This window comes from Mytilus californianus, unplaced genomic scaffold, assembly GCF_021869535.1.
Source record: "Mytilus californianus isolate M0D057914Y unplaced genomic scaffold, xbMytCali1.0.p SCAF_7, whole genome shotgun sequence".
Lineage (NCBI taxonomy): Eukaryota > Metazoa > Mollusca > Bivalvia > Mytilida > Mytilidae > Mytilus > Mytilus californianus.
This window is the reverse complement of record NW_026262723.1, coordinates 99340523-99484701: the sequence shown is the minus strand read 5'-3', so window position 1 is coordinate 99484701 and position 144179 is coordinate 99340523. Positions and strand designations below refer to the sequence as shown.

General features: G+C 32.5%; 4 protein-coding genes across 9 annotated transcripts; all 4 read right to left on the bottom strand.

Moving 5' to 3' along the window:
- Window positions 1–996: 996 nt before the first annotated feature.
- Window positions 997–15387, bottom strand: LOC127707413 (ATP-sensitive inward rectifier potassium channel 12-like). Of its 2 annotated transcripts, XM_052211905.1 has the most exons (3): window positions 15295–15384; window positions 14734–14850; window positions 997–2306 (listed from the first exon to the last, which is right to left on the bottom strand). In XM_052211905.1, the coding sequence occupies exon 3, from the start codon at window positions 2266–2268 to the stop codon at window positions 1078–1080; it is 1191 nt and encodes a 396-aa protein (XP_052067865.1). In that variant the 5' UTR covers window positions 2269–2306; window positions 14734–14850; window positions 15295–15384; the 3' UTR covers window positions 997–1077. The 2 variants fall into 2 exon arrangements, with proteins under 2 accessions (XP_052067865.1, XP_052067864.1); XM_052211904.1 differs by lacking the exon at window positions 14734–14850 and having other exon boundaries at window positions 15295–15387.
- Window positions 15388–22712: 7325 nt separating this feature from the next.
- Window positions 22713–25371, bottom strand: LOC127707415 (ATP-sensitive inward rectifier potassium channel 1-like). The gene has a single exon (XM_052211907.1). The coding sequence runs from the start codon at window positions 25338–25340 to the stop codon at window positions 24315–24317; it is 1026 nt and encodes a 341-aa protein (XP_052067867.1). The 5' UTR covers window positions 25341–25371; the 3' UTR covers window positions 22713–24314.
- Window positions 25372–31369: 5998 nt separating this feature from the next.
- LOC127707412 (G protein-activated inward rectifier potassium channel 3-like) lies at window positions 31370–32788 on the bottom strand. The gene has a single exon (XM_052211903.1). The coding sequence runs from the start codon at window positions 32780–32782 to the stop codon at window positions 31418–31420; it is 1365 nt and encodes a 454-aa protein (XP_052067863.1). The 5' UTR covers window positions 32783–32788; the 3' UTR covers window positions 31370–31417.
- A 15176-nt stretch (window positions 32789–47964) lies between these two features.
- Window positions 47965–126207, bottom strand: LOC127707408 (G protein-activated inward rectifier potassium channel 3-like). 5 transcript variants are annotated; one of them, XR_007984850.1, is made up of 6 exons: window positions 126124–126207; window positions 115332–115422; window positions 93279–93379; window positions 53979–55527; window positions 50922–53241; window positions 47965–50891 (listed from the first exon to the last, which is right to left on the bottom strand). XR_007984850.1 is itself a non-coding variant. In XM_052211897.1 (6 exons), exon 5 carries the CDS (start codon window positions 55375–55377, stop codon window positions 53995–53997), a length of 1383 nt encoding a protein of 460 aa, XP_052067857.1. In that variant the 5' UTR covers window positions 55378–55527; window positions 81245–81388; window positions 93279–93379; window positions 115332–115422; window positions 126124–126207; the 3' UTR covers window positions 47965–53241; window positions 53979–53994. The 5 variants fall into 5 exon arrangements, 4 of the variants coding, with proteins under 4 accessions (XP_052067857.1, XP_052067854.1, XP_052067855.1 ...); XM_052211897.1 differs by adding an exon at window positions 81245–81388 and having other exon boundaries at window positions 47965–53241; XM_052211894.1 differs by having other exon boundaries at window positions 47965–53241.
- Window positions 126208–144179: the final 17972 nt, after the last annotated feature.

The following is a 144179-nucleotide window of genomic DNA, read 5'->3' as shown; positions in this document are numbered from 1 at the left end:
AAGTTGTTTGCATTTACAATTTAGTAAATCATGGAAATAAATGTTGTTGAAACAAGCAGAGGAAATAAAAAATGCAAAATGTGGCTAACGTCACCTGGCGATTTACGTTTTGTGAACACTATCATCAAATTACAAACAACAACATACATTAAATTATGAAGTATCGATGAATCTGCAATCTAATATAGACATGTTAAAGAGAAGGAACAGTCCTATCACAATTTTATGGACAGTACTGTACAGGGAGTATATCAAGAGACCATTTCGTACATTCACTTGGACAAAAATTTAAAATTAAACATTTGAGTTTAGAATTATATATTTATGGACATGACATCTTGTATGTTGTGCTGTCTTGATACTATTAAAATTTATTATTCTGCTATGAATGAATTTGTGTCGCAAAAAAACAGGCATTGACAATTTAATTTATCACTGAATGGATAAAAAATCTGGGGCTAAAATGGGCTATACTTTGGCGCTAGATTGTTTTCGCTAAAATATATCCTCCGCCGTCCCGAATATCCATGAAATAATCATAGTAGCCATTGGGCGTTAAGCAAACAACAATCAATCAATCCATGGAGTCTTTGTGACTTGCCGAATGCCTTTAAAACAACTTTATCGAAACAATTTTTCATTACCGTAAATTTCTTTTTGAATTCGTTTTGTTTCATGAACGTTACTCGGCCATACGAAACACAGGTACAAACCACACTCTAACTATAAAGAGCCAGTTACAGGAAAACACTCTTCCCTGGGAATGAACAAGATTAAAAAGAAACTGTCAATTGACTTATATAAGATATTGACAAACAAAGAACCCAATAAAACCTGTTAGAACTTAATTTTTTATGTAATGAAAAAACAAGAAATACCTTTTCTCAACTTTATTTTCATATATGTATGTTATGCATATAAAAATTCAAAAACGTAATAAATTCATGTCAAGGAGAGAAAGATATGCCTAAAACGAATATAAAACATAAGACTGAATGAAAGAATGAAAAATGTATTTACATTTATAAATATCGAAGTGTAAAGATTATGTCAGTTTGTAAGTTTATCTACTGAAACTTATTGTGGTAGAGCAGAAAACTGATCAGTTTCATTGAAGCCTGAAATGGGGGCGTCTAAATATTTATCAGCAACACTGTTTTGTCGACTAAATAGAGGGCTAGATTTTGGTTGTTTCATATTTTCTCGTATATAATCTGGCAAGTTCAAACTATTCCTCGACATTGCAAGTTTGAGCTCTTTTGCATTGCATGTTGGGGTAGGCACTGGGAAAACTTTATTAAAATTTCCAATGTCTACATAAAATCTGTCGATTTCGTTGTCAATTTTATGTTCCATAGCCTGAAATTTGTACCCCCATTTTATATCCCATGGTAAAAAGGATACATCTGTTTCAAAAGGTCTCCCAACAGTTGCTACTTCACCAAAAAATACAATAATAAGTTCAAAATTTTCTTGTTGTAAGTCTTCTTTAGAAAGATTCCAAAATGGCGATTTTTCATCTATGATGTGAACAATTTGCTGGGGCCACGCTAAGTATAAACCATTACAACCTCCTTCCACATTAAAATTCACAATTTCTTGTTTGATAGGAATATTTTTTCCTTCTTCTGATACTATTTTACGAAACAAATATCCTTTAACATTGACATTAATTGCATGAATTTTTCTAGTATCTGCTACTCTAAACACTAATTTTAATTGTGCACCATCAGCTAAAATGCATGCATTACTACTGAAAATAATTGTGTTATTATCTTTCCTTCCTCGCCTTACTTTGGCAACTACCAGTCCCGCCAATGCAGCTTGTAGCGCTGCCCCAAGAATAGATTGCAGAAGAACACATGTATAGGCCATCAAACATTCCTCTGTAACATAATAAAACCCATATCCAATAGTACTTTGTGTTTCTATTGAAAATAAATATGCTGATAAAAATGAACGTAAATTCTTAATGCAGGGTTTGTGAAGATCACTGTTGTCGTCTTCGTAATCTCCATTGAAAAATCCTATTATCCAATAAAAAATGGCAAATATCAACCATGTGACTACAAATCCGCCAACGAATATTAGTATGTTCCAACGCCATCTTATATCTACCATTGTGGTGAAAAAGTCAAACATATATTGTTTTCGCCAACCTCGAATGCCTTTAGCGGAAATATGTGTGCGGGAATTTTTGTCCACAAGTCTTTCTGACGGCTTCCTTTGTAATTTCCCTCTATCTCGTAGATGCATTCTGCTCATCATCTTTAGGTGTAATACCTATTTCCAGTGCAAGGTATAAACTGAAACAAAAATCCAAATCAGATTTATTGACACTGCTTTTATATTTTTTTTCTTTGTAGATGATTTTTGTCAGGGATTTTTGTTATCAGTTATTAATTATTTATCATTTGAAATGAAAATGAATAAAGGAGCAACCCGAAACGACAAAAAATAACCAAACTTGTAATCTGGAGGACTATTTACAATTTTCAGCAGGAATCTTCCCAAGCTCTAATTTGCTAATTTGCTTTTCTTATATATTAAACGGTGCATGTTCATTCTTAGATTTTACATCTATAAAGCAAATGAATCATTAATTGTTATACTTTGATTTACACTTCACTCAAATAATTGAGCTGTGTCGGATAGAAATCGACCTTATGCAAATGAATATCAATACGTTTGTTAACCTTTTTCGGGTTGAACAATCTCTATGCAAATTCTGTAACTGCTTGAAAATTGAGTTGATTTTAGAAACCTACAAAACAGACCTAATTCATCTTTTATTTCGTATTTGAATGTTTCAAAATCAATCAAAGTTTTATACATGTACTTGTATACGTGCTATTGCAAAAGGTCGATTTCTATCCGACGCAGCTCATATATATAAGTAATTCTTTTTTTCAAGTCTTTATCTTTCCCAAAAAAAATGTAACAGTTATTTGATAAGAACTTGGTATAACTCCAATTTTCTAGGATTTTTTTTTTTTTTTTTTGCCAATACAATGTTCTTTTGAAGTTTTACATTCAATTTAAGATTCATCTATTTCAAAACCCTTTAAAAGTCTATAATTTGTTTTGATGTGAAGATACTCCTGCGTCTGGGTTTAAGCGAAGACACAATACGTGTAGAATATAGTGATACTTTGTGGAAGCTTTGAATTAGAGAAATGCTCGTTTTGTCATTTTTGTTATTGAACAGCTGGATATGTGAGTGGTATTGAATAACCATTAAATGATAAGTATGACAACACATTCAAGATATAGCACGAATTCCAAAGAAGGTTTTACGATTTTTTTTTCTTTTTTGATATGACTCAGATCCTGGTTTATTGGTTGGTTCGAATGTGTGACCGACAGTGAGCTATAACAAATAGTACATGAACAGAAAAAAATTGAAACTAATAACATTATTATATGGTGAACTGTACTGGTCGGCTATTTTCTCCGGTTACTTTTTGTGATCTATATTTATTAAAAAAAACTATTTTCATAATTCAAATTCATATTTTAGGTAAATATAAATTTTATCCATATCAAAAGCAGTCTCAGAAGTAATAAGATATATTCAGTGTAATATATAATACCAATATCAACACACACGATACGTATTTCAGAAATTAATTAGCCTGAAACTTAAATGTTTAGCTATATCCTTCCCAAAGAGGTATGGGGTGCTTCGTGGTATGACAAATTAATGACAGCCTTTGTTTTTGTGTTTATTTTGTGATTTATAGAGAAAACGATAGTTTTAGGGGTTCTTTCGGGTGTATTTTTTATTTTTTTTATTATTTCTATTTTTGGATAATTTTATTTGAGTTTGAGTGTTTGAGTTTTATTTGTAATATGAAGCAAAATGCGATCAGGGAAAAGACTCCGACATGAAATATTTAAACTAAAAAAGTATTCATTAGACGAAGGAGGCCGTTATATTCGGATCTCCTTGAAAAGAGACACACGATATCGTTACTTTTACTCTCTCAAATGAACAAAATTACTTCTGTTAGGTACAAGAAAATTGATACTCTCAACATCATCATCACATAAAGTACACTGTGAGAGAACGTTTCGAGGATTACATGTATATAATACCTGAGTGTTGGTTTGTTTGGTAGTACTGTTTTTCAAAGTCAAGACTTTTTAGACCAATATGCTTTCTAAATTGTATAATGTGATAGTTTAACAAAGTATGGTTAACTCTAATAATTAAAAATCGGCCAGCATTGAGTAAAACGCACTAGGGAATATACTATACTTTTCGTATATTAGACGTAATGACTGTAATATGATGTTAACACCATATACATCGTACATACGAAATAATGTGAATAAAACTAATCGTGTTATATAGATTAAAGCTTAGGAAACGCGCAATAATAAATGTATCAATTTTGACTATCAGCGCTTATCCAACAATATGTGATCATATATATAACATATTCATTGACCTGGTCTCGAATACTTATACTGTCAAACCATCCGTATCTTATTTCTTCTCCCCTCCCTGACGCGTTCCCAGTTTTATAAGAGTAATAATGCGAAGCAAAAATGTAGAATGGTTTGAAAGTTGTGCTGGTATCATATTAAACGAGATTGTTTATTTATAATAGTTACACTTGCAAACATTCTAAAGATTAGCTACATGTCTTATTCAGTGGTCAGATTTTGTCGAAATGTCATAAAAACTACCTTTATATTTATATTTATTTGATAAACTGTTCAAGGCATTGCACGGCACACTATATATCACCGCGTTGCTTCACCTCTTATTAAAATTTCCATGAACTTCACATGAACCAAACTCGGCTTATTATGGTACGCTAAAATATTTTTTTTAGAAAATAAATGGGCATTTCACATTCCAAGCATGTTAATTTGTAACAACCGGATGATGCAGACTGACCTTTAACTGTACAATAACAAATTACATGTACTCATATATAAAGACAATATAATATATACATGCATAGAGGCTAAGTGAGTAATACATGCACCTTTAGGCTTCTAGTTTGTATATTTCAAAGGTTTAAAACCTGTAAATTACGTGGACAATTTAAAAAAAAAACGGTTTAATTTAACTCTTATTTTACTATACTTTTTGGATTTCCTAGAATACAATATTTTACGGATAACGCATATTTGATTATGAATTTATTATATTTAATGAAAAGAATATTACCGTTCTTTTCAAATTTCTCACATTTGAAAGATTTAAAACAAATGTTCCCGCTAAAATTTTGCTTTTTTTTGTGAGAAGGAGACTTTCTTTTAACTGCCCTTGAAATAAAAAAGTGTTGTCATGTTGATCTTGCCTAATGCCTTGAAGCTGACAAAACAATTACTAGTACGCGGACAAAACAACTACAGAAACGGCAAACATATCGTACATGATGCAATGTTGAAGCACATAGCGTTAACATGTAGTTACACTATTGTTTCAGAAAAAAGGGCGAAGGTTTGGTACCATTAAAACGTTTAAACCCGCTACATTTGTTTGCACCTGTCCTAAGTTAGGAATCTGATGTTCAGTAGTTGTCGTTTGTTGATGTGGTTCATGAGTGTTTCTCGTTTCTCGTTTTTTATATAGATTATACCGTTGGTTTTCCCGTTTGAATGGTTTTACACTAGTAATTTTTGGGGCCCTTTATAGCTTACTGTTCGGTGTGAGCCAAGGCTCCGTGTTGAAGACCGTACTTTGACCTATAATGGTTTACTTTTATAAATTTTGACTTGGATGGAGAGTTGTCTCATTGGCACTCATACCACATCTTCTTATATCTATATATGTGTAGTAACTACTTTTCACGAATGTGACCTACCGAATAAGACTATTTACCGGATTTGTAATAACATAAGCAACACGACGGATGCCACATGTGGAGCAGGATCTGCTTACCCTTCCGGAGCACCTGAGATCACCCCCAGTTTTTGGTGGGGTTCGTGTTGCTTAGTCTTTAGTTTTCTATGTTGTGTCATCTGTACTATTATTTGTCTGTTTGTCTTTTTATTTTTGGCCATGGCGTTGTCAGTTTGTTTTCGATCTGTGGGTTTGACTGTCCCTCCGGTATCTTTCGTCCCTTTTCTACATTAAAATCGTTAATTCTTCCAAGGTTAATAATAAAAAAAATATATAAACAACATAGAACACGTTTTAAATTGTTCGAAAATTGTGTCATCCCATAGCCTTTTACACCTTACTATACGGTATTTGTTTTACTCATTGTAAAAGGCCGTACGATGACTTGTAATTGTTGACATATTTGTCATTTGGTCTTTAATAGATAGCTGTCTCATTGGCAATCATACCACATCTTATTTTATATAGCATACAGGTTTAAGAAGGACACAATCAAACGTGTAACTCCAGTCAAGTCAACGTGGACCAACCTAAGATCAATCATTACAAGTGTGTCGTCAGGGAGAACTAAGAACAAATCAGACACTTCTAACAGCATTCGCCATTTTCTGTCAAGTAAAACTGTACTTACCATGTGCTTGAACACATGCCTAGAATATTATCTATAAATAATTCCACAATTGCAAATATTCAGATTGTACAGTATATTATGTCAATTAAAAAAAATCGATCTAAGATCTCATCTTATAGTCGTAAGAGAACTTAAACTTGATTGAAACTTATCTGGTGGTAATTTCGCTTTAAGTGGAGAGATCAAACACCTTAATAAAATATTTTCTTTCTCATTGATGATTTTCCAGTGTCCTTTTAAGCTTAATTTTCTGGATGATTAAAAATCTGATCAAAATCAATAATCTCTCTGGTACGAATTAATTTTTGATTTTTGATATTCTTTGAAACATGGTCTCCGTCAAGAATTGCAACCTTTGGGGCTCTTCGTGGCTCTGTGAGTGTTTAACATCTTATTCAGATAAATTTGTCCCTCACTTAAATCAATTGTATCACAGGAATACCTATAAATGGCATGTTTTCCATGACGATGGAAATAAGCTAGTTCTATTTCTAGGGTAATAAATTATACAAGCTATATAGGAAGTAACTTGATAAACAATGCTGTTCAGTAGTTCATATATATATATATATATATATATAATTATCCTAAAAGTAAAACGCAATTATATTTGAACGACGATTATTCGTGTGTTTGTCTTGGTAAAGGTTCGTGACGGCAAATGAGAATTTGAAAGGAAATTTAGTTGAATGGGCGCCTTGAATTTACGTGCATTTGGGGATATTTTTTTTACGATTACGCGCAATATTTTATAACATTCGCGCGCATTCATTTTACAGTTAATACCGGTATACAGGTAAAGATAAAGATAATTCATAATAAATATGTCGAAAGGTTTTCATTTTGAATATAATTATAATTTTGAATTATATATTTTTCAAATTGAATTTAAAAAAAAAATATATACACGAGGTGATAGGTGATAATGAAAAATCCCGTAAACCTTTTAAAGACATACACATAACTTAAGGATGAAGTTAGGTGAAATAAAAAAAATCTAGAATTTAAAATTGATACTATAAGTCAGAAGAGCATTAGTTAAAGAACAAAATAAGCTAAAATATTGAGAGATTATGGAACTCCTTTTCAGTGAGACATTTTAATTTTTTAAAATGGCGGGAAAAGGCTGACTCCGACTTTTCCTTATAGTTAGCATTATCATTATTTGGGTCTCAAATCGTAAGAAAAAAAATCTAGAATCTGCTTAAATTTTGGTAATGACCCTTTTATGAGCTATTGAAGTCTTCTATGAAAAGAAAACTGGGTGATATTGGGATAAATATTTTACTCTGCTTCATAGGAAAAAACCCAAGGAGTCCGAACTTCTGACAAAAATCCCCAAACATGACCTGATTACCTTCTTAACTGGGAATATTGAAGATTGAATAGTATTCTGTTTCCTAAATAAAACTGAATAGTTAATAGAACGCACAAACGCGGTATTTCGATTGTCAGTAACAAATCGGGGGCAACAATTTCTAATAGAGTGCGATGGATCAAAACTTATCAACATTCAACAGCCATGCCAAATGAGTTTGATTCTCGAAAAGTATAGAGTCAAGTTATCCGTCTGGCAGTAGAGAGAAAAGCGTCGGCCGACATTACGGCTTACCTATGAAACTAGTCCGTTGTAAATTGCTTAATATAGAAGAAACGCTATTTGAGAAAGACATGAAGAGCTTGACAATGGCCATATGTCGCGAAAGGCGTAAGGAGTACCCAACTCAAAAACAAGAGATGACATTGAGTATATAAACAAACTTGTCGAATTTTTTGAAACAGAAAAAAATCTACCGATAAGTTTATTTTCGGATTCTTTTGTTGAAAAAAGTTGAACATTTCTAATAATTATCCCTTTTAACTGTTGAATTCGTAACCGTTCAAGTTGTCTCCAAAACAATCGTACTGCATGTGAGGATTGCTATATATGTAAACAGTCTTTCTTTTGGTATTTTCATTACTTAACATTTTGACTGTTTAGGCAAGGTTTTTCCCCACATAGTTATGAAAGCAAAGGTTCAACAATTTTCTTGTAATAGCAAAAAACCGTCAATCACGTGATGGTACCCTACATTTCTAATTTTATGAATTTGAAATTGAATAGAACTAAGTTTTGTAATTTCCAAAGGCAGAGTTGACTTCGTAGTGATTATCAAACATGCCACTTTTCCTTATTTTAATTTTGAATGGTTTTGGCTATTCTTTTTAAATGTTTTTGGAAGTTTACACCCCTTAAACTGGATGTTAGCCCTTTTCAGGCTAACTACAACAGAAAGCATAGCAAACCTGCATAATTAATATGCCAGTCCCCTTTATTATCTCAGATCAAAAATTAAACATTATTCAAACATACTATAACAGAACTAATATGTCGTGATCAATTATCTCTATATATAACTGGTCCCTGATGGAATTAGGGGTTCAATATTCCATAATATATCATTATTAAGCATATGAATAATTTTTCTACATAACTCATGGTAAAGTTGAAAAACGTTTTCACAAGCATTCGACCTGAGATGAAAAAATAAACTTGGTAATAACTAGTCTTCAGAGACTGAATGTCAAGCAAGTATTTTCTGTATATTAGTCGCGTTTACACTTAGTTAACATTAAGTTATAAATTTGCAGATATTTGTTGGAATTACCATGACAAGATAAGATATGTCTTCATTTATTGGATGTTGATACAGTAGTAAGAGAAAAAAAGAAAAAGACGTTAGTTGTTGAAATCTTTGATGTCGCTCTACAATAAAGATTTATTCTGAATTCGATTTACATAATGTTTTGTACCTGCGTGAATCAAACTGTTCTAACATCCATCTAATAATTTAAACATTGCATTATTTTTTCTGTAAGACATTCTTAGTTATCTCATCTATTAAATGTAATTTTTTGTTATAAATTAGCCGTTAGTTTTCTCAATTGAACTGTTTCACATTTTCATGTCGGGGCCTTTTATAGCTGACTATACGGTATGGGTTTTCTCATTGTTGAAGGCCGTACAGTGGCCTGTAGCTGCTTACTATTATTTCATTTTAACTCTGGTGGATAGTTGTCTCATGGGCAACCATACCCAGCTCCTCATTTTTATACTGAATGGGGTTTATTGCTAGTAAAGAGAAGAATAGATAATAATGGCTTAAATATTAAAGAATACACAAATGAAAACGCCACCCATAAAGTACTAGTATGTTTCTGGGAAAGCACACATGACATAACAATTTCTTTTCTTTCTTGTGTAAATGCTAATGTTTAAAACCAAGATTAATTCGTTGTAATAAAATGTTCACCTCTCTATTTTATTTATTTATTCATTAATTCATTCATTTTATTCATACTACTTACGATTTTATATTGAAAAAAAGTTTTTAGTTGACGATCATCTCTAGCTTTGCACTTTTCTATAGAATTTTGTAAAATTTTCATACACACTGTAATATTTAAAATCATTTTGAAGATAACTGGTTGATCGAACCACAGTATGATGTACATTTCCAGTGCACTCGATACATACTTCAAGGAACTCTACCAGACCAAAACAGATAGATAATATAGATCTGTTGTATCCAAAACGAAACAATATATTACAATTCATCATTTGTCTGATAAATCCTACATTATTCTAGCTGTGGAAATTCATGAGAAATCCACATTTACAAGCTTGTTGAATCTGCTACATTCTTAATTTAAATGATTATTTTTATTCCTGATGTAAAATCAATCTTACAAATTATTATTAATTTCATAAAATCAAACTATACGCTAAAAAAAAAATAAAGAGAAAAAATTACCTCTCTGAAAGCCATGTGATATATCCATATAGTAAATATAACCAGCCGTCTGATAGTAATTAGTTATTACATGTACCTGTATCAGGTAAATGACGTTATTGATTATCATCTATGTTTCATTATAATGTCATGTAATAAGTACAATAATAATCCTATAGACTTTAATGATAGTACTTTTCTATAATATTGATAATCAAGTCGATATGATTACACACAAAGCTAAGGAAAATAACAAACTGCTGTTAACCATTGTTTTAAACACGAGTTCATTTATTTTCAACAATGAATAGGATTATTCCATGAATTTATCAATTAATGATTGAAATGTTAATACATACATCGGTTAGTAGAATACACATATAAGTTTACGACAATAATCCTAGAAAAAATATTCTGAAATGTTACTAAATGAATTCGTTCACAATAGGTGAACATTTGTATAGAAAGCACATAATATCGGCCAAAAAATGTTCTTAGATTTGTCTTAAAGTCATCAAATCTCCAATTTCAAATCCATAGATTTTTCTTGATATCTGACACTGTTCAAACTAGAAATAACGTTGCAACCTTTTAGTCATGACGTCAATCACGTGCACCCCATGTTCTTTTGGAGCGAAAAAATGAACCTCATATTAGAATGTTAATTTTTCTTGTCCTGAATATGCTAAATATTTGCACCTGGACGTTACACAAACAACAACAAATCAGCCCTGAGTGACAGTACTGTAACAATGCCCAAATGAAAAAAAAAAAAACATTTTTACTTAAATAAAGTTGCACAAAGTTTATTCAAAGTTATTGACTCATCTAAAAGAAATTCCCTCCTGCTTTTTATTCATCAACATTCCATTACACGCTGCGTAAACGTACACAATGTAAGCAAGAACACATGAGACGACAATGAAGGATGACAATGCATGGACGTCGTGGAAAATCGATTTACGGCAGTAATATAATCGAGTCCCGTTTTGAATTTCAGCTGTGATAAAATGTTTGTCGTCACAGTTCGAAAACATCTTTTTCAAAGACTAAATTATTGACAAAATTACAGTAAATAAGTTAACATTTTCGTTCTATAAAGTTATAATATCCAGTTTACACAGTAAGTAAGATTTTCTATGTTTATGCAATATACCTCTTACATTCAAGAAATATACAGTAAAAATCTTTTTCCAATAGATTGGAAAACTCTCAAGTGCATTGATATCGTCAATTGTCACAGGTGCAATAAATAATTAAAATGCGTGAATATGGAAGTACCATGGGAGTTAATAAAAATTCTCAGACTAAATATAAAAATAAGAAGATGTGGTATGATTGCCAATGAGACAACTCTCGACAAGAGACCAAATGACACAGAAATTAACAACTATAGGTCACCGTACGGCCTTCAACAATGAGAAAAAAGACTATTTTAAATTTTATATCACTAATGCCAGATAGATACAAGATGTGTATGTTGTGTAATTCTTTCGTGAAATAAACGTATATTTTACTGAAGTAACACGACCGTGTCACATTGAAGCAAGATGTGCTAACCCCTTCTGCAACAACAGATATCACCCCTTGTTGTAGGTGGGGTGCGTGTTGCTCAGTCCTTAGTTTTTTTATGTAGTGTTTTGTAGTACTATTGTATACTGCTGTTTGAATTTTTCTCGTTTTTTGCCATGATTTTGTCAGACTATTCTTGACTTATGAGTTTTGATTCTTCGTTTGGTACTTTTCGCCTCTTTTTGCAATTGGATGATCTGCAATATAAAGATGTATACCGCTTCCCTATTATTTAGAGCAACCAGGTAATTAAATACGAAGACTAGCAGATCACCATTCATCAAAATGTAAGAGCTAGCAGATCACCATTCATCAAAATGTAAGAGCTAGCAGATCATCATCGGTCTAAATGATAGTTATCCCATCGGTCTAAATGATAGTTATCCAAACGGTATAAATGATAGTTATCCCATCGGTCTAAATGAAAGTTATCCCATCGGTCTACATGATAGTTATCCCATCGGTCTACATGATAGTTATCCCATCGGTCTAAATGATAGTCATCCCATCGGTCTAAATGATAGTTATCCCATCGGTCTAAATGATAGTTATCCCGTCGGTCTAAATGATAGTTATCCCATCGGTCTAAATGATAGTTATCCCATCGGTCTAAATGATAGTATCATGGAACAGACAGCTTATCCCATCCGGTCTAAATGATAGTTATCCCATCGGTCTAAATCATAGTATCATGGAACAGACAGCTTATCCCATCGGTCTAAATGATAGTATCATGGAACAGACAGCTTATCCCATCGGTCTAAATGATAGTATCATGGAACAGACAGCTTATCCCATCGGTCTAAATGATAGTATCATGGAACAGACAGCTTATCCCATCGGTCTAAATGATAGTATCATGGAACAGACAGCTTATCCCATCGGTCTAAATGATAGTATCATGGAACAGACAGCTTATCCCATCGGTCTAAATGATAGTATCATGGAACAGGGGACCATATCTTAACACTTTCTCTTTTTATATCATGAGTATTGTTAGTAAAAAACAACGTTACCATAGGTGTCAAGACAAACGTATCAACCGTAATAAAAGAATTGAACACCAAAACTTATTTTACACGTGATGATCTTTACATTATATCTAAGAACAAGAACAATGGTAGACATCAACTGTAAAATATCAAACTGGGTGTAGTACCTATTTGTAAATTACAAAATAATTTTCAGAGTGTTAGACAATATTTTATCCACGTTATGAGTGTACGTGTATCATTATAGCCTTTTGTTACCGCAGGTTGTACCCTAGTATTGACAATGAGGATCATAAAACGCATTTCTTAAGATAACACTATAACAGAGGTAATGATTTTATTAACTTATATAGTATATATGATGAATAACAAATACCGTTCAAAAATGTATATATATATACCTCTCTATTTTGATAACATATAGCCAAGTATTATTTCGTATGCGTATAAAAAACCAAGAAGAAATTAAATTTATCATTTTATATATATACGTCGATGACAACAGACGCCAGTGTAGAAAAATAATCCCTTTTCAAAATAAGACTATAAAACATCGTAGTTTAAATATGACATCTAAAGCCATGTTATTACAGGGGACCTAAAAATAGTCCAAGACCGAGCGGTTATAAAATTTCAGAAAAAAAGGAAAACAAATATTGCCGTCCATCGAAAATAAATAGGAAAGAGTGTCGACAGTTTTTTAAAGGTTCTCTTTTGTCCTATTGTTAAAATTGGTGTAAACGGGTGAAATCAAATTAAGGTAAAGGTTACCAATTTAACACTCTAATTAAATCTTTAAATATTGTTTTTATTGGTATAAATATTGATTTCTTAATCAGTTAATTGAAACCAAACTAATATTATTGTTATATACATATACATATGCACATTCACGATTCTACATTCTGTCGATACCTGTATTTTGGCATTTCACAAGATCATGTATTTCTCTGACTGTAAATGACGTCTTTACGCTAAATCCATTGGATGTTGGATGTGTATACTGATTTGATTTTTTTTTATTAGTTGTTATTGGCTTTGAACTAGCTGTCAGTAACTGCGAGTACTCTCAGATCTGCACTTAGTGTCCTTTTTTGTTGTAGGGATGTATAAATACCCTGCCACGTCCGATCTGTGTTTTTGTTACTTGTTTTTCTGCTTTGTATCGATCAGATGAGTTAAGCCCTTTTCATTTGGTTTTTATAGTTTGTTCATATGTTGTACTGTTACACCACTGTCCCAGATTAGGAGAGGGTTGGGAGCCCGCTAACATATTTAACCCCGCCACATTCTGTATGTGCCTGCCCAAGTCAGGAGCCTGTAATTCAGTGGTTGTCGTTTGTTGCTATATATCATATTTGTATTTCGTTCATTGCTTTTTACATAAATCAGGCCGTAAGTTTTCTCGTTTGAATTGTTTTACATTTGTCATTTCGGGGCCTTTTATAGCTGACTATGCGATATGGGTTTTGCTCATTGTTGAAGGCCGTACGGTGACTTATAGTTGTTAACTTCTGTCATTTGGTCTCTGGTGTAGAGTTGTCTCATTGGCAATTATACCACATCTTATTGTTATATGAATATAGTGGTTATTTGCATATCACATTTCGAAAATAATTTATTTTAGAAATTATTATTAGTGTTGAAAATACTCCCATTTCTAGAATCATAAATAAACTTAAAATATTTGGAAAGCAAAGTGTTTTGTGTTTGTATCAACCGGCAAAGCAGCCTTGATGTGGTGGTGCATTGTATGGCATACCTGTTTGGAAATCATACCACATCTCTTTATTTTGTACAAACTTATACTTCTGAGGAACCCATGCATTTTCTCTTAGCTTCTGTGTAGAAGATCACAAACTTACGTTCCTTTTTTTTTATTCCATTATGGTTCATATATACCTGTCTTATTGTGTTCTGATATCATCCTCTGTATTCCAATTTGCTTATTTCCCCTTTATCGTAAAGTTTTCTTAGTGTTATTTTGTCAAAAACTATTTATCTTCTTTTTTACCGTGCCTAATAACAAAACAACAAAGCCAATATTTTCACTTGGACGGTTACCTAAATATGATCGCTTATTTTAATACCAATGGTCCATATCAATATATGCTAATGTAAATTATATTATACTAAATATTGACAATGGCTGTGTTTATCAAATAATTTATAACTTAAAACTTGCTGGAACTCCCTCAATATTACAAACAAAGATGTTCTTAGATTTTAGATGTGTTTTGTTAGTGTGCTTCCAAAATGTATTGAGATTTGTTTCGAGGATAAGCGAGGAAGGATGTCCCTGCGTAATGAAGGTTGAAACAATGATGATGTTTGAGAATAGTGTAAACTTCATGAAACAGAACCGTTTACAGTCAATACTTTCGAGAAATTATGTTTCAAGTGACTTTATATTGTGTTATTTGAGTAAAAATATAAAATACACATTAAAAATCATTTCCTTACCTGCAATCACAGATATTTCAGTGTCAACAACGAGTTTAAATCAGCTTGAATGGGGACATGTGACGGCTATAAACTTTTGTACTATTTAAATATCTCCACAGATGTAAATAGTGTATTAAATTTCATTTTGTACGCCAATACTTTATAATACCACATATTTGTTCTATTCTTTCCGCTACTCGTTTTCAGTTGTAAAGAAACAAATATCAAAAATAACATATACAGGTACCTTGTTCTTTTGTCAAGTTCAGCAACGACTTATTGACCTCGTTAGCTTTTTATGTCGAAAGGTTCTTAGCACGGTGACCAGACTCAATATTTAAAAAAATTAATCGTCAAACATACTATATAGCTATATTATATATCGTTGGATTCATCAAAATAAGTACTTTCGAAATATCAATGTCGTCAAAAAGATATGTGGTAACAGTTTTGGATAAAATAAGGTCAAAGATCAAATACTGTGTTCATTTTTTCTTCTTCTTTATTTTCAAAATGTAAAGATATATGTAGAAGTTTATGTTAAGTTTCAGATACAGACATCTTTTTATATCAAATACCAATGAATTATCTCGAAAGCGTAAAAAAAAACCTTTCAAAACCTCGATTTTTATGAAAATTGACGTTTTTCACACACTTGTTCTACTATCCAACTGGCAAGATCAATACATAGTCCGTTACACTTACAGTAGTTATCTTGCTTGGTGAGTTTCAGCCTTTGCAATAAATTATAAATATTGTTTTTACTTGAAGATTACTTACTACCCTGAACGCGTATTTGACAAAAGCTCATGCATGTAATTCATAAAACCCAAACCACTAAATAGCTCGCAAACAATTACAATAAAGCCAATACCATTGAAGAGGTCCAAACAACAGAATTGAGCAAGGAGTTTGTTCTGTTTCATCTGTCGTGGAATATGATTGGGAATTTCTGCATAATTTGACCCCTGACAAGTGCACAGCTCCGTACATGTAAGGTTGAGTTGTGAACAAACACAATCATGACCTTTTACATGGAGATTTCCCCTTACATGAATAAAGGCAACAGTAGTATACCGCTGTTCAATGTTCATAAATCGACTAAGCGAAAACAAATCCGGGTCTCAAACCAAAACCGAGGGAAACATGAACACACAAGATCCTGAAAGAATTTGTTGACATATGCCTTTCAAAATACATGGGGTGCAATGTATTGTTATTCTCTCGCCATCCATACTCTAAAGGTGATGGAATAGGGGGTTTAGCAATGTGTGATGCGGTCCATATTTTAGTTTGAAAAAGCACATAAAACATGTTGTTTCAGTGCCGCATCACGGGGAGGCAACCTGACTAGACTTACATCTTTACTGGTGGTAAGCTTGACGCGCATTTTATTCATATCATGGTGTTTAGTTTAAACATATTTTATTTGCAAAATTAGCAAAAGGGATTGGACACAAGTTATACCAACATTAGTGACGTCCTCTCCCTATTTAAATATAAACACAAAGTACATTAGATAATGACGAAAAACATAGTAGGAATGCATGTATAAATACAAACTGCAAACAAAAACAAAAAAACAAAAAACAAAAAAATACAAAAAATACAATGTAATATGGAATATAATATATAAAACTGGACTGGAGTGAAGAGTTGGAAAGTTGGAATTCGGAATGTTAATTGATTGTTTTAAATCTTTGTGTTATTCTGATATATGCTTGTACAGACTCAAAAATTTCTTTGTTTTGCTGAAAAGAAAGGTCACCGTCACCAGCCAATAGAAGATCAATGGATATAGCATACCTTTCTAATTTTGAAAACAATATTCCTCTTGCTTCGTTGTAAAAAGGGCACTCAAAAAATAGTGAATACTATCCTCAACAGGGTGGCCACAGCTGCATGCGGGACTGGGTTTAATATTAACACGATGTAAATCTGAATTTAAAGAACTGCACATATTTCTCAAACGTGTATGAATGATATTAAGATTTCTATCACCACAACTGAAATAGGTAGGTGGCTGTATCAATTTAGACTTCATCTTTCGTTTAAACATATTTATATTTTTGGACGTACGTATGTCGGGGTTTAGGCTATTCCATTCAATAGTAGTAGATGGAAAAAAGGATTTTCTGGTTATATCTAGTCTAAAACTTGGTACTACATAATTATTACTGTTTCGCAAATCGTAATTAGATATTTGACCAACAAGTGGGGGCATTAAATCGCAGAGATAATCAGGGGCAGTCCCATTATGGTGAAATAATTTATTTTTTCTGATCATAAAGCTTTGCAACTAACTTTTTTACACATACAAAGGCTTAAGGCCACCAAAATTTGGAGGAAAAAAAACAACCAAAGAAATTAAGGAGAGCCTGTTTGTTTTGTTTATCAGACAGGAATTTCTTCCCGTTAAGAATACTTCTGCCTTTTATAACCTATCTTTGTGCGGCGTTCCCGTTCAGCAGACTTCAAAGAGTTTTTTGTGTCGTAGCGGTCAAAAACGTCTGCAGCTGTGAGCTGCGACAGAGTAAAGCATTGTTCAAATAGTCCGCTGCAAGGTCACATAATGTTTTATTTATTTTAGCATCAATACATTGAACCAAAGGAAGGTATAAAAAGTGCAGAAGAGACTTTAGATTCGAATTGCTTCACCAAATCAGACTTGGAGATTTCCTCAAGGTGCCGTCATCGTAACTAGAATGGAACCGACAGGTCGAGACAGCACATATTCTATTGTAACATCATATATGCAGTTTGCCAAAATCAATGCACGTCTGAATACAAGTTCTGGATTTATGTAACTAAGATTATTTCCCCCGATTTATATTTAAGGTTTGTTTTTGAGGTCATATTTTCAAACGTTTTTAATTTTAACTTTGATATTGGACTATAAACCCCTTGGTAGACCTTAATAAAGATCACTAGTTATTAAATGTTTAGAAATGTTCACGTTTTCCTCGACTGTATGCATTCCAGATGAGATATTGATAAGACATGGAGGATGGCATTCGACACCAAAGGGATCAGTCATGATTTGATCCAGATGGTTTACAATGACAATACAATGTTCTTCGTCTCTTGTCATTGCTGTTGGTCTTGTTTCCTCGTGTGAATTTGCATTATTTGCAGCAATACCAGCCATAAATCAACTAAAGGATGTTAAGAAATGTCTTTTTAGTGTCAATCTAACTAGTGCAGACTTTTGATTTGTTATACCTAAAATGTCACCTGATCCCTTTGAATCTTTTATAGTGGTCTTTTCTGTTGCCATGTCGGTCCATATACCGTTAAAATGTCCCGGAGTCTGTTTAGAAGCAAAGTCGCCAACAATTCAAGCCAGAATTTTCTCTGGAAGTTGAAGCATATCGAGTTTGTACACTGGCATCCACCTAGAGTAATTGGTACGGTTGATGACAAAAAAAATAGGTAACATTTGAGATGACGATCTCAAAGGAAGTGACCAATTACCTTCTCGTTCTGCTCTTACATTTGACAGCAAAATTTCTACAGCTTCAGGAAACATATCTCAGTATTTGAATGTAGGTTATGCAGCACATCCACCTTGCTTATATGTATCTATAAGAGGATGTATATGAACTTCAAATAACTCCGTCAGATTAGGCGTTAGGCCTTGTATCTGGCTTGAATTGTTGGCAATACCACTGTGAAACTCCAACAAAGCATTCCAAGTCGAAATTATGTTTCTGAGATAAATGAATTTAATATTGTTGTTTAATTAAGGTATAAAATATTATATTAATGTCAATTTTTCTACTTTTAACATAAAAAACAATTATGAAATTGAATCGAAACGTACTCTTATTAAATGCAAAATATTTCGTAGTGTTGAACTTTTATAAAAACTCTCCAAAAACGAATAAATTGGTCAAACTTTATTTGAAATCGTTAAAATAAAGTGGAACAGCAGTGTAAATAATCATAACAGAAAGCATATCACGAATGTTCTTTTACAATGCAAACCTAAAAACTTGTTAATGTCAATTATTCTTTAAAATAACGGCTCACGTACTTTAAAGCCCATTTTACAAAAATTGCACCATACGATTTTTTGACGACAAGTCAAAATGTAAAGTTTAGACTTTTAACTACCAATGTTGAGATTTATAGCCATATAGTCAGAATGACAATTAAACACTGTAAATATGCGACTTTTCCTCACTCGGTCACCGAACTAGCAAACATATTAAGAGTATATTCACATAAAAGTTAAAAGATACTGTTTGAAATTTTCGTATATGTATACAATGATCTACAATAATAATTTGTATCGACATGAGCATGAAAGTATTAGTTTATATATCAATATAATACATCCATGATATGAGTGACTTGCCTGATTCTTCAAATACTCAACTTATTTAGATATCATTTCACTAAAAACATTTCCACATCTCGGCAGGGACGTTAAATCCGATACCCCCTGTAGCACTAGGGAGAGGGAGGTGCGCTTAACTTAATTTACCAGCATCTCAAGATGGAAGACGCTGAAACTGATGAATGGAGTTTTTGATTCAACTAATTTATGCTCCCATCCGAGAGAAAAGTATTATAAAAGTTGTGTACATCAATAGGCTTATTCCCTACAATAAAAAAAAATATGCCAGAAAAATTGGAAAGATGCGCGTAACTGAAATTTTGCGGTAATGGTAGTTGTTTTTGTAGGAATTGTAGGGATGTTCATTACTGTGTTAAAATACGCATAAATTCATCAAGTACAAAATGTTTCAAGAAACTTATTTAGGACAATATATGAAATGGTATTAGATTCTGAAATCTCTATTGACTTAGAGAAGGGCGCGTTACCACTGAAAAACACGTGAAAAGTGGGTGGGTAAATTTAATGTTATGTCTTAAAATAACATTTGAATAAGCCACATATGGACTATTATAAACAATTGTTGCACAGTTTCTTTAAAGTGCAGTGAATTGGAAATTTTCGAAAACACATACACAAGACGTTATTTTATGGTCGTTAAATGTTTCGTTCCTCAGATATAATATTTTGTTTCATCAATATAAAACAGTGCATTCCATCAAATAAAATATCCTTATTAAATATAAAAATAAGAGAAGATATTGTCAAAATTCCTGTAATTTAGGGCCTGTTTGGTTATATATGCAAAAATTTGCTCCTGCTGTTTCAAGTTGTTTCAAGTGAGATGACGATACATTTCTAAAAGAACCAACGGAAATCTATGTACCAACATTACTATCATGTGTGCCAATCAGCACTTACTAAAATGATATTAGTAAAGGGTTTCATATTGACCACGAATTAATACCAAATATAAAATATCTAGCCATGTGATTCAATGAAGAAATGGACAGCAGGCAATGCGTGTTGGTAATTGATTTTGGTGTATACAAAATGCGCATTCGTATACAACATATCTAATGAAATATGACAAGTGTACTTCAGATTGGATCGAAGTGGATGAAACACAGGCACTTGTCTCTGAAAAAAAATCCCATATACCTTAATATAACACGTGTTATACAAATGTATATAGGCAATTGTTTTTTTTTCAGAGATAATTGCATGTAGGATGAAAGGGTGAAATCGGGCTGATTGATGCTACGAGTTCGAAACCTTTCGGCTCATTTCATTCTGAAGTTTGCATTGGTTTTTTGGTTTTGGTAATGAGTAAACTTTTTTAAAGACCAGGTACGTATGACTTTATACAAATAATTCCATACAAGTTCGACTTAAAAGGAGGCAAAAATAATAACAAACTGTAATGTATTTGTTCTGGACAGAACTAGAAGACACTTTCTTTATGTGCTTATCACCGATAGTATCCAGAGATAAACAAATAAGTGCCTGTTTCTCCGACTAAAGGGTACGAATCTCTCCCAATAGTTGTCCGTTTGGCGGGATGTATAAATACGCAGCCACATCAGATCGGAATAGAGATGCCTCGTGTAGAGAAGTACTTCTACCGTTGAATGACTACCGTCATTTGGTTGATTTTTCTGTCACTTTTAGGTGACAAGTATCATGCTCTTTGGAAAAAAAAGCATGTATCATATACTTTCCATGTAATTGCTAGATATATTAATATAAAATAAGGAGATGTGGTATGTTTGCTAATGAGACAACTATCCAAAAGAGACCAATGTGATGTAGATGTAAGCAACTACAGGTCACCGTACGGCCTTCAACAATGAACAAACCACATACCGCATAGCAAGCTATAACAGACCACGACATGACAAAATGTAAAACAATTCGAAAGACAAAACCAACAGTCTGTTTTATGTACAAAACAACAAACGAAAAACAAATAAGATATACAGCAACAAACGACAACCACTGAATTGCATGCTCCTAACTTGATACGGGGGTGTAACAGCACACAATAAGAACCAACTATAAACTATATCAATGATCATTCTTAATATGGCTGTATCACGAGGATCATATACCAATACTAGATCATAGATGAATTATATCGCAAGAATCTATACGAAGAATTGTCGTTTCACATCAAACTTATTATTGTTAATCCAATCACAGGAATTTATTGCCACACAAGCTGCATCATATGTCAAAAAAGATATATGTGTTATTTCAAAAGAAGCTACAGTTGCACAACAGCAATATGCAGAAGACCTGGATATCTATTCGTACCGTTGCTTTGGTTGTTTTTCACACATGAAGCTTTTGTTTCTACTTTTTCAAACCCTACCGTAATAGTTTAGGATCACTTTATTTCATATTTTATGAAATATGTTGATGTCATTTTGGACTATGAATCAAACTTGATATCTTCATTATTTTTTCATACGCAACATGCACTCCAATAAACATTATCTTTGAGTGAACTCAGGTACTCCGAATAGTATAATAATTCCAGCTCCATTAGTGGAATATATAAGGTTCCTCATGACAAGAAAACTGAAATTCGACCTCAGTCGTATTCGATAGTACTAATGGAAAAAGGAGGAAATGACAACGACAAATAGAACCTGTCCATGCATGGTCATCTGTAAATAAAGGCAATAGTAGTATACCGCTGTTCAATAGTCATAAATCGATACACAGATGTTCAGTAACGTTTAACCAAGTCATGACGGCGATCTGAAAACTTTGGAAAAGATGAGTGAACTTTAGTTGGTTACAACTTTGGAATATCGTATTAACTGAAAGATATATGCCTCATAGGCAGGTGCAGCTGGAATGTTGCTTAAATAAAAATGCTGAGATTAAAGTCCTCTCTTTTGTCGTTTTAATTCAAATATCTCAACAGACCTTCGCTTGTGCCATGCACGCGGTATGTAGTAAGCGTACTTGTATTTTGATTCAAATTTTGTTTTGTTGTGATAATGTGGTCCTTGTATGTGTATTGTTTTACATGAATTCAGACGTACATATCTATTACAAGGGCATTTTACTATACACATTAACATCAAATTAAATATTTTATTGGAAAAAGCACATTTTATATATATGACAATGCGTGATCAAAGTGTACAACATATAAAAACGATGACAAATAATATAAGTAAAACATCATACACAACAAGTTAAAATTGATGATATGCTATAACCACAAGTACATTTTATTACTTCCATTTCCTATGTATATATGTCTCTGGGTAGACCAACTGACATTATGTGTTATTATGAACTTCAAAAGCTTGACTCAAATAATTACATATCTGTCTGGCATTAACAAATTTTCCAGATTAAATAAATATATTACTGATTTGATATCATCATACTTAACTTCTCTCGAAGGTTTTTATATAGGGGACAATATATAAGGAAGCGCACTTCATCTTCCACTTTGCCTCTGCAAAATATGCTTCAGAATCTTTCAGTTGCTAACGTCTTTGGTTTACTGTACATCCCTGTTTCAATAGCATATGAATGTGCACTAATTCTAATTTTTGTCAGACCTGACCTCTCATTTTTTGTATATTAAGGCTCAGGTAAGTTTTTTTTTAAGTTAAACGAGGTGCAAATTTTAGTATAAAATCTGAGTTTACCTGTGTTATTAGATTTAATATTTAATATTTAATATTGTGAATCCTCAAACACAGTATATGATACTTGAAGTGCATCCAAATTAAGTAACTTTTTAAAATATAAAGATACCAGCCAGCAAGAGCTTTTCTGTAAATACAAATTTTTGTCTTCTTTTAATGTTTAGTATATAAATATTGGTGTTCTCTTCTCGGTACATGCGTTCAACAAGTGTCGATTCCTAAGACAGTATTTAAAAGGCCACTTCAAATTGATTCCTAGTTCTTCTGATTCTCTCGCTCCAATATTTGTACATAAAAGTTTAAAAACAGGCATCCAATTTAGAGTCACGGGCCTTAAGTAAGGATATTAAATTTAAGAATAAAACAATTTTCTAAAGCACGTGAAATATAACTAATACGAAACTCGATTCTCCCTTCTAAACTGGAGAAAGGATCATCCTGCTTTGATTTTCTTCTTGCTTCTAAAGCTATAGTACAAATAAAATTTCATTTTCGAAAATGTACGTAAATTGTATATGACTAACTTTGGTTACTTTATTGTGGTGATACATTAAAGAGAAACTTGAATCTGCCATCATTTATGATTTATATTTGTTGACAATATGATGGACATGCATAGACCAAGCAAGTAATTGTGACATCACACCAAACATTAACTTTATCATGTCATAGTAATGAAGGATGATCATAATTGTTTTCACTTGAATTCAATACACTTGTCATAGAAAGTAATAACAATATACAAGCTAATGTAGATCACTGCATACACATTACGTTTAAGTTAATAAAAAGTAGTTTAACATGTCTAAATGGTATTCTGCTGCGGGCGAAGTGTCGTTTACTTACATAACTGGTAGTAAAAGAATATGTGCAGATATTTCACGCAAATACATGGGAAATCACATGTTATCTTGATTTATTTCTTTCTTCAATGGATGATGTCATTAAGTAGATATGCACTCAGTTAATTGTAATATTCATCCATTTTCTGAGTCATTTAATATAAAAAATCAATTTTGTCAATACATTGATTCCTTTGAAGATACGGATGTAACAGATATTCTTTTCCTCAATTGTGGGGTTACCACTGGAGAAACTGTGTTAATTTCAAAGTAGCTGCATTGATATTTCCCATCTTCTGTTATCTGTGGGCATATATTTTGGAACTTATAACCATAATGAATCTCTTCGGGGATATATGATGTTCTTGTCTGAACAACCCGACTTGTACTCTCAATTACACCGTCCAGACTTACAACAATTTCAGAATATCCCCCTAACCTTCGCAATGTCATCGGTGGCCACAATGGGCTATCTTTGTTTATTGTATGATAGATGACAGCAGGCCATAACAGTGTCAAAGTATCACTTCCTCCTTCTGAAACAAAATCAATGAATGTTTGTTCAAGATGGTGTTTATTGTTGATTACAGAACGCTTTATCAGTATTCCCTTGGCTTTTACACCGACGAGCTTTGATTTTCTAAAGTCTGCGACTCTGACCATAAGACGCCATTGTCCATCAACGACAGCCAAACAAGCTTTTTGGCTAAATACAACAGAGTCTCCTCGCCTCTTTGAGCGGATTAACTTTGAAAAGACAATCGCTGCAGTGAGACATTGCACTCCTATGCCAAGAATGAATTGAATAAATACTACCAATACAGCATGGGGACAGTCTGTGGTCACATGTCTAAAACCATATCCAATTGTATGCTGTGTTTCAACTGAAAATAATAGTGCAGTAGTAAAATCATAAACATTTTCCACACAGACTTCTGCATCTTCATTTTCTAAGTCACCATGACTACGAGCAAATGCGAGATAAATTACGGCAAAAGTGATCCATGTCAATAAAAATCCACTAACAAATAATAATATTGACCATCGCCATTTAGCGTCCACGAGAGTAGTAAATGTATCTCTCAAGTAATGTTTTAATATTGTTTTCCTCGGAGTTTCTAGTTTCACCCTATAACTTCCCTGTTTGCTAACAATTCTATTGTGACTATTAGAAAATATAATGTTTTCGTCCTTTTTTGACATTTTAACATCCAGCTTTGCTTAAGACATTCATGTTTATTCCTATCTAAGCAACACCAAGTATCCCGTATGCGTGTCAGACATATATAGAAAATGAATAATCACCTGTACAGTGACATTAAAGGGATCATAAATTACATGTAAAAGATGACAAATTGTCATTGTTTGTACACAAGTAATTTCATAATACACCAGAACGTTATTTACATGTTTTTAAAAGTAAAAATGAACTTTAAAACAAGAAAGCGAAATAACGACAGCTATGATAATGGCACGTGTAAAAGGTCACTTGCGCAAACATTTTACATATAAGACCAGAAGATCTTTAAATTTCTTTTTAATTTTATTATGGAAAATTGTGCATCGGTTTGTGGTTTTCTGTTTTAAGTTAAAATATTCCATTAGCGATATATTTTTTTCAGATTTCTAAAGTTTATTAAGCATTGTCGGCGGTATTTATAACTAATCATAAATTTATGCATACGGTATGAAATATTGTCTTTATTGTAATACATATGCAATTTTGCAATTTTTTTTTTATCTCACTATTTGATATATATTTGCAAGTTATAAAATTTGCACACGCGTTAATTGGTTGTTGTTTACTTTACGTCCTGTGGCAAGTATTTCATGCATATTATGGACGATAACAAAAATACAAGAATTATGCCTCCCAGGCGGGAAACGGGGACTTGTTACTATATCCCGAGGTCTAGTTGGTTAAAATGAATTTTATTTTACTTTGAGATATTAGTCAAGGTTGTCAACTGTGAGCCCATCACTTCAACTCGTTGTTGTGTGATCCGAAGAGACGAATGAAGATCACATGAAATTAATTTCTTGGTAATTGTTGCTTTTCTTTTTAGTTTTAGTACTTCACTTCAACTCGTTGTCCGACTTTGTGCAATAACAAATTTGTAGATAATTATCAGTGAAACATGTCACAAATAGCCACAGAGATATTTAACGAATGTTTCCCGATCTTTTAACGATTTTGAGTATAACCTGATTTGACTGGTCGTTCAGTTTGACCACTTCAGGTTATACGCACCCTACTGGAGCACACGATATCAATCTTTAGAGTTCATTGTGCATGCATATCTGTTTTGTTTGTTCATTCATATATCTTCTCAATTTTATTTTTTTTGTCCCCCATTTAGCAAACTTTTTACAATAGAAAAGGAACTAAAACCCTCCAGTTTCTGTTGTTGAGATGATTTTGTTCCCCAAATATATATCGCTTGATTTTATTGAATGTTTTAATCTCGAAATATTGATGTTATTGTCAAGTCAAATGTGTATGCCCTTTGAGGCCCTTAATTGGAAAAAAAATTTCTTCTTTTTCTAAACATCCTGCTAGAGGGAAAAGATATAATAAAAAAAATAACACTTTCCCGTCCTTATTTGCGTCCTGGATTCCAAAGAACTAGAAGTTGAATGATTGGAAGTTGGTGTGGCCAAAAATATAACATAGTTTTATGGGTACAAATGTATCATATTCTTCAAAAAGCTGTACACCAAAAACAAACTATTGACAGAAAGGCTGATAACATAAACGTTTCTAGAACTGTTTAAGCCATCACATATATGTATAGTCTTTCACTTGATATAACATAAGGGGATATGGTTTGATTGCCAATGGGACAACTTTTCTATCTGACAGAGTCAAAATGAAGCGGCATTAAACAACTATAGGTCCGCACCATACGGCCTTCAACAATGAGAAAACCCCATACCATATACATTTACTAGCAGTCAGCTATAAAAGGCCCCGATATGACAAATGTAAAACAATTTAAATGAGGAAAAAAACCAACGGCCTGATTTACGACAAAAAAATAAAGACAAAAAAACATGACAAACAACAGCTAACGATAACCACTGAATTACAGGCTGCTGACCTAGGACAGGCACATTCAGGATGTGGCGGGGTTAAACATGTTTGCAAGAGCTCAATCCTCCCCTAACCTGGGACACTGTAATCAGTTGGGAATGGCTTGACCATGTATTACCTGGATATCCATAGAACTGTCATTCATGGTGATTCAATGATAAATATATATTTGTTACTTTGCATCAGTAGTAAGGACGTCATTGTATATAAATGACGTATGACATATTTTTATGTTACTTCATTGTATACGAATGACGCATCACGTATTTTATTGTTATGTAATTGTATGCTACTGATGCAGGATAGACATGGCTATTTGGTGATATAAATTAGAAGGTATTATAAGAACGAATATTGCGAATCTGTAATTTATTTCATACTTTAAATATCTTCGTTACTTTGCTTCAGTAGAATGTTCAAAGTGTATATCACTGTTTATACATGACGCAACAGCGTATTATTTAGTTATGTCTATTTCTACTACAGAAACAAGGAAAACCTTATTAACTGTTGAGGGGGGGGGGGGGGTATGACCTTTATCGGGACTCCGGGATCGGGTGTTTTTAACTCGGGATTTCGGGATTGATCCTTTCGGGATCCGGGAATTCTTTTTTTCGAATTTCGGGATGTCGGGATTTAAAATGTTTAAATTCGGGACCTTGAGATTACATGTTTTTTAGCCCGGGATTTCGGGATCAGGACCCCTCCTACCCCCCCCCCCCCCCCCCCCCCCCCCCCCCCTACTGTTGGACCATTACGAACGGTTTGAGGTAATTTTCAAAGCATATCGTCAGAATGAACAATATTCTGTAACTTATTCTAAAATCTTATTCAAAAAAATGTTTATGCTCAGTATTTTTTGTTTTATTTTTAGGACAAGGTTCACACGCCTCAGAAATCAGAAAAAAATATCATTTTTTTGCCATATAAAACGTCCAAAAACTATAATGGTTTCGCCCTCCTCTAACCTCAAATCCTGTATCCGCCCCTGAATAGCACTATTCATAATCAAATATAGCAACATGTAAACCATATATATGACGAAGTGATGTTTATATTGACAAAAAACGGTAACGATGGTTCATTTGATCTTATTTATGTGATTACTCACTACGGGAAAGCACCCACATAAAAGGTTTTCCAAGTGTATTACCCATAGGTTAAGATATACAAAAACACAAATGCAGTTTAGTTGAATATATTTTTAATTCAAAGTTAACCCACGAATGTTACTATGTATTTATGAGAGGAAAAATAGAAAGCAAATCCCGCTAACATCAGCAGAATAGGCAAACCCATCTAAGGTCAATCCGTCTAAGTCAAATTTGCCTGAGGGAGCTGCAACCTTAGTTTTTATACCAATTACAATGCACACCGTTTTGTAAGCTGAAAATTTACAGACATAATAAATTATTTAAAACATGGCTATTGAACTGGGCGGGTGCACGTTGGTGTAAACTTCATAATTTACTGGATATTGTCTACGTTCGTCATTTATAATAGGAAATCAGTGCATCATTTATCCATCTATAGAGATAGACGGAATAACTGTATACCTCCTTAATTTTTTATTAGAATGGAGTTAGACTAAACGATAAGAACAGTATAAAGAAAACCTATTCCTAGCATATCGATTCTATTCTTATGGGTTTTGTAAATATTAAAAATTGCACTAATGCATTAATTTATTTAAAATATATTCTGATAATACCCGTATATCTTTGGATTGATCAGAATATTGATTAAATATTGCCGCACGACGTAACGAAATCGACAGTTATTGAGCTAAGGGTGTACACCTCTGAGGAGCCAAAAATTTCTAGAATTAAACTTTTTTTCTTCACCCGATTTTTGGGTTTATATGACTTTAAAAAAATAATTGGCGAAGAAAAAATCATATGGTGGTGCACTTCTTTTTTTTCTACGGCCCTTTAAAAGTACCCAATTTTGATGATTTTCACATTTTTCATCAATTTTTACCTGTTTTTGGGCTATTATCGTGAAAAAAATCACAGTTCCACAATTAAATTTTTTTTCATACTTTCAATAAAGATGAAGTGGGCCAATCTGAATAAATTTAAATTAAAAAAAACTATAGGTAGGTGTTAATATAAGAAAGTTTTATCATATTTTGGTGCTTTTTTGTGTCAAATTTACCATGATGTCAATTTTGTAAATTTGTGATTTTTCTCTGTTTTAAGAACAAAGTGCATATTTTTTCAACTTCTTTGTTATAAATGATTGAAAAAATTTATATCTAAGAAATTTGAAAACAAAACAGGGATATGGAATGTACATGTTTCTGGTAAAATCAATTTTTATATCCCTCATCCATTTTCTCAAAATTTTGGCTAAAAAGACTGACTTGATTGGTAATAAAATTTGAAAAATTGATTACTCAAAAACTACTTATTGTAAATACACAATTCTTTCACAGAGTTAAGTTTGATTATAACATTTTTCAAATTCATTGATATTTTCCACTTGTATCCCATATTTTGGAAATAATTCCAGAACGAGATTTCAACGAGACTGAAACGTTTAATCAACCCATATCTTTCATTTGACAATCAAATACCAGACGAAACAACGGACATCAATACAATTACCAAACATGTGTTACTTTTGTAGTTGATATAAACTGGCACATAAATAAATATAATTTCATAATAACAGCTACGCCACTGAGAAGTGATTAAATATATATGAGCTTTAGGGTTTTTGCATTCTTGCATTTCTCTTTTAAAGATTATATTGAATGACCAGTTTATTTTGTCTTTTTTAAACTTTTGTAAACGATTATAGAAATTAACTTTTGAGAACGCAATGATAATAGAATGTAAAAGCTGAAAAAGGATGGTTTCGCCCTTGCTTCGATCATGTGACCAGCGCAGCCAAATAATGTGCTGTTTTGAATTGTAATATTATAATGATCATCTGTTGTATGTATGTGGTAATACGAAAGGTGTAGCAAAATATTGAAACTGGAATGAACTTTCTTTCTTTTATGGTGTTGTGAACTCCAGACTTAATTTAATGACCCATTGGCGGATTCAGGCGGGGGCGTGAGCCCCCCTAAAATTTGCAAAGCATGGGTTTTCCTCGGCTTAATAAAGAATATTTCGATAATTTTACCCTCAAGAAAAAATTTTGCCGAGCGGAGCGAGGCAAAAAATTTAAGTTTGCGCCCCCCCCCCCCCCCCCCCCCCCCCCTGCTAGTTACATTAATGTGTGGACTCAAGTTTTCTAACCAAAACCACCAACAAAATGAGTTTCCAATAACGGCAAATAAACTGTGATGTTTGAAGTTTGGTATTATGCGAGATTATATATTTCAACCAAATAAAATATTCAGGTATGTATGACTTTAGACGGTCTGGATGGGCGTTCTTCATTTCTGTATTCTTGAATTTTTGGGGCATTTTTTTTTCTTTGAAAATAATGCTTATTCTGCAAAATGCTCATGAAAATTATTTTACTATTAAATTTATCTGCAATTATATGATTTCTTTATTCTGTAAATCGCTCGTTTTTGTAATCACTATTGTATTGCCTATTCCCCCCCCCCCCCCCACAATTATTCTTTATATTTCTGCACTCCATTATTCTCTATCTTTATTTGTTGCTATTTTTTCCCTATTTATTATTTTTTTTGCCATTATTCTCTACTATGTAAACCACATCTCATTATAGTTGTACAATGGGCAGAATATATTTAGTTTTCCACCAAATTTCCCTAATATGTTAAAAGGAGAGTGCTATGAAGTATTGGCTTACTTTTAAGGTAAATCATGTACAAATGTGATTAAGATGAACTGCTGACATTGGAATAATTTCACTTAAGATGATGAATAGTTTAAGGTGACCCAAATAAGTAATATTTAATTCATAAATAATATCAACCTACAGGGTATATAGATGTATATAAATAAATAACTTTCTTGATGTATAGTCACCTTCTTCTCTATATTTCACTTGGATTTGTTCTTCCTCTGACAATAAATGAACAGGGAAAAGCAAAATGGTCTGTTTAAAACACATTGCAACAACTGTAATTATAAAGTAAGATTTTAATCTTGTTATAAAGATCATTTGAGGGCAAGATGCTTACTTCTTTTTTTAACAAAATTAAAACTACTGATTTATTACTTTTTTTATTTGAAAACGTCACAAGAAATATGTATAGTCAAATATATTTTGCATCAAATACTGAAAAATCACTACAACATGAAGATACATCAGTATCTATACCTTCACTAAACCCAGACTCGGTCCTTCCATAATCGGAACATTTCGAAGACTGACTTTTATTTATTCTTCTTAGTTTATGATATGGCTCATAGCTAATTTCTTCCACAATTTCTTCTGTTTCATGAAAAAGTTTCAAAGTAAATTCACAAACTCCCGATGAATTTATATTTGCAATCATTGGCTTAAATTTATGCTGCCATTGAAATTCGCTTGGTATATAAGAGGTCCTTGTCTGAACGGTCATTCCAGTTGATTCTATTATACCATCCATTAAAATAATGAGTTCAAGGTCAGAATTTCTCAAATCGTCTTCATCCATATTGTATAATGGACTATGTGGTTGTAGGCGGTGTGTAAGCACTACTGGCCACTGTAGCTGTATCCTACTGTACTTTTTGTCCAGTTTAAACTCCATATCATGTCGGAAGTGTGATATAAAATCGCCATCCGTCGTCAGAGTACTCACTACACAAACAGCACGGGTGCTTGTTTCAATCATATTAGACTTTTGAAGGTCGGCTATTCGAATAGACAGGTATTTTCCATCGTGTTCCTGAGAAATACAAATATATTTACTAAATAAAATAGTATTTCCTCGTTTTGATGGTTTCTGAATTTTTGCGATTACTAATCCTGTTAAAAGTGCCTGTAATAATGCACCCCATATTGACTGTAGCATAATAAAAAATATAGTCCCCGGACAATCATCAGTTACATACCTTGAACCGTATCCAATCGTGGTTTGGGTTTCCATAGAAAACAATAAGATAGCGAAAAAGTCTTGGGCATTAGCAATACAGTTTTTATGACCAGCAACTAAGTCTTCTCTAAAATCACCATGAGCTGATGATATCCCGTAAAATATTCCAGCATAAGCAATCCAAGAAATAATAACACTCATACCAAAAACAGGAAGAACAAGTCTCCATTTAGTTTCAATCAGAGTTGTGAAAAAATCCGTGAAGATGGATGTTTGTTTTCCATTGATAGTCCTTGACACTATGTTACAACTGCCACTACGTTCTACAAGTCTAGGTGTACTTTTGGTGTAAGATTTGGTGGATTTGTCAAATTTCACCTTTCCTTTCTTATAAATTTTCTGCTGAATGCTCTTTTTTGAAACTCTACTAACAGTCGAAATTTTCTTCTCACGTTTAGTAGGAAGAACCTGCTGACTGCGATCCCCATTTTCCATTTGTTGTTGATTTTCGTCAGAATTTTCACTAACTACAGTCATAATTTCAAATTTTCTCGGTGTTTTTCTTCCATCTAATGTGCGACAAGGAATAGACGTGCGCATCACAACTGTTATAATACACGCACTTTGACTTGTTGTAATGTCATTTATGTTTATGATTAATTACAATCCATGTATGTACTTGTATTCAATTTACCTAGGACAGATAAACATGTTAAACGGTCATTATTGGTTTTATCAAAATGTGTTACAATTTTACGTTTTGTTGTATTTTCTTATGAGTACTTTCAATCACAAAAAGAATCGAAAGATTGAAAATGCATTATGACCTATATAATAAAAACATTTTGGTAAAAATTTTGAGTGGACTCCTTTTCTTATTTTGTTCATCATTATAATCATCATTATCATCATCATTATTATCATCATTATAATCATCATTATCATCATCATTATTTAATTATCATTATGATGATGATCATAATCGTTGTTATTGTTATTCAGATTCGGAGATACTCAAGTAATATAGGTGGAACTCATTAAAGCAACAGTGACATATATATATATATATATATATATATATATACATGTCTAAATTGAAAACAACGTTCAAAATATATATATATATATAGATATATTTTAAATATTTCAAATTACATGTACATGTTTGTATCATGCACTAACTTGTCCTTGGATACAAGTCATATGCACAGAATTTTAAATAACGTTTGTATCTTGATTGATCAACAATATAATAACTCAACGCTGTTAACAAATTCCAGAAATAACTATTAACTATTAACATTTTATCTTTAGTTTTATTCGTGATATTTTGTTGATTCGCTGTTGTATGTCTTTTTGTCTTTTTTTTTGGCCATGGTTGTCTATCTTTTTGACATCTTGAATTTATATAGTCCTTGTGGTATTTTTTCTTTTAGTATTTATCTACATATCTGTAAAAAAAATAATCAAATTTCAAAAGTCTAATGACAATTGTATGTATTATGTTGGTGGTCTGTGATTTATTCCTAAAACTTCTTGATAACAACAATGGCACTGTATTCTGAGTTAATTGACAAAACGTTTATTAGATTGCTGTAAAATACTGAAATTTATCTATGGACAGTTTTACCAGAAATTCCAATGCAGCATCGTCTATCGCTTTCATGATGACTAATTTTGATTGATTATAGAAGAAATTAGAATCTGAGTAACAGTTAAAACAAATATATAATTGTTGAGTTTGAAAATGTTTTCATTGCCTCGCTGGATGTGTATCTATCATTTCATTATTGTTGTAAATATGTATCATTGATAAACAATCAAAACGAAAGGGGTGACATTGGATCATCCTGTTTAACTCTGTCACCACCATGCAGCTCCTAATCTGAGTACGCAAAAATTTAATGCACAGCTTTGATAATTTATAATTTTGATATTTTTCAACTTACGTCACACTTTCGTACTTATATGAATGACATTAAATAGATTAGAGAACGCACATCTTGATAGAAATGCGTTACAATTCTTTATGCAACAATGATTGCTTAATTAATCGAGATCCAAACTGGATATCAATAAACTTTTTTGGGGGTCTCGGTCCGTTCATGGAATTATTATATTGACAAGGTCCTTTTATCCAGTCTCTTTGCTAAAACATGAAAGTATCATATTGATACTTTCTAATAATGTCATAGTTAAAAAAGATAAAATACCTTTAAGAGTACGTTAGCTAAAATCAGGGATTCTTAGAATAGGATATGTACGATATACAATTCCTTGCTAAAATAATGAAACGTGTATTCTTTGGGAAAGATCTCTTTAAAAAAGATTGCAAATAAATATTATTAAATTTTCATTCATTTTAACATTTTATATTTACTATTACATATCACAAAAGGATCAGACACAAGTTATTACAACTTAGATAGTCGGACCTCTCCTAAGTATAATAAGTTATAATATATGAATATAAAGACATGCAATAACAACATTAAACAATAATTAATTTGTACAAGTACGCAATTTTCCAAATAAAGAACAGTCTTACGTCACAATACTTATTCACCGACATACTAAACTATATGAATCCATAAGGAAGAACTGACTGAAAAGTATATTGTAAGCTTAAATTAAACCTTAATAATGTCATATATCAACGATATAAATATATAAATTAGAATAAACTTGATAAATGAACACAATTGTTTAGCCTAACTTTGATAGATGAACACAATATTATGACACATCTATAAACTTGCAGAAAAACCACCTTATTAATTACTGCTTGATATATCAACACCACGGCATGCTTTTAGTTTTATTGGTCAACAGCATAGCAAACTAAATAGTATTATTTTAAAAAATCAGGGTCCGCTAAAAGCACAGTATGCTGGAATAAACTCAACCAACACCATAGCAAAAATTCAGTTTAATTGACCAACACATCTTTTTAAGCGAGCGAGATAGACTAACGGCATAATGAACTAGACTAATCAATAACCACAAACAGAACACTTTACTGGTAAAGACATCTTGTACCATATTATCCATTCCAGTAAGTGTTCTACACCCGTTTTGACTTATGCACTAACAACCATTACGTTACTCGTTATGAAATACTATGCCAAAGCTTAGTGGTATTTGGAGTGTGAAAAAAATATTTTGGAGTCTTGGATTAGCTTCTTTATAGTTCAGTATATCTCAATTGTTATGATTTCTCTACCCTTAATACTACACTATCACACAATCTTAGTAAACAGAAGTTTTCCTATATAATAAAATAAACAAGAGTAACAAAGGCTAGAGATTCCTGACTTAGGACAGGCGCAAAAAGGCGGCGGGGTTTAACATGTTTTGTGAGTCTTCAACCCTCCCCCTATATCTCTAGCCAATGTGGAATAAACAAACACACAACAATACTCACAGTAAAACTCTGTTTAAAAGAAGTCTGAGTCCGATGTTAAAATAGTAGACAGACGAAACTAAGCAATATGACAATGATCAATATAAATTAACAAAGTACTACTAACAGTTACTGACATGCCAGTCCCAGACGTCAGTTAACCCATGGAAGTATTATATTTTACTTTCATGGTTAAACTGATCGAAAGATTATGTCGTCAACATATGAAAATCAACCACAATCCATACTGTTCCCAGGTTTAGTATCATGCCATCATAAATTATACGAGAACATAACCCGTATCATGCCAACAGCTGGTTTTAGAAAAAATGTGTTTATTACCGATACAAAGACCCTATATATGAGTGAATAAATATTAATTTTAAAAAATGCCATCTTTAATGACTTGACAACATTATCGTAACTATATCACTTGTGAATAAGTCTGTTTAAAGGTTTTGTTAGATATGAGTGACGACATTTTTGTGTTTTGTATAGAATATTACCATAAAAAATGGGATGTAAAATACCTGAACGTAAAAGATGTCTGCATGTTGATTTATATTTTCGAATGATGGCGATAAAATTTAGTTAAACGTTTGATTATTGACAAATTTGTGATACCGAAAACCCTGGTGTAATCATTTTTCAGTAATACAGGGGTCTCTTTCTTTAAAATCAAATACGTTGTTACGAGCGAATCGAACAAGTTGAGATATATCAAGTAAACACCATACGATGGTGCTAAGGGAACGTCACCATCTTAAATCAGATACTAGTAAGTATTAACTACATACTCGTGCCTAATATAAACAACGCAAATATAATCTTAGTTTGCCGACAGCCCGTCATGCTCGATGGACGCCAGATTGTATTATAAATATTCACAAATATTATTATTATCATTATTACAAAGCATATATAATTCAACATCATACAATTCCTATGTATATATTATCCTAAATACACCAAAAACAACTTTGACTAAATGCACCCCTTCATAGACGGTCAGGGCCGGCCAGGAACAACTAGAGATAAAAAACGATATAATCTATCAAAAAGCTCTAAAAACCTGTGTCAGTGGATGCCAAGTTCGCAATCCCGTCTCCAGGGTCAGGTGCTCTGACCTACACCTTAAACATGTGTGTATTGGCAAATCAAAATGCAATCATAAAAAAATATCAACGTATATACATCAAAAATGTAAGTTGAGTGTTCACTCGTTGCACGACAGCTAGACAGTGACCCTATGCTTTATTACCAGAAAGTACACCCATTGGTCACTATAAGTGACCCTATTATATATTCATACGACCCGTACCCGTCAATACAATATTTTCCCGCTATATTTAAACGAAACGCGGGAAAATACAAGTATTTAAAACTACATACTCATGCCTAATATAAACAACACAAACATAATCTTAGATGCCGACAGCCCGTCATGCTCGATAGAAAACACAAAGAACGGGGGATCAGGAAAAAGGAAACGTTACAGTTTAAGTGTTTGTGACACTTTTAGCCTCTTTTCAATGGAGTTCACAATATAACTATCTTTACTTTTCTCTGTTTTCCACCTCCCGTGTCTTTTTAAACATCTACTATCGTTAGCAATATGATTTGCGGCTGCGGTTGCCCCACCAGAACGAAGTGAATGTAAACCTAAATTTAAATTCCCAGAGACTAGTTTAAGTCTAGAAATAATGTTCTCTCTAGCTGACGTGTAACTAAGCTTTTTATTTTTGTAAATTAATTTACAAGTATTCCCTGCTCTAAAAACAGGCCTGAACAAAAACATTTCTGACCCTTCAACAAAACCTGCTAACCGAACATATTTCAAATACATATTAAAGGGACAAGCAACTGAAAAACCTTTGGAAATCAACACCTCATTTCCTTGCCTATGCTGGTCAGTCTTGCTTTTGTTAAGGTATAAAACTAGAAAATCATCTTTAACTTTCACATCGTTAAAATGTAAAGAGCTTAATTCATCATATCTAAGAAACCCTGCGAAACCTAATAAAGTCATAGTCAAGTCCCTTACAATCAACAAGTCTTCTGAATCTGAATATTTTTCACAAAGTTGTATCAACATATCAGTAGTAACCGGTTCTTTTTTAGTAACAGTTTTGTAAGCAGTACGTTTTGCAGCTTCCTGTATGGATGAAACAAATGAGTTTTCTGTAGAATCGGCTAAACCATTTATATCGTGTGCCCATTTAATACCGTACTTAGCATTGTCTATTGGGTTTAAAGATGATCCTTGATCAAGCAAATGAGTAAAATAAAGTGCAATATGAATAGGTTGGGCAGGCAATGCAGCAAAACCGAGCTTAGTTATATACTGTTCCCAACGCCTAAATGCGTAAAAATACGATTTTGTAGTATTGTCACTTCTGCTTCATAGCAGTAACTTGCACATCTTAGGATAAAGCTGATATAAATGACTGTCTGTTGTAACTCCACTCTCCAAAACGGCTGCCTCTACGTGCTCATTAATCTTTAAACCTATTCTTATCACTTTGTCGATTCTGACTTGCGTCTCTTGTCATCTTGGACATTCTCTTCTTCAGTGAACCGTCTTATTGCAGTTAAAGCATTTCCCTGGTCTGTCGATGTGGGTTGTTCTTGTGGGAATAGTGTACGGAGCTGGTGATCTAGGAGCAGGTTTCCTTTTTGCCTTTTCTTTCTTGATTTTCGCTTCCGCTCTAGTTTGGGCTTTGTACATTCTTTTTTCGTCCACTGAATTTTCAGCTAACGGATTAGCGGTATATTCTGCTACAACTCTCCAACCTGCTTCTGAGGAATCCGCTAGTTTTATTAATTTCTGTCTGTCTCTAATTAAACCCATACCTTCTGTAATCTTGTCCTTGGCCTACTCGATATTATCCTTTGTGAGATTTTCCTGATTCAGCTCACTGTTCGCTTCCTGTAACTTCACCAAAACTTTACTGTTATGCTTGTGTTGCTCCTCGTTCCCCCTTTTTTTTGAACTTATAGTTATCGGACAATGTCTCGTCTAGTTTTGTCATTTGGGACTCCGCTAACGCCTTCTGAGTAGATTGAAAATTCTTGTTGAAACACTCCAGGCAGTTATCTAAAAGGGTGGTCATGCTATTCAACAATGTTGTCTGTGAGTTCTGAAATGCAGCTTGAACTTCATTTTGTATTTCGGATCGGATTTCGTCGTCCATCTTAAGTTGAATGTTCACTCGTTGCACGACAGCAAGAAAGTGACCCTATGCTTTATTACCAGAAAGTACACCCATTGGTCACTATAAGTGACCCTATTATATATTCATACGACCCGTACCCGTCAATACAATATTTTCCCGCTATACTTAAACGAAACGCGGGAAAATACAATTAACAATAGGAAATGAAAAATCATCTCTTTTATCGTAAATTTTTGTATTAAGCTTCCGGTTTGAGATATAGATATCAAGATCCAGGAAACGGCAGTGTTCATTGTTAGTTTTAGCTTTATTTAATTAGGCTCAACAAGATAAATCTCTTTAGTATACATACTGTTTAGCTTTATTTAAAGTAAGTTCAACAAGATAAATATCTTTAGTATACATACTGAAGTCGTCATTATTGAGAGCCAAAATATCATCAGAATATCTAAAAGTGTTATTAAATTTATGTATCAGATGTTGTTTCGATGGGTCTTTGTTGATTTTATACATAAATTGTGATTCGAAACAATACTGTTTACAGAAACAGGTCTTCAATACTGAGTGGTGCACAGTTAGTCCGCATTGGAATTCCGATAACTTGGCAATATACGGAATCTACATAGCGAACAAATGTTATCTAGTAAAATTGCAAGTGCAGTTATCATATCAAAGCAGGTCCAATTGACATAGTTCTTTTGGTTGCCTTTACTTAAAATGACCGAAGAGAGTTTGAACATATATATTCACATTCTGACTTTTTAAATGTGCATCTAGTTAGGTATGTGATTTTTTTTCTTAACGAGATTATGAGGCAAAGTGGTATATAAGGTAGAAAAATCAAAACTGTGAACAGCTTCGAAAACAACCAATATGAGCATGCAATTTATCAAGTACTTCCAACGAATTTTTGACACCCAAAAAGTAATTAATTTCACTATTTTCGTAGACCTTATTTGAAATTTTATTAAGAGATTTTGTTTTTGTACCAAGTGTACTAGTAAATAGAAATGACATTTAAGTAGTGGAACAATGGTTTGAAGACGTTATAAATCTATATAGATAATCAGTTGATATGTTTGTGAATTTGTGATTTCCATTTGCAGTACCTCTATATAACATTTGCGTCAAACAATAATGATATTATCGGCAGCCTTATCAGCCGGGACAAAAACAAATTCTCTGCAGACTTCTTTAAGTTTATGTTTGATACGAGAAATAGGGTCAGTATGGTTGTTGTTAGGAGTGAAATGTTCTTTAAAATGTTTGATACGAATATCATCTATTTTCATTACTGAATTGAAAAAAGAATCAAAAGATTTTTTGTCAACCTTTTTTCGTTTTATCAATTTTATACAGCAAGTATGGAGTAATGCATTATTATTCCTTTACGATTATGAATCAAAATTTATGGAAAAAGCTTCATTATTTTAAAGATCCAATAAAACACCACTAATAGATATTTTTAACAATACAAGCAGATATTTATATAAAAAATCCAGATTTTTCTAAATACATTTGTACATGTATCTTATCATGTTAAAGTTTTTGGTTCAAATAATCTACCATTAAGTTGTTGTTAGATCAACTTCAAACTTAGTAAATATGTTCATTATGATGTGGACTTTTTACATCGGATGTGACCTTGAGAGGTCGTACCGGTGTTATGTTGCCGCAGAAATTTCTCTTGCGCTTTTAACTGATAACCGAACGTATTTCGTATAAATACGCGGATATTATCGAGAGCAAAATAACATTCCTTATCGCTTGTTATAAATTCATTTCTTCAATGAATACTCATGAAAGAGCATAAATAAATAATATGAAAATGTTTTGTCGTGAGAAATATATATATATATATATATATAAGTAAAAAAATCATTAATATCTATGCACACGTACCGAAAAATTGTGTTTGCGGATGAATATCTCTTATCCCTTGTTCTATATTCATTTCATCAATAAATATTCATTAGCGGGAGAATTATGAATGCCTACTAAAATCAAACCTATTAGAAAAAACCGAATTATTACAGAAGAGTGTCCACCATGCACTTGCACTGCACTATCATTAGAATAGTAGAATAGAATGATGGTATAAATGGATGAAAATTTGCCGGTAGAGTTATTAAGATGATCTGCAATATATATAACTGTTATACAAATATTAATATCATATATTACAACATACCAGATTATACTGATAACAAATGATTGTCCCATGATTATATCACTACAATATAATAATTATTACGGTGAGGTTGAATTCCCTGTCATTTATTCATCATTCACACAGGAACTTGTCTCAGAAAACAAATGTATCTACGTACCTTAACCTAACTTTCAGGTATAGAGATATGATTTTTTTCTGAGACAAGTGCCTGTGGCTATCCACCAGAACTTGCGGTCAGTACTTCAGTACTTTGATTATATTATATGCCATATTACAAGTTTTCTTACGATATCATGGTTCACTGTCTGACCATGTAATTATGATAGAAGGAAATCAGTACTTTTTCGTGTGGAAGTTTTCGGTTAAGGTATTTTGCCACTAAGTTGTAGTCACATCGACTTGAAACTTAGTACACATGTTCAGAATGATTGATTGGTGTTTAACACCACTTTCAACACTATTGGCTATTTCTTGGCGGTCAGTTTTTATTGGTAGAGGAAGCCGGAATACCCGGAGAAAGCTATACCGACCTTCGGCAGGAAAACTGACAATTCTATTAAATTAAGATTTGAGTCAATCGCACCTGCTTCAATGTATATAATGTGCGAATCCTGAAATACCATTTTTACTGTATCCGTGATGAATTTCTAATGTAGAATGATAAATAAACAGACGACAAATTCATGATTTTTGAATAAAATAAGAAACAATATATAATGTGTACTGTTTTTATAAATTCATGATATAGGTATGAGATGCCGACGGGTTTTCATCGCACCTACAGCCATCCAGGTGTAAAATTGATACACAAATAGATAAATATTAAGAATAGTTCACGAACAGAGTGTGCAAGAGATTTAAAAGTAGCAGTTAAGTTTCATTTGCAGAAAAATGTTCCTTTTAATATAATCATTAATGTTGTATAACTTAAAACAGGTTTTGTTATTCAGCTTGTTTATATTGAATCAAATTCCACTATGCTGTTTTCGTTATGCGATTCAAGTTTACTGTCGAATAATGATACTAGACTCTCATTTTCACTGTAGGGGCGATTCATTTCTATTGTACATTTTCACAGAAGGAAATTAATTAATTTTCATCATATAAAGTCTTAATTCAGCCGACTCTCTAACAAAATTTATGAAGTCAGAAGGATTGATTATATATGCATACGTAGTAAGTGAAAGTCTGAGGTAATATATCAGTAAATTCCGTAAAAATGGCATTTATTGCTAATATAGTCGATTCTAATTTGTCCAGATCCAGATCTATATGTAGGATAAAATTTATCCTTTTCCTATGACACGCCATCATTGAATACATATAACTTGGACAATTAAGCCAATCCACGTCACCGAAAAAGCAAATTTTGCGGTTTCGGTCAAAATCTACATACCATACTAATAAAACGTCATTAGAGCTATTTTCCTAATGCTTGTAGTTTAAAGGTGTGGTTGGCTTGCTTTCTTTGTTTGTATAAATGTTTGCTTTAGCATTGTAATTAAGATTGAGCAAACATTTATACAAAAAAAAGCAAGCAAGCCAACCAAACCTTTAAACTACAAGCACTAGGAGAATAGCTCTAATGGATGCATCTTAGATAACAAAGAGCAGTCACAAAACGACCTTCATTTCACGATTGAGTGAGTAGTAACGTTTTCATCTCGCACAAACAATTGTCTTACATTTGACGATTGGATGACTGGATAATTGATATTTATCATGCCATTGTGTATACATCTTATACAGTAAAGAAAATTCGCCATAAAAATACGTTATTTTTATGGATGTTCTGCTCCAGTAAATTTTCGGACTCATGACACACACTTGGTTATCCCCGTGTATATTCAAGTAAGCATCTACGACTAGCTTGCATTTCAAATTGTAAATATCATCAATATTAAAGTCATTTAAAGACTATTTTCAATTGTTGCATATCGAATTATCTTATAAAACAACAATAAAAATTCATCGCACCTCCAAAAATTCCACATCAGAAATGATTGCACTTACAGTGATAATGCATCGCATTTATAGTTAAAATGAATCGCATTCAGTAAACAATATTATGGATTCATCTGCTTTAATTACACTTTTTTGGACTTTAATCCTGTTATTATACATTAAAAAGTTATATTCTAATGAAATTGTGTTAAAACATACATTTAAATCAATTATTTTGTATTTATCAAAAAGTAAACAAACGCAGTTCTCCCCACCAGCCAGTAGTTGGACTATTTCGACCACTCGGCCACTGATGTGAACTATTTAAATTATATTCCAAATTTAGGGTTTTTACCTCAATTTCACGGTTCACTTAACACAGAAATATAGTGCAAGCTGAGCATTGTGACAATAATATACATTGTGTATATATATGCATTTTTAGAACAGACTGCACAGTAGTGGCTGCTGTAGAATCATTAAGGATTATAAGAACGGACTGCACTGTAGTGGCTGCTGTAGAATCATTAAGGATTATAAGAACGGACTGCACTGTAGTGGATGCTGTAGAATCCTTAAAGATTAAAAGTACAGACTGCACTGTAGTGACTGCTGTAGAATCATCAAGGATTATAAGAACAGACTGCACTGTAGTGGCTGCTGTAGAATTAAGGATTATAAGAACGGACTGCACTGTAGTGACTGCTGTAGAATCATTAAGGATTATAAGAACGGAGTGCACTGTAGTGACTGCTGTGGAATCGTCAAGGATTATAAGAACGGACTGCACTGTAGTGGATGCTGTAGATACTTTAACGATTATAAGAACAGACTGCACAGTAGTGGCTGCTGTAGAATCATTCAGGATTATAAGAACGGAGTGCACTGTAGTGACTGCTGTAGAATCATTAAGGATTATAAGAACGGAGTGCACAGTAGTGGCTGCTGTAGAATCATTAAGGATTATAATAACGGACTGCACTGTAGTGACTGCTGAAGAAACATTAAGGATTATAAGAACGGAGTGCACTGTAGTGGCTGCTGTAGAATCATTAAGGATTATAAGAACGGAGTGCACTGTAGTGACTGCTGTAGAACTTAGTCATCAAGGATTATAAGAACGGAGTGCACTGTAGTGGCTGCTGTAGAATCATTAAGGATTATAAGAACGGACTGCACTGTAGTGGCTGCTGTAGAATCATTAAGGATTATAAGAACGGAGTGCACTGTAGTGGCTGCTGTATAATCATTAAGGATTATTAGAACGGACTGCACTGTAGTGGCCGCTGTAGAATCATTAAGGATTATAAGAACGGACTGCACTGTAGTGGCCGCTGTAGAATCATTAAGGATTATAAGAACGGGCTACACTGTAGTGGCCGCTGTAGAATCATTAAGGATTATAAGAACGGAGTGCACAGTAGTGGCTGCTGTAGAATCATTAAGGATTATAAGATCAGACTGCACTGTACTGGCTGCTGTAGAATCATTAAGGATTATAAGAACGGAGTGCACTGTAGTGGCTGCTGTAGAATCATTAAGGATTATAAGAACGGACTGCACTGTAGTGACTGCTGTAGAATCATTAAGGATTATAAGAACGGAGTGCACTGTAGTGGCTGCTGTAGAATCATTAAGGATTATTAGAACGGACTGCACTGTAGTGGCCGCTGTAGAATCATTAAGGATTATAAGAACGGACTGCACTGTAGTGGCCGCTGTAGAATCATTAAGGATTATAAGAACGGACTACACTGTAGTGGCCGCTGTAGAATCATTAAGGATTATAAGAACGGAGTGCACTGTAGTGGCCGCTGTAGAATCATTAAGGATTATAAGAACGGACTGCACAGTAGTGGCTGCTGTAGAATCATTAAGGATTATAAGATCAGACTGCACTGTACTGGCTGCTGTAGAATCATTAAGGATTATAAGAACGGAGTGCACTGTAGTGGCTGCTGTAGAATCATTAAGGATTATAAGAACGGACTGCACTGTAGTGACTGCTGTAGAATCATTAAGGATTATAAGAACGGAGTGCACTGTAGTGGCTGCTGTAGAATCATTAAGGATTATTAGAACGGACTGCACTGTAGTGGCCGCTGTAGAATCATTAAGGATTATAAGAACGGACTGCACTGTAGTGGCCGCTGTAGAATCATTAAGGATTATAAGAACGGACTACACTGTAGTGGCCGCTGTAGAATCATTAAGGATTATAAGAACGGAGTGCACTGTAGTGGCCGCTGTAGAATCATTAAGGATTATAAGAACGGACTGCACTGTAGTGGCTGCTGTAGAATCATTAAGGATTTTAAGAACAGACTGCACTGTAGTGGCTGCTGTAGAATCATTAAGGATTTTAAGAACAGACTGAACAGTAGTGGCTGCTGTAGAATCATTAAGGATTATAAGAACGGACTGCACTGTAGTGACTGCTGTAGAATCATCAAGGATTATAAGAACGGAGTGCACTGTAGTGACTGCTGTGGAATCGTCAAGGATTATAAGAACGGACTGCACTGTAGTGGATGCTGTAGATACTTTAACGATTATAAGAACAGACTGCACAGTAGTGGCTGCTGTAGAATCATTCAGGATTATAAGAACGGAGTGCACTGTAGTGACTGCTGTAGAATCATTAAGGATTATAAGAACGGAGTGCACAGTAGTGGCTGCTGTAGAATCATTAAGGATTATAATAACGGACTGCACTGTAGTGACTGCTGTAGAAACATTAAGGATTATAAGAACGGAGTGCACTGTAGTGGCTGCTGTAGAATCATTAAGGATTATAAGATCAGACTGCACTGTAGTGGCTGCTGTATAATCATTAAGGATTATAAGAACGGAGTGCACTGTAGTGACTGCTGTAGAACTTAGTCATCAAGGATTATAAGAACGGACTGCACTGTAGTGGCTGCTGTAGAATCATTAAGGATTATAAGAACGGAGTGCACAGTAGTGGCTGCTGTAGAATCATTTAGGATTATAAGAACGGACTGCACTGTAGTGGCTGCTGTAGAATCATTAAGGATTATAAGAACGGAGTGCACTGTAGTGGCTGCTGTATAATCATTAAGGATTATTAGAACGGACTGCACTGTAGTGGCCGCTGTAGAATCATTAAGGATTATAAGAACGGACTGCACTGTAGTGGCCGCTGTAGAATCATTAAGGATTATAAGAACGGGCTACACTGTAGTGGCCGCTGTAGAATCATTAAGGATTATAAGAACGGAGTGCACTGTAGTGGCCGCTGTAGAATCATTAAGGATTATAAGAACGGACTGCACTGTAGTGGCTGCTGTAGAATCATTAAGGATTATAAGAACGGAGTGCACTGTAGTGGCTGCTGTAGAATCATTAAGGATTATAAGAACGGACTGCACTGTAGTGGCCGCTGTAGAATCATTAAGGATTATAAGAACGGACTGCACTGTAGTGGCCGCTGTAGAATCATTAAGGATTATAGTGTAAGAACGGACTACACTGTAGTGGCCGCTGTAGAATCATTAAGGATTATAAGAACGGACTACACTGTAGTGGCTGCTGTAGAATCATTAAGGATTATAAGAATGGACTGCACTGTAGTGGCTGCTGTAGAACCATTTAGGATGATAAGAACAGACTGCACTGTATTGGCTGCTGTAGAATCATTCACAACCCGTCCCCAAAAAAATTTGAAAAACAGAACTATAGGCTATTTCTTTATCGATCACCTAGATCAATGTTCATTTTGAACAATTGCCACACTCCAACCCTAAAGATCAGAATTAAATTTACGAACTTTAAATCTAGACACGCTAAGGATCATTCATTTCAAGTTTGATTAAAAATTCGTAAAATAGTCTAGTAGTTAAGATCTTTCATAAAAGAAGGCAGACAATGAGTAAAAGGGTAATGCCATAAATAAACAGTCAACTGACAGTTTCAGTTGTATTGACCTTGCCTTTATGCTCGTTTTTACATTGTTTATTTTCTGTCTATAAGTTTTCAAGAAAATAGGCAAAAACTCCAAAATAGGTCATAAATCATTTAAGGGCAATTACTCTTATTTAAAGTCATTCATGGTTTCAGTCATATTGGTATCAGTTTTGTAGATCTTGTATTACTGATAATTTATAGTTTCTGTCCGTCTATTATTGTTTTCAAGATGATAGGCAAAAAGGCTAACACTGGTAAAAAATCTTCATCTAAGGACAATATCTGCTGTAAGGACTCGTAAGTCGAAAAACAAGCTGACAATGCCTTGGCAAAATACGAAAAACGACAAAAAGTCAAACAATAGTCTACATAACAGAACACAATGAAACACAAACCCCACCAAAAACCAGGTTTGAACTCAGGTGCTTAAAGGGTAAGCAGATCATTTTCGTCGTCATCTGTGAAACAAATATTCCATAAATGGTCAACCAACCTGTGGTGGCGTTCGTAAAATTTATGAAGGGATGACTTCAAACTTCACCATTTGGAGCTCTTGGTTTAATAGCTTCCTCGTAAGCAGCAATCCCCTATCAAGGAAATCATCATAAGAAATATAAGCCGTCTGGAATCCGTATCAACTGGGAGATATATACTCCATACGCAGGCGCTACTGTAATGTTTCTACATAGAAATGGGGAAGCTTAAATCATCTTTTTTCAAAAAATTTGGTTCGCAGTCGACCCTCATTGGAAATTTCTAGATGTAAGTCAAGATATCAGTCAGGCTAAACTTTATTACTAAACATTTTGAAGTTCTTGTATTGCTATTTATTGCTGTATACCATTTACTGTCCATATATAATAGCTTTGAAAAAAAAATCTACATTAAAGGGCAATTACTCTTACAAGGGGGCAATTGATGGTTGCAGTCATCTTGGCATTTTCATAAATAGATGATTGATGATAAGTTTGGTTCCAAAGTATGATAGAGAATAACTTTGGTTCCAATTAGCAGTGTTGTTTCAAAGCAGATTTATTTTATGTAAATGGGCAGCAGAAACCAAGTGCTGGCAAACCCTCATACTGGCCCTTTGGGCTAAAAGGGAGTGTACGCCCATAGATCTGTCTTTATGAAATATGTATGGCCAATAAATAAAAAGTTTCTTTTGGTAAAAAATGATTTTATTTACTCAAAATAATATATAATATTAATGAAACTTAACACACAAATATGCATGATAGTGAAAAGATGCAAAAATTAAATATGTAAATGGTAAAAATAGTAAACAGTATAAAATGTTCATAACTGTAGCAACATCATGTAGCACCATTCCCAAATCATCACAAAATGTAACATTCATTCAGAAAAAAGAAAATGGTGTCATGAATAACACAATATAATGTATTAATTATGAAAGTTATGGACTGCCTACTGAATCATTTAAGGTTTTGTTCAATTTCTGTCTTCTCAAATTATATATATTATACTATCTAATTAAGTGCTTGTAGCTGAAGACACCATTAGGTCAATGAAGATTCAGCTTCACTATCTATCCTACCCAACACTATTTAATGGAGAGCAAGCAAAATTTAAATATGTGCAATTTAAAATTTCAAAGGTTCAAATATCAGCTTTTTTCCTAGTTTCTGAAATGGAAACCTACAATTTCTTCCCCAAAAAATTTAATTCAACAACGGCTCCTCAATTCCATCAACTATTTTGCATAGCAAAAAATGTTGACACAAAAATGCCACTAGTTCCCAAACAATATTTAACTACTAAGTGGTCACATTTGTTTAAAATAAAAATCAATTCTTAATTTCTTTAGGAATTGAAATGCTGTTTCCAATTAAAACTACTATTTTTAATGAAAGACACAATTCAGCATCTCAATTAATATCCATATTTAATATCCTAACAAGTATTAGTAAATAAATGTAATGACAATGAGGTAAACATGAATTTATTCAATAGGATTCGATCAGCCAAACAACATTCAAAGTGAAATCAAATATATCGGTTATTTCTATCATATAATGAGAGCCATTTCAACCTCTCCTCTTTTAAAACAGTTTTAACTCCTCGTTCTCCCCCACAAAAACGGTTGCTAAAATCTATGGGAAAAGGCTTAAAAAGGGTTTCTCCAGTCAAGTCAAATCATAAAATTCAAATCGCATCCGTAAAGGTAAAAATATTTTAAAGAAAATTAATTGTGTTCAGACATTTTTTTAACATTTAACCCATTTTTTTTTAATAATTAAACTATGATTTATCTCATGACCACAAAACTCCCATGCAAATATTGCATACAAATTGCAAATAAGTTATAAGTATCAAAACAATATATAAATGAGTTACTAAATTTAATTTTTCTCCAGCTTTACAAAAATGCAACAAATGATTTACTTGTAAATCAGTAGCCAAAGAACATCTATCAGTATTTTTATTAAATTTCAGGATAAACCCCCTTAATAGTTAGAAAAATTTCACAGAACTTGTATTCAATTTAATGCAAGACAGGTAATAGAAAAGGCTATATAAAAAAACGTTTATGTTATAAACGTTTTTTTTCTAAAGAATATAAAAATAGACGAACTATCTCTCACCATGATGTTGATTAACTTCCAATGGTAGATATATAACAACATGCTACGGTCTCAGGTACTTTTTTATGTAACAGAATTCACTTGAACATTGAAAGCATGAGGTTGTCAGAACATGACCAGAGATCTCAGTCGTCCACTGCTGAGACCTATGAAACCCTCACACCTTTAGATTACCAATACATCAATTTCTAGTATGTTTTCATCAAAGGATAGGAAAAGAGAACCCAGAATTTTATAGCATCATAACATAAAACATATGATACCACAGACCAAAACAATGTGTTTTTTTAAATATTATTTGGTCAAAGTGCAAAAATTTGAGGTCAGTTGTACTAAAATCAGGAAACTTGAAAATGGTGTACATTCTCAAGTCTTACTAGAGACAACAAATCCTAACCTTACTTGTGTGAGATTTCTAGTCTTACAATCTCTCTAAAATCTTTTTACCTTCTATAACTAAAATCTTCGTATCTTCTATAACTAAAACATATCACATTTCATTCTGAGATTCAATGACAGACATTGAGATTCATAACTTTTTATACAAGTATCAAACTCAGTAAAAATATGTACAAATTTCACATATTTATTTAAAATTCAGCCATAAATCAAAAAGCAAATTATACAACAATTTCAACCTTTGACACATGTAAAGGCAATGAATAAAGAAAAGGCAATTGATGACTTAGAAGATTATAGTGACCTCTTGCCTCAGTCTTTTACTAAATTAAATCATACACTTATATAGCACAAATCGATACTTTGTGTGTTGACAATTCTCTGAAATAAAACTCAAAATATTTATTTATTAGTAATATGATGTTTGTACAAGTAATGATTTATTCTATGACTTTGCTGATTATTTAAAAAAATTTCTATGAGGCTTTTGAGTAGATGAGCCGGCCAAAGACCACAATTATTGATCCCACTTTTCGTTGTCCACGAATATAGTTCCTTTTAATTAGAGAGTATTTTTTCTTAATTTTTTTTCTTTCCCTTCCTCACTCATTTCTTAGATTTTTTTGGATGGAAATGAAAGAAGAGAGGTGAAATAAACTTTTGGATGTTGTATTTTAACTGATTTTGATATGGAAAGAGTGATTAGGCCAGGTGCAAAAAGGTGATATTTACAGTTTTCGGAACATCTCTTGACTTGTCCATAGGGGTATGGATGTGTATTGGCTAAATTTGTAAGATGCTGGGGAGCGATATTTCTGAATGTTTGATATATGTTTGGACTAGTACTGTACTTTACACACACAAAATATTTGACAAAAAGAATCGGTGCATTTTTTTTAATGAAACAAAACGTTATAAAGAACTAATAGAGAATTTAATTGTGGTCTGTGGCCAGCCAAAGAATTAGCTAAATAGTATATTTTACCACATACCAAGCAGTGGTTAAGGGGAAATAACTCTATGATTTTTTAAATGAGCTAGTTTTACTAAACAGATGCTGTCCAACTAAAAATGTTATTTACTTTTAATAAACAACAATTAATGCATAAACCTTTTATTAAACCACAGTTAATGCATAACCCTTTTAATAAACCACAGTTAATGCATAACCCTTTTATTAAACCACAGTTAATGCATTACCCTTTTACTTTTAATAAACCACAGTTAATGCATCACCCTTTTAATACATGTTTATGTTTTTACACTAGCATTTAAATTGTCAGACATGTGCCAAATAACAGCACATTCCATAAATTTCTAAATTTCTTTACTACATCAAATTTACTAATAAATTAACAAAGTATTCAAATTTATAGGATTTTCAAATGAAAAGTTTTTCCAAATTGTTATACATACATATCAAAAAAGTAACTGCAAAAGACAATTGATATTCGTGCTCTATTTTTAGACATTTATGACAGATAAAATAAAATGCATGATACTCAACACATTTAGTATCGTTGAGTAAGTATACTAAGCCTGCCCTTATTATCATGAAGTAATTCTTTACTATTAAATCCTTCTTGAGCAAGACCACTGATTTGAAGATTTATAATTTCTTTGTAACTCAATCCTTGTCCAAAGTTTACTCCTCCTCATCTAGGGATGATATTTCCTCTGCTGGAGAGGGATAACAGCAAGAGGGGTAACAAATGTAATGCATTACAATGAAAAGCATGAAAAATTACACATGAGCTATAGCTAAAAATTCCTTTCCACAAAGAAATGAATAACAAACAAATATAATTGTTTACAAACATGTCAACAAGGCTGTATCTTATTCTAACATGGCATACCATTTATATCAAATCTGACACATTCATTTCAAACCTTCATAACATAAAAAATATTTGAAGTTTTTTTATTTTAAGAATGGTGTAAAAAAAACTCTGGTATTTTATACATGTATATAAAAGAGAATAATTCTTCAATCTTTCCTTCTGACTCCAAACATCTCATGGTCTTATAAACATTTTTTATGTCCAATTTAAAATAATACAATGTGTATTTATTTTAAATAAATTGTAATTATATAAACCAACAAATTTTTTGTTTGTATTCAAAGTCACATTGTTATAAAAAATGTTAATTATCATACTTTTATTATTTATCTTGCAGGAATTACAGTGTTGATCATTACATTACTTATTTTTATTGAAAATTAAAAAAAAAAGTTTTAATATTTACAGCAGGACAGAACATTAAAATGAAATCATATCACAGCAATGCAATGTACAATCTATAAATATGTCATATAACAATGCACAATGTATAAATATGCCATATTACAATGTACAATGTATAACTATATCATATTACAATGTACAATGTACAAATATGTCATATTACAATGTACAATGTATAACTATTTCAACATATAGTAGGCTAATCAAATAACCAAATTAAATTTCATGTCATTAAAATAAAAGTGCAGTTTTTGGATCATTTAATAAATTAAAACAAATATTGTATTTTCAGAACATGTTTGTGTCACTCAAAATATTTATCTACAATTTGGCTAAATACCATTATTTTCAAAATCTATTGAATATAGATTGGTTATTTACCCCTATCCCAAAACAAAGGGCTTTTTTTTACATTTACTAAAAGGTTTAAGATTTGCCCTTTTTTGACAAATAAAATCAAATATAAGCTTTGTTGATATGATCTCTTTTAACTTTTAGAATTTCATTATTTTCATTGATTTTCTCTTTAGCCGTATTAACTGAAGAAAGAGGCAAAGTAATAGATATCAACCCCATCAGCTTAATAGTTAACTTTATTAATTGTTATAATACTGTGTATGGAACAAATATATAAAGTATACAGAAGCTTTGGATGATCTGCAACAGACAAATATAGGTGATGAACAGTGTGTGCCTGAGATTGTGTAGTCTTCATTATACTGAGGTAGAACAGACCATCAGTAAATTTATTTATTATAATATCAGTAATTCTTGTAGCCTTGTAAAATATTACTCTTTATTAGGGAAAAAAAGGGACTAAAGTAATCTTTGTATGATCAGTAGTTTGAACTAATTTGCCTATTGTATTTTATGAATCCATAATACTATAATGATATTTTATCATATTTTTCAAAATTAAAAAAAAAATGGCCTGTATATAGCCAACAAATTAATTGAGACAGTATAGGTTCAGCATATGTACTGAAATATTAATACTGACGAAAAAGAAATGACGACAAAAGTCTTCCATCAAAATTTGTACAATAATTTACACAGTTAAAAAAAATCATTTTAGTAATATAGTACAAATAACATTTAAAAAGGTTTTGTTCTGGAAAATCACAAACAACTGACAACTGTTTAAAAATATTCTGCAACCCTGGAATGATGTTCTGTTTTGGATGTCTGAAAAGATAATAGGAATAAAAATTGGATTATCTCCCTTTTGTCAGAAAATATTTGAAAGTATACATCACAAAACTAACTAACTAAGAATGCTGCAAAAAGAACAGTAGTTTAACAGTCAATAATATCATAACAAGATTGTTACAAGATAAATGATTAATTGAAAATCATGTTAGATACAAATTTCATGTTATTTTGAATTTTCAAGCATCCTCTGTGAGCAAGTGAGTAGCAAACATTTGCATTTCTTTATAAATATAAATAAAAAGATGTGGTATGAGTGCCAATGAGACAACTCTCCATGAGCATGATTATTTACTAAAAAAAGTATGAACTCACTTTCAGGTTTGCAAAGAAAACAATTTAATCAAGTAGACTTTCCTCTTGTTAATGGATTATTCTCTCGGATTATCCAACTGAGATATAATATTATGCTTATGAAAATAGATGATGATGTTGGATCCAGTGACAAATTTTATGTAAATCTTGTAAATTTTAATGCGATATGAATATGAACGCTGCTTTGTACTAGACCAACACCCTGAGCTCCATTTTTAATGTGCTAGTTCACAATGTAACAGACTGCAGGAAGATATGAGAAAATGTAATCTTTTTTGCCACTTTGGAAAATTTTTCCAGTAGAACAATTTCTGAATGGTTATAGGTGCAATAAGTTGCCCTGGTATTTGTTGACTAACTAATCAGACCATTCGACTTTAATACTTAGTCTAACTTACCTAATGTATAATGGTTTCATAATAATGTTTCTGATTCATTGGTTTGTCTACTTTGAACAGAACTTTCTTGTGAAATCAAATCATCTTCATCATAATCAAAGTCAGTTTGTGCATAACCATGTCTTTTTATCACATAGGGACTTGGAAACTTATCATGTTTTGTCGATCCCACAGAGGTCACCTCCTCATCATCATCTATGGCCAGATTTTGATGCCCTCTATCACTCATTTCTGATAATTCCTTTGCACTATACTGTGGAGTTTCCATTGGCAAGGTATTGTGAAATCTTGAAAAGTCTATTTGATATTGACCATTCTCTTTTTGAAAGGTTACCAATCTTTCGAATCTATGTCCCCATAAAATTTCTCCAGGGAGATAAGAACTCCTTGCTTGTGTTGTCATTCCAGTGGATTCCACAATACCCTCGAGTATTACAATAAGCTCAAACTGTTCTCTATGTAAATCCTCTGGAGCCATCTCCCAAAAAGGACTTTCTTCATTGATTTTATGGACCAGAATAACAGGCCATACTAGAAAAAGTCTGTCCCGTCCCTGATCAAATCCTAAATCAACATCAAACTGGTAGAGAGGTAAAACTTCACCTTCTTTAGTTATTTTTCTTTTTATCACAACTGCCCTGACATGAGCTTCAACTAAATGAGATTTTCTCATATCGCCAACACGTATCAACAAACAAAGATCTCCATCTTGTTTGCATATACAAGCATTTTTGCTAAACATTAATGTTTCAGCACGTTTTTTAGGCCGTGAAAGTTTAGCGAAAACAATTCCCGTCATCATTGCCTGACAAATAACACCGAAACATGATTGAATCATCATGACTGTAATGGCTTCTGGACATTCTTCTGTTGTGTGACGAGCACCATATCCAATGGTATGTTGTGTTTCTATAGAAAACAGTAATGCAGACGTAAATGAATACATTTCCTTCACACAAGGTTTCCAGTTTTTATTGCTACTGTTTTCTAAATCCCCATGTGAAAAGCTTATAAGCCACCATATCACTGCAAACATTAACCAACTAAGTATGAAAGCTAATGCAAACAACAGCAAGTTATATCTCCACTTAATGTCAACTAATGTTGTGAAAATATCAGCTAAATATCTTCGTCTACGTTTTCTTATATTTGTTTGTGTAATATTCACTTCACCATTTTTGTAAACAAGTCTTCGACGCATTCGTTTAGAATAATGACGATCTGCCCGTCTATGAATCACTGGGCCTGTTTTATGTGGCAAGCTCTGAGCCATAAACTCTGTAAATGATTCCTGAGAGCCTATTTTTGTCTCCATATTTTCATTTTCCATCATATCTGCATCATCTGAAGTAGATGGTAGCCGCCCATTGGGTGGCCCCTCTGCAAAAGGAGTATCCATGATCACTGTTTCAATCAACTTAAGAATGCTGGCCAAAGCCTTAGCTATGCCAAAATCTTCTTTTCTTGTAATTTGATCCACTTTGATAGGTATCCACACACTTCGGTTGTGGAATGGGATTACAGCAGGGTGGGAGAAGGAACATATAAACTGAAAAAAAGAAAAAAGTTAATTGAAATGTGACATTCATTTAAATTCACTTAGGTAATATCATGCAAAATTATTGATTTTGAATATACAAATATAAATTGCTGTATGAAAACAACATCATAAAAATTCTTTTAACTAATTTACATATTATTATACAATCTTATGACAATGACACTCACATTAACTTATGGAAAATTTCCAAAGTATATCACTTAAATTCTCTGCACGACAAACGTTCTTTTCCTGATTATTGATAGCATGAAGATCCTTAACTATTTTAAAAACCCAAGCTGATTGTATAATATTTGTTTTGTAATCATTTCGCAATAGCCTGTAGGTGTTTGAAAACAGCATCTCGTACATCATAGTAGCAATTTAATGGATACAACAGTTATGTGGATAAACTAAAATACAGTTTAAGGCTTCATATTAATTGGAATGAAATACTTCATTTGAATATAACAACTTTATAAGTAACCAGCCTCGGGATACATATCTAACTGGGACTTAATTGGATTTACTTAACCAGTGTCAGTGCAATTATTCCAATATTGATGAACTATTGGGACACTGAGAATCAGACTAACACAATTATAAAAACATGATCTGACACACTAAAATATCATGTCTACCACATGCAAAATTTAAACTGTTTAAAAAGTCAATCAAAATGTTAAACTGGGGTCGAGGTTTAATGAAATAAAAGAAGAATGTGAATGAGGACAAGAATGCCCCCAACTCAAGCTTTGCAATTTTTTAAGTTAAAAAAAAGGGGCATAACTCTAGAACCGTAAATGATTCACTACCAAACATCGAACTCTGTCTGCCTGTTGAGGTTCTTAGCATTGTGAATGAGGTTCATAAAATTTGGATGAGTAAAACTTAAGTAAGAGCAGAAACGAGAATGGGACGGACGGAAAGACGGAAGGATGGACAGATGGATGGCCCGAGAACACAGTTATTTCATAGTGCATTTCTTTTAGACAATAAATGAAAATTAAAAAAATCCCACCTGCGCTTTCTCAATAATATTTTAACAGTGTGGTGTACTACTTTTGGGACAAATTATATCAAAATTATAAAAAACTTCATCAGCTCTAACTCAAAATATGGACAATTTTATGTTAAGGGGGTCTGGAATTCTTTTGACAGCTTCCGAAATACTAATTTTTAACCTTTGTTAGCTGGACCAAATCACTACTTTACTTTAAAATTCATGACCCAAATTTTTACAGTGTAATTTCATCCCCCTACTTGCTATTTGAGGCATAAAACATGAAGAAATAAATTTGGAAAGGGTATAAAAAAAATTGCAAGTAACATACTGTCCACACTAGGGACTATATTCGTGGACAACGAAAATCAAAGGATGATAACTGTGTTCCCGGACCGGATGAACGGAAGGACAAATGGTCAAGGGTAACACTTAATGCCCCCATCACCTACGGCGAGGGCATAAAAGTCAGAAAAGTCAATCAATGTGTTAAACTAGGGTCAAGGTATAATGAAATATTTCAGAAGCAGGTGTACTTCTGTTAATGAATTCATATACAAATTTTGTGGGCCTTTCAAGTATAATTTCTGTGGTACAAAAAAACTCTTCATAACAAATACAAATCCCAAATATTGTTCATGATTGAGAATCAGACTTTTGTCTATATTATGCTGTTGAGAGATATATCACTGAAAAAGTCCTTATTACTTATAGTTCAATTCAAGCCTAAAAGCATCTCTCATATGAAATGTATATCAAGATGGACGTGCATCCCTATCCAAGATAAAGTCCCTTGACCATTGACATAATATCATTCATCTATGAATTCTACCCACAATTCCTTAGATCTGTTAATCACTGCAGAACTTAACCAGAATGAATTACCTCAACATTTGTAGGCCAAAGGAACTTTTAATTTTGGTTTCAGATTTAGACTTCATAGCTATAAAGTTTCTTGCTATTTAATTTTAAATGACAATTTTATGCCAATGAATAATAATTTAGTCCTTGTTGTATAATGGTAAAACATTCTGCAATACAAATTAAAGCTTTTTGCAAAGATTTTTAAATACTGGTACTTTAAAAATTGAGCACACAGTTTCTCCAAATGACTAAGAATGAATGTGAATTTAAATTTCAATATCTGTATCTAGATCAGAAGACATGACAGTTTTCTGTTAATCTGAAGTATACCTTTGGCAATATGACATTAATATTCTATTGTTTCAAATGGATTCTGGTTAACCAAAGAAATATTACATTTCCATAGGTTCAAGATAGCACTTCTTTTGGAAGTCCATTAATGAGGGGGGTCAATGCCTTCTGAGTTTATCAAACATGTTTTTTTTTTATATATATATATTTTATATCAATATGGCTATTTAACAGTTAATGTTAATAACAACATTTATAGTCACGAAAGCCTATAAAGAACATAAACTGAATGTTCCTGACAGATTCATTGACTTTATGAAGATTAATAAAATTAGGGAAAAAATTTTACACAGGGAGATTTTTTACATAAAAATTGAGGAAAATATGACATAGAGATTAACAATTAAACTATTCCATTATTTCTGGTAGAGTAATGGTAAGCATAAAATCAGATGTATTTATGCATAGAATAACAGCCTCTTTTACTGTTAAGGTTATTTGATAGAGATTATAGTAAGATTCCCTCTTTTTTTCCATTCTTTTCTTGGGGGTTTCTAATTTCAAAACAATTACAATTATTCAGCTAAAAAGTCATTATCATTTTTGAAGAAAAAACCAATCCCATGACAATGAGAGGATGAGCAAGGTTAAACATGGTGGTCGATAATGATAACATGAAAAACAGACACTATTTAACTCTGATAACAAATATCATCATGTTTTGAAACACATAGTTTTTTTACTCTGATAATGTTTAAATCACATTTTAATTACTACCATAGTTTTTTTTACTCTGATAATGTTTAAATCACATTTTAATTGCTATCTATATCCCCAGTGATCTCTGGAAGTTTTTAACAAATGGTGGTAATATTTGAATTTCTTATATCAAAAGCATATTTCTAAATCCCCTGAAATACATATAATTCATCTAGTACCAACCCTACAGAATGGCAAAAAACTACCTGAGGTCCTCTTACTTTCTTAGCTCCTAATAACAAAGTTGGGTGGAATATTTTCAGTCTACTTGAGGTGAGTCATTACCCTTATGAAGCAGATAATTAGTATACTAAGAGTAATTGCCCTTATGAAACAAGTCATTCGTTAACCAACAGTTAATATGCCTTTATGAAGCAAGTTATTCCTATACCAACGGTTATTGCACTTATGAAGCAAGTAAATAGTATTAGTATACTAATGGTTATTGCCCTTTTGGAGCATACGATTAGAAACCATGATCTATTGTCCTCACAAACCAAACAATGTGTTTACCAATGTATTATAGACAATTATATTGTGAACCAGGTATTAGGATACCAGGTCACCAGAATATAAAGGTCTCTATCATCCTTATAAACCAGGTTAATTATTGGTATACCAGGTAACCAGTATACTAAGGTCTCTATCATCCTTATACACCAGGTTAATTATTGGTATACCAGGTAACCAGTATACTAAGGTCTCTTTCATCCTTATACACCAGGTTAATTATTGGTATACCAGGTAACCAGTATACTAAGGTCTCTATCATCCTTATAAACCAGGTTAATTATTGGTATACCAGGTAACCAGTATACTAAGGTCTCTATCATCCTTATAAACCAGGTTAATTATTGGTATACCAGGTAACCAGTATACTAAGGTCTCTATCATCCTTATAAACCAGGTTAATTATTGGTATACCAGGTAACCAGTATACTAAGGTCTCTTTCAACCTTATAAACCAGGTTAATTATTGGTATACCAGGTAACCAGTATACTAAGGTCTCTTTCAACCTTATACACCAGGTTAATTATTGGTATACCAGGTAACCAGTATACTAAGGTCTCTTTCATCCTTATAAACCAAGTTAATTATTGGTATACCAGGTAACCAGTATACTAAGGTCTCTTTCATCCTTATACACCAGGTTAATTATTGGTATACCAGGTAACCAGTATACTAAGGTCTCTTTCATCCTTATAAACCATGTTAATTATTGGTATACCAGGTAACCAGTATACTCAGGTCTCTTTCATCCTTATAAACCAAGTTAATTATTGGTATACCAGGTAACCAGTATACTAAGGTCTCTATCATCCTTATACACCAGGTTAATTATTGGTATACCAGGTAACCAGTATACTAAGGTCTCTTTCATCCTTATAAACCAGGTTAATTATTGGTACACCAGGTAACCAGTATACTAAGGTCTCTTTCATCCTTATAAACCAAGTTAATTATTGGTACACCAGGTAACCAGTATACTAAGGTCTCTTTCATCCTTATACACCAGGTTAATTATTGGTATACCAGGTAACCAGTATACTAAGGTCTCTTTCACCCTTATAAACCAAGTTAATTATTGGTATACCAGGTAACCAGTATACTAAGGTCTCTTTCATCCTTATAAACCAAGTTAATTATTGGTATACCAGGTAACCAGTATACTAAGGTCTCTATCATCCTTATAAACCAGGTTAATTATTGGTATACCAGGTAACCAGTATACTAAGGTCTCTACCATCCTTATAAACCAGGTTAATTATTGGTATACCAGGTAACCAGTATACTAAGGTCTCTTTCATCCTTATAAACCAGGTTAATTATATTGTTATACCAGGTAACCAGTATACTAAGGTCTCTATCATCCTTATAAACCAAGTTAATTATTGGTATACCAGGTAACCAGTATACTAAGGTCTCTTTCACCCTTATAAACCAGGTTAATTATTGGTATACCAGGTAATCAGTATACTAAGGTCTCTATCATCCTTATAAACCAAGTTAATTATTGGTATACCAGGTAACCAGTATACTAAGGTCTCTATCATCCTTATAAACCAGGTTAATTATAATGGTATACCAGGTAACTAGTATACTAAGGTCTCGATCATCCTTATAAACCAGGTTAATTATAATGGTATACCAGGTAACTAGTATACTAAGGTCTCTATCATCCTTATAAACCAGGTTAATTATTGGTATTCCAGGTAACCAGTATACTAAGGTCTCTTTCATCCTTATAAACCAGGTTAATTATAATGGTATACCAGGTAACCAGTATACTAAGGTCTCTATCATCCTTATAAACCAGGTTAATTATTGGTATACCAGGTAACCAGTATACTAAGGTCTCTTTCATCCTTATACACCAGGTTAATTATTGGTATACCAGGTAACCAGTATACCAAGGTCTCTCCATTCTTATAAACCAGGTTAATTATTGGTATACCAGGTAACCAGTATACTAAGGTCTCTATCATCCTTATAAACCAGGTTAATTATTGGTATACCAGGTAACCAGTATACTAAGGTCTCTTTCATCCTTATAAACCAGGTTAATTATTGGTATACCAGGTAACCAGTATACTAAGGTCTCTATCATCCTTATAAACCAGGTTAATTATTGGTATACCAGGTAACCAGTATACTAAGGTCTCTTTCATCCTTATACACCAGGTTAATTATTGGTATACCAGGTAACCAGTATACTAAGGTCTCTTTCATCCTTATAAACCATGTTAATTATTGGTATACCAGGTAACCAGTATACCAAGGTCTCTCCATTCTTATAAACCAGGTTAATTATTGGTATACCAGGTAACCAGTATACTAAGGTCTCTATCATCCTTATAAACCAGGTTAATTATTGGTATACCAGGTAACCAGTATACTAAGGTCTCTATCATCCTTATAAACCAGGTTAATTATTGGTATACCAGGTAACCAGTATACCAAGGTCTCTCCATCCTTATAAACCAAGTTAATTATTGGTATACCAGGTAACCAGTATACCAAGGTCTCTCCATCCTTATAAACCAAGTTAATTATTGGTATACCAGGTAACCAGTATACCAAGGTCTCTTTCATCTTTATGAACCAGGCTAATGGTATAACTGTTGTTTGCTTATTGTCCATTGGCAGATATTCCATGCTAAGCCGCCTCCGGGTATAGGATTTTCTCGCTGTATTGAAGACTCATTGGTGGCCTTCAGCTGTTTTCTGCTCTTTGGTCGGGTATGATGTCTTTTTGACACATTCCCCATTTCCATTCTCAATTTTATATTTAGGAAAAAGACAAATTAATCAATAAAGCAATAAGTATAACAAGAATAGTGTACCATATTATATTAGGTATGGTAAGAATTATAAACCAGGTAAATATCAATTTTTCTAATCAACAAACATCAAACATCTTTCAATGTCATCAACATTAAATGAGTTTCCATAGAATATTAATTTGATATGACGTTCATTGACCTTTCTGTAACATTAGAATTATAAATAATAATAATCTTTAGTGTGGAAAGCATAAAGAAAGTACATATTGTGATAAACAAAATACAACATGGTATGTAGTACATGTAATGAAGGTCTTTACCCTACGTGAGGAAAGACCTTATTGTTTTTCTAACTGTTTACTCTTTTTTTTCTCTTGTTTAGTTATATATGTTTTTGAGTTAATCATATTTGACCCATCAATGGCAGATTTCATAGGATGCAACTGAAACATGTACACAAAAACTGTAATTGATCGGACAGTTCAGATTTTACACTATGCCCTCAATAATCACAATTTCTTCAGTACAAATCAACAATTAACAATAATTAAGATATAATCAGCCCTGTGATGAATGGAATTACACTGGCTAAATCTTTATTTACCACATTGGCACAAAAAATATCATTTGATTAAAAGCATAACTTCCTTGGTTTTATGAAAAAAGGTCAAGGGTATGAGTCAAATAGTAATAGAAAATTTCACTTTTTACTCAAGAGATTAGCACTGAATGACATGTAAATATGCATTTTAACCCTTAGAACAAGTTGGTTGCAACTAAAAATAGCGATTTTCAATCAAATTTCATAATCTGTTACTCCTACATCAAAGATAAAATATTTTTAAAACAAATAGTAATTCTGAAGTCATGAGAAGCTTGAAAAGGTCTCTGTTAATTAATGCATTCAAATTTTGTGTTCAAATTGTTCATCATCTTGTCAATATGATACTTAAAAGTACTTGTATTTTTATTTACTTGTGAACATCAGTCAACCAATATATAGACAAGGATTGTGGACTGATGACTATATTGTATGTTGATGACATCAATATAAATAGAGATTATTTTGAAAAAGAATTCAAAATATTTTTTTCAATATAAAATGGCTACGCAATCATAATAAAAATTATACTAGTAGATTTAAAATAATATCTGACCTGCAGTGTCATAATTTGTTTGTAAATCATTTTTCTCAGACAGAAATACAATATAAAATCATGCAGATATGGCATAACTGTCAATGCAGACAACTGAAGGATTTACAGAAGATGTGGCATGATTGCCATGGAGACAACTGTCTGATTTACACTAGACCTAGCATGATTGCCATGGAGACAACTGTAGGATTTTCAGAAGAAGTGGCATGATTGCCATGGAGACAACTGTAGGATTTAAACTAGACATGGCAATCATCCCAGGTCTAGTGTAGGATTTACACTAGACCTGGGATGATTGCCATGGAGACAACTGTAGGATATACATAATATGTGGCATGATTGCCATGGAGACAACTGAAGGATTTACAGAAGATGTGGCATGATTGCCATGGAGACAACTGTCCGATTTACACTAGACCTGGCATGATTGCCATGGAGACAACTGTAGTCTATTCAGAAGACGTGGCATGATTGCCATGGAGACAACTGTAGTCTATTCAGAAAATATGGCATGATTGCCATGGAGACAACTGTAGGATTTAGACTAGACCTGGGATGATTGCCATGGAAACAACTGTAGGATATACAGAATATGTGGTATGATTGCCATGGAGACAACTGTAGGATATACAGAATATGTGGCATGATCGCCATGGAGACAACTGTAGGATATACAGAAGATGTGGCATGATAACCATGGAGACAACTGTAGAATATACAGAAGATGTGGCATTATTGCCATGGAGACAACTGTAGGCTATACAGAAGATGTAGCATGAGTGCCATGGAGACAATTGTAAGATATACAGAATATGTGGTATGATTGCCATGGAGACAACTGTAGGCTATACAAAAGATGTGGCATGAATGCCATGGAGACAAATGTAGGATATACAGAAGATGTGGTATGATTGCCATGGAGACAACTGTAGGCTATACAGAAGATGTGGCATGATTACCATGGCGACAAATGTAGGATATAAAGAAGATGTGGCATGATTGCCATGGAAACAATTGTAGGATATAAAGAAGATGTGGTATAATTGTCATGGAGACAACTGTAGGATAAACAGAAGATGTGGTATGATTGCCATGGAGACAACTGTAGGCTATACAGAAGATGTGGCATGATTACCATGGCGACAAATGTAGGATATACAGAAGATGTGGCATGATTGCCATGGAAACAATTGTAGGATATAAAGAAGATGTGGTATAATTGTCATGGAGACAACTGTAGGATAAACAGAAGATGTGGTACGATTGCCATGGAGACAACTGTAGGCTATAAAGATGTGGCATGATTACCATGGGGACAACTGTAGGATATACAGATGTGGCATGATTGCCATGGAGACAACTGTAGGATATACAGAAGATGTGGCATGATTGCCATGGTGACAACTGTAGGATATACAGATGTGGCATGATTGCCATGGAGACAACTGAAAAATCCACTGGTTACCATAATGAACAAAGACCCATACCAGTATGAAGATATAAAAGGGCACCAGAAAATTAAAATCCTAGAACTGAAAGTGAACTGGCAAAACAATATCCCCTGAGTTGCTGTTACAAGTGACTATCCCACATTGCAATATTATCTCTCCTTTAGCATGTAGGACCGGTATTATATTCCATAATGCACATTTAAAAAAGTGTTCTACAAAGGTGTAAAGTTTCATCAATATTAGTTCAATTGTTTAGGATTGTTAGGATGAGGCACAGGGACAAACAGACGGACGTTTGGACAGGGTGATTCCAAAATTATTCCCCAAAAAAACTTAGTTTGCAGGGGTTTTAAAAACTGTTCATGAAATTCACCTGAATGGGTTTTTTTTTTGTAATGATACTATGCAATTAACATTAGAACCAATAAAATGGATTTTTATTTACAAAAATTGCCCACGCATCAGGTGTAGCGACACCTCAGTTGCTAATTGTCAACAACACACGATTATGTTTTGTACAGACAGACAAAGATATTTCTTTTAGTGATTTCTTCTGCAAACATATGTATTTAAACCTAATGAAATGTCAACCTTATATTATCCATGAGTAGGTGTTCCACACAAAGAAAAAAATCTATAGTCTAACAGTAAGGCGTACAACTCGTGACAGATGGTGTATGGTAAATAAGTCAGCAGATGTAATACCGAGAAGAACAAAAATATTCATAAAATTCTCATTAAGTTTTGGAAATCATTAAAAATCTCATTTGTACCATAATAAGTTAACACATTTTCTTACAAAAAAGTTAAATTTTAAAGTCACACTTAAGTGAACTTTTTTATTTTCCTATTCAGATGACTTCAATTCAAAGGGTACATGTATTATAAACTTTAAAATCAACTAACCCACTAATATCTTAAACTGTAATATAACATTTAATATTTGTAAAAAAAATAATTATGTATTACATTCAAATTCATAAATACTAAGACAACTAATAAATAGGTGGTGTGATTCCCAGTCAGGTCAAATCAAAGACTTCAAAATCACAGTCAGCAGGTTGGACAAGAACAAAGCAGAGCATATTCATTTTTCCAGTATATGCATTGAAAAAGGATATCCTTCACGGAGAATGATGCTGAAAATTTACTAAGTATAGGAATCTGGAAAATTTCCAAATGTTTCACAAAATGAGTTGCACATACATACTTTTAGAAAGTTTGAAAACTCTTGGTTGAAAATCTAAGGAGTTGATTACCCAAACAGGTACCCTTTTTTAGGAATGGTGCTGTAAGAAGGAATTGATTACCAAAACAGGTACCCTCCAGACAAAATGATGTCGATACTTGATAAAGTTTAACCATACTTTTAAATTCAAAGTATTTTATTGTTTAAACATCAAATGTAAATGTAAACAGAGGGATTCAACAAATTAGACACAGCATGTACAGATCCATTCTGATACCAGATTGCATAAAAATAGTTGGGTTGGAATGTTTCTTAAAACAATGGGGATTCTCTACACTGAACATTTAAATATTTGGAAACTTTGTTCAACGGCCAAAAATGTTTCCATTACCTCAAATGCACTTGACTTGTGTTCTGCATGTATACATTTTTATTGACATATTTAATAAGATTAAGTATGAATATCCTTATTTAGTTGTATAGTGTTATTTTTCTAAGCTCTAATTGTGCAGTTTAACTCTAAGCAAATTTTTGCATATGAAAACTTAAACTTCCTGTATCAACACATATTATATATTTACAGGTTAACTTCAAAAGACAACTTAAAATATACTTACAACCCATTATCGCAGATTTTCATCTTTTTGAAAATAAAATTAAACAGACAAACATTATGAAAGTCTCAATAACAACTTGCAATTTGATAAATCCTGTCCTTCACATTTATTTAACCCACATAAAAGGAGTTTTATTACCTTCCACAATGAATTATAAAATCATTTAAATATAAACATGAACTGGTTTAATACACATAAAAAAAACAGGAACTGAATAAAATCGTAGTGAATTGATATTGATCTGAGTAAACATGTCTTACCATGTGTTTACCAAACTATCCCCTTCCTGATCCTAATCCCTTTTCATATATGTAATTAACAGAAAGTAACAGTAGGTGTAATTAGTCCATTACTAAATAGTTTATTTAACCTGAGACTACTATAGAAGTTTCAGAGTTAACTAAGGATTAAAATGATAGTTATTAAAGTGTATTCAATCAGTTTTAACACGCTTTCAAATCTATACAAAATTTAAATACTTATACATCTTCTTTATTCATATTAACAAATACTGTACTTCCTATCAATAACAACAACAACAATACATAAGAGGGTTACACAGTTAGTTATACAGCTTATTTTCCTGATGACCTCGAATATGAAATTTAAAAAAAAAGGGGTATACATGCTCATGGCATACATTTGTGAAGTAGAAAAAGTATAATGTTTATATAATTTATGTACAGCTGTATAAAATATTACAAAAAATAAAAGTATTAGAAATTGTTGTTAACTGATTGATCATAGGCAGATCCAGGGGAGGGACCTAGGGGACCTAGGCCCCCTTTTGTGGGAAAAATTTGGTTGATTATATAGGGAATCACTGAAGCCCACCCCCTTATTAAAAGTTCTGGATCCGCCACTGTTGATTTTAATAAGTGATCAATCACTTTGTATTTGAAAGTATGAACATTTGTCATGATTCTAAATGATGTAGACAATATGTTCTATAAGGATGGTCCAGAATACAGAAAAGATTTTTTGTTTATCAAAAGCAAGTATTAGATTTCCTTGAACAACATTTTTCTTTGTGTTTGAAACCAAATGAAATTTGTAAGTAAGATATAATTGAGATACATATACATGTATGTCAACAAAAACTTGATATTTTATTTCTGCATGGTCAACTGTCATCCAGTTATATTGCTTGAATGATGTGGATTCTTATATTTTTGTGGATTGAGGAAACTTTGTATTTTTGAGGATACTTGATTTGGTGGTTTTGCCAAAGTTTCCATTCAAGTCTATTCTATACTTTGTTGAACATTTTAATTCATGGCTTGTCTCTTTAAATGAATAAACAAAAATTGGTACCTAACAAATGATAATGAATCCTCAGTAAGGACTGATATTATAATAGCAGTTCTCTTTTGTAATTATAAGATGCTGTTTAAACCCTTTAACTTTTACAGCTACTCCATACTATACAACTATAATTAATTAGGGGTACTTATATAACCATTATAGAATAATTTTCTACAGTCTAGATTTACAAATTTCTTAATTTTCAATAGTTGACGAAACCCAGATAAAATTAGGAGCAGAATCAATTTGGTTTGTCAAGGTGAGGGAATGAAAAAATTTAATTGCTAAGAGATTCATCTGATTACTTGTTAAAGAGTCTAACAATTTTTATTACAAATAAACAGCAAATATAGCATAATTTTTTCTTAAAATTTTCACAAAACATTAGTAAAGCAGTACACAATCTATTGCAACTGAAAAAAATAGGCTCAATTTGCATACTTAATTAGCTAAAAGCAGAAAAAAACATTTTTTTAAATGCTGGAGATCCCATTTGATTTTTTTATGCTCAATAATGTAATAGATATATTTTAAGCAGTATTGTTGTGCAGGCATTGTGGCTATACGTCACATTATATATAAGAATAACTCATTTATGGAAATTTATTGAAAACAGAAATAGACTTTTTAAAGAGCCTGTGTTGCTCACATAAATTACGGTGGCCATCAAGTCTTTGCACTTACTCCTGAATACTGCATGCTTACTAAAGAAGCAGCAAATACCAATTCTCAAATCAGTCACCAAGTTGACCAGGCTGGCGATGGAACCAAGGACCTCACACACTGGAGGCAAGCATGCTTCCACAAAACCGCTGAGGCAGTTGAATGCAGTTGACACCTGGACAAGATGCCCTTAGGATATGTAATTATCTACATTTTTTATTTTAAAAAAAATCTTTTTTTTTCTTTGAAGGCTAGTATGAATGATAACAAAAACCACTAATGTTACAATAGTTTTTTTATCTTCATATTTTTAGCACTTTGTATTGGATAATATGATCTAATATTGGACAACTACAATCAGATTACTATGTATAAACATGATAAAAGTTGTGAAAATGTTAATGGATCAATAAAATCACAATGATCCAACATATTTGTCTTATCTGTAATTAAACAGAACTGTCTGGTCACTTTGATATAATGTCATCGATTTCTACACCAATCACTGTTCTATTGTACCAATACCAATTATAGGCTTTTGCTGAGCTAACAATACTGTTTTACAAAACAGGAAATAAAGTTGATGATTTGTTAATCAAAGAAAGAAACCAAGGACCTCCATAGAATGTAATTTCATATATTAGAGTTTATCTCTTTCCTTCAAATACCAATTATAAGATTTTTTTTATAAGTGCAGATCAGAAGAATCCAAAATGTCTATACTTATGGTCATTAGTGATTCCATCCCACCTTACATTGTCAACGTATATTTGTCACACCTAACAGAAGATTCCCTGGGAACTTTGTTATAAACGTAGTTATATATATATATTGTCTTTTTTCATTAACAAAGTGTTCATAATGTTTATTATGTTCCCTTCTGTTTTATATAACTATATATTATTATATTATTATAAATTTCATGTTGCTTACACATGATAATGTTGTAATTTAAATGTGCTATAGCATAATTGTGCTTATTGCAATAAACATCTTTATCTTTATCTTTATAAACAATGCCATAACAAATAAACCCTTCATTCTGTAAGGAACAAATATCGTGGACACAAATTATAGATTGAAGATCCAATGACAAAACTCACAGTCATGACAACTAATAACACGGATCAGTGAACCATCAAATAAAGTCATGGTCAGATAAACCATGTCAGAAACACATTTTCACCTTTAAATGATTCTATGTCAGAAATAAATAAATACTTTTACTACTGTACACCAAATATAGTTGACATTGAGAAAACTGGCCATATCACCTAAACTGAACCATAATCAAAGTACTGAAGTACTGAACATCGGATGACCGCAAGTTCTTGTGGATGGTCACAAGCACTTGTCTCAGAAAAAAAAATCACATCTCTATACCTGAAAGTGAGGTTAATGTACCAAGATATATTTTTTCTGAGACAAATTCGTGCATGGATGCTGAATAAATGACAGGGAATTCAACCTCACCGTAATAACTATTATATTGTAGTGATACAAATCAGTATACTCTGGTTTGTTGTTATATACTATATCAATATTTGTATATAACAGTTACATGTATATAATATAACTTTCATCCATTTGTATATCATTCTATTCTACTATTCTAATAATAGTGCAGTGCAAGTTCATGGTGGACACTCTTCTGTAATAATTAAATTTTTCTAATAGATTGGACTTGAGTAGGCATTCATATTTTTCCCGCAAAACGTTCTTGAGATATTCTTCCGCATGCGTTAACACAATTTTTTTGTACGTGTGCATAGATATTGATGATTTTTTACTTATATATTTATTTCTAACGACAAAACATTTTCATATTATTAATTTAAGTTCTAAAAAAAATATTTTTATGAGTAGTCATTGAAGAAATGAATTTATAACAAGCGATAAGGAATGTTATTTTGCACTCGTTTATGTCCGCATAATTATACAATCGGTTACCAGTCATAAACGAAAGTCAAATCTCTGTGGCAACAATACATCAGAATGCCCTCACGTTCACTGCGATGTAAAATTCAGGGTAACCCTCTCAGAGAACCACCTTACAATAATACATTGTACTGAATATAGGTCACCTATCAGCTATATTGAATGAGAAAGTGGCCTAATCATTAGAACTTAAAATTTGTCATTAACCTTAATAAATTGCTTCGCCGAGCACAGCTGGATACGACCGCAGAGGTCCAACCCTGAACAGGTCTGAATTTGGATTGTAATTAAATATTTGACACATAATAGGTTTCTGACACAGAATTACTGTAGTCAAAGAACTTAGAATTGGTTATATGATTGAATTTATATTCAATTTTTTGCTTTTGTGCAAAACACTATGCTATTGCAAATTGACATTGACCCCCCCCCCCCCCCCCTTTAAAAAAAAAAAAAAAAAAAATTGAAGGATTTTCTATAATCTTGAGGAGAATAAATTGTCTCCCCCACCCCCCTTTTCCCAAAAAAAAAAAATCTTTCCCTCAGTCATGGTCATAATTTCAATTCAAATTTCCAATGGAGTTTGCAACCATAATAACCCATTTAAATACATCATAAAAGTCTTAAAATAGAAAATGACATACATAATCATAGCTAAAATTAATTTACCTTAATCAGCATTTTTAAAATCATTAAAATAGTAACTTCTATAAATGAATTGACAGCTAATCACCTCAAGACAATACAAAAATTCTTTATACATAATTTAAAAGCAGTGTAAGGGAGGTAATTCAAAGTTGTGTTTGAATTACCTCCCTTACACTGTAATTTGTACTTAATTGTCCATTAACCAGGACACCCTTGTTTTTTCTCACTTTTTTGCCCCTAATTCCTACACGGTTTGAGCCATAACCCCCAAAGCCAATCCTAGCCATCCCTTTGTGGTATGGAAACTTGTGGTATAATTTCAGAGAGATCCATGAACTGTTCCACAAGTTATTGTCATGAAACTAGAAAAATGCTTATTTGAGCCCCTTTTTGGCCCCTAATTCCTAAACTGTTAGGACCATAACCCCCAAAATCAATCCCAACCTTCCTTTTGTGGTTATAAACCTTATGTTTAAATTTCATAGATTTCTATTTAATTATACTAAAGTTATTGTCCGGAAACCAACTGTCTTCAGATGACGACGACGACAACGTGATACCAATATACGAAAAACTATGGAGTTATTAAATGAATTCAAAGTATTAAATTTTCAAAGAACTTATTGTGTGAAAAAAGGGATTTTTTACTACATGGAGCCGCATCACGAAAGGATTTTTGGGGTATGCTAATTTACGGAAAAATGAATCACATTTCATACCCCGAAAATTTAACCACATATGTGAAAATGTCTCAGCTTCGAAACGAGCCATCATACATATCCAAGTTTACGATATGGACTGAGCTACAGAAGAAAACGTTACCATTACCACCTATAAAAAATCAATTGTGCATATCGCCCCAAATGATGCCCCCTCACTGATGTAAAGTGTTATTTTAAAATACACAAAGTTGAGCATGGGAGCACATAGGTCTATGGTTCACTGTAGGAGGAGTTATCCGGAAATGCTATGCACCTCTTATGCAAGTATATACTCCAAAAATGACAAAGTTCAACTATCTCCCAAAAGAGCAAATATTAATAATAAACTGTTAACACAGAGATATGTCTCGCCTATTTGTTATTTTGATAATGCAAATGTTGAAATTAAAATAGCAATACTTTAACATGTAAGTTATGCAAATATTCAAAGTCAATAAACCATGACTGAAGGTGCAGGGCTAAACAATCTCCATGGAAATGAGATGTGCCAATGCTAATACAACTGCAAACCAAATACCATTGACTTCATAAAACATTCCCTTTAAACAAACCTAAACACAAACATTAACTTGTAAACTATGTAAAAGTTTCAAAGTCAATGAACCATAATTAGGGGGTGGGGTTATATAATCTCCATGGAAATGAAACTTGCAAATGCCAATACATTTGTATACATTGGCATACTGAATATCATTGACTTAACATTAGTGGTTCATCTTAAACTGAACTAATCACAAACTAATACATGTAAACTAAGCAAAAGTTTCAAAGTCAATAGACCATGACTAAGGGTTAGGGACCAAATATTCTCCATGGAAACGAGATGTGCTAATGCTTATACAACTGCATACCAATTATCATTGACCTACCACTAAAGGTTCCCCTTAAACTGACCTAATCACAAACTAATACATGAAAACTAAGCAAAAGTTTCAAAGTCAATAGACCATAAATGAGGGGGCGGGGCCAAATAATCTCCATGGAAATGAGATATGCCAATGCTTATACAACTGCATACCAAATATCATTAACCTACCACTAGTGGTTCCCCATAAACTGACCTAATCACAAACTAATACATGTAAACTAAGCAAAGTTTCAAAGTCAATAGACCTGGACTGAAGGGGCGGGGCCTAATAATCTCCATGGTAATGAGATGTGCTAATGCTAATACAACTGCATACCAAATATCTTTGACCTACCACTAGTGATTCACCATGAACTAGACCTAATCACAAACTAATACATTGTTGACGCCGCTGCCGTCTCCAACGCAAGAAACAGCATACCTATGTCTCGCTTTTTGACTCTGTCAAGCCGAGACAAAAATCAAAACCCTGACCACATGCACACCTTCAATATATGTACAAACAGCCAGCAAGGTGAAAACTTCCTAACATTCAAACTGTAGGAAGAGTTATCCGGAAACGCTATGCACCTCCTATGCAAGTAAATACTCCAAAAAATGACAAAGTTCAACCATTTCTAAAAAGAGCAAATATTAATAAAAATCAAAACCCTGACCACATGCACACCTTCAATATATGTACAAACAGCCAGCAAAGTGAAAACTTACTAGCATTCAAACTGTAGGAGGAGTTATCTGGAATAACTATGTACCCAAAATGGTATGGACAGACATACAGGGGTAATACAATATGCCCCCCAACTTTTAGTTGCAGGGGCATAAAAATTCTTAAGGGTTTCCACGAAACCCTGCGTCTTGCCCACGACTGTTACTGTAAGTGTAAAAGTGTAATGTTGACTTAACATTAAATCAATTTATCATTAAAATACAGAATTTTAATAAAATGCTTCGACAAGCGCAGCATGATACGACCGCAGAGGTCGAACACTGAAAAGTTGGGGCAAGTTTGGACACAATATTCAAGCTTGATACTGTCTGAATTCGAATTGTGATTAAATTTTTGACATAATACAGGTTTCTGACACAAAATAAATGTGGTCAAAGATCTTAAAAATTTGAAATGGGACATTTAATTTACTTAGTATGGTCTGATATCCAAAATCTGACAACATGGTTAGATTCAGCATATAAAAAACACCAAAAATTTAATTTTAGTTGAATTCAAACAATTTTGGACCCTTTAAACCTTAATATGGACTTATTTGAAAACAGGGCTCAAAATAAAAAATCTAAATGCACAATAAGATTCAGCATATCATAGAGCCGCAATAATTCAGTTTTTGATGAAATCAAACAAAGTTTAATTTTGGACCCTTTTGACCTCAATGTAGACCAATTTAAAAATGGGGCCCAATATCCAAAATAGTAATACACGGTTAGAACCCCCAAAAATTAAAGACTTAATTTAATCCCATTGAAATTGTTTAAAAAATTTGTATTTACTTTCAATTGAAGATTTCTTGCTATTGTACAGTACTGTGCTGTTGCACAATACTTAGTAATCTGTTATATATAATAATTTACACACCCTGTTTGGTGTGTATATCCTGCCATATCAGCATTTGTTGCTTTAATATATAAATCAGAAATAATCAATTTAAAAATGTAAAAAAAAATTATGACCCCCCCCCAAAAAAAAAATAATTTGAAAAAAATCCCCCCCCCCCCCCCACAATTTTTTTGAAATTTTGAAGATTATTTTCTTTTCAGGAAAACTGTACACTTTCAGAGAGTTCCATAAACTTTAACACAAGTTATTGTCTGGAAACTAGAAAAATGCTTGTTTTTGGCCCCTTTTTTGCCCCTAATTTCTATACGTCTGGGGCAATTACCCCCAAACTCAATCCCAGTCTTCCCTTTGTGGTATGGAACCTTGTAGTACAAGTATTGAACCTTCTGGTAAAATTTCATAGAGGTCCATTCACTTAAACTAAAGTTATTGTCCGGAAACCAATTGTGCATTCGTACGACGACATGATAGCATTGTACGAACGCAAATTTACGGTCGTATAAAAAAATTCAAACCTTTTATCTTTAGATGCTATTTCATGGTCTAGAAGATTAGCTTCTGTCCGTTTCATAACAATCCTTGAAGGTTTACAAATGTATCATGTCAAAAAAGTTTAATCCCAGACTGTCTGTAATTGTTAACTGTAAAAAAACTAAATCAATCTATCAGAAAAATACTAAAAATGAAAAAAATATATTTTCAAAGGTTTGCTTCAGACATTATCTCTTAATCATTAAAAAGCTTCTACCAAAGTTTCAAAAAACTCTATGAAGGTTTGATAAAGTAATTGGTGTGTAACAAACTTTAACTGCAGACTGTATCTACTTGTTAACTAAAAACAAGAGTACACATGCTGAAATGTCTTGCCTACTATACTGACTATTGATTTTATGTTGATAGTCCTACATATAAAGTTTTAATACAAGCATAACATTAACATTTATGATCCAAAAAAATGAGGTCAAGGTCAGATAAACCAAGCCCAAAATACATGTACACCTTTCATACAATCATGCCGTACACAGAATATAGATGACCTATTGCTTTTAGTATAAAAGAAACAGACCAAACCATGGAAATTCTATATTGACCAATGAACCATGAAACTGAAGTCAAGGTCAGATGAACCCTGCCAGACAGACATGTACACCTTTAAATCATTCCATGCATCAAATATAGTTCACCTATTGCTTATAGTATCTAAGAAACAAATTATTGTTGACCTATTGCTTAAAGTTTAAGAAAAACAGACCAAAACACAAAAACTTAACATAAGCAATGAACCATGACAAGAGGCTCTCAAGAGCCTGAATCGCTCACCTGTATTTCAGAGGAGAAGATTTTTAAATGTTAGCAAACTTGATGAACAAATTGTGTAAAATTGTCTTTAAAGGGCAATAACTCCTTAAGGGGTCAATTGACAATTTTTGTCATACTAACTTTTTTGTAGATCTTACTTTGCTGAACATTATTGCTGCTTACAGTTTATATATATCTATAATAATATTCAAAATAATAACAAATAAAATGCTTCGCTGGGCGCAGCTTGATACGACCGCAGAGGTCGAACCCTGAACAGTTGGGGCAAGTATGGACACAACATTCAAGCTTGATACAGCTCTGAATTTGGATTGTGATTAAATATTTGACACAGCATAGGTTTCTGACACAGAAAGAATGTGGTCTTAGAACTTCAATTTTTTTAATTTACCTATTATGGTCCAATGTCCAAAATCAAAATACATGGTTAGATTCAGCATATCAAAGAACCCCATATATTCAATTTTTGTTGAAATCAAACAAAGTTTAATTTTGGACCCCAACTTGGACAAACTTGAAAACTGGTCCCATAATCAAAAATCTAAACATGTGTTAGATTCAGCATATCAAAGTACCCGAAGAATTCAATTTTTGTTAAAATCAAACTAAGTTTAATTTTGGACCCTTTGGACCTTAATGTAGACAAATTTAAAAAACGGGACCCTAAATTAAAAATCTAAAAACACAGTTAGATTTGGCATATCAAAGAACCCCAATAATTCAATTTTTGATGAAATCAAACAAAGTTTAATTTTGGACCCTTTTGACCTCAATATGAACCAATCTGATAGCGGGCCCACAAATAAAAAATCTAAATACATGGTAAGATTCAGCATATCAAAGAACCCCATATATTCAATTTTTGTTGAAATCAAACAAAGTTTAATTTTGGACCCCAATTTGGACCATCTTGAAAACTGGGCCAAAAATCTAAAATCTAAATACATGTTTAGATTCAGCATATCAAAGAACCCCATATATTCAATTTTTGTTGAAATCAAACAAAGTTTAATTTTGGACCCCAACTTGGACCAACTTGAAAACTGGTCCCATAATCAAAAATCTAAACACATGTTTAGATTCAGCATATCAAAGAACCCCAAAAATTCAATTTTTGTTAAAATCAAACTAAGTTTAATTTTGGACCCTTTGGACCTTAATGTAGAGCAATTTAAAAAACAGGACCCAAAATTAAAAATCTAAATACACGGTTAGATTTGGCATATCAAAGAACCCAATAATTCAATTTTTGATGAAATCAAACAAAGTTTAATTTTGGACCCTTTTGACCTCAATATGAACCAATTTGATAGCGGGCCCACAAATAAAAAATCTAAATACATGGTAAGATTCAGCATATCAAAGAACCCCATATATTCAATTTTTGTTGAAATCAAACAAAGTTTAATTTTGGACCCCAATTTGGACCAACTTGAAAACTGGGCCAAAAATCTAAAATCTAAATACATGTTTAGATTCAGCATATCAAAGAACCCCATATATTCAATTTTTGTTGAAATCAAACAAAGTTTAATTTTGGACCCCAACTTGGACCAACTTGAAAACTGGTCCCATAATCAAAAATCTAAACACATGTTTAGATTCAGCATATCAAAGAACCCCAAAAATTCAATTTTTGTTAAAATCAAACTAAGTTTAATTTTGGACCCTTTGGACCTTAATGTAGAGCAATTTAAAAAACAGGACCCAAAATTAAAAATCTAAATACACGGTTAGATTTGGCATATCAAAGAACCCCAATAATTCAATTTTTGATGAAATCAAACAAAGTTTAATTTTGGACCCTTTTGACCTCAATATGAACCAATTTGATAGCGGGCCCACAAATAAAAAATCTAAATACATGGTAAGATTCAGCATATCAAAGAACCCCATATATTCAATTTTTGTTGAAATCAAACAAAGTTTAATTTTGGACCCCAATTTGGACCAACTTGAAAACTGGGCCAAAAATCTAAAATCTAAATACATGTTTAGATTCAGCATATCAAAGAACCCCATATATTCAATTTTTGTTGAAATCAAACAAAGTTTAATTTTGGACCCCAACTTGGACCAACTTGAAAACTGGGCCCATAATCAAAAATCTAAACACATGTTTAGATTCAGCATATCAAAGAACCCTAAGAATTCAATTTTTGTTAAAATCAAACTAAGTTTAATTTTGGACCCTTTAGACCTTAATGTAGACAAATTTAAAAAACGGGACCCAAAATTAAAAATCTAAATACACGGTTAGATTCGGCATATCAAAGAACCCCAATAATTCAATTTTTGATGAAATCAAACAAAGTTTAATTTTGGACCCTTTGGACCTCAATGTGGACCAATTTAAAAACGGGGCCCAAAATCCAAAAACTTAATACACGGTTAGATTCAGCATATTAAAGAACCCCAAGAATTCAAGAATAAAACCCCATTGAAATTGATCAAGAAATAAGCAATTTATACGAAGTATCTTCTTTTGCACAATACTGTGCAATTGAATATTTCTTGCTATTGCGCAATACTGTACAATTGACAATTTCTTGCTATTGCGCAATATTGTGCTATTGGATATTTCTTGCTATTGCGCAATACTGTTAAATTGAAGATTTCTTGCTATTGCGCAATACTGTGCAATTGAAGATTTCTTGCTATTGTGCAATACTGTGCAATTGAAAATTTCTTGCTATTTCACAATACTTATTATATAATAATTTACACATCCTGTTTGGTGTGTATCTCCTACCATATCATTATTATTTGCTTTTAAATATAAATCAGAAATAACCAACTTAAAATGGAAAATTTTAAAAGAAAAAAAAAAAGGAAAAAAAGAAAAAAAAAAAAAAAAAAATCCCCCCCCCCAAATTTTTTGAACCCCCTTATGATTCATCACCCCCAAACTCAATCCCAGCCTTCCCTTTGTGGTATGGTACCTTGCAGTACAATTTCAGAGAGATCCATACACTTGAACACAAGTTATTGTCTGTAAACTAGAAAAATGCTTATTTTTGGCCCCTTTTTGGCCCCCAATTCCTAAACGTTTCGGGCAATTACCCCCAAACTCAATTCCAGCTTTCCCTTTGTGATATGGAACCTTGTAGTACAATTTCAGAAATATCCAAACACTTACACACAAGTTATTGTCATGAAACTAGAAAAATGCTTGTTTTTTGCCCCTTTTTTGGCCCCTAATTCCTAAAATTTTGAGGCAATTACCCCCAAAATCAATTACAGCCTTCTCTTTGTGATATGGAACCTTGTGGTACAATGTCAGAGAGATCCATACACTTACACACAAGTTATTGTCTGAAAGTTACAAAAATGCTTATTTTTGGCCCCTTTTTGGCCCCTAATTCCTTAACCTTTGGTACCATAACCCCCAAAATCAATCCCAACCTTCCTTTTGTGGTATTGAACCTTATGGTGAAATTTCATGGAGATCCATTCACTTAAACTAAAGTTAGAGTGCGAAAACCAATGTGTCTTCGGACGACGCCGGACGACGACAACGACGACGACGACGACGACGACGCCAACGTCATACCAATATACGACCAAAAAATTTTTAATTTTTGCGGTCGTATAAAAACTGCAAAATTTTGTTAAAACTACCAATTCGGTGGCAGCAACCCAACAATGGGTTGTTCGATTCGTCTGAAAATTTCATAGCTGATAGATCTTGACCAATTGAACAATTTTACCCCATGTCAGATTTGCTCTAAAAGATTAAGTTTTTGAGATATAAGCCAAAAACTGCATTTGACCCTTATGTTCTATTTGTAGCCATGGCGGCCATGTTTGTCGATGGATACAAACTTTGGATACATTTATAAACAAGATACCCTAAGGAACATTTAGTTAAAGTTTGAAGGTAATTGGCCCAGTAGTTTCAGAGGAGAAGATTTTTAAATGTTAGCAAACTTGATGAACAAATTGTGTAAAATTGTCTTTAAAGGGCAATAACTCCTTAAGGGGTCAATTAACAATTATGGTCATATTAACTTTTTTGTAGATCTTACTTTGCTGAACAGTATTGCTGCTTACAGTTTATATATATCTATAATAATATTCAAAATAATAACAAAAAACTGCAAAATTTTGTTAAAACTACCAATTCGGTGGCAGCAACCCAACAATGGGTTGTTCGATTCGTCTGAAAATTTCATAGCTGATAGATCTTGACCAATTGAACAATTTTATCCCATGTCAGATTTGCTCTAAAAGCTTTAGTTTTTTGAGATATAAGCCAAAAACTGCATTTGACCCCTATGTTCTATTTTTAGCCATGGCGGCCATGTTTGTCGATGGATCAAAACTTTGGATACAATTTATAAACTAGATACCCTAAGGAGCATTTAGTTAAAGTTTGAAGGTATTTGGCCCAGTAGTTTCAGAGGAGAAGATTTTTGAAATAGTTTACCACAACAGACGACGACGACGGACGCCAAGTGATGGCATAAGCTCACATGGGGCCAGGGCCCCGGTGAGCTAAAAATGAGGTCAAGGTCTCATAAAACCTGCCAGACTGACATGTACATCGTAAAATATTTCCATATACCAAATATAGTTGATCTGTTGCATACAGTATTAGAAAAACAGACCAAATCACAAAACCTTAACATTGAGCAATGAACTGTGAAAAAGGTCAAGGTCAAATAAAACCTGCCAGACTGACATGTACATTGTAAAATATTTCCATACACCAAATATAGTTAACCTATTGCATACAGTAATAGAAAAACAGACCAAAACACAAAAACTAAACTATAACCACTGAACCACGAAAATGAGGTCAAGGTCAGATGACACCTACCAGTTGGACATGTACACCTTACAATCATTACATACACCAAATATAGTAGACCTGACCATGAAAACTTAACCATGTTCACTGATCCATGAAATGAGGTCGAGGTCAAGTGAAAACTGTCTGACAGGCATGAGGACCTTGCAAGGTAGGCACATAACAAATATAGTTATCCTATTACTCATAATAAGAGAGAAATTAACATTACAAAAAAATGTTAACTTTTTTTTTCAAGTAGCCACTGAACCATGAAAATGAGGTCAAGGACAATGGACATATGACAGATGGAAACTTCATATCATAAGGCATCTATATACAAAGTATGAAGCATTCATATCTTCTACCTTCTGAAATATTAAGCTTTCTGCAACAAAAACAAAGTCCATTTATCAGTAAAATACGGGATAATGAAAATAAATAGTTTTAAAATTTTACTCGGGATACTGTATTTTATTCATAAACAAGCTTCTGTCCAAATTTATTAAAACTCCATGTAGGTTTGACAAAGTTATTGATGTCCAAAAAAACTTTAACCACAGACTGAACCTAAATGTTGATGATGCCAAAGACGGAGTCTGGCTTTCACGAAATATATTTCGCTGGCTTGACAAAAATCATAAGTGCAAAGTGGCATAACTCTGGGTTTGTCAACAGACCAGGAAATCCTAGATATATGATCATTTTCATTTTAAGATCTTACAATGAACAAAGTTTCATGAATATCTGATGAAGCATGTAGAAGAAGTTGCATCCACTAAGTGCATGCTGAATAGTATAAAAAATTTCTAAGTGCAAAGGGCCATAACTCTGGGATTTGTCAACTTACCAGGTACCCTACTGTTTTGCATATTTTCATATAAGGATCTTACAAAGTACTTAATTCATGAACATCTAACAAAAAATTTAAGAATTGTGTTCACATGTATATTGAAAAGGATCAAATTTTCTCTTATTTCAAGGGGCATAATTGGAGAAATACTCAAAGATGAAAAAACCTATGTGCTGCAAAATTGACTAGTATATCATAATGGGTAATTATTCAAATTATGGTTTAAATTGGACAGAGGACTTAAAAGTTAGTTCAGAGAGACAGACAGCAGAGGGACAGAGGGACTGACTTTGTTTGCAGGTGTTTAAATATTGCAAATCAATTTCAGAATGATGATGTCAATTTTAAATTTCAGATTTATTTTTTTTGTTTCCCTTGACATAGGAATGCTTTTACCTGGGGCAGTTTCCCTTTGACAGATGAATGCTTACCTGGGGCAGCAGTGGAATCTATTTGTGTATTTTCTTGGACATCCGGGTCAAATGAACAGAGACCAAGACCTCCACCAAAATCTCTTTTGGTCAGTCCGTGTGTTTGTATTGCCTAATTTTGGTTAAGGTTAGCTTATCAAGTAGCTGCAATATCAACATGAAACTTCATCAATGAATACATCAACATGTCCTTTCTACTATTACTCATCAAATCTATTTTATGAATTTTATGTTTTTGCAATACATAATGCATATGGGAAATTGTTCCAAAAATATGAGATACAAACATTAAATAACCATTGGGGAAGTGCTTAAAACTGCTTCAAGTAATTAGAAAATAACAAAATTAGCAACAAGGATACCTGTTCTCTATAAGCTGTTAATTGGATAATACACTAACAACTTTTAATCAATAACGAACTGAACTCTCTCATAATTAAATGTCCCCTGCAAAGATATTAAATAACTTAATTACTCCTTAGATGTTCACAACAAAAAGGTGTGCCATTCTCATGAATTTGTATACAAAAATAGGGACAAACAAACGATTTCAGAGAATTGATGTGTGATTTTATTAAAGATTAAAAGGCAGTGGAATGTATTTAGAAAAGATCTAAAAGGCAACAACAGTCAATGTGCAACCAATCGAAATTATTTTGAAATACTTAGCTTTCTCCAGACATATTAAGATCAATGTGCAACCAACCGAAATTATTTTGAAATACTTAGCTTTCTCCAGACATATTAAGATGACTTGCAATAAAAATGAGGTCCACAGAGATTGTTGTCTTCACTTAAAAAAAAAACTAACCCAAGAGAATTCCATAAAAAAATGATCAGGATTTTGAGAATACAAATATTGAATGTTAGATATACTTAAAACCAATAAAATGATTTTCAGTAAAATGTATACTGAATTTGCACTTTACAATTTTTTTTTCTATGTATTGACAATGACATGTAAATAAAGCTATTCAAGAAAGACCAGACTAAATAGACTCTGAACAATGCCAAGATAAGTTAGCTTAATTAAAGATCTGTCTAAAATACAATAGTAAAATTCAGAAAGAATTGATAAACATAAGATGCTAACAGAATTTCAAAAAATAAATGGGGAATGTGTCCATGGGACACAGATGATGCCCTCGCTTGCATATAACGTTATAAAGAGCCATAACTCAAGAACTGTAAAAGTGACACTACCCAAATTTGAACTTGATCTGAGTTTTGTGGTAATAAGTTTCATAACATTTAGTTGACATAAACTAAATTTAGAGAACAGAAACGAAAAATTCAGCAATTTTTCCATTTTTAAAGGGCATAACTCTAGAACAGTATAAGTGACGCCACCAAAATTCAATCTTTATCTGTGTTTTGTGGTAATTAACATTGTGCATAAGTTTCATAACATTTGGTTGAGGCAAACTAAAGTTAGAGAACAGAAACAAATATTTCAGCAATTTTGAGATTTGAAAAGGGGCATAACTCTAGAACGGTAAAAGTGACGCCACCAAAATTCAAACTTGATCTGTGTTTTGTGGTAATAAGCATTGTGGATAAGTTTCATAACATTTGGTTGAGGCAAACTAAAGTTAGAGAATGGAAACCAATTTTGGGACGTACGTACGGACGGACGGATGGACGTTACGATGTATGGACGTAGACGAACAAGGGTAAAACTTAATGACCCCTCCGCTACGGCGGGGGCATAAAAATATTCCTTAAAAATTTTGATTTATTCCTAGATTAGTGATTGTCTTTAATCATTTGGATAATTTGGTGTTAAAAGCAGATCTTTGATAGTCTCCCTTTAATCTTTTTACAACCTTTTATGGCAAAAATCTTTGATAGTTTCCCTTTAATCTTTTTACAACCTTTCATGGCAGAGATCTTTGATAGTCTCCCTTTAATCTTTTTACAACCTTTTATGGCAGAGATTTTTGATAGTCTTCCTTTAATCTTTTTACAACCTTTTATGGCAGAGATCTTTGATAGTCTCCCTTTAATCTTTTTACAACCTTTTATGGCAGAGATCTTTGATTTGATTTGATTTTTGATTTTTGGTGTTTTAACGCCATTTTTAAGCACCGCTTTTGGGCTATTTCGTGGCAGCCAGTTTTTATTGGTGGAGGAAGCAGGAGTGCCCGGGGAAAACCACCAACCTTCGATAGGAAAACTGACAATCCTAGTCAATTAAGATTGGAGTCGAGTGCACCCGCACGAGCGGGGTTCAAACTCACAACCTCAGTGTTGACTGGCTAGTGATTACAGTAGTAACTACTTAGACCACTCGGCCACCGAGGCCCCTAGAGATCTTTGATGGTCTCCCTTTAATCTATTCACAACCTTTTATAGCAGAGATCTTTGATAGTCTCCCTTAAATCTATTCACAACTTTTTTAGGCTCTGAGTGATTTTGAGTTCAACATATTGTGTAGACACATTTTGCTATGTTAAGTTGTTGGGTTACTGTCTCACTCACATATACCCAACAAACTCTTTTTTCATATTAACATTTATATGAAAATCCATAAAAAAAACTTCTTGTATGTTTTATGGATTTTTAATGTTATATTTATAATAACTTATATAAAATCAATTTCTTTTACATAAGACCTCATCAAATGATTCTAATGGATTTTCTTTCCAACTGGCATAGTGTTTTAGAGGAGTGGACTTTTGAAAATTGAGAAAAATAGATTGGAATGAACCTTTGGGTCAGGAGAACTGACAATAAATAACATATAATAACTGATGACATTGGCTTAAACTGGCCTATGGGTCACTTGAGCTATAAACTGTTCAATAATTGGTTTATCAAAAAGAGGCATATTTATTCAAAGCGAAGATATCAGATCATCATTAATTCCCTTAAGAAATTCAGAACATTTAACTTTACTGGCATCAGTAATGTTAAAGTCAGATATCTAATACATTTATCTACAAACATGTAATCAGTAATCCATTTTGGTTGGCAACACATAAATATTCTAAGAATGAGAAGATTCAACTGTCACTTTTTCTCAAATTGAAATGACTTATTTCTAGAGTGTCAACATGTACAGTGAGGTTATTCTGCAAGTCAGATATGCAGAGACTGATAGATTGTTTTAGCTTAATATCCGGCTTCAAATATTTCAGTCAAATTCAGGACCAAAACAAATCAAAGGATTAAACATGTTAGGTAAGTATGCAAAGTGGGTCAACTGAGATGGGGGAAAAGTTGCACTGCTACTGGAAAAAAAGTGTGTTGGGTAAGCCAAGGGCAGAAATTTAGCCTAGAAAAAGGTCACCTATAGACACGTCAGAATTATACAAAGTCCTTTTTTTCTTCCCAACAGTGTGCATCAGATCTAATGTGCCTTTTTGGACTGGAAAAGACTTGGTATTTATACAATACAGACATTACTTCAACGTAAGTCTTACTGTTGGACAGAATAGGTCCAGGTGACCGGTCCAGGTGACCCTATTTCTATATCACATGCAGCTCTTGGAGTGAAATAGGTGAACATGTGAAGAAGTATATTAGAAAAAATAAATAACTGACAGTCCATGAAATTTCAAAAAGTACCAACATGTGTTCTTTTCTAAGCTTTATAACAAATTCTTGCAACAATGAGGAGACATATGTCTCTAATTCTGTCAGAAATACCTAATTATAAGACAATTAGCGAAACTATAGCTCTACAAATATCATCACTTACTAAGGAAAGCAAGTCATAACATGGGTAATATCTGGCACCTACCATATTTTTTTTAATGATTTCTTGTATTATTCTTATTCAATTTCCTTCTTTGTGTTTTTTCCCCATTGATTCCTACATTCATTCACATCCAAATAATGGTTTGAGCAGATGCTGTTTGTGATCATATCCATACAAACAAGATTGCACCCTGTCCATAAACTGAAATGTTTCTTTTCATTAATATATCCAAGGGGCACAACTCCTATAACAATAACATTCAAATTTCATCTGCCATAATTTGCTGATATATACACATACATTTCATTGCACTCCAATGCAGATGATGTAAGAGTACATTGGCTAGAGGTATAGGGGGAGGGTTGAGATCTCAAAAAACATGTTTAACCCCGCCACATTTTTGCGCCTGTCCCAAGTCAGGAGCCTCTGGCCTTTGTTAGTCTTGTATCATTTTTAATTTTAGTTTCTTGTTCATAATTTGGAGTTTAGTATGACGTCCATTATCACTGAACTAGTATACATATTTGTTTAGGGGCCAGCTGAAGGACGCCTCCAGGTGCGGGAGTTTCTCGCTGCATTGAAGACCCATTGGTGGCCTTCGGCTGTTGTCTGCTCTATGGTCAGGTTGTTGTCTCTTTGACATATTCCCTATTTCCATTCTCAATTTTATTACATTGTTGATTTTCCATATTATTTTAATTTCAATGTGTACAAGTCTACCAAAAAGTTAGTTAGCCCTTATTTGACCAACACATCAAAAATATTACTGATGTAAACCTTTGACACAATTTTCATCAAACTTCATGAGAAATTTTGGCACAAGTACTTACAATGTAGATTCATATTAATTGTTTTCTGAGGGGTATTAGTCTTCTTGTATCTATCAACCCAGTCATCAAAAGAGGCTTGAGTTTACAATTCACTCACCAAGTTTGGATTCTTCTACAAGTCCATCAAAGTGAATTCCTTTTTGCCAAAAAAAAAACCAATTATGTTCGAAAATCACTTTTCATTGTCTATCAATATCTCCTTTATGAAAAGTTAATTAATTTCTACAGTAACACAGTAGTTCAGTTTTTGTTACAGTATCAATGTCATAGTGAATCAATAAAAAAACATATGGTGACCAACTTATAACCTATAGGTACCTCATTCATTTGCTGGCAAGGTAACAGCTTTGGATAAACAATTATACAATAAAGAAATCACCTCTCTTGTTACAGCTTATGTTAGAGAGAGAGGTGACATATTACTTAGATGAATGTATGTTATGTACAAATGTAACAAGAAGTATCAAAAGTACTAACATCAACAACAACAAAATATGCACAAGATTGAAATGAAGCCAGTGAGATGGATATTACAACTTCCTATTTTTCTTGCAGTAATTTTCCAAATGAACCAGTAATTTTGGTCACACATATTTCTGATCTGTCTGATGTTTGCTTCAGTCAATGCAAGAAAACAAATTGATAGAAATGGAACAAAGTGAGATTTACTTTAAATTTGGAGCAAGTGAATAATCACAAGAAAACATGACATTTTTTGTGAAGTATACAAAAATTGAAAAAGATTCGTAAATCACTTTTCTGAAAATCATTCTATCAGGAATAACTGAAAGAGGCATTACTGTTTAAAACAGTTTTAAAAAAAGGGGGCTTCTCACCGCCCTTCTTTTAGTACATAAGTTCTCTGGTCCATATCTATCATTAACGTGACCTCATACTAATGTGAACCAATGTATTCATTACATTTATAATGATCAGAAATCCTGATCTTCATCATTTGCTAGATCATTGTTCTATCTTTTCTATAAATATATCACTTAACTGTAATGGGACATGTTAGTTGGATATTGAAATCTTTTTGACTTATAAACAAATCATTCAATTAGCCTGTTATCAATTTCTAAATCCAAGAAAAAAATCTCAATTCCCAGAAGAGAGACAAAGACAATTCATCATTAACTATGAAGTTTTCTGGGAAATTTTCATATAAACAAATATTGCTTGTCTTGTATTGTTTCCTTGTAAGATTAATGATTTAGGGAAATGCTGATTAAGATCTGATAGACTTAAATACATGAATAATCATTTAATTTCATAATTTTTTTTGTTCAGAATATATTTCCCATTCTTGAAAATAGGACAAAAAATTGTATCATCTCTCTTGAAAAGATTGCATAATTTTATCTGCAATACTAAATAAATATGCCATATATTCCTATAAAGCATCGTACTATTAAGAATTCTTTTTGTTATACTTGCACATTAATAGTACATTATAATACAATGTACTGAGAAAAATATTGATTTTAATAATTCTGTGGTTAAAGAACTGAAACAAATCCTTCACTTTTTACTGTAGTTGCATGAATCATTGCTGCAATTCATTTGAAATGCACATGAAATTTTTCTTTTGCATTAATGAACTTAATACAAAGTTCTAATATTATTAATTTCTTTCCTCTTCAATCAATTCTTCTTGAGAAGAATGCAGACTAAAACATTGATTATGTCTCATCTGAGGTGATCCACAGATAGTTAAGGATGGAATATACTTAATAACTTCAAAAACATTGTCCAAGGACAGGTTGAAATACCTAATACACAATTAAGGATGTTCGCTACTCTGTTTCAAAATAACAAGCTTTTTAAAAGACTGTTCTAAATTGATAGTATATAAATGAAGGAACTAAAAAAGCAGAAAAAAATGAAGGGTCCGTGTGCTTGTTTTCGAGATATAAGCCATTGAAAATTTGGCGGGAAATGATTCTCTCTAGATTTTTCATACATTAAACATGGACACCTTTTTTCTTTCAAAAACAATGAAAAAATAACAAGGATTCTATAGGATTTTCAAATATGGCTTTTTAAACTATATGTAATAAAATTATGAAAAGAAAAGTAGGGGTTAGTGGGCAAATTTTTTTAATGGCAATACATGGATAAAACCTGAGGATTCTGAAAATCTGGCAGAAATTCAAAAACAAGAGGAGCAAACATCCTTAAATGTCAAATATCAGCACATTACAGGGTCTCATTGGCCGAGTGGTCTAAGTAGTTCAACTTTTGTATCCCTAGCCTTTCAACACAGGTTGTGAGTTTGAACCCTGCACTTGGCAGGTGTATTTGACTACAATCTTAATCGACTAGGATTGTCACTTTCCTACCAAGAAGGTCTTGGTTCTCTTCAGGCACTCTGGCTTCAACCACCAATGAAAACTGACCACAACAAAATAGCCAACAGTGCTGAAAAAAGTGTTAAAACACTAAAAATCAATCAATCAGCACATTACTGTTAGAGCATGTAGCTAGATTAACAGCAGTAGATTAGCTGAAATTGATAAACCAGTGAATCAACTGGGGTGAGATAGACAAGACAGGAAAGAATAGAGAAGAGTGGTTAGATTAAGTCCTTGCCCTATGTGCCTCCATGAATAACAAGGACTAGATGGTAAGTAAGGTACAAGACTGTTTATGTCAACAATTGTCAATCCAGTGGATGCTTGAAAATGCTTTCAAATTGTAATGTAAATTTCATTTTTTTTATTTTTTTTTCTATTTAGCCTTGGTTGCTATATCTTTTAGTCCTTTCAATCCTTTCAGTATAAAAAACAAACTGATTTCAATAAAGTTGAACATCAAAGTTGTCAACCCTTGAGTGTTAAAGGATTTGTCAACCTGTGAGCTGTAAACCAAGTGGTAAAGTGAACTTGAAAACACCTTTCTTTTTGATGTTAACTTCATATGAAGGCAATAATTGTACAATGTCTCAATCAAACTGATATTGCTGAAAGTTATTGAAGGCTAAAATCTAAAAATTGTTTCTGATTTATCTCTCTCTACTTAAGAAGATATTGTAGATTAATCCCTTAATGCATGTACCATCTGTTGGTTGTTATACCTAAACCATTTCATAATGTGTCTTCATCAGGTTTTACTAATAGGAAGTAAAATAATAGATAAATAAAATATCAATAATTACGATTGGAAAGTTACATATCACATTAAAACAAATCTATAGCTATCTTAGGAGAAATTGTTAGCTACTATAAGTTATCTGCGTTCATATCCGTAGATATGGATATTTTAACACCCTGAAGTATCTGAGGCGCAGCCGAAGGGTGTACAGGGTACTGAAGGGTGTTAAAATATCCATATCTACGGATATGAACGTAGATAACGAATTTATCCCAGGTCTTAGTCTAAATCTGGCGATTTTTAGAAAAATTCGACCACAAAGTTAAACGTGAAAGCAACGTTTTTTCATTTTTTAAATATCTTTTATTGAAATTTGGGAATTTGACATATTTTTAACGGGGTGTAGGGTACTACCTTTGGTAGAACCCTACAGGTAGACAAATATAAGACGTTTTTAAACTAGAGACAGAGAAACTGAAATGGGTCGAATTTGGCACGCAATGTTGTGAGAGTTACATCATAAACAGTGTCTCGTCAACGTGGGTCATTTGCATAGCTAGGTCAGTAGTACCATTCATTGACAATGTGTCTGCATAGTGATGCATTTACTAAAATGAGTGCAAATAATCGATATAATAAGATAAAATCGTTAGTGGATTAAATATTTAATTATACAGACATCATGGAAAATCTACAGAATTCGATATTTCATAAGGAACAACCATGGAACTAAGGAAAATGCGCGTGAAATTCCCTGATGTAATGGGTAGCAACGTCCGGGGATATGGGTTAGCAACACCCAGGGGCTATGGGTTTTGTAACGATGTGCGTTAACCAATCAGAATCCTAGAAATATACTAAGCCGGGGATAAAATATTATGTGACAGGTTTTCACATGTTTTTTTTTTAAATAGTCACTGAAGTTTATAAAAATTGCAGCAGTAATGACAGTGTCCATAGCTTTTTTTTTTTTTTATCTAATGATACATTCTCGTTTACAATACAAACTGTTTGACCTTGCCAACAACCTTGAAACACAGTACTGTACATTCCTAGCTGCAGTACACAATTGATACATCAGAAACAAACACATACTTAACCAAAGAAAAACTGCAAAATGAATCATAAGACGTAAACAAAAATAATGCTTCAAAATAATGTTATTTTGCTTTGGTTTTTTCATTGTGTTGGAATACCTGATGTAATTAATTAAGATATTTTTTAAACTGGTATCCACTCAGCCTTAAATTTGAAATCCCCTTCGCTTGACTTTTTTTTAAGGAATTAATAACAAGCAGATAATATCTTCAATATTCTTTGACACAACTTTTCCTATAAATATTAATTACGTCTTAAATAAACAATTGTTATCATATCTACATGATCTATACTTTTCTTGTATAATTCATCATGTTTGCAACTGAAATTGAACAGGCCATTTACTGATTGAAATTTAAAGTCACATATATGAATATTTGTAAAATATTGGAAACTGCTGTATATAAAGATTCACTTTCCTTTTTTTTAAAACAAAGTCAGAGACTATGTAACATAAAGTCTATTCAAGAGTCCGAGATTTCTGGATAATTTGTATCAAATGGACAGAAGCTACAATTTTCAGTAAAAGAAATTTTTAATTCCTGTATGCCAAATGTTTGCATAAAATTGTAGCTATTATCCATGTGAACTTTTCTACAATATGTGGGTCTTCAACTTTTATAAATCTCAAAAAAACATCAAATTAGTTTCCTTAAACTATATGAATTGGTGAAGTTTAAAATCTAGTGATGATTTTGTCTAAAATATCTTTATCTGAATCTTGCAGTTTTTAGGGATAAAATTGACACATTCTTAACATACATGAATGCAAATTTATTATTTCTTTGAATTTCAGCGACACGGAAAACTGGGCATATCCTTTTCACCATATTTGTTTTGTAACCCATTGGGCATTCAATGTCATGAATTGGATTATTTAGTGTATAAAACCAGGTTTAACCCTGTACCATGTCAGGAATATGGCAGTTGTTTTCACTTGTTCCACTGATTGGTAGCCTTTGATTTTGTCAGTTTCATCGACTTCCCTTTTTTCAAATTGCCTTGGAGTTTGATATTTTTGTTATACTTTTTTATTGATGTTCCAGAGTGAACATAATACTCCCACATTGATGCATCAAAGGTCTTACGTAATAATATGCTGAAATCAGTCGATTTCTGTAGACTTTTTACATAACCACGGAAATTTTCCATATCAAATATTCAATGCTCAATGTAAATCCCAATGATGCATTATTGAGAAGTTAATGTAGCTTCAAACCATATTGTCAAATCAAAAACTGGAATAATGAACTCAAAGACTGATTACAAAATCTTCCTGATAGGATGAAAATAGTTCAATGCTCAATAGAGTTAAGCAACTGAAAAATAAAGAACTTGACAGAACTTGAGGACTTTGGTACTTAATAAATAAATGGAAAATGTGTCCATGGGACACAGATGACGCCCCCGTTTGCATATAATGTTGTAAAACGGCATAACTCAAATACGGTAAAACTGACACCACCCAAATTCGATCTTGATTTATGTTTTGTGGTACTAAGCATTGTGGACAAGTTTCAAAACATTTGGTTGAGGCAAACTAAAGTTAGAGAATGGAAACCAATTTCTTGATGTACTTACGAACGGACAAACCTTTACCTCAGGTAAAAAATGATCATAAGGCAATGACCGCTGTAAAAGGATTATGAACTTAAAATAAGATACAGACAAACAGTCAATTGACATGTCACATATTGAGAAAATCATCCAGTGGGCTTATAATTTGTCCAACTTTGATGAGGACTAAAATTCTCTGCATTATGTTAAAAGTGTAATTTAAAGTCTATTTGACACATTATAGATTAGCAATTAAAAGCTACTACAAATCTGAGGGTAAATAAGGGACAGCCATATCAAAACAAGTTGGCTCTTTTCTGAAATAGGTGGAATAACAATCTTCAATGTCTATAACATTGTGTTAAAGTTAAACAAGGCCTGGTCAACTTAAATTAAAGTCTTTAGATAAAATGCCATCATGTCTTCAGAATGGACAATGTCATTCAGCTTCTTGCCTGTTGTAAAATAGTATGAATATATCAGTGTTACGTTATACCGCATCAAACTACAAAAATACTTATGGAAAAGAAATATCTGCTGGATATGTCAGATTGAATCAAACTTTAATTGGTTTCAAAATTTACATAACTGTTTACTGGAAACTACTACAATACCACAATATATTTAAAATAAATTGGGAATGTGTCCATGGGACACAGATGATGCCCCCGCTTGCATACAACATTATAAAGGGACATAACTCAAGAACGGTAAAATTGAGGCTACCTTAATTCAAACTTGATCTGAGTATTGTGGTAATACACAATGTGCATAAGATTCAAAATGTTTTGTTGAGGCAAACTAAAGTTAGAGAAAGGAAACGAAAAATTCAGCAATTTTTCCATTTGTAAAGGGGCATAACTCTAGAATGGTAAAAGTGACGCCACCAAAATTCAAATTAAACTGTGTTTTGTGGTAATAAGCATTGTGTATAAGTTTCATAATATTTGGTTGAGGCAAACTTCAGAGAACGGAAACGAAAAATTCAACAATTTTTCCATTTGTAAAGGGGCATAACTCTTGAAAGGTAAAAGTGATGCCCCCAAAATTCAAAATTGATCTGTGTTTCGTGGTAATAAGCATTGTGTATACGTTTCATAATATTTGGTTGAGGCATACATAAAATAGAGAACGGAAACATAAAATTCAGCATTATTTTTCATTTGTAAAGGGGAATAACTCTAGAATGGTAAAAGTGACGCCACCAAAATTCAAATTTGATCTGTTTTTTGTGGTAATAAGCATTGTGTATAAGTTTCATAACATTTGGTTGAGGCAAACTAAAGTTAGAGAACAGAAACCAATTTCGGGATGTACGTACATGGATAAACCTTAATTCCCCCTCCGCTACAGCGGGGGCATAAAAAATAGTTTTTTTGTTGGGGGAGCATTTATCTTTTTGATTTTTTTTTTAATCACAAACCAATCTAAAATTTCAAAATCAATTCAAGTATTTCAATATATTCTTTTTCCACAAAAATTTGTAATGAACTTTACTTCACCTTTACAGAATTTTGTTGCTCTTATTTTAAACCTAAAATAATATAAAATATATTAAGCATCACTTAACCTTATGGATAATTACATTGTTATTCTTATCTGACATTATACAGCATTAGGCTAAGGTACTTACATACTCAGGAAAGATTATTTCAAATCCAATTATAGCAAATTACAAGGCAACATATCCAGCATTTAAATAACAGATATATGGAATATATTCCTAGGAATATACCTGCTGAATAAAATTTACCTGATTTTCACTGGAACAATTAAGAATTAAATTATCCTCATTTTTCATGTGGTCAGCAATTGCTCCTCAATTTCACCTGGTTCATAGTTTTCAAAACATCACTGAAATATAAAAGCATGTTGACAATAGAACATGTGTTGAGAATCAATATATAGAAGAAACATGACAAATCCTGGCTACTGATGCTACTGTGTTACATATGGCATAGTGGAAATTATTGACTGGTTATAGGGGAGATGGTTTAAATTCACTCATAATTCATGTCAATTAATAACAATTATAGGTTCTGGTTGTGAGTAGCCAACTTATTCAATTATTAAAATAATATCTCCAGCAATCTACCTGACAGGTATTACACAATTCAATTGTTCTTTTGTTTTCTAATAACTCAATATCTGTCAAAAGTTGTTAAATCTATCATCTTTACTAATTTATGCATATATCTCAATTATTACCATGATTTTTTTTTGTTTAATTCAGTGTATATGTTTCTCCTAATTTTCCAGAATGCAAATTGTTCTGCAAACAGAACATATTTTACATTATCGCTATTTCACGAAATTTTCCTTTGATCTTACGGACTGATAATTTCCTTTCTCAGCACAGTAGAGCGGTATAAAAAATTATCGCTAGAAACTAAGGGCACACGTGTCCGTTGTCAATGAAATTCACAACGTCGTCACAGGTAAAATAGCGATAAACAGATCATCATTGGTCATCTCAACTCGATTGCTTTTCTCACTTTCGCCGTACCGGCTCAAGCGAGAAAATCAATCTCGTTGAGATGACCAATGATAATCTATAATTATAACATGTACTGTTAAGTTGTTATATAAACCATGCATCAAGAGGAGATATAAAGGAAATCAATGTACAGGGTCTTAAAGTTGTCAAAGGCACAAAGGTTACCATCTACCTGTAACCAGTTTTAACAAGTCAGTGGTGCAATTTAGATGAAACATTTTGTCTGTACATTTCTGATTCATGTGAATGTACTAAGGTTGCAACTTCCTCAAACAAAAGTTAACCTAAGGCATTTCTGGTGGTTCTTTTATGGCACTTTTGGTTTTAATATTTTATATTTCTGGCTTTCCAAACTTTATGTCTTGAGTGTACGTGATGCAGGTTATTCTCGAAACACTTGTTAAGGGCACAGACATAGGTATCAAATATTTTATAACTACCACCACTGGGTAAGTACGGCTCACATAGTAGCCAGTTCTTTCAAACTGGCATGACTGTATTATTATGGTTTATTTGTTTGGTTTTTTTTTTGTGTGTACCAAACTGTCTATAGTCACATAATTTCTGATGTTATACAAGAATTCTAACCTGACCTTTTTGAAATCTTGTCTTTTGTGAGATCACACAAAGGCCCGAGGCATTAAGATACTGTGGATTTATTTTCATGGGTACCATTTTTACACATGCAGTTTAATGGTTGATTGTTCAACTTTTGCAGAGTAAGGACTTTAAATTTACATGGTTAGTCCTGAACATGCATGAATTATTTGCCACTAGATGTTAAGCAACCAACAGTCAATCAACATGCTATAGTAAAGTGTTCAATGGTTGACACTACTTCTTAACTGGAGTTTGCGAAAAAAAAAATTCTACAAGTGAGAATTAATTGGAGAAAGTCATCCTTGTTAAAAGTATAAAGAATACGAGTGAAGGGCAATCAGTTCAGCGAACTATAAGACAAAGAATAAAAGAATGATTATTATTTCTGCAGATCAACAAGTGCTGATGAACAGGAAGTCTGTAATTTCTATTATTAATGTGACAATATCTTTGATGTTTCTCCTTTAATGAGTGGCTAACATGCAAATATTAACCAATAATACCAAGTGAAGTCAAGTGGCAAGAAGTCAAATGGAACTGCATTAATTCCTAAATTGAACTGGAAAAGTAAACTTACAAAAATTTTTAAATGTCAAATTAATGACTATTTTTGCATGCAACAAATTAACACCGAATGGTATTATTACCTTTTTTATTATGCAAAGACTCAGAGCATCCAAAATAGAAGACATTATTGACTTTTAAGTGAGAGTCAGACACTGTATAAAAGCTATTAATACAATGTCTCATGATGTATTACACATGTATATGAATTTTGCTGATTTTGCATTACAAAACTAGAAATTTTCTAATAATAGGAAAATGAAGTATTCTTGTAAAAGTCTGTTAAAAATGTTGAAGCTCTTAATCTACTTTTGTACAGTGCATTTTATTACATTGATTTTTATATATCTCTTTACTAATGTTATTAGGTTTGCTGGGAAATGAGACATACATTCAAAATGCTTGACACATAAACACATTAATATATGCCATAAACATAGTGATCTTCTAAGTTATATAACAATTTTTTCAAAATACTATTTTCACTTTAGCTGGAAAATCTTTTTTGAAAAACTGATTGGATTCAAATAGCGTGAATTGCTCGTAAGGTAGAAATAAGCCATACATCGATATTGGCATAAAAATCAGGAGGAAATTTTTTTATAAAATTTTCCATCGATTTTTACATCGCGATGACCGTGAGGGCATTCCGATGTATTGCTATCGCCTAGATTTCCATTACGTAACTTTCATTTTGGGTTTGTAACCGATCTATAAACATGATAAATACAGGGATATTAACAAGTGCAAACTAACATTCCTTATCGTTTGTTATAAATACTTCTCTTCAATGAATACTGATAAAAATATTTTTGTTTAAAACATAAATTAATAATATGAAAATGTTTTGTCGTTAGATATATATATATATATATATATAAGTAAAAAATCATTGATAATATCTATGCACATGTACCGATAATTGTGTTAATGCATGCGGAAGAATATCTCAAGAACATTTTGCGACAATCCCTGCAAGGACCGGTAACTCTGCATGGAAGATTGTTTTTGCAGGAAAATATGAATGCCTACTCATATCCAATCTTTTAGAAAAATCGAATGTTTACAGAAGTGTGTCCACCATGCACTTGCACTGCACTTATTAGAATAGTAGAATAGAATGATATACAGATGGATGAAAATTATATATACATATTACTGTTATATTGTGACACTATTAAACTCAATGGCTAAGAGGAACTGTTTTTATTCAGTGCCTAGTTACAATCTGAACTGCCTTGTTAGGGACAGTTCTTTTTATACAACTACGAATGTGACTTTAATTTAGAAAGAATTTTGTTTATGATAGGTACTTACTTTTAGAAAGCCCAATGCCACAAATATAATTGTTCTAAAAAGTGACCATTACTTTTGGTCCCATATACTTAACGTTAGGTTAATTAGAGCAAACCTATTTAAGTTAAAAAAGAGGGACGAAAGATACCAGAGGGACAGTCAAACTCATAGATCGAAAACAAACTGACAACGCCATGGCCAAAAATAAAAACACAAACAGACAAATAATAGTACAGATGACACAACATAGAAAACTAAAGACTAAGCAACAAGAACCCTACCAAAAACTGGGGGTCATCTCAGGTGCACCGGAAGGGTAAGCAGATCCTGCTCCACATGTGGCACCCATCATGTTGCTTATGTTATTACAAATCCGGTAAATAGTCTAATTCGGTAGGTCACATTCCTGAAAAGGGAAGGGTATTGTAGTTACGACATAAGGAACATATCCGATATCATCTGTGAAACGGTTATTCCATAACGGTCAACCAACTCGTGATTGCGTCCTTAAAATTTACGAAGGGATGATTTCAACATCACCATTTGGAACTCTTGGTTTAATAGCTTCCTTGTGAGCAGCAATCCTCTATCAAGGAAATCATGATAGGAAATACAAGCCCGGGAATATCGTTAAATTAACTGGCCACAACAAGATGACCACCCGTTACTTAATGCAAAAGCAATTGTCATAAACTTGAACATCCCTAAAGCCAAAGCATGTACATATAGAAAGTCACGTTTGTAATTTAACAATAATACATACTTTGATTTTATAATTATAAATAAACTTTACCAAATACATTTAATAATTGCAATTCTTTCGATCACTGCATAGTGTTACAATATTGATATAATATATAACAACAAACCAGTGTATACTAATTTGTATCACTACAATATAATAGTTATTACGGTGAGGTTGAATTTCCTGTCATTTATGCATTATCCACGCACGAACTTGTCTCAGAAAAAAATATATCTCTGTACATTAACCTCAGTTTCAGGTATAGAGATGGGATTTTTTTCTTTGACAAGTGCTTTTGACCATTCACAAGAACTTGCGGTCATCCGATGTTCAGTACTTCAGTACTTTGATTATAGATCTTTTATTGCTGATCATTTATACTGTTACAGTTATTACAGTTTCTGTCTATATATAATAATTTTCAAAATAACAGACAAAATGCTGTAAATCTAAAAAAATACTGTAAATTCAGAAATTATTTTTGATTTTTGAAGACTGGACAAAGGAAAATCTGCATACAGATATAATTTTCCAATATCAGAATGCGAATTCTTATTATTGTGATACTCACCCATTCGCATTAATAAAAACCTCACAATAAATCCAAATTTTCAGTAATATACTCCTGTAAGAAGTTGAAAGTTTCAGTCATCTTGACTTTTTTTTTATATTTTGTATTGCATGATCATTTTTATTGTTTAAAGACTGCTTCTATCTATCAATTATAATTTTCAAGGTAGAAAGGCAAATGTGCTAAAATGAGTCAAACAATTGCCATTTCAGGGCAATCATTCCTAGGAGTTAATTTCTAGTTTCAGATATATATAAGCTTTAGGATCTTATACTGCTGATCATTTTTATTGTTTACAGTTTCTGACTATTGTAGTTTTTAAAGTAGGGCAAACACACTGGTTTCACATACATTTGCATTAGTGGTAGACCAAGTATTGCTGATCTTTTTTAGCTGTCTACACAGATTCTCTCTATTTATTATAGTTTCCAAGATAATAACTAAAATTGTTAATAGCCTATGCCAAAAATTTTAGGCCAATTACTCCTATCACAAGTCATCTTATAATAAGACTACACACTTAAAGTAGGTAGATATTGAAGCCTGAAATGTTAAAGAAATAAAAACTTTGAGAAGAGTAAATGTTCAACTTATACCAAAAGGAAAAGGGAAAATTAAATTTTCAGAGACCTCTAGGTCAGTATACTCTTGCGAGATCTATAACTGATCTTTTCCACTTACATGAGAGCTCTAAACATAAGCTGAGCAATCACCCGAGCATGATGACTAATACCTGGATTACAAACTTATGGTATTTGAACTCATAACACTTGATTAATATGCACACATTTACATTGACACTTACCCTTAACATTGAAAGGAAGGATTGACGGCTAAAATATTACTTTCATTTCAAAGATTTGATATTTCAGCAAATTATAACATCAAGACTGCATTACTACCATGTACGATAATTTAAATAAAGTCACAATAGAAGCCAAAATTTTGTTTATTATATGTTTTCCTAATTCATCCTATATCATTAGGTTTAATGTTTACCTTAACATTGAAAATCAGTTGAATAAAGTTGAAGGCTAAAATAATGCTTTCATGTAAGAGACTTGATATTTCGACAAATCATAAAATCACAAATTCATGATTCTGCAATATATGACAGATAATTATCCTGCAACAGATAACTTTCAAACACTATAGAAATAGAATGTCACTATCAATCCATCATTCTGCCACAGAAGAAGGTCCATGAAGGACCGAAACCGGTTAGTTTATGAATCATCACCAGGCACTGTTAATCATATGTTTTCGGCATTACCGTTACTTTTTGAAAAGTATTCAATTTATATCTACAGAATTTATTTCTATGTCGAACTTAACTTAACCTAAAAATTTAAATACTATATTGGCTATTGGTTCATTTTACAGTAAGCCATGGGAGGTATTTCTATACTAGCACCTGCTGATCCTTTACCTTAGATTGACCTTTTACCTTTTGATATTGAAAGTTAGTGGGGTTGTCATTGGGATCAAAGCTTGGGGATGCAAAAGAAATGCAAGCAGCTTGTTCAGTCATATCTATGTTTTGTATACATAGAGACAATGAAGAGAGTATTATCTCTATTTTTCAAGAATTGAAATCAAGGTCATAAGATTGACCATACATTATTATAAAAGCCATTTGAATAATATGAAGTGTTGCAGGAGGATTTACTGTTCTTGACTGTGACTGAGACTACTATAACACATATATTAAATGAATAGCCACTTGAAGCAAACTTTAAGGAGATTTTTATATATTTTTGCTAATGATCATCAGACAACTCCTTTAGTCCAAATGAAGTTCAATGAAGTGGATGTAAGTTATTGGAATGCACCGTAATTACCTTCAACAATGAGAAAACCTATACCGTGCAGTCAGCTTCAAAAGTCCCCGACATGGAAAATATATAACAATTCACTAGAGGAAACGAAGTGTCTACAATAACAAAGCAATTTACGAAAATTCAAATATACAGGCTCCTGACTTGAGACGGGCACATAAAGAATGTGACAATGTTAAATATTTTTAGGCGCTCATCACCACCACTAGCATGGGACATTGGTGTAACGACATAACATAAAAACAAACTTTAAACATAATTTGAAAATAGTTCATTTCTATTTAATCAGGCTGACTGTACATGAAATATTTGCCATTGACAAGCAGTTGTGAATCGAAGTTGAATTGACAGAAAGGTGACATCAATATATGCTATCATATTTAACATTCTTGTTTAGATCTGATATTGCTACGTATTTATACATTCCGCATTATTTTTGGCTTCTCAGAATTTTCACATGGTAAACTGTCAGCAGTTACCCAGCAAAAAAATGTTATAGGGAACCTATTTACAAAGCATCATGCCGACAACAATTAACATGGTTTGTCACCAAACATTGAACAAGCACATTTATATTTGATGTGGCTAAAAAAACTAAAGCAAATCACAACTCTTTTCATCTGAGTTGCTCAATTATTAGGGTTACAAAAAGCATAGCGATATAACTAAACCATACGACACTTTAACAATAGACAATATTCAAATTTTCCAAAAACTTTACGGCTCTGTATTGAAGCACAAAATTTCTTGTCTGGGATTTTGAAAGAGGGCACATATTTCTGGTGTTGAAAAAATGTCATCGTAATTTACACTAATGTGGTTCTATTTATGTAAACAGAGGTAATTTGATTATTCAGTCACATAATTTTGAAGCTTCTTCGTTCTGATTTACATGTACTTGCGGTTGATGCTTCTTTTGGAGTTTTTGTAGTTTTTGCAGTCTTTGCAGCAGGGACGTATAGACATCCTCAGATTCAATATCTGATGCAGTATATTCACCACGTAAAAGATCAAGATTGAGATCACTATCATCCCAAGATAAAAAATCAATGTTACTGGACATTGTGAATTGAAAATTGAAAATGCCGGCGATATTTTGGGAACATGTATATAATTTGTAGGGCTTATGTTTGCTTTATGTATCCATTGCAGTTATAACCTCTTTGCTGATCTGTTACGTAAGGAAATTACTCCTTTACCTTTAATGAAATTTTTTCTCTCTTCTGTGATCGCCGCTTATTACATTGTTTGCAAAAACTTGACCTAATTATCAGACGGAAATTAAAAAAAAGTGGGGGGGGGGGGGGGTTGAAACTTGTTAGAAAAAAAAAAATTTAAGTTGGATAATCTGAATGAGGGTCTGGATGGGGGTTCTTTATTTCCTATAATTTCTATGCCATTTTTCTCTATTCTTTAAATCTTAATAACTTATTATTTTCTCTTCTCTATTCTTTATTTGTCGGTCCATTTTTCTCCATTCTATATTTTTTTTGCCCCTATTTCTCCATTCTATAAAGCCCCATCCACACCCTCCTGAATCCTACCACAAGTGCACCGACGATATTTGACAAGGTTTACTACAATACACATGTATATTGGGCACTCAGCAGTGAAATACCTTACAAGTATAGAATAAAAGTTTACTGCAATAAACGGAGCCTCGTGTACCTTGGGCACCCAGCTGTGAAACAAAATTCATCTCCCATGCTTTTGAGACTACCTGTCTACAGGTAAAATATTTGTATATTAGATACAATTAACGGACGTGTAGCAAAACAATGTAACTGTAAGATTGATAAGATTAATCACATTCACATTTTCAAGAGTGGCCGCATAATAACAAACTATTAACAAATTATTAATGATTAAAAACAAAAATTTAAATATGAATAGAGATAACTGCATTTGAAAGATAAAAACTATATTCTTTTTTTTTTTTATTAATTCAATTTTTTTTTTAATTATTTTTAAAAGAAAAATAATAATATCCGATACTGTTATAGTATTCTCAGTGATAGGTGATATATGTCGTCTGCTACGGTCGAATACGAAACTACGTTAAAATAAAGTAGCTAACTACCGGAGACTCAGATAATCCGATAAATCTATAGTGACCAATCTCTGTGTTATAGTAGTCTCAGACTGTGATGAATATTTTTCACACATTAAAAATAAAATAAAATAAAACAGAAATACATTTGACAATATTTTTTATAGAAACTAAGGAAAGATCTTCAGACAGAACACAGATGTGTTTGCACAGACATAAGACTGGTAAACAAAAATAAGTTGCTTTCTTTAAAAAAAGAAAAGCAATATGTGAACCCGTGACAGCCGACTGGTCAACAAAAAAATTGTTGCTGAATGTTTTTGTTTTTGATTTGAAATCATTGACTGTGAGTACAATAAGGTAATGATGATGTTAAAACACCTTATTTGAAAATATGTTATTGTGTGTAGATTCTTGAAAAAGTTAATTAAAAGCACTGTTGGATTTTAGTTGTAAATAGAAAAGTGTATTCAGCTAATAATTGAATTTACCTTTAAAGGCTTGACCATTTTATTTATTTCCTAAAATGGTGTAAATAATTTTTTCTTCATGTTTAATATACAAAGATCTAATCCTATTGCAATTCCCAGTTTCTACAAACTGGATGTCTATAGCAAATCGCTATATAAATTTCAGCGCTCAGTTTGCTTAATAATCTGGATGCATTAATTTTAACTTTTATATCTTCATATTTGTTTCCTGTATGCCTTCAATTATTATAATACTCATTATTGAAGCAGTCTGTACTCATGATAGAGGTAGTATAGAGAAATTGAAAGTCCAATTGCCATGTGAAGTGTAATTCTGTGTCATATAACTTATAAGAAGGTTTCGTATTTTTTCTTGAGATTAACACAACAGCTTCATTAGGACCTCATACATACTGACAATATTTTGGTCTTATAAAACATCTCAAATTTTAAGGATTTCCTGAAGTTACTTAAATCAATCCAAATAATTTACAGTAAAAACTTAGTTTTGAAGAATTTCTTGTTTTCAGATGTTTTATGGATACCTGGACATGCTCTCAATGGAACCAATTTATATAAAAAGATATGTTTGGTAAAGGTCAATAAACTAATCATAGATACCAGGATTAAAATTGTGTACCGAGACCACACGTGTTTTTCGTTTACAGAAGACTCATCAGTGACGCTTGAATTGGAAAAAGGCCAAAAAGGCCCAAAAAAGTACAAAGTTGAAGAGCATTGAGGACCCAAAATTCCGAAAGGTTTTGCCAATTACAGCTAAGGTTATTCCTTGGGTAGAAAATCCTAAGTATTTTTAAAATTTCAAAGTTTATAATAGGAAAGTCACCCAAAAAAAGAATAAAAGGAAATGAGAAACAACTAGAGGTCAGAATACCTAAATGATGACCATGCTTCGAAGTCACATGTCAAGCTCTTACTGCCGTGTCCTGAATTTAGTTAAGAAAAGCGAAAGTTCACATTCCATGAGTGAAATTAATATTTATGCATGCACATGGTTTTCTTGCGCAAGAAATAGTATTGATTGATTGATTGACTGTTGGCTGCTAAACGTCCAGTGGCAAATATTCATGCATGTTCAGGACGAGAACAAATTAACAATTAATACAATAGGTAGGTCTGTCATTGAGGCCGGTTGGGATGAAGGTTGGAGAAAGTGTGGACTCCCCCTGGAAAATGAGGGTATATTAGATAGGGACATAAATTGTGTCTTTCAAACATGTCACATACGGATCCTTTAAAGAGTTGTTGAAATGGTTTTTAACGTGCAAAGAGCGTGGAATTTTCTTTGCACGAAGCATCGGATTTAACGTTCTCATTCAGACGGGATGTGGCTGCCTACTTGTACAACCCAAACAGACGCCCCACTTTGGCAAGGGTTTTACTGCCGGTCTATTCTCCAGTCACCCTTGGGGGTTAGAAAATGGAAAGCATACACACTGATATTCTGGATAAGAATATGCATTTGCATTATCATGTTTATTTATTCTAGGCTCAAATCTAATAAAGCTTAGTTGAATTCGGATGTCAAACTATCTACCTCAAGTGGTTTGACTCTGGATTATTTGCCATTTAATCCGGCATTTTGTGTGAACGCAGACCAAAATTGTTGTCAAATCGGTATTGTTGTGTTGTGTGAACAGGTTACAATATAATGGAAATCAATGTAAAAATCGCACCATTTTGCAAAAAATTAGATCATGCACGGTTGAACTATTAAAAACAAAAACAAACAAAAAAAAAGAATTGAAATCTAATTAACATACAATCCTTTTTAAAAAAACAAATTCCTAAAAATTTTAAATTCACTATGAATAAACACAAACCTCAAGTATTTACTGATGTTCATTTTACTGTCAAATTATTCTCTTCTTTAAGTCCAACTTTCCATTTTATGAATTCATTGCTATACAAAATATAAGTAGAGACTTATAAAACCATACTAAAATTGTATAAAATAATTAGCATAGTAATTACGTTTTTTTTAGAGATGCTAGGATTTTAAAATCTTTGTGAATTGAAACCATGCAACTATTTTGTTTTTCATTCACTACAGTTTAACTTTTAGATACTAATCTATTTGTGTGCATCCCTGATAATTGGTGCTAATTTGTTGCATATGATTTTCGTCAATGTATTCATTGTTGAAACTTTTGGGATATGATATAACTATGATTATTAATTGATAAATTTAGTTTCAGTTTAAACTTAATAATTTTAATGAATATTCCCTTGGTCTGTTAGTAATATAAATGAAATTAAATAATTTGACAGAAATACCGTTTTGTTTAATTATCTTTCTGCTTTCCAACCACTGTGTTTCCGACCTAAAATAACTATTTTTAAGAGAAATATCGTTTTGTTTAATTTCTTCTTGCTTTCCGGCATTTGCTCAGGCTATGATGGAAATACAAAATCTCACATGGTAAACTATAAGAAATAATAATTTTATTCTGGGACATTCCAAGGTTTATTGTCACAATGCACAATAGCACGTTGTATTAAATACTACACACACAACGCGTACAAGGACCGTCTCAAAACATAAACTATGTAATTGTGTTATAAACATTCATATGTGTTATGTCAAACGGCAAACAGGTTGGAATAATTTTCTTACTGCAATCTAGTCTTTACTTTCCGATCTTAAAATGAATTTTGATTGTTGAAATATACAATGTCACGAGGTAGCCTATCCATAGAGGGATCGTATCAAAGACAGAAAACTACCTGTATAAATGATCGAAAATTTTCGAGACGTTCTGAGAATCTTGTTTCCTAGGATATCGAAAGGCCCATAGATGCTACTAAAACTCACCAATATATAAGCATGAACCTCTCATGGGGTTCACGCAATAATTAAAACTCTTGTTAGAATAGTAATAATACAGTATCTGTGAATGCAAAACATTTTCTGTCATCTTTTTAAAAGTTATTAATTTTTTAAATGAAAGATATATCTTCAGACATTTATCATTACCATAAGAAATTTAACAATAGGTGTACAGGTAATGTAGTCTGGTATACAAACACTGTACTGTAAATTTCAATGAAGTAATATTAGTCTCGTTTGATTACTTAAGCTATCGTTAGTTTATTCATACTGTATACATTAAAGCAAACAAATCTTGAATTTGTTACTATAATAGAAGTTATATTGTAAACACTCACACATTGTATGTTTTTGTTATGTACAAATGCTTTATATTTAGGGTAATAATAGTATCATTATTTCAACATTCAGCCTTTACAATGCAGAGGATTATTTACCTTTGAAAGTTAAGACATTGTATAAAACTGGAGAAAGAAATAAGGTGGTAACAATGTTCTAATTTTGTAGAATAAATACAAAAAATACTGTTTATTAATAGATCAAGATGTTTCAAAATGACTCAAATGCAACACATTTGTTTAACTTTTCTTATCAAATTGTAACATCCAAGGACTCCACCATTCCATGATAGTGACTGCATGTGATTGCACCATGTGTCAAAAACACTTTTTTTTTTTAAAATAATCGTCATTGTGACCAATAGACTAATTTGAACGAGTTTCAATTTGCCAAGTACTTCTAATAGTCTAAGATGATTTTTTTTTATCTTATTTTGAAGAACGATATGATATGTAAAAGGAATCTTTTCTGACTTTAAACACTACATAACGGAACATCCTCTTAAAATTAATTTAAAACTGGTCATATAAATTATTTCATAATTATTTTTTCCTTTATATTTCTATTAATAGTAACAGTGGCAAGATTGTGTTGTATGTTCCTAGTTGAATGTGTGTCTCATTGGTGTATACCAGTAACCATCAATTAAATATAATGCTAACAAGGAATTGTTTGAATCTGGAATAATTTTGACTTCTGGAAAATTCATAAGAAATGTAAGATGAAAACAAACCCAATTAAAGATGGTTAGTCATGCATGCATGGCTAAGGGGGGTTACAGGGTAGTTAGTTCATACTGAAATATCAATGAAAGTAACTCGAACATTAGCCATGCCCGACCTCCATATTTTGGCTAGTTTTCATTATACATTTCTTATCAGTTTTCCAGACATCAAAATTATTCCAGATCTAAATAATTCCTTGTCTACTGTAGAATATCACTGTTCTTAAAAACTGGCAGTTCTATCGATCCTGACCACCAATTATCAGGTATGCTCACCAATTTTGAAAGTTGTGGTGGTCCGGATGTTCAGCTCAAAGTCAGTCATGGATTTTATTCTTTTTGTAGCTGTCTGGTATTTAGTATAGATCCTAAATACAATGTATATCATTATTTGATATATGTGCAATTTGCCGATCAAATTTATAAATACATGGATGGAAATAATTGACAGCAAAATTTTTCTGAAAATACAGGACCACCAGATTTGTAGTCTTGCTAAAAAGCTAAAAAACATTTAAAAAACTCTAAACTATGGAAAGTGGGTTAACCCATTTGGAAAACAGTCACTGGTAAATAAAGCTACGGTAAGTAAAGACAAATAAATATATGTTTTGGAACAGATCATCTATGGACCACTCAAGGTGTTGTTAAATAGGTTCTTCAACATGTATTTATACATGTAGCAAAGCTAAACAAAAGGCATCAGATACATAAGAAAGTATACAGCTTCTATATATGACATATAAACATGATAAATAAGGTTATTTCTATGTAATTGAAAGAAATGCCAGAAAATCTCTCCACAAATCAAACAAAAAAAAAATCAAATCTGGTGTTGTCATTACAATTCCCTTTTCAGTACTAAAACTTACAAAAATACACTAATTGGACAGACAAGATAATGATTAAAGCCATTAGTTTTTTGCTTGATAATATTTATGTTTGTTTGGAGATAATGTATACCATAAAGTAATTTGTATTCTACTGGGAAGTAAGTGTACCCTTTCTGTTTCTTTATAAAAATAAAAAGTTGCTGATGAGATAACTATTATCCAGAGACCAGACGATGCAGATGTAAGCAATTTACTGTTAAGAAACACAATTGATTGTAAACCATATAAAAATCTAACAGAACACAATTTTATGGCTATCATTAAAAAGATTAATATACAATATATTCTCTATAATAATCAAGATTTTTCTTAATATACAATGAAATTTAACCCTTATTGCATCCAACATTAATAATGCCTGATGATATTTTAGTATATATCTCATGGTATCTTCATACCAAAATCTATGATAAACAGGACAATTTTACTTTTCCTATTTTAATTTTTCCTTTCCTCAATAGCAACATAACACTGATGATGACACCAACATCAATCAATCCATACTTAATACTACCACAATTTTTCTTGGATCTACATGTATAAAAGTAGGTATAATTTGTATCACTTTATAAATACCTGTTAAGTGGCTGTTGTGATGATATTAGAAAGAATTAACACCTCATGATTGTTTTATCAGCAACTTCTATTATGAATGTTTTATAATACTGTAGCAAAAATAGTCGAAAATCAATTTTTATAAAGTTAAAAAACACTTCAAGTAGAACTCTAAAATAAAAAAATGGAGAATGTGTCCATGGGACACAGATGATGCCCCCACTTGCATATAATGCTATAAAGGGGCATAATTCGAGAACTATGATATGTACTAATAGTAATGCAACTTTATAGAAAATATCATTGATCTATCACAAGTAGTTCCTATCAAACTAACTTTAGCAGAAAACTTAACAATTGTTGACGCTATCGCCGTCATAGTCGCTTCCGCCTGAAAAGCAACACCTATGTCTCGCCTTCAACGACAAGTGTCGGAGGCGAGACAAAAAACTGTCTAAAAAAGTTGTATTTAAATTCAATTCTTTATCAGTTTCTTGCACCACCTAAGCAGGTTTTGTTTAGACACTACAGGGTATTAAACAGCATAGAACATTAAATTCCTGTATAGCTAAGTTTCTGTAAATTCAGACATTATTGCAAGGTTTTTATTAATGTGAATAATGCGACTGGAGCAAATTCAAATACTCTCTTTTACACTCAATTTCACAAACAGGCAAATACCGTATTTAGTTGGATATAATACACAATTTTTACCCCAAAATGTAGTTAGTATAGGGGGTGCGTATTATACACAACTATAGACGTTTTTTTAATTTTTTTAAGTAATATCGTTTTTTCTTCATTTTTGTATATATTCAAGACGTTTTTTTTATTTTATTTATTTATTTGTAATTCTATTTTAATAATGTTTTTTTTTTTCCCTTCATTATTGAATATTCAAAGTACTGGTGAGACATCCTGCATGGGTGAGCTTAAAATGTAATTAAGGATTAAGTCTGGGTGTGTAGCAATTGAATAATCATGTCAACTTTTAACAGGTGTTCAATATAATAACCTGGCAGTGCTCTAAATCAACATGATCAATGAAAAGAAAATATCGTATTAAAAAGTTATTAAATTTTAATTACTGCTAATCAATTAAGAAAAATGTTTGAGGTCTAATTTCTTTTGTTCCGTAACATTCCAATTATTTCTTTTATAATATTTGAAGAGTGTATCAGCTTGGACAAGCTTAGACAACATTGATTTCAAAAGGGATCTTTAATTAATAACTTTACTTTTATAAAATTGATAAATGTTTATTACATGATAAAAGCTCTACCATTTTATATATAAATAAGAAGATGTAGTATGAGTGCCAATGAGACAACTCTCCATCCAAGTCACAATGTGTAAAAAGTAAACAATTATAGGTCAAAGTATGGCCTTCAACACAGAGCCTTGGCTCACACCATACAGCAAGCTATAAAGGGCCCCAAAATGAAGTGTAAAACAATTCAAACAGGAAAACCAACAGTCTTATCTATATAAAAAATTAGAAACAAGAAACACTTATGAACCACACCAACAAACGACAACCACTGAACAACAGGCTCCAGACTTAGGACAGGTGCATACAAATGCAGCAGGATTAAACGTTTTAACAGGCGCCAACCTTCACCCTAACCTGAAACAGTAGTGTAACATTACAACATAAAAAGACACACTATAAAATATCAATTGAAATGGCTTAACTCGATCAAAAAGACATATAAACAAAAACAAGTAACCATACACTCAAAGAATAAGTTTGATCTATGACACAAGATGTAGAACAATGTCAAAAATATGACTTTAACCTGGGACAAAATGGTGTTAAATAAAGTAATGTACACAGGTAAATTTAATTATAATAATTTTGTTGTTAGGAGTACAGAAACATTTTTTACGAAATAAATAAATTTGTTGTTCACAGTACGAGTACAGAAGTGAAAATTTATTGTCATACTAAATACTTATCAAAGGTGGTACATATCAAAAATAGTGAGACGAGATATAACCATAGTTGCCAACTCACATGATAATCTTTTTCAATGGTTTACACACGAAGATTTTGTCACATGGCATGTACATGTTTTTCACCAGTTTACACTCTTTTTCGTTGTTTTGATTTGTTGGTCGTTAGTGATATCGCGATTGTTGGGTTTTTTCATAATTAGACGATAAATACCAAAAATTTAGAAGTATTCGTTGTTTATTTTTCGATATGGACAAACAACAAAAGCCCTTCAGGTTAGTTTGTGAGTAGTTTTTAAGGTTTTGTGACTTTCTTTTAAATTCACTTTGGGGAAATGTGCAGCAGAAAGACACAAGTGATACAAGATAATGAAAAAGATATTGCTACAAGGAGGAGGAGTTGTTGAAGGGTCAATTTAAGGAACTCCCAATTTCCAGGCAACATAATTTGTGTGCTATATTAATCGGTAAAAATGGAGACAACTCAAATTACAATCCCGAACTATCTTTGATTCACTCAATCTTGGATGGAATGATCGTAGTTGGATGAATATAACCACTATATTATTTCAGGTATGTAGCAAATAAATCATTAACTGGATTTTATTCAATTATTATATTTATAAGAAGATAACTATCAAAATGTATCTCCTAAAAACTATTAATCAAGCTCAATCCCCTTTTTCCATTAGATAAATCTCCTGAACCATAAAGTTGGTTTGGACAATTAAACAACCTATATTTGATAGTATTTTCTGAAATGTAATGGCTTTTTATAAATTTACATAAAAGTAATCATGCAAAATACTATCATTTTATAATTTTGCTGAATCTTAATGTTTCACTGAGTACATTGCCTCATTTATCTTTAGTACTTAATTATGAAAATATCAATGTTTGTATTCAAAACGCACAGGAAACCATAAGTTTTGATGATTTTCCTTTTTTCAGGCACCACTCCTGAACCAAATAGTGACCAAGTTGAAAACCAGAATTAACCAGATTTCTTTTTCAGATCAACTGGTTCAAACAGCTAATAAAATCGTTTATTATATGTATCACTTTGAACCCATTGTGTCAAAGACGCTTGAAAAACTTGACCAATTTTACTGAAACATAACATGCAGGTCATAGTGACCTACTTTTTGCTACACAGCATTGGATGTTGTACTTGAAAGAGAAGCATGTAGTTTCTTTAATGTAAAACTAAAGGCTGGTCTTGTTTTTTTTTAAACTTTTTATCAAATATTTGGAATCCTCTGGTTTTATCCATGTAGTGCCATTTGAAAATTTTCCTGTAAAAAACAAAAATTCTTTTCATACTTTTATTACTATTAGTTTAAAAACCAATTTTTGAAAATCTTATAAAATCCTTGTCATTATATTATTATAACTTTTTTCAATTTTGACAACGTTAAATGTATGAAAAGTCTAGAGATCATCATTTCTTGTCAAATTTTCAATGGCTTATATATCAAAAAAAAGGACACGAACCTTTCATCTTTTTTAAAAACTATCAAGTTATAACAGTCTTTTGAAAAGATTTTTTTTTTGTTTTTTTAAACAGAGCAGCTAACATCCTTAATAAGTAGCCAATAAAAAGCCTTGGAAAGATATAATATTTTGATCATCAGTCAATAGAAATATTTTACACTTTGCAAATTGATAACACAGGACTTCATGACCATATATATAATCTTTGAAATAAACTTTCATCACAGTGATATGTCTTCCCTTTATAACTTATCACAATTTGTTGATGACATCAATGCATCAATTTGATGTATGAATGATTTATATAGATGTCTGTGTTGTATTTTGATCTATGAATGATTCATATATGCATCGGAAATAAACACATTTATTCTAAAACCAGTTGTTGGCATGATATGGGTTATGTTCTTCTCATATATTTTATGATGGTATGGTACGGGAGGGATTGTGCTTGATTTTGATATGATGAAGACATAATCTTTCAATCAGTTTAATTAAAGTCTGGAGCTGGCATGTCAGTAACTGCTAGTAGTCATTTTGTTTAGTTTCTTTTGTTACCTATTCTGACATCCGACTCGGACTTCTTTTAAACTGAGTTTTACTGTGCGTATTGCTGTGTGGTTTTTTTTTCTACATTGGCTAGAGGTATAGGGGGAGGGTTGAGATCTCACTAAACATGTTTAACCCCGCCACATTTTTGCGCCTGTCCCAAGTCAGGAGCCTCTGGCCTTTGTTAGTCTTGTATGATTTTAATTTTAGTTCATTTATATGTTTTGGAGTTTAGTATGACATCCATTTTCACTGAGCTAGTACACATTTTTGTTTAGGGGCTAGCTGAAGCCCCCCTCCGGTTGCTGGATTTTCTCGCTGTGTTGAAGACCCATTGGTGGCCTTCGGCTGTTTTCTGCTCTTTGGTCGGATTGTTGTCTCTTTGACACATTCCCCATTTCCATTCTCAATTTTATTTTCATTTTGATGTATGAATGTGAAACTCCATACATGTATTTTGTTTGAGGGCCTCAATGAAAATTAGACAAGTTTTAATTGAGTTCCATCTTTAAATAAAGAATTTATTACAAATATTATTATTATTATTAAGTCTCACTACTGTGGCCTTAATCTGCTGCAGGTGAGACAAAAAACACACTTGGTAAACTGCATGGATTTCAAAATTGTTTCTCTGTATAGTTTAAAAAAAAAAATAAAGGGGTTAAGAGCATGCTTATCGAAGTTCTCTAGTACTCTTGACTTGCTATTAATGTATATTACCAGAGTAATCCATAAAACAAATTTCCCAAGAAATTGTTCTTTGTAATAGTATTGTTTTTTCTTTGATTTGTTTGTGAACTGTCTGAGTTTAACGTCATCTGAATTCAGATACTATGTTAATGATTGTAAATCTATTTTGCATCAGGAAGCTGTCTGTTAAACTCTATAAATTCCAAATGTTAATGATATAATCCTATTTTATTAAATCAATAAGAATATTTTCTTCCTTAAAAGTGCATAAAATGCTTACCATGACATCAAAATTAACCTCAGATAAAAAGAATGTTGACCATTTTTAAATCAACCCAGAATAATAAAATTGTATCGACTACCCATAAAGCACTGGATAAACAACATATTGTAGATGTCATATTCCCTGTGAGTGCATGCTGCTGACATATATTTAACTGTAAAATAGGTTATTTCTCTAATTGTTTTAACAATCGTTTTACATCACAAAACTGTATGTTTAATTGAACATAACAGTTATGCCAATCAACTAAATGACTTCTGATCAAATACTATTTCTTCAAGAAACAGATAACTATACAAGCCTTGCAATCATTTAATTAAATCAATATAAAATGTTATAATTCACAATTTTCCACCATTTATAGAAATTCTCTATAACAGAGTATAACCAGTAAACCAAATGATGGTCTAAAATGTCAAGTTGTCACTATCAAAATTTGTTGATAGTACAACAGGGCCTAAGACAAGGATGCTTGCCCTCAAGGGCACAAGTGATAGTTGATCTCATGGATTTCTATAAAATTTGGCAAGCAACTAGATGATAAGTAATTGTATATATGGCTAATGACACCAGCCTCATTATTGGATACTTCTCTAATGGTCTATTGTCAACTAATGTAATGTAATGATTGGGAGGTAAATACTATAAATAATTAATGAGATAAGTATCCACCAGAGACCCAATAACAAGGATGTAAACTCCTATAGGTCATTGTAAATCCTTCAACAATAAGCAAAAACTATATTGTATAATAAGCTATAAAAGACCCCATAATGACAAATTGTAAAACAATTCAAAAGGGAAAACTAACAGTCTGATTTAAAAGAGTCTGTCTAATTAACAGTTAACCAGATTACTTACATTCATTGTTAAAGAAATCAAGGGTCAAGACTCCTGAACAACATAAGTAGAAATTGTCATATTCAAGCTTGACCTCCATATGGTCACCAGAAACCCTGTCTTATTAACTAATTATCAATCAAGGATGGCAAAAGTAAAATTCGTAAAAATCAAACTTGACCATTTTTTTTTTATCAAAAACATTTTAAAATATGAACAGGATTGAATAAAATTTACCAAAGATGACATGTACAGATTATTAGTTTTCTGCATATTGATTCTGTAAATCAGCTGTGAGTGACATGAACTTTTTGCTGATTGAGAGCATTAAAATAAAAAAGGCTGCAGCTGATATTTTAAATATTAAAATGATGAAAACCTGATAATGAGGTCAACTTATCAATATTATGGCATCTGTGGTAAGCCAGGGTCAAAGTCATTAAGCCTCATAGTCAAGAATATTTGATGTCACAAAGCCATGATATGCAATTCTACATAGAGCTTAGAAGAGTGATACAGGCACTAGAAAGAGGATTAAAAACATGTCTCGTTCAAGTTGTCTACTCAGCTGACAATATCCCATTGATAACTTCTAGGCAACATAATATTGTTCCACTATGTGTACCTCATGATATATAAACCAGACTGTTCTAAGAATAACCTTTTTATTTTTTTCACAAAAAGTGCTCTTTTGCTTTCATTCTTAACTTCAGGGTAATAATTTTTTCCAGAAGTTGGATAAGATTTTTTTTAACAGATATTTCCAGTGTGCATTTACCTGATAATAGCCAACATCAGTGATTTCAGGACTTCCTTGATACAGCTTTCCAAGATTCTATATTACAACTTTTTCAGACAACTGTAATTGTCTCATAATGAGAAATATACTATATATCTAGGAAAAATCAATTTCACCTCATATAACATGACCATAAAAAAATTCCTTCATATATATTTATCAAAACAATGATAACAAGTTCAACAGTGAGCAGTAACTTACTAATAATATATCTGTAATAGTCATCCCATGAGGACACGGTGTGTCAGTGTAAGATCATCCCGATGGCCGAAGGCCAGAGGGTGATCTAACACTGACACACCAAGTTCGAATGGGATAACTATTTTACATCCCAGTTGTTCTAGATTAGATAAAAAATCATTTACGCTTCATAAAATCTAGTTTAGAACGCCACACAATCATTATTATATACTTTATATAATACTATATAGTATATACTCTTTATGAGCCCCGGACGCAATGTTTAAATATGTTAAATTAACATGGATTTGTATCCAGTCGTGCTGGAGTAGGGGGTATGACTCGTGGGTCTATATGCTAAAGGTCTTGAGTTCGATTCCCAGCATAGACACTGAATTTTTCAACATAAATTTTGATAGTTAGTCTTTTCCTTAAAAATATTTCTAAGTTTTAGTATAAATTTGACATTCCCGCCAAAATGTTACAGAACAAAGGAAAGCATGCAGAACAAAGAAACTCAAGCTAGGGTGATCTGGTAGGGGTGATCCGGCTCAGATCACCCCTGGTAGAACACAGGAGCTGGGATGTAAGCTATAAGTATTTGGTAAACAGGAAGTTGAAGAGCAATGGATTTGAAAATGCATGGCACAGTAGACATGCTCATATGAATGTTCATACCAAGTTTTCAGATGCTCTACCTAGCTCGTTGATTCCTAGTTCCTGTGAAAAATGTGACAAGAATTTCATACATGGCCATTATGTGCAAGAAGAAGAATAAGTAATAGGTAAACAGGAAGTTGAATAATGAGCAATGAATGTGAAAACACATCACACAGCAAAGCATGCTCACATGTAGCTTGATACCAAATTTCATAGAGCTCTGATTTGTAGTTCCAGAGAAAAATGTGATGGTAATTTGATGGAACAGACCGCCAGACATTGGTTAAACAGTATACTCTCCCTCTTTTGGAGTGGAGTATAATACATGTATATATAAATCAGATGATATTTTTAACACCTACCTTAATTTATTGGCCATATGTTGTCACATAATTTTAATCCAATTATCAAAATCAAATGTATATATCTCCTATAATAATTCTTGTTTATACCCTGTAAAATAAAACATAAAAACATAAATAATAAGATCAAAACAAAGGGCATAACTATATGCTTAAAACCCTGGGGTTCTTTTCACAAAAAATCTTACAACTAAAATGGCAAGTAATTTGAAATGTACATGACAGAATTTTTTTCTAATAATAGTTTTCGTGAAACGAGATGCTGGGCCCTGTAATGTATCCACAACTTATCCTGGTGATTTAGATATAAAATAAGGAGATGTGGATTGCCAATGAGAGAACTATCCACCAAAGTTCAAATGACAAAGATATCAGTAATTACAGGTCTCTGTAGACTAAAAAAAATCGACTGCTTATAATTTTGTAAGTGTCCTAGTGATTTACAGCTTGTCATACAGTGTAAACACATGTCCATTGTTAATGGCTGTATGGTGACCTGCAGAAATCCATTTTGTTTAAATTGTGTTGTTCACTTGCTGCCTCATTAATGTTTATCCCCCATATTATTTTATTCAAATTTCGAAATTGTTACAACATGAGGTGCAAATGAAAGAGAAATTTGTGCAAAATTATATCTTTCTTCTAACCAGCAGACCTTCCAAAGAGGTAACATGTGAACAAGCAAGACATAAGAAAATATCCCTTAATAGTAATCAAAGTACTGAAGTACTGAACATCGGATGACCACAAGTTCTTGTGGATGGTCAAAAGCACTTGTCACAGAAAAAAATCACATCTCTATACCTGAAACTGAGGTTAATGTACAGAGATATATTTTTTTCTGAGACAAGTTCGTGCGTGGATGATGAATAAATGACAGGAAATTCAACCTCACCGTAATAACTATTATATTGTAGTGATACAAATCAGTATACACTGGTTTGTTGTTATATATTATATTAATATAACAGTTACATATATATATAATTTTCATCCATTTGTATATCATTCTATTAAACTATTCTAATAATAGTGCAGTGCAAGTGCATGGTGGACACTCTTCTGTAAAAATTTGATTTCTCTAAAAGATTGGATATGAGTAGGCATTCATATTTTCCTGCAAAAACAATTACAGAGTTACCAGTCCTTGCCGGGATTGTCGCAAAACGTTCTTAAGATATTCTTCCGCATGCTTTAACACAATTTTTCGGTACGTGTGCATAGATATTATCAATGATTTTTTACTTATATATATATATATATATATATATCTAACGACAAAACATTTTCATATTATTAATTTATGTTCTAAACAAAAATATTTTTATCAGTATTCATTGAAGAGATGTATTTATAACAAACGATAAGGAATGTTAGTTTGCACTCGTTAATATCCGTGTATTTATCATGTTTATAGATCGGTTACAAACCCAAAACGAAAGTTACGTAATGGAAATCTAGGCGATAGCAATATATTGGAATGCCCTCACGGTCATCGCGATGTAAAAATCATAAGACTAACGTAATTAACCTTGGTAATGTCAGTATGCCTCTAGCATCTTATCAATTATCAACTTAAAACAAATATTTTTTTTAATTCATACTTATAATACTGGCTTTTGAAATCATCTTAATGTATTTAGCAATACTTCAAAAAACAAACCTATTAAATAGTTCACCTTGAACAAAAAAATAGAGAAAAGACATCTGGAAAATTGATTTATAGCAAAAGCATGACAACAAATGAACAAAAGTATAAAAACAGGCAGATTTTAACAAATAAACTCACAGATTAAGACAATTTATGAGATTTAATATACCAAAACCCCTCAGACAAATTTTCTACGATTCATTTAAAATTGATTGGCACATCCAGGAAGCAAAAGAACAGGTGCCCTTGAAAATGCAGGTGTTTTATAAATACTTCACACAGTGTTGTCACTAAAAAGAATTGTTATCACAGGCGTTATCTAATCAGATGAATTCAGTAGCATTAACTTCACAAAACTTTCAACACAACATCAAACTTCATATTGAATCCTTATAAACTTGTTAAAATTTTAACATTCATTCTTCCCATCATGTGTGACTACTGTTAGAAAAGAGTTACCGAATCTGAAACAGTCATTTACCTCTTTTTTCATCTTTTTTTAACTAATGCACTAAATTTCTGTTTTCATTTCATTTTTAACTTTCATGAGCAACACAATGGGTGCCACATGTAGAGCAGGATCTGCTTACACTTCCTGGCACCTGAGATCACCACCAGATTTTGGGTGTCTTTAGTTTTCTATGTGGTGTTTTTTATACTGTTCTTTGTCTTTTGGTCGTTTTCCATCTTTTGCTATGGCATTAATTGTCAGATCGTTTTCCATCTTTTGCTATGGCATTGTCAGATCGTTTTCCATCTTTTGCTATGGCATTGTCAGATCGTTTTCCATCTTTTGCTATGGCATTGTCAGATCGTTTTCCATCTTTTGCCATGGCATTGTCAGATTGTTTTCAACTTATGAGTTTGATTATCCCTTTGGTATCTTTCGTCTCTCGTTTAATGGTCATTAAGGTTTTTCTTAATTAATAATTATTAATCAATAATTTTTTATCTAATTAACTTTGAAAATAAACCTGATATTTTAGTATATACTTTGAAACATAAACAGTTAAGTCAAATTCAATACAAGCTTTGCCAAAGTCCTTTATGTAACTTCCTACATAGATTTTAACAAGGAAGTTTTTTTTTCTACCTACATATAAATTAGACAATACATCAATATGAAACAACCTTCCTTTGATATATTGTAATATTTCATGTGCACACACTGAGCTCCTTTCTCATTTAAAGTCTCCCACTTGCATATTTATTAGTATGCCCTGATTGGTCTCAAACTTTTGGTACCACACAAGAATCCTCTTTGTCTTGTATGATTTCAGTAGGTTGAGAAGTTTCAGGAAGCATATTTTCCCATATCTATACAAATTCTTTTGTGAACTCAAATGTTAATTCAATTCCCCCTGCAGGCAGCCATATTGGTTAGTAGCTCTAACACCATTCTGTCAATTTCAATCAGAAAAAATTTCTCAGCCAATTATTTAGCAGTTCTTGAAAAAAGAAGATGTCTGAAGTTTGGGCTAATAAAAAAAGTAAACTTTTGACTGTTGTGGCAATTTTTGGTAAGCAAAGTAAACAGTTTACAAAGGTGGAAATAAATGAGGATACCAAGTGATGAAAAAGAGGGACATTTGGCAAAGCGATGAAGAAGTGGGACATTTGGCAAATAGATGAAAAAGCAGCTCATTTAGCCAAGAGATGAAAATATGGGACATATTGGTCAGTGATGAAAAAGTGGGACATTTGGCCAAGAAATGAACAAGTTGGACATTTGGCTAGGTGATGTCAAAATTCATTTGGGCTAGATTGTTTTTGGTACTATACAGATTTTATTATCAGTTAAAAAAAAAATGTGTAGCACCAGAATTTAAACTTTTAACCTATTTACTCATATTCGGTTGATACATATTGCACAATTATTCAATACCTTTTCTTCTTTTAATGTAACACGAAAATGGGACAAGAGTTATCTTACATATTGTTCACAGACAGACTGTTCAATCAGAGCAAGATGTACCTAATGTGGCAGACTAACCGATTAATTTATAAAAAGTATGCTAGATGATATTGTTACATAAGAGGGTAAAAAACAGTGATCATAATTTCACTTTCAATCAGATATAGCAATAGATCAGTTGTCTACCAGATAAATCTTGCTCTGTATAAAGGATAATCTAAGGCAGTTGAAATTGACCAATTTTCTAGTTCATGTTATATGTGCTACTATAATTGTTTACTTTTTACACATTGTGATTTGGATGCAGAGTTGTCTCATTGGCACTCATACCACATCTTCTTATTTCTATATAGGATGATTAACAATAAAAGTTTTACTTCCTGAAACACAGATACATGTTTCCATGGAAATGGGAATTACTATCTACAACATACATGTAAACAATCATTTTCGGAAAGCAGACATTCCATTTAAAATTGAATCTCCCAATAAGATATTTTATCAAAATTTTGTTGTTGCTTTTTTGTCTTTTTGTGGTGAGTGGATGGAATCAAATGTTGATTTTTCACATAAAATTATATGCATGTATATAGTGAAAAAACAGCCACTATACACATTATTTAAGTTACCTACAGTCATTCTGCACAATGTTTTACAAAATGAGTTTATTTTTCATGATAATCAGCAAGTTTTCCTTAATTGTTGCAAATAAAGCAAGATAACTACTGTGCAGTAATAGGTACCCCACATGTGGCTGTTTAATGTGGAATACAGCCACAAGATGCGAGAATGCTGCCATAGATCAAGAAAGTCAAAGTCCAATTACTCCAGCATAAAATGTCAAATCAAAATGAAATGTAAATATATGGTCAACTACACGTGATGGCAAATAATTTTACAGAGTATGAACACTTTCCCTAAAACAGTCTCAGAGGAATAAATTAATATAGTGTTCACAAGTGTTATTGTGTTACAATAGTAAAGAAACTAGATGTGTGTTGGAACGACACGAATGGCCCCGCTTGCAAAAGAAAAAGCTTGAAGCAATTTTTAGGAGTGGAAATTTATGAATAATTATCAGCTCTGTAGGTGAAGGTGTTTAGAAAAAAAAATTGTATAACTGTTATTTTCACTAAATTTTCAAAGTCCATAGCCCATAATTTCGGCAAAGATTAGTGAAGCTGAACCAAACGTAAACTCAATCTGTAAGTCATCATAATTACTTACATAATAAAACAACCTCAATACATGAAGGCGTTTAGAAAAATGTCCATATAACTGTTATTTTCGCAGTCCATAGCCCGTAATATCTGCAAAAATTAGCGGAGTAGAACAAACCGTAAACAAAATCTGTAACTCATCATAGTAGACTCACATACTAAAGATCAGCTCCATACGTGAAGGTTTTATAAAAAAAAGTCCATATAACTGTTTGTTGGGGAATGACAGAATGGCAGATAATGGTAAAACTATATGGCCTTCGCCACTTTGTTGCGGGGCCATAAAATGTCCTACTACTCCTGCATACAATGTCTAATCAAAATGACAATAAAGTATGGTCAACTACATATGATGACAAACAATTCTACCATGTATGAGTCACAGCCTTCTGTCAAATGGTATCAGAGGAGTTGTGTTTACAAGTGTCATTGTGTTGCAATACTAAATAAATGGAGAATGTGTCCAGATGATAACCCCACTTGCATATAATGTTTTGAAGGGACATAACTCGTGAACGGTAAAAGTGACGCCACCCACATTTGAGCTTAATCTGTGTTCTGTGGTAAAAAGCATTGTGTATAAGTTTCATAACATTTGGTTGAAGCAATCTAAAGTTAGATTTGATTAGATTTTGATTTATGTGGTTTTAACGCCACTTTTAAGCACCGCTTTTGGGCTATTTCGTGGTGGCCAGTTTTTATTGGTGGAGGAAGCCGGAGTGCCCCGGAGAAAACCACTGCCCTTGATAGGAAAACTGACAATCCTAGTCAATTAAGATTGGAGTCAAGTGCACCCGCACGAGCGAGGTTCGACCTCACAACCTCAGTGTTATCTGGCTAGTGATTACAGTCTAAAATTAGAGAACAGAAACCAATTTTGGGATGTTCGTACAGACAGACTGACAAGGGTAACACTTAATGCTCCCTTGGATGACGGCAGGGGCATAAAAACTTTAGTATAAAATAATGGTAAAGTTTAAATACTCTTGTAAAAAATTGTCAAATCAAAATAAAGGAATAGTATGGCTCTGCAACATATAATAAACAACCCTACAGAGTATGACAGCTTTCTGTCAAATGGTCTATGAGTATTATTGGACAAACAGCGACTATTACTATGTTCTATGGTGCACAATGAGATGGAAAATCAAGACCCTTCTAAGGCCCTTCCCAAAGTTTCTGTAAATCTACTGAAATTTTTGTAAAGACTATAATAAAAATAACAAGAAATGATTGTAACAGGATGCTGTTACGAAGTCTCCCAAACGAAGCTCCCATAATTCGTAATTCCCTAGGTCGTCTGACATTGGGCAAAGTCCAGTGAAAATTGGTTTGGTCTAGTAAAGTTATATGCATTAGTAGTGCCTGGGGACTAACCCTGTATATCATTCAAATCATCTTGGCATGACAAACCAGAATATATATGGTTTAGGGGTGGGGATCTCGACCATTTACAAGATACTAGAACATTGGGGGTGGGGGGAACCCCTGGGGACTGACCCTATACGGCATTCAAATGTTCAAGACATGACGAACAGGAATATATATGGTTTAGGGGTGGGGATCTCGACCATTTACAAGATATTAGAACTTTCTCAAATGGCAGGGGGTCGGGATGACGCCTGGCGACTAACCTTGTATATCATTCAAACCATCTTCTCATGACAAACCAGAATATATATGGTTTAGGGGTGGCGATCTTGACCACTTACAAGATATTAGAACTTTCTTAAATGGCAGGGGTGGGGGTGACCCCTGGGGACTAACCCTGTATTTCATTTGATGTGCTTTATCATGACAAACCAGAATATATATGGTTTAGGGGTGGGGATCTCGACCATTTACAAGATATTAGAACTTTCTCAAATGGCAGGAGGTCGGGATGACCCCTGGGGACTAACCCTGTATATCATTCAAACCATCTTAGCATGACAAACCAGAATATATATGGTTTAGGGGTGGGGATCTTGACCACTTACAAGATATTAGAACTTTCTTAAATGGCAGGGGGTGGGGGTGACCCCTGTTTGACAAACCCTGTATTTCATTTGATGTGCTTCATCATGATAAACCAGAAAATGTATGGTTTAGGGGTGGGGATCTCGACCATTTACAAGATATTAGAACTTTCTCAAATGGCAGGGGGTTGGGATGACCCCTGGGGACTAACCCTGTATATCATTCAAACCATCTTTGCATGACAAACCAGAATATATATGGTTTAGGGGTGGGGATCTTGACCACTTACAAGATATTAGAACTTTCTTAAATGGCAGGGGGTGGGGGTGACCCCTGGGGACTAACCCTGTATTTCATTTGATGTGCTTCATCATGACAAACCAGAATATGTATGGTTTAGGGGTGGGAATCTCGACCATTTACAAGATATTAGAACTTTCTTAAATGGCAGGGGGTGGGGATGACCCCTGGGGACTAACCCTGTATTTCATTTAATGTGCTTTACCATTTAGAACATTTTCAATTAAAAAGATTGTGTCTATCACTAACGGTTTTCAAATTATAATCATTTGAAAATTTTAAAAAATAAAATCCCATTGGGTTCTATAGTAAAACCCTCCTTTCTTTTTGCCCCTCAAAGTACCCCTTTATAAACCCCATTGCACAAACAAAACCCTGATTGCACCACTAGACATGTTAGTCTAACATTTTGTGAAACCCTAAGTTAATCTGACCAGCGGTTTTGGAGAAGGGGTGCGGACAAGTTCAAATTTAAAAGCGGCGGAAGAGGAAGAGGAAGAAGAATAATAATAATAATAAGAACTGAGCAAAACCAATAAGTCTTAATAAATAATAATGAAAAAAATCCTTATTGGGTTTTAAATTGTACAATGTGACAGATGAGGAAATGAAATGAGTGCATATGAAAATATATAGTTAATTAATTGTATATTTGTCTTGACTTAAAAACATCTATCATAAAACAGAAAAATGTATGGTTGTCTGGAATCTCTGACCAACAAATGTAGTCGGTGAAGTATAAAATGTATGTCAAATACAAAATCTGGAAGCATACTTATTTCACAGGTAACCAGATGTATTAGATAAAACAAGGGTAAGGTCTGAAAATTAACAATTATAGTTAGTCTGTTGTAAAAAGTTTGATTCATGTTATCACAAGAGTTTTGTGTTGTTTGAAGGAACGTAATATAAGGAGCAATCAGTACATTGCATTTGTGTTTTTAAGGATGTTAATATAAGAAACAATCAGTACATTGCATTTGTGTTTTTAAGGACGTTAATATAAGAAACAATCAGTACATTCCTGTGAGATGGGTTGAGAAATAAGTTTCTAGGATGGGAAAATGGTCCTGTTAATGATCATCCATACATAAAGCTCACACAGAAACCCAATTTGAATAGAGACACCAAGGGCTTGCATTTATAACCTAGACATAGTAATGACTTCCCATATTGTAAAATAGGCTTTGCAAACAGTAACTTAAGATTATTAAATTTATTTATTTCTAAAAGATCATTTTAAATTAATCAGCAAATTGGATTAAAAAAATGTCTAGAGGAACCAAAACTACAAGTGTGAATCATAATCATCATTATTACTTTAATCTTTTTTTAAATTTAATCTTCTGCTGTGCTTTTTACCAAAACTTGTATACCTTTTTTACCCTTCATGGAGAGGCTTGACCCTTTGTGCCTTTTATAAAATTTGACTGTTTATGATGACGTCCTGATAGTAAATGAATAATGAATAAACTTTCGAATATTTAACTCAACTATCTCTTGTGATATTCAGTGTAATTAAACAAATATATCGTGACCAGGAGGGGTATATGTGAAGTATTCCTGTCTTGAGAAGAATTTTCCTTTTCCTAACTGCTCAGGAAATTTTACCTTTTTTCAACTTTTTTTTTTTTTTTTGCAAATTATTTTCTCCTGAAGATAACATATCAGTTCAATATCTATAGGAACTTAAAAGCATCATATCAGATCATATCTCCTAAATCAGTGGTAATATCTCCTGAAGATGATATATCTGTTCAATATCTATAGGACCTTAGAATCATCATATCAGGTCATATCTCCTAAATCAGTGGTAATATCTCCTCAAGATGACATATCTGTTCAATATCTATAGGACCTTAAAGGCATCATATCAGGTCATATCTCCTAAATCAGTGGTAATATATCCTCAAGATGACATATCTGTTCAATATCTATAGGACCTTAAAAGCATCATATCAGGTCATATCTTCTAAATCAGTGGTAATATCTCCTCAAGATAACAGATCTGTTAAATATCTATAGGACATTAAAAGCATCATATCAGGTCATATCTCCTAAATCAGTGGTAATATCTCCTCAAGATAACAGATCTGTTAAATATCTATAGGACATTAAAAGCATCATATCAGGTCATATCTCCTAAATCAGTGGTAATATCTCCTGAAGATGATATATCTGTTCAATATATATAGGACCTTAAAAGCATCATATCAGGTCATATCTCCTAAATCTGTGGTAATATCTCCTCAAGATAACATATCTGTTCAATATCTATAGGACCTTAAAAGCTGATGATCATATCAGGTCATATCTTCTACATCAGTGGCAATATCTCCTCAAGATGTCATATCTGTTCCATATCTATAGTACCTTAAAAGCATGATATATCAGGTCATATCTCCTAAATCAGTGGTAATATCTCCTGAAGATAACAGATCTGTTCAATATCTATAGGACATTAAAAGCATCATATCAGGTCATATCTCCTAAATCAGTGGTAATATCTCCTCAAGATAACAGATCTGTTCAATATCTATAGGACCTTAGAATCATCATATCAGGTCATATCTCCTAAATCAGTGGTAATATCTCCTCAAGATGACATATCTGTTCAATATCTATAGGACCTTAAAATCATCATATCAGTTTAAATCTCCTAAATCAGTGGTAATATCTCCTCAAGATAACATATCTGTTCAATATATATAGGACCTTAAAAGCATCATATATCAGGTCATATCTCCTAAATCAGTGGTAATATCTCCTCAAGATAACATATCTGTTCAAAATCTATAGGGCCTTAAAAGCATCATATCAGGTCATATCTTCTAAATCAGTGGTAATATCTCCTCAAGATAACATATCTGTTCAATATCTATGGGACATTAAAAGCATCATATCAGGTCATATCTCCTAAATCAGTGGTAATATCTCCTGAAGATGACATATTTGTTCAATATCTATAGGACCTTAAAATCATCATACCAGGTCATATCTCCTAAATCAGTGGTAATATCTCCTCAAGATGATATATCTGTTCAATATCTATAGGACCTTAGAATCATCATATCAGGTCATATCTCCTAAATCAGTGGTAATATCTCCTGAAGATAACAGATCTATTCAATATCTATAGGACATTAAAAGCATCATATCAGGTCATATCACCTAAATCAGTGGTAATATCTCCTCAAGATGATATATCTGTTCAATATCTATAGGACCTTAGAATCATCATATCAGGTCATATCTCCTAAATCAGTGGTAATATCTCCTTAATTGTAGTATCATCTCCTGAACAATTGGCAATTTCTCCTAAATCTGAGGTAACATCTCCTGAATTGTGGTAACATCTCCTTAAACTGTGGTAATATCTCCTAAATTGTGGAAATACCTCCTTAAGAAGTGCAATATGTCCTTAATCTTTATAGTAATCGGACTATTACAATATTTTGTTTTAGTAAACCAAACAAAGAAATACAAATATACACCAGCCTAAATATGTTAAAGGTATAGTTAATCTTGCTCAGTGATTCAAGTGGAGATCTTTTATTTATTTACAGATGATTTCCATCGGAGAACATACCCTGACTTATAATAACAGTCAATAGATCATCCTAGTCTACTTAACTTTTTACTGAAAGACAAAAAAAACTTTAAAATAAAGCTTTGCTTGGTCCATACAGAATGTTATATATTTGTATGTAAATAAAACTTCAGTAACAGTGACACAAAAATACTTACAGAATCAATGCTTTATCCCAACCATATAGTTCCAACTTCCAATAGCTGAAAAAATTATTTAAACTGACATGAACAAAAGCAATAAATGAAGCATCATTCTGAGGTTACTGCTCTTATAAAATCTCAGTTTATAAACATATGATATAGTTTGAGAGCACTGACCACTAGAGTTTTGTAAACAGATGTCAGATCATCATGATTTACACCAAAGAAAGTCAAATAATCCTACTTATTTCTCTTATAAACATATTTCTACTGAAAATAAATATCTAAGTGGTATCACAGACCATTACGTCACAGAACACTAATAAACTGGCTTATTTTTCATATTGGTTATAAAACAGGCTTATTTTACATATGGTCTGTAAAACTGGCTTAATTTTCATATTGTCTATGAAGCAGGCTTATTTTTCATATTGTCTATAAATCTGGCCTGTTTTTCATTTTGTTTATAAAAATAGAATCAAATAATAACACTCATATAGATTCTTTTTCATAATATTTAAAATAGGCATCCTATACAAGTTATTTTCAGTCTTACTAAAATAAATGTCTCTAAATGGAACTTGTTATTTTTTCAGTGGTTTGTTTCATATTAACTATGATAATATTATACATGTTAACATGCTGAGAAATATATAGAAAGTACATATATAGAAATACCGGTATATTATAAACAGTCTGCTATCAAATGGTAAATGTAGATCGTAGAGTTACCTCAAATAACGAGGTATGTATATATAAAAGACTAAAAAATTTTGTGAATACCACAATAACAATGTCATTCTTTACCAAGCATGAAAAGCATGAACTGTACAAATATTCTATCTCCAAGCCACAATTAAGCCTTCAATGCAAGGCAACACAAGACAAAAGCTATATTTTGTAGATAGCCTAAATGGTAGAATTGTCTATGGCACTGAAAATGGTTCAAGCAAAGACTTGAGTTCAAATCCAACCGAGAGAACAATATAGATTTCCAAGAGCAAAAAAACAGTTCTAACATTGTTTTGCTAATTCAACTTTCAAAAAATATATTACAATATTTTATGTGGCACTCAAATTCAACAAACTGCATTAAAACTGGGCCTTTTTGATAAACTAATTCTGACTTACATTTTCCAATGGAGAGCTTTACAACTTTCTACTGCATCACATTTATTAATTTCCCTAGATTATAACAAATTTATATATAAATTGTATAATAAGGATTATATCAATAAGGATTATATCTTCAATGAGATTAAGAACTAGAGGCTCTAAAGAGCCTGTGTCGCTCACCTTGGTCTATGTGAATATTAAACAAAGGACGCAGATGGATTCATGACAAAATTGTGTTTTGGTGATGGTGATGTGTTTGTACATCTTAATTTACTGAACATTTTTCCTGCTTACAATTATCTCTATCTATAATTAACTTGGCCCAGTAGTTTCAGAGGAGAAGATTTTTGTAAAAGATTACTAAGATTTACGAAAAAATGGTTAAAAATTGACTATAAAGGGCAATTACTCCTAAAGGGGTCAACTGACAATTTCGGTCATGTTGACTTATTTGTAGATCTTACTTTGCCGACATTTATTGTTTTTTACAGTTTATCTCTATCTATAATAATATTCAAGATAATAACCAAAAACAGCAAAATAACCTTAAAATTACCAATTCAGGGGCAGCAACCCAACAACGGGTTGTCCGATTCATCTGAAAATTTCAGGGCAGATAGATCTTGACCTGATAAACAATTTTACTTCATGTCAGATTTGCTTTAAATGCTTTGGTTTTTGAGTTAAAAGCCAAAAACTGAATTTTACCCCTATGTTCTATTTTTAGCCGTGGCGGCCATCTTGGTTGGTTGACCAGGTCACGCCACACATTTTCAAAACTAGATAACCAAATGATGATTGTGGCCAAGTTTGGTTTAATTTGGCCCAGTTGTTTCAGAGGAGAAGATTTTTGTAAAAGATTACTAAGATTTACGAAAAATGGTTAAAAATTGACTATAAAGGGCAATTACTCCTAAAGGGGTCAACTGACCATTTCGGTTATATTGACTTATTTGTAAATCTTACTTTGCTGAACATTATTGCTGTTTACAGTTTATCTCTATCTATAATAATATTCAAGATAATAACCAAAAACAGCAAAATTTCCTTAAAATTTCTAATTCAGGGGCAGCAACCCAATAACGGGTTGTCCGATTCATCTGAAAATTTCAGGGCAGATAGATCTTGACCTGATTAACAATTTTACTTCATGTCAGATTTGCTTTAAATGCTTTGGTTTTTGAGTTAAAAGCCAAAAACTGAATTTTACCCCTATGTTCTATTTTTAGCCGTGGCGGCCATCTTGGTTGGTTGACCAGGTCACGCCACACATTTTTAAAACTAGATAACCAAATGATGATTGTGGCCAAGTTTGGTTTAATTTGGCCACGGAGTTTCAGAAGAGAAGATTTTTGTAAAAGATTACTAAGATTTACGAAAAATTGTTAAAAATTGACTATAAAGGGCAATAACTCCTAAAGGGGTCAACTGACCATTTCAGTCATGTTGACTTATTTGTTAATCTTACTTTGCTGAACATTATTGCTGTTTACAGTTTATCTCTATCTATAATAATATTCAAGATAATAACCAAAAACAGCAAAATTTCCTTAAAATTACCAATTCAGGGGCAGCAACCCAACAACAGGTTGTTCGATTCATCTGAAAATTTCAGGGCAGATAGATCTTGACCTGATAAACAATTTTACTTCGTGTCAGATTTGCTCTAAATGCTTTGGTTTTTGAGTTATAAGCCAAAAACTGCATTTTACCCCTATGTTTTATTTTAGCTGTGGCGGCCATCTTGGTTGGTTGGCCGGGTCACGCCACACATTTTTAAAACTAGATACCCCAATGATGATTGTGGCCAAGTTTGGTTTAATTTGGCCCAGTTGTTTCAGAGGAGAAGATTTTTGTAAAAGATTACTAAGATTTACGAAAAATGGTTAAAAATTGACTATAAAGGGCAATTACTCCTAAAGGGGTCAACTGACCATTTCAGTTATATTGACTTATTTGTAAATCTTACTTTGCTGAACATTATTGCTGTTTACAGTTTATCTCTATCTATAATAATATTCAAGATAATAACCAAAAACAGCAAAATTTCCTTAAAATTACCAATTCAGGGGCAGCAACCCAATAACGGGTTGTATGATTCATCTGAAAATTTCAGGGCAGATAGATCTTGACCTGATGAACAATTTTACCCCATGTCAGATTTGCTCTTAATGCTTTGGTTTTTGAGTTATAAGCTAAAAACTGCATTTTACCCCTATGTTCTATTTTTAGCCGTGGTGGCCATCTTGGTTGGTTGACCGGGTCACGCCACACATTTTTAAAACTAGATACCCCAATGATGATTGTGGCCAAGTTTGGTTAAATTTGGCCCAGTAGTTTCAGAGGAGAAGATTTTTGTAAAAGTTTACGGACGACGGACGACGGACGCAGGACGACGGACGACGGACGCAAAGTGATGAGAAAAGCTCACTTGACCTTTCAGGTCAGGTGAGCTAAAAATTTGGAACATCCAATTTCTTTAATGGGAGATAACCCTTGAAAGTGTTAGATTTACAGATTTCAATAACATATGAAAGCCCTACACCTATATTGGTATAAAATTTATCCTTTTGCTACTTCAATTTTTCTTATTTCTGACTCCACAGTAGGCAGGAGCCTAGCTGAATCAAATTCTGGTATCAATAGTCCATCTGTTATGAAATGGTTCTACTTATAAAATAAAATTTATCTTTTACCATTATTTATGGATACCTCCATTAAAATTATGCATTTTCATATAAATTACTTTAGAGACAAAGTACAGAAACATTCTGGATATATTTAATGATGATAACCTTCTGGTGTAAAGTGCTGATGAAACATGACAGACTTATACTAATCCATGACGAGGATAAGCCATTGCTTGGTTAACCAGCAACAGTTTAATGAGACTGACTAACAACTCTACAGACTGATTATTGCTCTGTTCTTACAATCAGCAGGATTAATGTATCGTAGCAGTTCACTGGAGTGTTCAGTTTTCTTAAGAGTTTTAACCTTCCTCTATTTATTTTGTTTTCAATAAAGTGCAGATGTAATTCAATTAAGAGGACATTTGTTTCTAATTAAGCAAAGTATCACCTACTGATAACTCAAAATATTTCATATAACAAACATAGTACTGAACATAAAGTTTTAAGTTAAGTAATTTTAACTGTAAATTGTCAGTTTTCCTACCGAAGGTCAGTGATTTTCTCTGGGCACTCCGGCTTCCTCCACCAACAAAAACTGACCGCCACGAGATAGCACAATAGTGTTGAAAGTGGCATTAAACACCAATCAATCAATCAATCAATCAAATTTCGCCCAACAATGTTAGATCTTCAAATTTGGTAACACAAATTTTTGTGTCTTCTCTCAGCAGGATTTGAACCCTTGCTTCTGTGACATCGTAGCAATACCGCCTGCACCATGTCCAGTGCCCTGGACCACTCGACCACCTAGGCTACATTAAAATATAGCTTTCGGTGATCGATGTAATGCCTTTCCTCGTTGGCTTTATCTAGGGTTGTAACACAGTACATGATGTATAGTAGCAAGTAGATGGTGTACCTTTCAGATCAGCTATTTTGTCTGTCGTAAAGGATGATAATGTTAATTACCATGCCGCCACATCAAATTTTAATTTTATTATACTGGCCTAAACATATGACAACTTTATGACAGACATTCTCCATATATATAACTCCTATAAGCAATTTATTGGCAATTTCAGTAATGTTTGACTTATTAGCAGGTCTTTTTTATTATTAATATTTTTGCAGAAAAGAGTTTCTCTCTATCAATTATAGCTTTTAAGAAAATTGCAAAAATGCAAATTAATAGGTGAAAATTATCTTTCAAGTCACAATGATTTGCTCCTTTAGTATCTTCCTTTTTTGTTCATTTTAATATTTATATAAAGACTATGTAGATGTCCCATCATTTACTAAACAACTGTTAATACATTAAAACATTTTAATTTTACATGTATTTTGTTGTTACTTTTTAGGATTTAAATGCCAAACTTGTATTGACACAAATCATACCAAAGGAGCAAAATTTCTTTAATCAATCATTCATTTGAAAATCTTAAAATTCAAAGGTTACCACAGCAATAAAGCTATAACAAGGATTTACTAATAATAATCCTAGCAATTTTACATTATTTTATTGATGTATTTTCTGTGTTAATGTCCTTATTACTACTTAAAAGATTAAATTTCTTAGAGAAATGCAATAGGTCCTGAGTATTTAGTAGGTTTTAAAGATTAAAGATCTTTATTTGAAAGCACATGTCATGTAAAATGCTTTAATCTTCTTCCATAAATCGATCATCAACTAACGGCTTTAAAGGGAAACATCTTTAGGCAGTATTTTTCTGACCATTAAGAATATTTTCACAATATTTAATTTTCTGGCCTGACTGACATAGCCATTAGTTAAGTCTTTTTCATATTTATTACCCTTCTAATAAAAATCCCCAGCTTTCTTGTTTTGAACATTATTGAATACAAATATTATATTAAAAATAAATATCAGGCTGAAATGAAAGCTTTACTCTTTTTTTTATCATTTGTACAATCTTTTGTTTAATAGTCTAATTTTATGATAAAAGTCCCATAGCTCCTTTAAAAATGGTTGGATCAAAATGAGGTATAATTTGGCTATGCCTTGGGCATTAAATATTCATAAAACATGACAAAGTATTGTCTAACCTATACGTGTAGTTGACCAAATTATACCTCATTTTGATCCAACTATTTTTACAGGAGTTATGGGACTTTTATCATATTTTGACTATCGTACCACAATTATTGTGGTTATAAGCATTGTGTATAAGTTTTATAACATTTGGTTGAGGCAAACTAAAGTTAGAGAACGGAAACCAATTTTGGGGATGTAGGCGATAGACATGGATGGATGGATGGGACAGGATGGTTAAGGGCAACACTTAATGTCCCCTTCGCCTAGCAGCGGGGGCATAAAAATGTTGTTTATGGGCAATTAAAGAACCTTAGTGAGCGCGCTCACATACCCCACGTCCCCACATTGTCACTGGAGAAATAAAATAACTGTAAGAAAAAAAAAATGAATCATAATTTCCTGTCGATATGCACATCTACATAGTATGTCCTTATTATCTACAAAGTTTCATGAAATTCTGTTGTGTGGTTTGAGAGGAGTTGCGATGACAAAAGGTTGCAATAGTATATTGGGCAAATAAGTTCAAAGGGGTGTAACTCCTGGAAAAAAAATTGAATCGTAATTTCCTGTCGATATGCACATCTACGTAGTATGTCCTTATCATCTACAAAGTTTCATGAAATTTTGTTATTTGGTTTCAGAGGAGTTGAGATGACAAACTGTTGCAGTAGTACATTAAAGTAAATAAGTTCAAAGGGGCGTAACTCCTTGAAAAAAAATTGAATCATAATTTCCTGTCTATATGCACAACTACATAGTATGTCCTTATTATCTACAAAGTTTCATGAAATTCTGTTGTGTGGTTTCAGAGGAGTTGAGATGACAAACTGTTGCAATAGTACATTAAAGTAAATAAGTTCAAAGGGGCGTAACTCCTAGAAAAAAAAATTGAATTGTAATTTCCTGTAGATATGCACATCTACCTAGTATGTCCTTATTATCTACAAAGTTTCATGAAATTCTGTTGTGTGGTTTGAGAGGAGTTGCGATGACAAACTGTTGCAGAGGTATATTGAAGCAAATAAGTTCAAAGGGGCGTAACTCCTAGAAAAAAAATTGAATCATAATTTCCTGTCTATATGCACATCTATGTAATATGTCCATATTATCTGGAAAGGTTTCATGAAATTCTGTTGTGTGGTTTGAGAGGAGTTGCAATGACAAAAGGTTGCAGTAGTATATTGGGCAAATAAGTTCAAAGGGGCGTAACTCCTGGAAAAAAAATTAAATCGTAATTTCCTGTCGATATGCACATCTAAGTAGTATGTCCTTATTATCTACAAAGTTTCACGAAATTTTGTTGTGTGGTTTCAGAGGAGTTGAGATGACAAACTGTTGCAGTAGTACATTAAAGTAAATAAGTTCAAAGGGGCGTAACTCCTAGAAAAAAAATTGAATCGTAATTTCCTGTCAATATGCACAACTACATAGTATGTCCTTATTATCTAAAAAGGTTTCGTGAAATTCTGTTGTGTGGTTTAAGAGGAGTTGCGATGACAAGAAACAGGACTGACGGACTGACGGACGGATGGATGGACAGACGGACGGACGGGTCAAAAACATTATACCCTCTGCAACTCGTTGCGTGGGGTATAATAAGGAGTTAGTTCATGGCTTCATTCAAATAAAGATTTCTGTTCATATGGAATCACTGATCATGGAAGTTGTCAAAAGTTTTTGTCGATCTTTTTATAATGTTTGAGATTATAAAGCTAAATTTGTCAGACTGTATCATAGGACAATGACTTCTATGAGGAGTTGATTGATAGTTTCAGTCATATTTGCAATTTCATGAATTTGGTAATCCTGTTTTGCTCATCAGTTTCCTTAAAAATATTTCTGTCACTCTAGTTAGTGTTTTCAACATAATAGGCAACAATGCTAAAACTGGTCAAAATCATTATTTACATAAATAACTCATTTGAATAGTTATCATATATATATCTGGTAAACATGGAATGCATTTTCACATTGTCAGATATCTTTATCTATTATCACTACGGGTATCCTGATCTGAAATCTACTGAGGGATCTGAATCCTGACAATCTGAATCCCATTCCACAAAGGATTAGGCTCCTTGGGAATCAGATCCAGATTGTACTTTCAAATTGCACTTAACAAAGTTTAATTGCTCTTCAAAGTTCGGATTCCTCTGTGGATTTCGGATCGGGATAACTGTTGTGATTATGGTTTTTCAATAAATTAAACTATTACTGGCATTTCAACCTTAAGTTCAATTTGTAGTAAGGACAGCCATGCTGACAGGAACTCCATGAACAAAACTGAAACTTGACATCCTGAGGATAATTGTAACCAAATTAGTTTCAATTGGCTAAGAAAGTGGTTAAAAGTTTACAGAGAGATGACAGTTGCAAAGTGATGAGAATAAGTCATGCTTGCCCTTAGAGACAGGTGAGCTAAAAATATGCAATCCTTTTTCTCTTTTGAAAAAATGTTATGCAGCAATTTAATCTCCACTATGCACCAAAATAACTCAACTATTTACTTGTTTTCCTTTAGCTTTAAATACTTTATCAACTTGTTCTTGTTTAGCCGAGTGACTTCATCATGAACCCTAAGTACTGCAATTTTTCAAACATAATGTCAAGAGGTTTGATATCTACAATCCTAATAATGTTCCTCATCTATCCTACTTTAAACTATCTTGCTTGAGTATTAATATAATAAATTAACAAAAATGTTATAAGTGCAGTGTAATAAAACAATGGTTCTAATTACAGTAATCCATAACATCATACATAGATAATCCATCTTCTACAACTTTTTATTTGAGAATAATCCATCTTCTAACTGCAGCCCAACTTTTTATTTGGGAATAATCCATCTTCCACTTGCAGCATTACTTATAGTATTGGTATGATCAATTCATCTGTGTGTAGTATGCTGCATAGCAAGCATAAAAAACTCATTTCCACATGAAAAACTTTCATAAACAGGACAGTTTGTGGGCTATTGTTCACTAATCATCCAATGTTCCCGATATATTTCGGCAAATAGGAAGCACAATATTGAAAGAGCTGCAAACTTGTCACATCGTATGGCAGATGTAGCTTTGTGCTATATATCAGGAACCTGACATTTGTCGTTGTAGAGATAATGTGACAGAAAAGTGTTGCAGACTGACAGACAGAAATAAACCCGTGTATCCCCTTCTTTAGTGCAGGGGTATAATTATTCAGTTTTACCATCAATGAAGCATAAGTTTGTAGGCAAAAGGCTGTCATAATTGCAATAACATAAGAACCCAATGATAATGGGAATACATGCAAAACTCTTTTGCTTGAATTGATCAAAGTTTAATCTCTAAACCAGTTTATACAAAAAACATACACATTGTACAATCTTGATGAACAAAAACATGACCTAAAGAATGCCCTACCTTTGTTTAAATCCTAATATATCATACAAATCAAACTAGCAACTCTGCATACAAATTATAAGATACGAGAGGTTCAAGTGAACTCGGCCGTAGACACACCAAAGTGTAAAAAATATGTCAACTATGTGTCATGTTTCTGTATAATAAGTGTATCATGAAATTGAGCTGTTTTCGTGTAGAAACACATACAAACATACGTTTATCATAATAACGTCTCAAAATGTAAACAACCCATAAAATACAATGGTATATGGAATCATCCATAGCAGGTGAAAAACATAGAATTCGCGAATACACTGTTTCCGTTGATTTTGTCAGTTGGTATCTATGACTGACATGAAATGAAATAAGTTCTAGATAACAGGCTCAACACGTTTATCAATAAGAGATTGGCAGGGGTGTGTTTCCATATGGCATAACTTTTAACTGAAGCATGGAAACTTTTTGACAAAAAAACAGTTAAAACAAGAATGTGTCCATAGTACAGGGATGCCCCACCCGCACTATCATTTTCTATGTTCAGTGGACTGTCAAATTGGGATCAAAACTCTAATTTGGCATTAAAATTAGAAAGATCATATCATAGGGAACATGTGTACTAAGTTTCAAGTTGATTGGACTTCAACTTCATCAAAAACTACCTTGACCAAAAACTTTAACCTGAAGCGGGACAGACGGACAGATGAACGGACGGACGAACCAACAGACGCACAGCCGAAAAACATAATGCCCCTAGGTGGGGCATAAAAATAAAAAAGTACAGGAAAGAATTTCCTGAGATATTTTTTGGAACCAAATAAAGTGACATTTTCCATAATGGGGTATAACTTCTATCAATCTGAAGGAGAATCATCAAAATAAAACTTAACACAACAATCTACAGTATTTAAATTTGAAAAAAGGATCTCAGGTTACTGTAAATAATTACAGTTGTATGGCAGCAATGTGATAGCATTTAAAAAACAAAAAAGGATTTTTGTTTGAAAATCCTGGTTGTTGAAAAAAAAAAAATTAGCCGAAGTGGTTACACCATTTCATAAAGATTTTGGATGGAGGTACAAGAGAATAAATATATATAAGAAATATTTCATATATTTTAAGATAACCATATTTGGACTCTAAAAAAAGGGTACTAAAACATGTGGTTGGATTTTACCAAGAAATCCATTCAAAAATTGGTACGGTACCCCATGAACAATAATACATTTTAAGATCATGTTTTAGCGGTAAACTCAATACTATTTAGTGGAAATTTTCATCAGTAAATGATATTGAAAAACCTGCAGCAAAGAATTTTTTCTGTGAAGTGTTATTGTTCACTAAAGTTTAAAATGTTACTGAAGACAAAACCTCAGTTTATATATACCATGAACATGATGAAGCCAATGGACATTACTATCAAGCAAGCGAAAAATTAACTATTTGAAACAACAAGTCCTATCTCTTGTCATGGGTACTTACTAGCCATTAGTATAACACTCCTAGCAATTAACTTTGTGCTATTACTGTAGAAAATGAAACTTCAGACACACTAATACTATACAAATAAGTATTCCACTTCAAAAACAAATGCAGGTCTCATTAATAATATTCTAAATCCTATCAACATCAATTTCATAACACTTATTCAAAGATTAATGAACCTACAAGCTAAGATAATGAACCAATCATCACCCCATGAAATCAGTTAAATTATTTATTTTCATTTTATCAGTAAAAAATGCAGAAAATATACAGAATCATTAAATGAGTATATGAAGTAGAGACATTTGCATTTGAAAAACTGAGAGATTAAACTTTTCTGTATTTTTTTGGTATTTTTTTAACGAACAGATAAAATTTACAATATTTCTGTGTAAATCAAATATATACTTTCATTTTTAATCATCATTCCAGATTGACTTTATTTATGTTATACATAGAGCTACTTTATGTCTAATAATACTGGACTTGGTCATGTTTTTCTTGTTATTCTAGTAGAATTATCACAATTAATCCTTTATGTCATTAACCCAGTATGTTTTAGTTCGTTTTGTATATGTCTTGTTCTGAACATTTGATTGTGAGGTTAATTACAATAATATGTAGGTGTGTGTGTGACTGTGACAGAATTATACAGCTAGGGACATTTTAGAATCAATAATGAAATAGAACCATAGAAAATCTTACCTTTAATCCAAATTCAACTTGGAATTGATGCTTAAATCTAAACTGTTATAATGACCATTGATAAGAAATCTGCCACTGTCATTACCTGCTGTAAAATGTGGACTTGTTTAATACATCTGAATGTGATTATTAACAGTAAACTGCCCAGTTTCCAGAAAAAAAATCAAACTATGTTCACAATAAGCTAGCTATCTGAAAGACCATTATATAATCATTAGGTGTTAAGTGTTATTAATGGTTTCAATTAACATGAATAAAACAGAGGTGTGTATGTTGGGTAAATGTCAATAATATCCTGTTCACACTATATTTTCATCAAGCAATTGTCACATGCTTACCCTAGAAGGACCATAATTTTTTGCACCTCAAGCAATTGTCACATACTTACCTTAGAAGGACTCTCATTTGTGTACATCAAGCAATTAAAACAACCAATGTGGATTTATCATGCAATGACTTTGAATTGATGTTAATTGTGAATAAATACATGTATGAACATCAAGGTGTGTTCTATCTTTATGTAAAATCTCTGGGTATTAGCAACAAAAACAAGAATGTTTCCAAAGGGTGACCTTACCTACTGGCAATTTCAAATTTCTATGTTCAGTGAACCTTGAAATCTAGGTCAAAACCTTATTTTGGCATGTATTTTAAAAAGAACATGCAACTATAATGAATAGGACTACATAAAAAACGAACTTCAACCAAAATTTTGATCTACCTAAAACCAAACTTTAACCTGATCAGTGAAGCACAAAATCTGGCTCAAAACCCTCATTTGTAATATATTTCGATAAGTTTGCATCATAATAAACATAAAATTGAGAATGGAAATGGGGAATGTGTCAAAGAGACAACAACCCGACCATAGATCAGACAACAGCCGAAGGCCACCAATGGGTCTTCAATGCAGCGAGAAACTCCCGCACACGGAGGCGTCCTTCAGCTGGCCCCTAAACAAATATGTATACTAGTTCAGTGATAATGGACGCCATACTAAACTCCAAATTATACACAAGAAACTAAAATTAAAAATGATACAAGACTAACAAAGGCTAGAGGCTCCTGACTTGGGACAGGCGTACAAATGCGGCGGGGTTAAACATGTTTTTTGAGATCTCAACCCTCCCCCTATACCTCTAGCCAATGTAGAAAAAACAAACGTACAACAGTACGCACAGTAAGACTCAGTTCAAGAGAAGTCCGAGTCCGATGTCATAATAGGAAACAAAAGAAAATAAAGAAAATGACAATAATACATAAATAACAACAGACTACTAGCAGTTACTGACATGCCAGCTCCAGACCTCAATTAAACTGATTGAAAGATTATGTCTTCATCATATGAATATCAGGCACAATCCCTCCTGTTAGGGGTTTAGTATTATACCGTCATAAAATATATGAGAAAAACATAACCCGTGTGATGCCAACAACTGGTTTTAGAATAAATATGTTTAATTCCGATGCAAAGACCCTATAAGTGAATCAATATTAAAGCCAAAATATGCAATCTTTAATGACCTGACAACAGTATTGTAACTATATCCCTTCTTAATAAGTCTGTTTAAAGGTTTTTGTTTACTAAGTTTCAAATTGATGTGACATCAACTTCATGGAAATTTAAACTACCTTGAATCAAAGTTTTAAACTGATACAGGATGGAAGAACAAATGAACAAAAGAACAGACTAACAGACAGAGGGTCTCACAGACTAAAACCTATAATGATTCCTACTATTGTAGACGGTGGTTAAAAATGAACAAAAAAAAGAAACTTAAACTGTAATTGTTTCGTTGTCTACCCATATCTTTACTGCTTCTTCACTTTGAGTTTCTTCAATCTCTAACATTTTGTGATAAAATTTCACTTCAGCTAGTTCAAAATCTTTTATCAACATTTTATATGTGTCTATTGGTTAAAATTTGTAGTAAATTGAAAAGGAGTGGTTTTCAAATGATTACTAACATGCCAGAATTTGACTCCTCATGTATCATAACATAACAGTAGTTCTATACCATGTATATCCCACATGTTAAATAGAAAGGGTGCACATACACCATGCACTAACAATGCAATTATTGTGCTTTAAATATAGGTTATAAATGTGGAGTATTATAATACTGTATTAAGCAAAAAGCACTAAAAGTTAACAAAATAAGATGCTTTCAAAACAAACTCGAATTTTTTAAATCTTTAAGTGGCAATGTTAAAGCTATCAAGGGCCATAACTCCTGAATGGCTAATGGGAAGATCATTAATCAAGGACCATAACTCCTGAATGGCTAATGGGAAGATCATCAATCAAGGACCAATACTCCTGAATGACAAAAGCAAAAATTGTCAATATCAAACTTGGTTCTCATATTATAGCATGGAAACAGCTGGACCTTCCAAGCCACAGAATCATCAAAATGTATATTTATGCAATGCCTCAAATTATTGCATAAAATACGAGGTAAATCTAAAGGTAACTAGTAACTGACAGCAACTGGTTCTTGAAGAGTTTAGTTACAAAGAAAAATATTTGCAACTTAATAAACTTTTGATCTGCAAAATTCAAGGTCATGACACAACTTTCCATCATGGATAATATTTGTGTATAGTATAACCTTTATCACTAGGAAGCAAGATAAATATGATTTGTTGACCTTTTCAGTACATGTTTCAGCTGTCATCTTGTCTTTCTAGATACCACATGGAGGTGTGAGGAACAACTGTGTGAAGCATAAGATCCAGTCATAAAATAAGGGACACATAGACCAATGTAAAGACACAGGTGATTAACATGTATACCCCTCACAAATTCTTTTGCAAAGGACAAAATGTATTCTGATAATAAAATATAAATGTTTGTTTTTCCAATATACAAACATTTAAATGATCAACTGGATAATTAACTACACGTATATATAGTAACTTTGTGATCAAATAGAAGGCTTTGATTGATAAAGATCAAAGATACATGAAAACTGCTTCAAAAGTACTCACAAGAATCTTGTTTTCTGCATTTGTTGACCTGTTCTATATCTTTTGCACCATATCTGAAAAACCAAACAACAAAATACATACATTTTTATGGAAATGTCAAGGTCAATGTCTTCTCAACAGACAATCTAAATATTATAAAGTGCTGCACAGGAGGGGAGATTAGACAAATTAGCCTAACAGGTGCTTATTTACCACCAGACACAAAAAGATTTCAAGCTCTGATAACATATTAGTATTGCATCATACTAACTCAACATGAAACATAAGCAGAAACAAGAAGGCGGAGAATCACAGCATGTTCTATTTGATTAGAAAATCATAGTACAAACAGTCGATATTTGGCTTAATATGATGTAATTTGCATATTGATGATGAAACAATCTTTTTTTTATTTTTTACCTTTGAATAGTTTTGGACAAAACAATGGTTCAAGGCTTATTACTTGTAGTTTATTTAGTACGGCTGCCTATAGTCTTTAAACATAGAAAAATACAGGTTGTATACATGTACTACAAATGTATGTAATATACTTATATAAAAAATCTACATATCCGGATCCCTGCTTACGTCAATACAATTGGCCACCTAGATTTTAATGCAAATATGTTAAGATTATGGCGAAGACCTTCCAGTAATCATCAAGATTGAGCAAAACAATAAAATCTTTACTGATCCTTTGATATTACATGTATGATTAATTCTCAATACGTCATGAGTGTCTTCTCATGTACACCTACATCCATCCTTCGATTCTTAACAAATTCTTAATTGTTGCACTTTCAGAAAAATACAATGTTTGTAACACATCAGCACTGATGGAAGTGTACTTTAAAATCTGATTAAGCAATCTGGTATGAATGATAAATTATTACCCCCAACAGTCCGCTCTGAAACACTAAATAACATCAATTCCGATGAAACATAATAGACGTTTTAATCAAGAAAATATGGTAAATATTAGAAGTATCAATAGCTGTTCCAGAAGTACCTGTTTCCTTGTCTGAACTAGTGTCAATCATTTCCATATACATGACATTACACTTCCCTGGGAACATTTCTAATGTAATTTATAAATCAGATACTATCTCATAATATACAATGTAACTGATCACTGCCAGGGTGAAGTACCAAAGCACTTCTGTAATGTTTGGTTTGCATGATAATGACACTTTTCTGAACAATGATTTATTTCTAATTTGATAATACCACTATATAAGGTTATGTTTTCATCAAGGATATTGTAAATATTTTATACTGCAAATGAAATTTTATAAGAAAATTGTTAAAAACAATAAGGGTAAATTGATTTAGCATTAAATTGTCATGATTTAGTAATATAAAACTTATAAATATGAAAAAATAACCATCAGAGATATCAGATTCATATGGGCTTTCTGTAAGCAATTACATAATAGAATAGAGTATTCTGTCTTAAATTAATCATTATCAGATAGATCTAAAATCAGACTTCAATACAGACAAAGGGAGACTATTCAAATATGTTTTGGGGAATTTATTTACAAGGATCTGTTTTGAATGTACATTATGAATGTATGACTAGATTTTGCATAGAGAAAATTTGGGGGTTTACAATAAAGTTTCGGCCATCGAGAGGCATTACAAAATAATCACAAATAAATGAAGATAGAAAATTAAAAGTATCATACAAATGTAATAATAAAGCCATGAATAACATTTTATTAATCTAAAATTACTGTTACAGCCAGAGTACATTATTTATTCATCAATTTTGTATAAATTCCTAGTACATCGTATTTTAATACAATCCCACTGTTATAAAATGTGTATAATGCATGCTCACAGTTTCACAATATATGCTAACATCATTGTTTCATAGTACTAATTATTTTTTTTATCTTATTTGAAAAGCATTTATAAGATATTCGTATATAGATATAAGAAGATGTGGTATAAGTGCCAATGAGACAACTCTCCATCCAAGTCAAAATTTATAAAAGTAAACCATTATAGGTCACAGTACGGTCTTCAACACGGAGCCTTGGCTCACACCGAACAGTAAGCTATAAAGGGCCCCAAAAAATTACTAGTGTAAAACCATTCAAACGGGAAAACCAACGGTCTAATCTATATAAAAAACGAGAAACGAGAAACATTACATTTTAGTTAATAAGTGAATGTTTTCATTTGTCATAATAAATTGACATTTTTCCTCTACTGTTAAGTTTTCAAAATGTTTAATATGTTCCATCATTTCTATAAGAGAACCCTTCTAAGTTTTGTGCTGTGAATGAGGTTTCTCTTTGGTACAAAATGTATATATTTAGAAAATGGCTCTTCTCTTTTATCAGTAGTTTTTCTGTTCTAATATCATTGCACTTTGAAAATTTCATAGTACATAGGCCTTCAGAAGGGTTGATAAACCTTAAAGATTATGAACCCTTTCATTGTTTCAATTCTAAATATATGGAAATTTTATAGATAATCTACAGGCCAGAGTTCTCAATAAGTGGTGGTCTGAAGGTTTTGACCACAAAATTTTTCAAATGACCCACAACATTTTGGCGTAAGAAATAATAGTGTGGACCAGCAGATTTTCTTCAAGGACCACCAGGGGGTAGGATCAAGGAATTCAACAACCTGTCCTCTTGTGCTCTTATATTTGATTATTTGATACTTAATTGATAGAGGACTGCATGCAGTGCTACCAATGACATGCCTAAATCAAGTTTTTAAATATAGGAATTAGTTGAACAGGTTGGGGACAATTTGTCAAATGGGGAACAGTTTTCCAACTGAGTAACTATCCCTTCAGTGAGATATACTTTTCTAGTGTTAAAAAAATTAATTATATTTGAAATGGCACGTATTCATGAAAAATGCAACACATTTTCGTAGATATGAACATACCTAATCTGATTTATGAGAATTTACAAGCCTATGAAAACTTCAAAAATGACCTATTCATTAAACAGTGAACACATCTCTGGTCAAGGTTTAGTTTGGACTGAGACTACTATAACACAGAGATTGGTCACTCGCTATTTCGCAATAAAACTGTGACTACTGGTAAAGTTAACAATGTTATTTTAACGTAGTTTCATATGAAAAACTAGGAACTTCAGTTTCGTATCTTACCGTAGCAGACAACACATAACCACTGTTCCAGCTTTCCCATTATCAGTATCGGGTATTATTCTCTTTAAAATGAAATAAATCAAAGCAAAATATTTTTTATCCATCAATTGCAGTTATCACTATTCATTTAAAAAAATATTTTTAAATCATTATTAGTTTTTTCTGTTATGTGACTGTTGAAAATGTGAATGAATCTGAATGTGTATAGATTAATCTCGTTAATCTTACATTATGTTTTACTGACAATTGAAATTTTACAATTTTACAATTGGGTGAAACAGGTCCGTTATTTGTATCTAATAAACAAATATTTAACCTGTGAAGACAGGTAATTTCAAAACCATGGGAGATGAAGTTAGATTTCACAGATGGGTGCCCAAGATACACAAAGGCCCCGTGTATTGTAGTAAACCTTGATCAAGGCTGGGAACAGTATATCTAACGGGAAATGAATCTGATACGCTTTTCAGTATAAAATTGATAAAATCTCGGACTCCCAGAGACTTCCCGAGATTTACGGATTTTGGTAGCGTCTGACTGAAAAACTATCAGAACTGCTCAACAAATAAACCACATAACTCTAATTGTAAA

What these genes read in the sequence shown, in the direction of transcription:
- LOC127707408 (XM_052211894.1), bottom strand. Translation starts at nt 93,326, where the DNA reads ATGAAAAATGAGGATAATTTAATTCTTAATTGTTCCAGTGAAAATCAG. An exon ending in ATTGTTCCAGTGAAAATCAG is followed by an intron (nt 55,528 to 93,278) that starts GTAAATTTTATT and finishes TCTTTTTTTCAG; the next exon opens with TTTATATGTTCCTTCTCCCA.
- LOC127707413 (XM_052211904.1), bottom strand. Translation starts at nt 2,268, where the DNA reads ATGATGAGCAGAATGCATCTACGAGATAGAGGGAAATTACAAAGGAAG.
- LOC127707412 (XM_052211903.1), bottom strand. Translation starts at nt 32,782, where the DNA reads ATGCGCACGTCTATTCCTTGTCGCACATTAGATGGAAGAAAAACACCG.
- LOC127707415 (XM_052211907.1), bottom strand. Translation starts at nt 25,340, where the DNA reads ATGTCAAAAAAGGACGAAAACATTATATTTTCTAATAGTCACAATAGA.